At 43.5% G+C, this 111,277-nt stretch overlaps 1 protein-coding gene and 1 long non-coding RNA gene across 3 annotated transcripts; one reads left to right on the top strand and one right to left on the bottom strand.

Annotated features, from left to right (window-relative positions):
* Window positions 1–30,826: 30,826 nt before the first annotated feature.
* LOC139265629 (uncharacterized) lies at window positions 30,827–32,726 on the bottom strand. Its single transcript, XR_011593595.1, has 2 exons — window positions 32,124–32,726; window positions 30,827–31,793 (listed from the first exon to the last, which is right to left on the bottom strand). It is a non-coding gene; the product is annotated as an uncharacterized lncRNA (long non-coding RNA).
* Window positions 32,388–92,046, top strand: LOC139265628 (forkhead box protein O1-like). Of its 2 annotated transcripts, none has more exons than XM_070882784.1 (3): window positions 32,388–34,256; window positions 74,091–75,378; window positions 89,498–92,046. In XM_070882784.1, the coding sequence occupies exons 1-2, from the start codon at window positions 33,834–33,836 to the stop codon at window positions 75,351–75,353; spliced, it is 1,686 nt and encodes a 561-aa protein (XP_070738885.1). In that variant the 5' UTR covers window positions 32,388–33,833; the 3' UTR covers window positions 75,354–75,378; window positions 89,498–92,046. The 2 variants fall into 2 exon arrangements, with proteins under 2 accessions (XP_070738885.1, XP_070738886.1); XM_070882785.1 differs by lacking the exon at window positions 89,498–92,046 and adding an exon at window positions 83,377–83,461.
* Window positions 92,047–111,277: the final 19,231 nt, after the last annotated feature.

A 111,277-nucleotide genomic window follows, 5' to 3' on the forward strand; every position in this document is an offset into this window, starting at 1 on the left:
AATCTTTCTCCATTTAAATAATAACTTACTCTTTGATTTTTTTCTGCCAAAGTGCATGACCTCACACTTTCCAACATTATACTCCATCTGCCAAATTGTTGCCCACTCACTTAGCCTGACTATGTCCTTTTGCAGATTTTTTGTGTCCTCCTCACACATTGCTTTTCCTCCCATCTTTGTATCATCAGCAAACTTGGCTAAGTTACACTCGGTCCCTTCTTCCAAGTTGTTAATATAGATTGTAAATAGTTGGGGTCCCAGCACTGATTCCTGCGGCACCCCACTGGTTACTGATTGCCAACCCAAGAATGAATCATTCATCCCGACTCTCTGTTTTCTGTTAGTTAGCCAATCCTCTATCCATGCTAATTTATTACCCCCAACCCTATGAAATTTTATCTTGTGCAGTAACCTTTTATATGGCACCTTATCAAATGCCTTCTGGAAGTCCAAATACACCACATCCACTGGCTCCCCTTTATCCACCCTGTTAGTTACATCCTCAAAAAATTCCAGCAAATTTGTCAAACATGACTTCCTCTTCATAAATCCATGCTGACTCTGCCTGACCGAATTTTGATTTTCCAAATGTCCTGCTACTGCTTCTTTAATAATGGACTCCAACATTTTCCCAACCACAGATGTTAGGCTAACTGGTCTATAGTTTCCTGCTTTTTGTCTGCCTCCTTTTTTAAATAGGGGCGTTACATTTGCAGTTTTCCAATCTGCTGGAACCTCCCCAGAATCCAGGGAATTTTGGTAAATTACAACCAATGCACCACAATTCCTGCCACTACTTCCCTTAAGACCCTAGGATGCAAGCCATCAGGTTCAGGGGATTTACCGGCCTTTAGTCCCATTATCTGACTGAGTACCACCTCCTTAGTGATTGCGATTGTTTAAGGAATTTGGAGATATTGAATACTGCAGTGTTATCAAGAACAAGAACACCGGAAAGAGCAAAGGCTTTGGCTATGCGAGGTTTCTGAAACCATCTCAGGCTGCTCAGGCCATGGAAAACTGGTGGGCTTAGTTTATAGGCCCCCAAATAATAACTTCACGGTGGGGCGGACAATAATCAAGGGAATAATGGAGGCATGTGAAAAAGGAACGGCAGTAATCATGGGGGATTTTAACCTACATATCGATTGGTCAAATCAAATTGCACGGGGTAGCCTTGAGGAGGAATCCAGAGAATGCATACGGGATTGTTTCTTAGAACAGCATGTTACAGAACCTACAAAGGAGCAAGCTATCTTAGATCTGGTCCTATGTAATGAGACAGGAATAATAAACGATCTCCGAGTAAAAGATCCTCTCGGAATGAGTGATAACAGTATGTTTGAATTTGTAATACAGATTGAGGGTGAGGAAGTAGTGTCTCAAACGAGCGTACTATGCTTAAACAAAGGGGACTACAGTGGGATGAGGGCAGAGTTGGCCAAAGTAGACTGGGAACACAGACTAAACGGTGGCACAATTGAGGAACAGTGGAGGACTTTTAAGGAGCACTTTCATAGTGCTCAACAAAAATATATTCCAGTGAAAAAGAAGGGCGGTAAGAGAAGGGATAACCAGCCGTGGATAACCAAGGAAATAAAGGAGAGTATCAAATTAAAAACCAATGCGTATAAGGTGGCCAAGTTTAGTGGGAAATGAGAAGATTGGGAAAATTTTAAACGACATCAAAGAATGACTAAGAAAGCAATAAAGAAAGAAAAGATAGATTACGAAAGTAAACTTGCGCAAAACATAAAAACAGATAGTAAAAGCTTTTACCTATATATAAAACGGAAAAGAGTGACTAAAGTAAATGTTGGTCCCTTAGAAGATGAGAAGGGGGATTTAATAATGGGAAATGTGGAAATGGCTGAAACCTTAAACAATTATTTTGCTTCGGTCTTCACAGTGGAAGACACAAATACCATGTCAAAAATTGCTGGTCACGGGAATGTGGGAAGGGAGGACCTTGAGATAATCACTATCACTAGGGGGGTAGTGCTGGACAGGCTAATGGGACTCAAGGTGGACAAGTCCACTGGTCCTAATGAAATGCATCCCAGGGTATTAAAAGAGATGGCGGAAGTTATAGCAGATGCATTCGTTATAATCTACCAAAATTCTCTGGACTCTGGGGAGGTACCAGTGGATTGGAAAGCAGCTAATGTAACGCCTCTGTTTAAAAAAGGGAGCAGACAAAAGGCAGGTAACTATAGGCCGGTTAGTTTAACATCTGTAGTGGGGAAAATGCTTGAAGCTATCATTAAGGAAGAAATAGCGAGACATCTAGATAGGAATAGTGCAATCAAGCAGACGCAACATGAATTCATGAAGGGGAATTCATGTTTAACTAATTTACTAGAATTCTTTGAGGATATAACGAGCATGGTGGATAGAGGTGTACCGATGGATTTCCAAAAGGCATTCGATAAGGTGCCACACAAAAGATTACTGCAGAAGATAAAGGTACGCGGAGTCAGAGGAAATGTATTAGTATGGATCGAGAATTGGCTGGCTAACAGAAAGCAGAGAGTCGGGATAAATGGGTCCTTTTCGGGTTGGAAATCGGTGGTTAGTGGTATGCCACAGGGATCGGTGCTGGGACCACAACTGTTTACAATATAGATAGATGACCTGGAAGAGGGGACAGAGTGTAGTGTAACAAAATTTGCAGATGACACAAAGATTAGTGGGAAAGCGGGTTGTGTAGAGGACACAGAGAGGCTGCAAAGAGATTTAGATAGGTTAAGCGAATGGGCTAAGGTTTGGCAGATGGAATATAATGTCAGAAAATGTGAGGTCATCCACCTTGGGAAAAAAAAACAGTGAAAGGGAATATTATTTGAATGGGGAGAAATTACAACATGCTGTGGTGCAGAGGGACCTGGGGGTCCTTGTGCATGAAACTCTTTTAGAGTCTACCTGCAAAACATAAAACATGTATCCGTGCCACCCGACCTGGATGACACACACGAGACATTTACAAGGCCCTTTTTTTTTTCTTTTTTCTTTTTTTTCTCCCCTTTTTTTTTTTGTATGTTTTTCTTTTTTTGTTTTTTTTTTGGGCACTAAAATCACAATTTTCCCCAGTGCCCCCTATAAAAGGGAAGGGGGACACTAAAAGCACCGGCAATTAAAACAAATTAAACTTAAAAACGTAAAATCAAATTAAAATTTGGTTGCCGGGCGTGATGATGCACTCCAGTCCCTCCGGTGCCCACCTCTCGCGGAAGGCCGCGAGCGTACCGGTGGACACCGCGTGCTCCATCTCCAAGGACAACCTGGACCGGATGTCCTTGTGCATGAATCCCACAAAGTTAGTTTGCAGGTGCAGCAGGTAATCAGGAAGGCGAATGGAATGTTGGCCTTCATTGCGAGAGGGATGGAGTACAAAAGCAGGGAGGTCCTGCTGCAACTGTACAGGGTATTGGTGAGGCTGCACCTGGAGTACTGTGTGCAGTTGTGGTCACCTTACTCAAGGAAGGATATACTAGCTTTGGAGGGGGTACAGAGACGATTCACTAGGCTGATACCGGAGATGAGGGGGTTACCTTATGATGATAGATTGAGTAGACTGGGTCTTTACTCATTGGCGTTCAGAAGGATGAGGGGTGATCTTATAGAAACATTTAAAATAATGAAAGGGATAGACAAGATAGAGGCAGAGAGGTTGTTTCCACTGGTCGGGATGACTAGAACTATGGGGCACAGCCTCAAATTACGGGGGAGCCAATTTAAAACCGAGTTGAGAAGGAATTTCTTCTCCCAGAGGGTTGTGAATCTGTGGAATTCTCTGCCCAAGGAAGCAGTTGAGGCTAGCTCATTGAATGTATTCAAATCACAGATAGATAGATTTTTAATCAATAAGGGAATTAAGGGTTATGGGGAGCGGGCGGGTAAGTGGAGCTGAGTCCACGGCCAGATCAGCCATGATCTTGTTAAATGGCGGAGCAGGCTCGAGGGGCTAGATAGCCTACTCCTGTTCGTAATTCTTATGTTCTTATGTTCTTATGTCAGACTTTGTGTGCAAAACTAAAGTAAACTTTTGAAAATAGATCCCTGTATTTGTCTCAGTACCTGGAGTGAGGTATACTAGAATCATTTAATTTTCTGATGTAAGCAGGCTATTCCCAAATATAATAAATACAGGTATTAAAGCTGAATGGATTATGAGTATCTATCTACGTTTTTAATTGAATACTTCTTCATTAGCCATTCTGAATTTTGGGTTAAATTATTTCTAAAAGTTGGCCATTGACTACAATAATAGAATGATGGGTTTACTTTTATAATATGATGAACATGGTATTTATGAGCCACGAACCACAATGTCCTGGTGAAGTTGCATTGTAATACCTGCCTATTAAAAGTGATCAATTAACATTGTACAATTTTTAAGGTAGTTTACGCAGGAAGCACAAAACATAAGCCCTACTGAAATTCGGCTACTGAGATCTGTATCTTTATATTGCGTGTGTGTGTGGGGGAGGGGTAGAAACAACAGCAAAAAAATTTTTTTTTAAATTCCTGGGTTAAGATTTATCCCAGTTTAATAAGTGCCCCAAGGTCACAATGCAAAGGAACTCGTAAAAAATTAGTCGTGAAAAGATTGCAACTGCTGAGAACATTGTAAAATCAGGTGATGGAGATTTATTTTGACTACTGTGATCAGCATTAATCTTCCTGGCCTTGCATTACTTTGCTTCAGATTGGCAATTCCTTCTGAGAATGCCTGGACAAAACCTTTTTTGAAAGCCTGTCATCCCCATTTTGGGAAGGAGCTGTGCATCATAATGACATTTATAATGGAGAGATATTCTGATGCAAATCACATGTTAAATAGTTGGGGAAGTTATGTCTGTATTTTGGGGCAAGGATACTTTTTTTGAAAGCTGTATAAAATTTAAAACTCATAGGAGTGGGAATTACTGCCATCACTTGGCAATTTGTAATGCAAAAGAGGCTATATAACTTGCACAACTGTAAACATCCAAAATTAAAATTCTAATTTCTTTGTCTCCATGCTCAAATGATTCTCAATGTCTAATTGGCGATTAATTGCACACGTGTTACATAATGTACACCATAATTACAACTCTGTTTTGTGTGTGATTCATGTAAAACCATTATACGTAGACAGTTGGGGAGTTCTTATTACTTGACTGCGGTCGATCAGCTCCACAAATATTAGAACCCTAATGGGAAATTACAGGATAGTAATATATACTGTAAAATGTGGTCAGGGTACGAGAATCTCTTGCGATTTGTGGAAAATACTTTTTTGGCACAAACTGGATGGGAGCAATGACTTCTTTGAACTGTGTAGATGCAGTTGAGTTTAACTAACATTTTGGTTGGAACTAGCAGAATAGATAAGGGGATCCAGTGGATGTGGTGTATTTGGATTTTCATTCGATAAGGTGCCACACAAGAGGTTCTGAACCACCTTACTAACTTGCCGTTGCACTTTCAAAGATTTGTGAATATGCATCCCGAGGTCCCTCTGCTCTTGCACCCCCCTCAAAATAGTGCTAGTTAGATTATACTGCCTTTGAAATGTTCCCTCAACAGATGGAGTAGTCGGCAGGATTTCCAAGCTGACGACCTGAGCAGACAGATCATTGGGGTAAAGTGATAATTCTTTGAATACTTGCTAGAGCCTTAATGAGTGTTCGTTAGGTTCGGACGCACTACGGATATATAGGATAAGAGTGGTCGGGAAAGGCAGTCACTGAGGCAGTAAGTGTATGTCCAGACCTCCCTTCCTCCGGCGACATCCCTGGCCTTCCTTCATTTACCGATGACATCCTGGGCTCGCTCCTCCAGCACACGGTGAACACAACAGCTGTGACCATTCTGACCGCTCCTCCCTCCACTCTGAACACCTTGCCCTCTCCTCCCTCCACACTGAACACCTTGACCTCTCCTCCCTCCACTCTGAACATCTTGACCTCTCCTCCCTCCACTCTGAACACCTTGACCTCTCCTCCCTCCACTCTGAACACCTTGACCTCTCCTCCCTCCACTCTGAACACCTTGACCTCTCCTCCCTCCACTCTGAACACCTTGACCTCTCCTCTCTCCACTCTGAACACCTTGACCTTTCCTCCCTCCACACTGAACACCTTGACCTCTCCTCCCTCCACTCTGAACACCTTGACCTTTCCTCCCTCCACTCTGAACACCTTGACCTTTCCTCCCTCCACACTGAACACCTTGACCTCCCTCCACTCTGAACACCTTGACCTTTCCTCTCTCCACTTTGAACACCTTGACCTTTCCTCCCTCCACACTGAACACCTTGACCTCCATCCCACAAAATGGACCCAATGCCTGCCCCCAGCCAAGCCTTGGATCACCTACCATCTCACCGAAGGGCACTACTCAGCGCCAAGCTTACGCCCACATCTCGCCATAGGCAACTAGGCTCATACAGCAGTGCCTGGTCTCCAGTCGTCTTGGACCCCCTTGCCACTGGACCAAGACCTTGCTTAGCTAAGCCCGTGTGGTAGCCGGTGTGCAACGGCCACCCCACGCTAAAAGAACTCGCGCACAGGCATCTTCCACCCTTCAATATGAAGTTTGGGACCTAGAACGTCAGGACCCTCATGGATTAAGAACTCATTTTTGGAGTGGAAGCAAGTCTTCTTCGATTTCGAGGGACTGCCTATGATGATGATTGTGATTATGTTAAGTTCCTCCCCCACTATAGCCCCTTGACTATCCACTGTTGGAATATTGTTAGTATCCTCTACCGTAAAGACTGATACAAAATATTTGTTCAGAGTTTCTGCCATCCCGAGCACTAATTCCCTGGTCTTGTTCTCTAAGGGACCAACATTTACTTTAGCCATTCTTTTCCATTTTATATATCTATAGAAACTCTTGCTATCTGTTTTTATATTTCATGCTAGTTTACTTTCCATGGGCTAGAACCTTCACTTTTGTGCTTATTGCCCAAAAATGGACGTTATTTCCGACATGGATGGTAAAACAGAGTTTTCAGATCGCCGGCTTCTCGCCCATTCTCAAAACGCTTAGTTTACATTTTTGAAAATGGGCGTTACCGCGAGCGATGCCAAATGGGTGGTAGCGTTAAATTTTTCTGACCTTCTACCGTAAAGTGTGGCCGTTCTTAGCAACGGTATGGTAACGCTCGATTCCTGCGATTCTGGAGTTCAAGGGTCACCATGACATGTGCAGAAGAGGAGACAGAGAAAGGGAGCTCAGAGGGACTGAAGGCGTGGCTGGGTGTGGTGTGGCTGCTTTCGGAGGAAGGAGGGAGACCCTTTAGAGCTTCACAGCAAGTAGGCAAACAAAAATTAGCTGTTACCAGCCACATGTTTGACCGAATTTGCCCTATAATGGAGAGAGAGGAGGAGGCATCACAGCATGCTGTGGAGGCTGACGCTGGAGAGAGCAGTGAGGTGGGAGAGGAGCACATTGGAGGGCGCAAAAGAGCCAGGAGGTTCTCAGACAAGGCAAATGCCTCCCTCCTGCAGGAGGTTGAGTCACGCTGGAGTGATTTGACACAGGGAGGGCATGGGAAGCCTACCCCAATGGCCTACCACAGGATATGGACCGAGATAGCAGAAGTGGTCTCGTCAGCGACCAATGAGGTGCGTGAGGGCAACCAATTCCACAAACGATGGAACGACCTTGTGAGATCCACAAGAGTAAGTATTACGTTGATTTACATGTACTTATGTATTTATATAATTTGATTTGTAACAGTCATGAGTGACTATCAGCAGATGTGAGGTCTTGCACTTTTACCAGGAATGTTTTACTCAAAGCCTGCAGTCACAGTGTACATCTTTAGGTAAAGAATGATAATAATCATAATAATCATGATTACATCTGTCGGTTATGTATTGTATCAGTCTCTATGACAGTACCTAGCAATGATATCACGTAATGACCTCATGCCATGTCATCCTGTCACCTTTTACAGAAGAAGCTATTGATGATGAGGTCCATGCGAGGCGAACGGGTGGGCGGGCCACCAGTCCCCAGCAACACCACTGACATGGAGGAACGAGTGCTAGCACTCGCGGGGAAACACCCCTGGACAGCCATGGATGCATCTGCAGACCCTGAAGTGATGCCACGTGAGTAAAGCTTACACCATTGCGCGATGTAAAGTCAATAGATGACACACCAACTCATATCCGAACAATCAGATATGATAGCTGATTTCTAAAAGTATCATAGAAATAATGCTGGCCTAATGAAAATCATTGCAATGCACAATGTGTTGATGGTCATGAAATGTGATGTCTGCGATGATTTTGAGAGTGGTGATGCTTTTGTTGTGCATATGCTGTGTGTAGCGCTGGACTCACCTTGTCACCCTAGCACCCTCTTCTCCTCTAATAACCTAATTTGTGTTTTGCAGCTCAGCCAGCAGCACGGCCCCAGGCAAGGCCACAGAGGCCAGAATGTGGGGGCGTGGGGCAGGAGTCGGTGAATGATCCTACTACATCTGGTGCTGAGGAGCTCCGATTGTCGCCCGTCAATCCGCTGGGTCTGTTCTCGATGGATGAGAGCGCGGACTTCGAAGAACATGCATCGCCAAGCTCTAGAAGCCATTCCACCCCAAGGTCATCTAGTGGTCCTCCGGTCATTCCCGCCTCCACTCTGGAGGTACCGGCCCCAAGCACCTTTCCACAGGGCACACCATTTGTCCCCAGGATGGCGCCGACCCCACGGAGGCCTCGTGGACACGGCAGGTCTGTTCCACGAGAGTGACATGACAGTGGAGAGATGGTACAGTTGTCCAGGAGAACTGTAGACATTGGTGACCAGCTCATCAAAGCATTGGGGGGCATATCCCGACAGCTGGCCACCATGACCGAGTACATTCCACGCATGGTGGAGTCAGTGGTCCCTGAGCGCGGCACCCCACCCCTAAGTTACGCACCACCACTGCGAATGACAGATGAGAGCATGAACCAAGATCCTGCTTCTGCATCAGAGAATGTTTCCTCCTTGGCACCCCCCATTCTCATACCCGTCCAACCAACGCATCTGCCTTCATCCCCCCCCAATGAGGCGCCACCTGAGGAGTTCCTCGGCCAGGTGCCGTGGAGCGAGGAGGGTTAGGGGTAGAAGTGGGGAGAAGAAGGAGAGGCGGGAAGGAAAGTGAGATGCATGTGCGCAGGTGATGGCTGTGTTATATCTCCATCTGGGTTTATGCAATTTGTTGCAATGTATGGGGGTTGGGGATCACACTCCTGCTTTGCCTTTGTATTCTGTGTTGGTGGACATGTTGAACATGTGATTTATGTCAATGGTGGAAAAAGTGGAGTGTGGACGGGGGTTGGGTGTTATTGGCTGTGATAGCTATGATTTCAGACCAATGTTGGTATTAAAGTTTTGCTATTGAACATAACCTTGTTGTGTATTGACCATGTTGTGCATTGTCTCAGATAGCTGGACCGCTACAAACTGGTGATTCCTTACCATGAAAAGGTTAAATACAACTTAACATCAATCAACGTAAACTTTAACTGGCACCAAGGTGATGGGCACCATTGATGTCTGAGCTGCGCACACACAGCAGTGTGTCAGCATTGTCACTCACATCAGTGCTCTTTCACACAAATCTTTCAGATATCAGCTCCTCATGTAAGAGTGAGATTTAACAAATGCTAGCCACACCGCTGGCGTTCGTTTCGGTTAGTTCCACATTTTGTGGGCGGTTTTTTGAGCGAGCGATATTCTGGCCGATATGTGGGCGAGGTGGTGAAATTGACGGTGGGTGATCTCCATGGCCGCTAGTTTGGGTAAATATGCTCTTTACGACAAAAAACAGTGGGCGGGCATTGATATTGAATTTCGGCGTTAATTCTGAGTGGAAAGTAATGCTGGGCGATATTATGGCCGTTGATTTCGCCCATCCTGCTGATTCCGCCCAACTAAAGTGGGCGGGAGGTAATTTTTTTTCCCGGTGTTAAGCCCATTGAGAAAATAACGCTCGGCAATACGTCTCCTAAAAAGCCCGTTAGTTTCCATTTTGTGCCAAAATGGGCAATAACTAGATGTTATACATCATTTCAGCGGTAAAATGGGTGTTAAGTGGGCATTAAGCAGGCAAAAAGAGTGGAGGTTCTAGCCCATGGTCTATCTTCCCTTTCTTAATCATTTTTTTAGTCATTCTTTTCTGGCTTTTAAAAACTTCCCAATCTTCTGTCCTCCCACTAGTTTTGGCCACTTTGTATGTCCTTGTTACCTTCTAATTCCTTTTCTAGATAACATAAGTTATCTGGCTCCTCGTTGTCAAAAACTGAGGCATGGAGGTAGAAGCGCTGGAGAAAGTGCAAAGAAGATTTGCAAGGATGGTACCAGAACTGAGGAATTACAGCTATTGGGAAAGATTGAATATTTTCACTTGTGGGAGAATACAAAATTGGGACCATAAATACAAGTTAGTTACGAATAAATCCAATAGGGAAATAAGGAGAAATGTCTTTACTCAGAGGGTGGTTACTTGCTACCACAGGAAGTGATTGAGGCAAATGGCTTTGGTGCTTTCCAAAGGACACTAGATGAGTACATGAGAAAAAAGGGAATAGAAAGATATGCTGAAAGGCTGAAATAAGATAAATGGAATGGGAAACTTGTGTGGAGTATAAACACCAGCATAGACTAGTTGAGCTGAATGGCCTGCCTCTGTGCTGTATATTCAATGTAATTCTATTTAATTCTCTTCTCTTTCCATATTCAATTCAAAATGTTTCTTTGCCATTTTGATGCCCTATTTACACTCCAGGCATGTACTGAAATAAATTACTTGGCTTAAACAATGCATAAACCATTTCAGAATAAGAAAAGATGCAGTCCAAACTCCTTATAGTTCCCTTTAGCAGCTTGCACTCACATGGAGCTCTTGCAGACCCCTCTCATGGTTGAGGAAGAGAGATAGGAACAGGGGACCATGGACTGTTCCTCAATTACATTTCTGTCTTGACTTTGATGTTAAAGCAGACTCATTTCATGTTTAATTAATCTTTCCAATAGTCTGGCAATTGAGGTAGTAACTATTTCTAACAATTAAGTAGGTACGGTGTGAATAGTATTCCCAGGACCAGATGATTTCCATTCCAGGGCTTTAAAGGAAGTAGGTGAGCACATTGCAGATGCTCTAACTATAATCTTTCGAAGTTCTCTTGATTCAGGAACCGTTCCTTTAGATTGGAAAATTGTGCATGTCACTCCGCTATTTAAGAATGGCAAGAGAGGGAAACCAAGGAATTACAGACCAGTTAGCCTAACATCTGTTGTCGGGAAATTACTAGAGTGTATAGTTAAGGATAGGGTGACGGAACACCTCGAAAACTTTCAGCTGATCAGAGAGAGCCAGCATGGATTTGTGAAAGGTAGGACATATCTGACAAACCTGATTACATTTTTTGAAGAGATGGCTAAAGTAGTGGATAGGGGAATGTCTATGGATGTTATTTATATGGACTTCCAGAGGCACTTGATAAAGTTCCTCATAAAACATAAGAACATAAGAAATAGGAGCAGGAATAGGCCATATGGCCCCTCGCGCCTGCTCCGCCATTCAATACGATCATGGCTGATCCAATCATGGACTCAGCTCCACTTCCCCGCCCGTTCCCCATAACCCCTTATTCCCTTATCAGTTAAGAAACTGTCTATCTCTGTCTTAAATTTATTCAATGATCCAGCTTCCACAGCTCTCTGAGGCAGTGAATTCCACAGATTTACAACCCTTTGAGAGAAGAAATTCCTCCTCATTTCAGTTTTAAATGGGCGGCCTCTTATTCTAAGATTATGCCCCCTAGATTTAGTCTCCCCTATCAGTGGAAACATCCTCTCTGCATCCACTTGTCAAGCCCCCTCATAATCTTATATGTTTTGATAAGATCATCTCTCATTCTTCTGAATTCCAATGAGTAGAGGCCCAACCTACTGTTGACTAAGGTAGAAGCCTATGGAATTGAAGACAAATTATTGACCTGGTTAGGAAATTGGCTGAATGGCAGGAGACAGAGAGTAGGGATAATGGACAGGTACTCTAATTGGCAGGATGTGATAGTGGTGTCCCGCAAGGTCTGTGTTGGGCCTCAGCTATTCACAATATGTTATTTATTAACAACTTAGCTGATGGCATAGAAAGCCACATATCCAAATTTGCCGATGACACAAAGTTAGGCGGCATTGTAGGCAGTGTAGATGAAAGCATAAAATTACAAAGGAATATCAACAGATTAAGTGAATGGGCAAAACTGTAGCAAATAAATTTCAATGTAAGCAAGTGTGAGGTAATTCATTTTGGACCTAAAAAGAATAGAACAGGGTACGTTCTGAATGGTGAAAGGCTAAAAGTAGTGGAGATCCAAAGAGACTTGGGGATCCAGGTACATATATATATCATTAAAATGTCATGAACAGGTACAGAAAATCATCAAAAAGACTAATGCAATGCTGGCCTTTATATCTTGAGGAGTAGAATACAAGGGAGTAGAAGTTATGCTGCAGCTATACAAGCCCTGGTTGGACCACACCTGGAGTATTATGAGCAGTTCTGGGCACCACACCTTAGGAAGGATATATTGGCTTTTGAGGGAGTACAGTGTAGGTTTACCAGAATGATACCTGGACTCCAAGAGTTAAATTACGAGGAGAGATTACAAAAATGAGGGTTGTATTCCCTAGAATTTAGACGGTTAAGGGGTGATTTGATCAAAGTTTTCAAGATATTAAGGGGAACAGATAGGGTAGAGAGGAACTATTTCCACTGGTTGTGGGGTCTAGGACTAGGGGGCATTGTTTAAAAATTAGAGCCAGACCTTTCAGGAGTGAAATTAGGAAATGCATCTCCACACAAAGGGTGATAGGAGTTTGGAACTCTCCACTACAAACGACAATTGATGCTAGATCAATTGTTAATTTTAAATCTGAGATTGGTAGATTTTTAACCAAAGGTATTGAGGGATGTGGGCCAAAGGCGGGTATATGGAGTTAGGTCGCAGATCAGCCATGATCTCATTAAATGGCAGAACAGGCTTGAGGCGCTAAATGGCCTACATAGAATCATAGAATGGTTACAGCACAGAAGGCGACCATTCGACCCGTGGAGCCCATGGTGACTCTCAGCTAGTCCCACTCGCCTGCCCTTTCCCCGTGGCCCTGCAATTTTATTTTTCTTCAGATACATATCCAACTCCCTTTTGAAAGATAAAATTGAGTCTGCCTCCACCACCCTTTCAGGCAGTGCATTCCAGATCTTAACCAATTGCTGCATTAAAAAAATTTTTCTTATGTCGCCTTGGTTTTTTTGCCAATCACCTTAAATCTGTGTCCTCTGGTTCTCAACCCTTCTGCCAATGGGAACAGTTTCTCTCTATCTACTCTGTCCCGACCCCTTATGATTTTGAACACCTCTATCAAATCTTCTGATAGAGAATAAAAGCAAGCTTCAAAGTTGGGGGAAAACACAGACAGCAGTTAGATTGCGAACATGTGAAATGGCACGACGCATTAAGCCATCAATCACACTTAACATCTCAGGATTTTGGGCTGAGAGCCAACCATGGGTTAACAACACTTACTGTTGAGTCAATTGAGCCAATAGTATCAAAGGGGGCGAGTTCATTGTTGTAAGTTGATACAGTATAAATTCAGCCATTTTCAGACATGTGCTCCAGTACAATAAAGAGCTGGAATTCTGCCAAGAACTGCTGCTGTTGCTGAAATAAAGTTACTTTAAACCTACCACCGGATTTCGAATCTTATTGAAAATTAAGAGATCGAACATCTTCTCTCAATCTTCGTTGCTCCAAAGAGAACAACCCCAGCTTCTCCAGTCTATCAACTGAAGTCCCTCATTCCTGGAATCATTCATGTAAATCTTTTCTGCACCATCTCTAAGGCCTTCACATTCGTACTAAAGTGCGGTGCCCAGAATTGGACACAGTACTTCAGTTGGGCCGAATCAGTATTTATACAGGTTCGTCATAATTTCTACACATTTAGAAACATAGAAACATAAAAATTTACAGCGCAGAAGGAGGCCATTTCGGCCCATCGTGTCTGCGCCGGCCGATAATGAGCTGCACAGCCGTTCGTTAGCAGCGCTAAAAGTTACATACAAACCTATGAACAATGACAGAAAGGCAAAGAGCACCCAGCCCAACCAGTCTGCCCCACACCACTAAAACACCTTTATCCACCCCAACCGGAGCCATGTGATCTCCTGGGAGAGGCAAAAACCAGATAAAAACCCAGATTTTATACTCTATACCGCTATTTATGAAGCCCAGGATCCCGTAAATCTTTTTAATTGCTTTCTTAACCTGCCCTGCCAGCTTCAACGATTTATGCACACATACCCCAGGTTCATGCACCCCCTTTAGAATTGTACAATTTAGTTTATATGTCCTCTCCTCATTCTTTCTACCAAAATGCATCATTTTACATTTTTCTGCGTTAAAATTTCATCTGCCACATGTCCGCCCATTTCACCAGCCTGTCTATGTCTTCCTGAAGTCTATCACTCTCCTCCTTACTGTTCACTATACTTCCAAGTTTTTTGTCATCTACAACTTTTGAAATTGTGCCCTGTACACCCATGTCCAAGTCATTAATATACAACAAGAAAAGCAGTGGTCCTAGAACTGACCCCTGGGGAATACCAATGTATGCCTTTCTCCAGTTCGAAACACAACCGTTCATCACTACTCTCTGTTTCCTGTCACTTAGCCAATTTCATATCCAGGTTGCCACTGTCCTTTTTATTCCATGGGCTTCGATTTTGTTGGAAAGCCTATTAAATTGCACTTTGTCCAACACCTTTTGGAAATCCATGTACACCACATCAACCGCATTACCCTCATCAACCCTCTTTGTTACCTCATCAAAAAACTCAATCAGGTTAGTTAAATACAATTTGCCTTTAATAAATCTGTGCTGGCTTTGCTTGATTAATCCACCCCTATCCAAGTGACTGTTAATTTTGTCCCTGACTACTGTTTCTAAAAGCATCCCCACATACCGAGCGTCGAGGAGGATGATGTGGAATCAGTATGGGTGAAGCTGCGGAATTCTAAAGGGCAGAAAACGCTAGTGGGAGTTGTGTATAGACCACCAAATCATAGCAGTGAGATTGGGGACAGCATCAAACAAGAAATAAGGGATGTGTGCAATAAAGTACAGCAGTAATCATGGGCGATTTTAATCTACACATTGATTGGACTAACCGAACTGGTAGCAATGCGGTGGAGGAGGATTTCCTGGAGTGTATTAGGGATGGTTTTCTAGACCAATATGTCGAGGAACCAACCAGGGAGCTGGCCATCCAAGACTGGGTGATGTGTAATGAGAAGGGACTAATTAGCAACCTTGGGGAAAAGTGACCATAATATGGTAGAATTCCTTATTAAGATGGGGAGTGACAAAGTTAATTCGGAAACTAGGGTCCTGAACTTAAGGAAAGGTAACTTCGACGGTATGAGGCGTGAATTGGCTAGAATAGACTGGCAAACGATACTCAAAGGGTTGACGGTGGATAAGCAATAGCAAACTTTTAAAGATCACATGGATGAACTTCAGCAAATGTACATCACTGTCTGGAGTAAAAATATAACTGGGAAGGTGGCTCATCCATGGCTAACAAAGGAAATTAAGGATAGTGTTAAAGCCAAGGAAGAGGCATATAAATTGGCTAGAAAAAGCAACAAACCTGAAGACTGGGAAAAATTTAGAATTCAACAGAGAAGGACAAAGGGTTTGATTAAGAGGGGGGAAATAGAGTACGAGAGGAAGCTTGCAGGGAAAATAAAAACTGACTGCAAAAGCTTCCATAAATATGTGAAGAGAAAAAGATTAGTAAAGACAAATGTAGGTCCCTTGCAGTCAGATTCAGGTGAAATTATAATGGGGAACAAAGAAATGGCAGACCAATTGAACCAATACTTTGGTTCTGTCTTCACGAAGGAAGATACAAATAACCTTCCGAAGGTACGAGGGGACAGTGGGTCTAGTGCGAAGGAGGAACTGAAGGATATCCTTATTAGGCGGGAAATTGTGTTAGGGAAATTGATGGGATTGAAGGCCGATAAATCCCCGAGGCCTGATAGTCTGCATCACAGAGTGCTCAAGGAAGTCGCCCTTGAAATATTGGATGCATTGGTGATCATTTTCCAACAGTCTATCGACTCTGGATCTGTTCCCATAGACTGGATGGTAGCTAATGTAACACCACTTTTTAAAAAAGGAGGGAGAGAGAAAACGGGTAATTATAGACCGGTTAGCTTGACATCAGTAGTGGGGAAAATGTTGGAGTCAATCATGAAGGATGAAATAGTAGCGCATTTGGAAAGCAGTGACAGGATCGGACCAAGTCAGCATGGATTTATGAAAGGGAAATCATGCTTGACAAACCTTCTGGAATTTTTTAAGGATGTTACGAGCAGAGTGGACAAGGGAGAACCAGTGGATGTGGTGTATTTAGACTTTCAAAAGGCTTTTGACAAGGTCCCGCACAAGAGATTGTTGTGCAAAATCAAAGCACATGGTATTGGGGGTAATATACTGACGTGGATAGGGAACTGGTTGGCAGACAGGAAGCAGAGAGTCGGGATAAACGGGTCCTTTTCAGAATGGCAGGCAGTGACTAGTGGAGTGCCGCAGGGCTCAGTGCTGGGACCTCAGCTCTTTACAATATACATTAATGATTTGGATGAAGGAATAGAATGTAATATCTCCAAGTTTTCAGATGACACTAAAACTGGATGGTGGTGTGAGCTGTGAGGAGGACGCTAGGAGGCTGCAGGGTGACTTGGGCAGGTTAGCTAAGTGGGCAAATGTATGGCAGATGCAGTATAATGTGGATAAATGTGAGGTTATCCATTTTGGGGGCAAAAACGCGAAGACAGAATATTATCTGAATGGCGGCAGATTAGGAAAAGGGGAGGTGCAACGAGACCTGGGTGTCATGGTTCATCAGTCACTGAAAGTGGGCATACAGGTACAGCAGACGGTAAAGAAGGCAAATGGTATGTTGGCCTTCATAGCTAGGGGATTTGAATATAGAAGCAGGGAGGTCTTAATGCTGTTGTACAGGGCCTTAGTGAGGCCTCACCTGGAATATTGTGTTCAGTTTTGGTCTCCTAGTCTGAGGAAGGACGTTCTTGCTATTGAGGGAGTGCAGCGAAGGTTCACCAGACTGATTCCTGGGATGGCTGGGCTGTCATATGAGGAGAGACTGGATCAACTGGGCCATTATTCACTGGAGTTTAGAAGGATGAGAGGGGATCTCATAGAAACATATAAGATTCTGACGGGACTGGACAGGTTAGATGCGGGAAGAATGTTCCCGATGTTGGGGAAGTCCAGAACCAGGGGACATAATCTTAGGATAAGGGGTAGGCCATTTAGGACTGAGATGAGGAGAAACTTCTTCACTCAGCGAGTTGTTAACCTGTGGAATTCCCTGCCACAGAGAGTTGTTGATGCCAGTTCACTGGATATATTCAAGAGGGAGTTAGATATGGCTCTTAAGGTTAAGGGGATCAAGGGGTATGGAGAGAAAGCAGGAAAGGGGTATTGAAGGAATGATCTTACTGAATGGCGGTGCAGGCTCAAAGGGCTGAATGGCCTACTCCTGCACCTATTTTCTATGTTTCTATGTTTCTATGTTTCTAAACCGGATGGTCTGCACCTGGGCAGGACCGGAACCAATGACCTAGGGGGAGTGTTTGCTTGTACTGTTGGGGAGGATTTAAACTAATATGGCAGGGGGATGGGAATCTATGCAGGGAGACAGAGGGAAGTAGAATCGGGGCAGAAGCAAAAGATAGAAAGAAGAAAAGTAAAAGTGGAGGGCAGAGAAACCTAAGGCAAAAGGGGCCACATTACACCAAAATTTTAAAAGGGCTAAGTGTGTTAGAAAGACAAGCCTGAAGGCTCTGTGCCTCAATGCGAGGAGTATTCGGAATAAGGTGGACGAATTAACTGCGCAGATAGCAGTTAACGAGTATGATGTAATGGGCATCACGGAGATATGGCTCCAGAGTGACCAAGGCTGGGGACTCAACATCCAGGGGTATTTGACAGTTAGGAAGGATAGACAGAAAGGAAAAGGAGGCGGTGTGGCATTGCTGGTTAAAGAGGAAATTAATGCAATAGTAAGAAAGGACAATAGCTTGGATGATGTGAAATCGGTATGGGTGGAGCTACGGAATACCAAGGGGCAGAAAATGCGAGTGGGAGTTGTGTACAGACCACCAAACAGTAGGAGTAAGTGTGGGGACAGCATCAAACAAGAAATTAGGGATGCATGCAATAAAGGTACAGCAGTTATCATGGGTGACTTTTATTGTGTTCCTAACACAGATGAGACTGCACACAGGGAGGTTAAAGTAACAGTGACCTCAGTCTTTATTAAGAACCTCCAGAGTGAGGAACATGCCTTCGGGGCCGGCTAATATACAGTGCTCCCAAGGGATGCTGGGATCCCTTGGGACTTCAGGGGATGAGCTCCCTGGTGGCAGAACATGGGAGTGCATGCTTTACAGATACACAACATCACTGCCCCCCAAAATCAAAGTGAAAACTATTTACAAGGTGAGGCTGTCGGGAGCCTTTCTTTCCCTGGTCGACCGCCTCAGTACAAATGTCTGTTCTGGTGTGTTGACTGTGCCCTCGCTGGGCTGGCGTGTTGTTGGCCCTGCAGGGCTGCTGGGTGAGCCTGGCCTTGCTGGGCGACCCTGGCCTTGCTGGACTGTTGGGCGTGATGGGTTTGATTTCTCTGTCCGGGGTGGTGTCGTTGATCCTTTGGGTGTGTGTTGTGGGCTCGAAAAAGGTGGTGTCTGCTGTGGGTTGTTCAGGGCAGTCTGTGAACCGGAGCCTTGTTTGGTCCAGGTGCTTTCTGCAAATTTGTCCATTGTCTAGTCTGACTACAAACACCCTACTTTCTTTTTTAGCTATCACCGTGCCCGCGATCCACTTGGGACCATGTCCATAGTTTAGCACATACACAGGATCACTCAGATCAATTTCCCATGACCCAGTGGCATGACCATCGTTTACATTTTGTTGCTGCCATCTGCTCTCTACCTGGTCATGCAGGTTGGGGTGAACCAGCGAGAGTCTGGTTTTAAGTGTCCTTTTCATGAGTAGCTCAGCCGGGGGCACCCCTGTGAGCGAGTGGGGTCTCGTGCGGTAGCTGAGCAGTAGTCGGGACAGGCGAGTTTGGAGTGAGCCTTCTGCTCTGTTTGATGCTTTGTAATGCCCGCTCTGCCTGCCCATTGAAGGCTGGTTTAAACGGGGCCGTGGTGACATGTTTGATCCCATTGCGGGTCATGAGTTCTTTAAATTCGGCACTGGTGAAACATGGCCCGTTGTCACTGACCAGTATGTCAGGCAGGCCGTGGGTGGCAAACATGGCCCTCAGGCTTTCAATGGTGGCGGTGGTAGTGCTTCCCGACATTATTTCACATTCAATCCATTTTGAAAAAGCATCCACCATCACCTGGAACATTTTACCGAGAAACGGGCCCGCACAGTCGACATGGATCTCGACCATGGTCTGGACGGCCAGGATCACAAACTTAGTGGTGCCTTTCAGGGCGCGTTGCTCAACTGAGCACACACGCTGCATTGCCATATACAGGACTCTCAGTCAGAGTCGATACCGGGCCACCACACTTGAGATCTGGCTATCGCTTTCATCATTACTATACCCGGGTGTATGCTGTGGAGATCCGAGATGAACGTTTCCCTGCCCTTTTTGGGTAGTACTAAGCGGTTACCCTACAACAGGCAGTCTACCTGAATGGACAGCTCGTCCTTTCACCACTGGAACAGCTTGATTAGCTCTTGCATTTCAACAGGACTGCTGGCCCAGCTCCCATGCAGTACACAGTTTTTTACTAGGGACAGCAGAGGATCTTGGCTGGTCCAAGTCCTAATCTGGCGGGCCGTGACAGGTGATTTATCATTTTCAAATGCTTCCATGGCCATCAACAAGTCTGCGGGCTGCGCCACCATCAACAAGTTTGCAGGCTGCACCATTTCCACCCCCATGGTGGGCAATATTAGCCGACTGAGAGCATCCACACAGTTCTCGGTGCCTGGCCTGTGGTGGATGGTATAGCTCACCACTTCCTGACCTTCAGGTCGCTTGCACGTGTAGAACCGATACCTCGCCATCAGCACGCTCTCCCTCGGGTTCCGATACTCCCAAACCAGTGTACACAGCTCCTCATACGATTTATCTGTGGATTTCACCGGAACCAGAAGATTCTTCATGAGGCTGTAGGTCGGTGCCCCGCAGGCTGTGAGGAGGACCGCTCTCCTTTTTGCAGCGCTTCCTTCTCCGTCTAGCTCGTTGGCTACAAAGTACTGATCTAGCCGTTCGACATAGGCTTCCCAGTCCTCACCCTCCGAGAACTTCTTCAGGATTCCCACAGTAACAGTGACCTCAGTCTTTATTAAGAAACTCCAGAGTGAGGAACAGGCCTCAGGGGCCAGCTTATATACAGTGCTCCCAAGGGATGCTGGGCTCCCTTGGGACTTCAGGGGATGCGCTCCCTGGTGGTGGAACATGGGAGTGCATGCTTTACAGATACACAACAACTTTAATCTACATATTGATTGGGATAACCAAACTGGTAGCAATGCGGTGGAGGAAGATTTCCTGGAGTGTATTAGGGATGGTTTTCTCGACCAATATGTCGAGGAACCAACTAGGGAGCTAGCCATCCTAGACTGGGTGATGTGTAATGAGAAAGGACTAATTAGCAATCTTGTTGTTACATAACATAACATAAGATAAGAATTAGGAACAGGAGTAGGCCATCTAGCCCCTCGAGCCTGCTCCGCCATTCAAAAAGATCATGGTTGATCTGGCCGTGGACTCAGCTCCACTTACCCGCCCACTCCCCATAACCCTTAATTTCCTTATTGGTTAAAAATCTATCTATCTGTGATTTGAATACATTCAATGAGCTATCCTCAACTGCTTCCTTGGGCAGAGAATTCCACAGATTCACAACCCTCAGGGAGAAGAAATTCCTTCTCAACTCGGTTTTAAATTGGCTCCCCCGTATTTTGAGGCTGTGCCCCCTAGTCCTAGTCTCCCCGACCAGTGGAAACAACCTCTCTGCCTCTATCTTGTCTATCCCTTTCATTATTTTAAATGTTTCTATAAGATCACCCCTCATTCTTCTGAACTCCAACGAGTAAAGATCCAGTCTACTCAATCTATCATCATAAGGTAACCCCCTCAAGTCCGGAATCAGCCTAGTGAATCGTCTCTGTACCCCCCCCCAAGGCTAATATATCCTTCCTTAAGTAAGGTGACCAAAACTGCATGCAGTACTCCAGGTGCGGCCTCACCAATACTCTGTACAGTTGCAGCAGGACCTCCCTGCTTTTGTACTCCATCCCTCTCGCAATGAAGGCCAACATTCCATTCGCCTTCCTGATTACCTGCTGCACTTGCAAACTAACTTTTTGGGATTCATGCACAAGGAGTCCGAGGGCCTCCTCGTAGGACTGCTCCTGGGCACGGCCAAGGGGGCCATCAGCCGGTCCAGGCAGCGGGCGGTCGAGGGGGTCGTTCAGCCAGACTGCCTGCCTCTCTTCCGCGCATACATCCGGTCCAGGGTGTCCTTGGAGATGGAGCACGCGGTGTCCACCGGTACGCTCGCGGCCTTCCGCGAGAGGTGGGCACCGGAGGGACTGGAGTGCATCATCACGCCCGGCAACCAAATTTTAATTTGATTTTATGTTTTTAAGTTAATTTGTTTTAATTGCCGGTGCTTTTAGTGTCCCCCTCCCCTTTTATAGGGGGCACTTGGAGAAAAAATATGTTTTTTGTGCCCCAAAAAAAACCTAAAAAAATACCCCCAAAAAAAAGGGCATTGTAAATGTTGGTGTTTCCCCCAGATCGGGGGGCACGGTTTAATGTTTTTTGTTTACTCCTAAAAGAGTTTCATGCACAAGGACCCCCAGATCCCTCTGCACCGCAGCATGTTGTAATTTCTCCCCATTCAAATAATATTCCCTTTTACTGTTTTTTTTTCCAAGGTGGATGACCTCACATTTTCCGACATTGTATTCCATCTGCCAAACCTTAGCCCATTCGCTTAACCGATCTAAATCTCTTTGCAGCTTCTCTGTGTCTTCTTCACAACCCGCTTTCCCATTAATCTTTGTGTCATCTGCAAATTTTGTTACACTATACTCTGTCCCCTCTTCCAGGTCATCTATGTATATTGTAAACAATTGTGGTCCCAGCACCGATCCCTGTGCGAGGCCCCTTGGGGAAGAGTGACCATAACATGGTAGAATTCTTTATTAAGTTGGAGAGTGACACAGTTAATTCAGAAACTGGGGTCCTGAACTTAAGGAAAGGTAACTTCGATGTTTTGAGGCGTGAATTGGCTAGAATACAGTGGCAAATGATACTTAAAGGATTGACGGTGGTTAAGCAATGGCAAACATTTAAAGATCACATGGATGAACTTCAGCAATTGTACATCCCTGTCTGGAGTAAAAATAAAATGGGGAAGGTGGCTCAACTGTGGCAAGAAAGGGAAATTAAGGACAGTGTTAAATCCAAGGAAGAGGCATATAAATTGGCCAGAAAAAGCAGCAAACCCGAGAACTGGGAGAAATTTAGAATTCAGCAGAGGAGGACAAAAGGTTTAATTAAGAGGGGGAAAATAGAGTACGAGAAGAAGCTTGCCAGGAACATAAAAACTGACTGCAAATGCTTCAATAGATATGTGAAGAGAAAAAGATTAGTGAAGACAAACGTTGGTCCCTTGCAGTCTGATTCAGGTGAAATTATATTGGGGAACAAAGAAATGGTAGACCAATTGAATAAATACTTTGATTCTGTCTTCACAAAGGAAGACACTAATAACCTTCCGGAAGTACTAGGGGACTGAGGGTCTAGTGAGAAGGAGGAAGGAAATTGTGTTAACAAAATTGATGGGATTGAAGGCCAATAAATCCCAGGGGCCTGATAGTCTGCACCCCAGAGTACTTAAGGAAGTGGCCATAGAAATAGTGGATGCATTGGTGATCATTTTCCAACAGTCTATCTGTTGTGTATCTGTAAAGCATGCACTCCCATGTTCCGCCAACAGGGAGTTCATCCCCTGAAGTCCCAAGGGATCCCAGCATCCCTTGGGAGCACTGTATATAAGCCTGTCCCTAAGTCCTGTTCCTCACTCTGGAGTGTCTTAATAAAGACTGAGGTCATTGTTACTTTAACCTCCCTGTGTGCAGTCTCATCTGTGTTAGGAACACAATAATTGGCGATGAGTTTACGAATCCAACGCAAAGATGCAGAAAACTGTGGGCATCCTGGAGAAGTTCTCAGAGGGTGAGGACTGGGAAGCATATGTCGAATGGCTAGACCAGTACTTTGTAGCCAACGAGCTGGACGGAGAAGGAAGCGCTGCAAAAAGGTGAGCGGTCCTTTTCACAGTCTGCGGGGCACCGATTTACAGCCTCATGAAGAATCTTCTGGCTCCGGTGAAACCATAAGTTGTATGAGAAGCTTTGTACACAGGTTCATGAGCATCTTAACCTGAGGGAGAGTGTGCTGATGGCAAGGTATCGGTTCTACACGTGCCAGCGATCTGAAGGTCAGAAGTGCGATCTACATCGCCGAGCTAAGGCGACTTGCAGGACAATGTGAGTTTGATGGCTACCTGGAGCAAATGCTCAGAGACTTTTTTGTACTGGGCATGGGCCACGAGACCATCCTACGAAAACTTTTGACTGCAGAGACACCGACCCTCAGTAAGGCCATTGCGATAGCCTGGCGTTTATGTCCACCAATGATAACACCAAACAAATCTCTCAGCACATAAGTGCCAGCAATGTTCATAAATTAACTGGAACAGTGTTTGCGAGCAGAAACGTAAAGGGCAGAAACCACGAGTCTGCAACTGCCAGCAGGCCTCAGGTGACCCACATGACTCAGAGTCCGCAACAAAGGATGAATGCAAGGCAATTCACACCTTGTTGGCATTGTGGAGGCTTCCATTCAGCCTATTCATGCCGCTTCAAAGGGTATGTTTGCAAGAGCTGTGGAACAATGGGGCACCTCCAACGAGCTTGCAGACGAGCTGGAAGCTCTGCAAAACTTGCTAACCACCACGTGGCAGAGGAAGATCGGTCCATGGTGGATCAAAGCAATTTCGAGCCTCAGAGAGAGGAGGCAGATGCTGACGTACACAGGGTGCACACATTTCCGACAAAATGTCCACCTGTAATGCTGAATGTAACATTGAATGGCTTACCCGTAGCCATGGAAATGGACACTGGCGCAAGCCAATCCATCATGAGTAAAAAGATGTTTGAGAGACTGTAGTGCAACAAGGAACTCAGATCAGCCCTGAGCCCCATCCACACGAAACTGAGAACGTACACCAAAGAGCTCATCACTGTCCTGGGCAGTGCTATGGTCAAGGTCACCTACGAGGGCACGGTGCACGACCTGCCACTCTGGATTGTCCCGGGCGATGGCCCCACACTGCTTGGAAGGAGCTGGCTGGGCAAAATCCGCTGGAACTGGGATGACATCCGAGCACTATCACATGTCGATGAGGCCTCATGTACCCAGATTCTTAACAAATTTCCTTATCTTTTTGAGCCTGACATCGGAAACTTTTCCAGGGCAAAGATGCAGATCCACTTGGTCCTAGAGGCACGACCCATTCACCACAAGGCGCAAGCGGTACCTCACATGATGAGGGAGAGAATGGAAATCGAGTTGAACAGGCTGCAACGCGAGGGCATCATCTCCCCAGTGGAATTCAGTGAGTGGGCCAGCCCGATTGTTCCAGTACTCAAAAGTGATGGTACGGTCAGGATTTGCGGCGAGTATAAAGTAACTATTAATCGTTTCTTGCTGCAGGACCAATACCCGCTACCTAAGGCAGACAACCTATTTGCGACGCTGGCAGGAGGCAAGACGTTCACCAAGCTCGACCTGACTTCGGCCTACATGACGCAGGAGCTGGAGGAGTTTTCGAAGGTCATTATCTGCATCAATACGCACAAGGGGCTGTTCTTCTACAACAAATGCCCGTTTGGAATTTGGTCGGCTGCAGCGATCTTCCAGAGAAACATGGAGAGCCTACTCAAGTCGGTACCATGCATGGTGGTTTTTCAAGACGACATATTGGTCACGGGTCAGGACACCGTCGAGCATCTACAAAACCTAGAGGAGCTCCTCCAGCAACTAGATCGCGTAGGGCTGCAGCTGAAGAGGTCAAAATGCGTCTTCATGGCTACAGAAGTGGAGGTTTTGGGGAGAAAGATCGTGGTGGACGGCATTCGGCCCACAGACACCAAGACCGAGGCTATCAGGAACGCACCCAGGCCACAGAGCGTCACGGAGCTGCAGTCGTTCCTGGCTCTCCTCAACTATTTTGGTAACTTCCTACCGAGGTTAAGCACCCTCTTAGAGCCCCTATTTGTGTTATTGCGTAAAGGTGAGAACTGGTTATGGGGAAAAAAACAAGTAATTGCTTTTGAGAAAGCCAGAAATATTTTATGTTCCAACAAGCTGCTTGTATTGTATAACCCGTGTAAAAGACTTGTGTTAGCATGTGATCCGTCGTCGTACGGAGTCGGGTGTGTATTACAACAAGCTAACGTTGTGGGGAAGTTGCAGCCTGTCGCCTATGCCTCCAGCAGCTTGTCTAAGGCCGAGAGGGCCTACAGCATGATTGAGGCATTAGTGTTTGTGTTCGGGGTAAAGAAAATGCATCAGTACCTGTTTGGCCTCAAATTTGAGCTGGAAACCGATCACAAGCCTCTCATATCCCTGTTCGCTGAAAACAAGGGGATAAATACTAATGCCTCTGACTGCATACAAAGGTGGGCACTCGCGCTGTCAGCGTATAACTATACCATCTGCCACAGACCAGGCACCGAGAACTGTGCGGATGCTCTCAGTCGGCTACCATTGCCCACCACAAGGGTGGAAATGGTGCAGCCTGCAAACTTGTTGATGGTGGCGCAGCCCGCAGACTTGTTGATGGTCATGGAAGCGTTTGAAAATGATAAATCACCTGTCACGGCCCGCCAGATTAGGACTTGGACCAGCCAAGATTCTCTGCTGTCCCGAATAAAAAACTGTGTACTGCATGAGAGCTGGGCCAGCATCCCCGTTGAAATGCAAGAGCTAGTCAAGCCGTTCCAGCGGCGAAAGAACGAGCTGTCCATTCAGGCAGACTGCCTGTTGTGGGGTAACCGCGTAGTGCTACCCAAAAAGGGCAGGGAGGCGTTCATCTCGGATCTCCACAGCACACACCCGGGTATAGTAATGATGAAAGCGATAGCCAGATCCCACGTGTGGTGGCCCGATATCGACTCTGACCTAGAGTCCTGTGTACGGCAATGCAGCGTGTGTGCTCAGTTAAGCAATGCACCCAGAGAGGCACCACTAAGTTTGTGGTCCTGGTCCTCCAGACCATGGTCAAGGATTCATGTCGACTATGCGTGCCCGTTTCTCGGTGACATGTTCCTGGTGGTGGTGGATGCTTTTTCAAAATGGATTGAACGTGAAATAATGTCAGGAAGCACCGCCACCGCCACCATTGAAAGCCTGAGGGCCATGTTTGCCACCCACGGCCTGCCTGACATACTGGTGAGTGACAATGGGCCATGTTTCACCAGTGCCGAATTTAAAGAATTCATGACCTGCAATGGGATCAAACATGTCACCTCGGCCCCGTTTAAACCAACCTCCAACGGGCAGGCAGAGCGGGCAGTACAAACAATCAAACAGAGCCTTAAATGAGTTACAGAAGGCTCACTCCAAACCCACCTGTCCCGAGTACTGTTCAGCTACCGCACGAGACCCCACATGCTCACAGGGGTGCCCCTGGCTGAGCCACTCATGAAAAGGACACTTAAAACCAGACTCTCGCTGGTCCACCCCAACCTGCATGATCAGGTAGAGAGCAGGCGGCACCAACAAAATGTAAACGCACCACTGTGTCATGGGAAATTGATCTGAATGACCCTGTGTATGTGCTAAACTATTGACATGGTCCCAAGTGGATCGCGGGCACGGTGATAGCTAAAGAAGGGACTAGACAATGGACAAATTTGCAGAAAGCACCTGGACCAAACGAGGCTGTGGTTCACAGACTGCCCTAAACAACCCACAGCAGACACCACCTTTTTCGAACCCACAACACACACCCAAAGGATCAACGACACCACCCCGGACCAAGAAATCGAACCCATCACGTCCAACATCCCAGCAAGGCCAGGCTCACCCAGCAGCCCTGCAGGGCCAACAACACGCCAGCCCAGCGAGGATACAGCCAACACACCAGAACAGACATTTGTACCGAGGTGGTCCAGCAGGGAAAGAAAGGCTCCTGACCGGCTCACCTTGTAAATAGTTTTCACCTTGAATTTGGCGGGGGGAGTGATGTTGTGTATCTGTAAAGCATGCACTCCCATGTTCCGCCACCAGGAGTGCATCCCCTGAAGTCCCGAGGGACCCCAACATCCCTTGGGAGCACTGTATATAGGCCGGCCCCTAAGGCCTATTCCTCACTCTGGAGTTTCTTAATAAAGACTGAGTTCACTGTTTCTTTAACCTCCCTGTGTGCAGTCTCATCTGTGTTAGGAACACAATACTATCGACTCTGGATCAGTTCCTATGGACTGGAGGGTAGCTAATGTAACACCACTTTTTAAAAAGGGAGGGAGAGAGAAAGCGGGTAATTATAGACCAGTTAGCCTGACATCAGTGGTGGGGAAATATTAAGGATGAAATAGCAGCGCATTTGGAAAACAGTGAGAGGATCGGTCCAACTCAGCATGGATTTATGAAAGGGAAATCATGCTTGACAAATCTTCAGGAATTTTTTGAGGATGTAACTAGTAGAGTGGACAAGGGAGAACCAGTGGATGTGGTGTATTTGGACTTTCAAAAGGCTTTTGACAAGGTCCCACACAAGAGATTGCTGTGCAAAATCAAAGCACATGGTATTGGGGGTAATATACTGACGTGGATAGGGAACTAGTTGGCAGACAGGAAGCAGAGAGTTGGGATAAACGGGTCCTTTTCAGAATGGCAGGCAGTGACTAGTAGAGTGTCGCAGGAGTCAGTGCTGGGACCCCAGCTCTTTACAATATACATCAATGATTTGGATGAAGGAATTGAGTGTAATATCTCCAAGTTTGCAGATGACACTAAACTGGGTGACGGTGTGAGCTGTGAGGGGAACGCTAGGAGGCTGCAGGGTGACTTGGACAGGTTAGGTGAGTGGGCAAATGCATGGCAGATGCAGTATAATGTGGATAAATGTGAGGTTATCCACTCTGGTGGCAAAAATTCGAAGACAGAATATTATCTGAATGGCGGCAGATTCGGAAAAGGGGAGGTGCAACGAGACCTGGGTGTCATGGTTCATCAGTCATTGAAAGCTGGCATACACGTACAGCAGGTGAAGAAGGCAAATGGTATATTGGCCTTCATAGCTAGGGGATTTGAGTATAGGAGCAGGGAGGTCTTACTGCAGTTATACAGGGCCTTGGTGAGACCTCACCTGGAATATTGTGTTCAGTTTTGGTCTCCTAGTCTGAGGAAGGATGTTCTTGCTATTGAGGGAGTGCAGCAAAGGTTCACCAGACTGATTCCCAGGATGGCAGGACTGACATATGAGGAGAGACTGGATCAACTGGGCCTTTATACACTGGAGTTTAGAAGGATGAGAGGGGATTTCATATAAACATATAAGATTCTGATGGGACGGGACAGGTTAGAAGCGGGTAGAATGTTCTCGATGTTGGGGAAGTCCAGAACCAGGAGACACAGTCTTAGGATAAGGGGTAGGCCATTTAGGATTGAGATGAGGAGAAACTTCTTCACTCAGGGAGTTGTTAACCTGTGGAATTCCCTACCGCAGAGAGTTGTTGATGCCAGTTCATTGGATATATTCAAGAAGGAGTTAGATATGGCCCTTACGGCTAAGGGGATCAAAGGGTATGGAGAGAAAGCAGGAAAGGGATACTGAGGGAATGATCAGCCATGATCGTATTGAATGGTGGTGCAGGCTCGAGGGGCCGAATGGCCTACTCCTGCATCTATTTTCTTTGTTTCTAAACTGACTGGCCTGTAGTTGCTGGGTTTACCTTTACACCCTTTTTTGAACAATGGTGTGAGATTTGCAATTCTCCAGTGCTCTGGCACCAGCCCCGTATCTATGAAGGATTGGAATATTATGGCCAGGACCTCCGTGATTTTCGCCCTTAATTCCCTCAGCATCCTAGGATGCATCCCATGCGCTCCTGGTGCTTGATCTAATTTAAGTACAGCCAGCCTTTCTAATACCTCTTATTTTAGTCAATTTTATCCTATCAAGTGTCTCCACTACCTCGCCTTCACTATGTCTATGGCAGCATCCTCTTCCTTGGTGAAGACAGATGCAAAGTACTCATTTAGTACCTCTGCCATACCCTCTGCCTCCATGCATAGGTCTCCTTTTTGGTCTCTAATCGGTCGCACCCCTCCTCTTACTACCTGTTTACTATTTATATGCCAATAGAAGACTTTTGGATTACCTTTTATGTTAGCTGCCATTCTATTCTCACACCCTCTCTTTGCCCCTCTTATTTTCTTTTTCACTACTCCTGTGACCTTTCTATATGTAGCCTGATTCTCAGATATATTTGCAACCTGACATCTGTTATATTCTGTTTTTCTGCTTCATTATATTCTCTATCTGTTTCGTTATCCAGGGAGCTCTGACTTTAGTTGCCCTACCTTTCCCTCTTGTGGGAATGTAACTCGACTATACCCGAACTATTTCCTCTTTAAAGGCAGCCCCCATTGATCCACTACAGTTTCTCCTGACAATCTTTGATTCCAATTTACCTGGGCTAGATCCATTCTCATCCCACTGAAATTGGCTGTCCCCCAGTTAAATATTTAAGTGGAGGAAGAGCATCCGGGAGGGCGCTGAGCACCTTGAGTCTCATCGCTGAGAGCATGCAGAAAACAAGCGCAGGCAGCGGAAGGATCACGCGGCAAACCAGTCTCACCCACCCTTTCCTTCAACCACTGTCTATCCAACCTTTGACAGAGACTGTAATTCCCATATTGGACTGTTCAGTCACCTAAGAACTCACTTTTAGAATAGAAACAAGTTTTCCTCAATTTCAAGGGACTGCCTATGATGAAACATTTTTATTCTAGATTGCTCTCTGTAGTTTTCCATAGCTAATCTAAACCTTATGATACTATGATCACTGTTCCCTAAATGTTCACTGACTGACACTTTCTCCACTTGACCTACATCATTCTCAGAACCAGTACCAGCAATGCCTCCTCTCTCGTTGGGCCAGAAACATACTGATCAAGAAAGTTCTCCTGAACACACTTCATGTTCCTATGTTCTTGGCCTTCTGATGGCTTTTGTCACCCGATTTCTCTTAGAATAAAGCTCTTTTGTTTGTAAAGTCAATCATGATAATGCAGTCATCTGTAAGCTCACATACTTTGACACTTGCCAGCAATTGAAACTACTCCTATGTCTGATTCGCAATCTTGGTATCAACAAATAACCAGAATTTCAGTACCGAGAACCAAGCTTCTGCCCCCTGGTTAATCTATGTGTCAAAAACCGACCATGCAAATTGCAGTTCAGTCTTTATTTGAAAGTTTAATAGAAGAATTTGCATTTATATAGCACCTTTCACGACCAAAACAAAACACTTTTGAAGTGGAGCCGTTGTTGTAATGTAGGGAAAGATTGTTGTGTCCTTAGGTGCTCTAATAAAGGCTCCACGAGGCAGTGTGTTGTACTTGAATTGTAGTGACCTTAGTCCTTTATTTGCTAACTCCAGAGTAAGGATCACACCTGGTGGCCTGCCTTTTATACTAGGCCAGGCACACCTGTACAGGTAACCTATAAGTTTCCCACTGCTGTGCCCTCTGGTGGCACACCTTGTGACAGTACCAACAGTAGCTATGTAGGATACATGACAAAGATAACCTTCATCTTAACTCTGGCTATTTCTAAAAACACATTTACCCTACAGATCTATGGTCATATAAAATACTGGAGTCTCCCAAATTGTCACAAGACAATTTCTGCATCTTTGAATTTTGCTTCACACATGAAGCAATAAAACAAAAAAATTGCATTAATATAGTAACATGTATCTGACAGAAATTCCTCACATTCAATTATTTTAAAGAGTAATGACTGTTAGGTAGGCTAATACATCTGTCATTTTGTGAAAAACAAGAACCCACAAACTGCAGTGAGCTGAATGACCAGTTCTTAAATGTTTTATGCTGTTGAGGAATGCTGCCTTGTGAACCACAAAGACAAGCAGACGTTGTTATTCAAATGAGGGGACTTCCAGCATGCAGCACCCCTTCAATATTGCAGTGGAGTGTTCGTCCAGATTATGTGCTTAAATCCTCTCTATGGCATTTCAGTATAAAACGCTTTGCCTGAGGGGAACATGCTGTCAAGCAAACATATCATTTTGCCCACCTTTATTAAGGCTGCTGTTTTTATTTATATTGGCATTTAAATAATGAGACTACCAGTAAACTTACTCCTCTACAAGAATGACAGCTAGAAACGTTACAAGCTAGTAACATTGTGAATAACATGGATTCGCTGCCACATGTTGCACCATTGTCTCTCTTTAATTTGAGTGACAGCCACCATCTGCTTCTTATTGGCTGACGTGCTTTGTTGCCATTCTGTGTTGAAACGTTGCTTCCCAAAATATTGGAACCATTTGTTGACCTGTCAATCATAAACCAAAGCACGTTTTGCTCGACTTGTAATTAGGAGGTCGACGTAGAAGACATTTTTTTATATATTTAAAAAGCTGCAAGTTCCAGTGTCTTCCGGGAGCTGTAGTCCTTTGCTGCGGCCACAGCCCTGTAACGTGCCGAACAAGCTGGGTTTCAGGACTACAACTCCCAGTGGGCAACGCGGCAGCCCGCACCTGGCTGGCGTCAGCTCCAGCGCCGTGGCACTTCCAATCGGCTTTACGTTGAGAGATGGGGGGAGTGATAGGACATCTGATATTCTAATCCCGTCCAAAAATAGAATATTAATGATTAAATTTACCGGCAAGATGGCAACGGGGCGAATAAAAGAAACAGATTAACGACAACGCTGTCTGATTACGTTCCTTGAGACGTTTTTACGACGTTAAAGGCGCCGCATGAATGTAAACTGCTGCTGCTGTTGTGGTGATTGTAGTCGTCGGACCTTAGTGCATTCTGGGAAATGTAGTCCCGCCGGCTGGTGACGTCCTGCTCGAAGGCTGGGAGAATGGGTTCGAAAGGCCTACAACTCCCGTCGTGCCTCGGCGGATCGCCGCCATTTTGCTTCCCCCAGCACGTCAGACGGTGATGTGCACTACGCGATGAATGCACGTCAAAAGAAGCGAAACGGGTCCAAACAGAGAAAAAGGTGAAAAGGGAAAAAAATATATATTTTTTAAGGGGGATCCAGACAGCCATCCCGCGTCTTGAGGTAGAAGCACTTCAATGAAGTTTGACGGCGGTCCCGGTGGAGGAGGCTGCGGCCGAGGTATCCGGTTGGCGACTCGGAGCTGGCAGTAAAGTTGCCGAAGGCACAGCTTGGGGGATTTGCGGCGATTTTCCGTCCTCGTCGTCAAGATGGTAGGTTGGAGTGGAGGCGCCTTGTGGCCGGGGCCTGCAACGGGAGCCCGACCGGGACTGAGCGAACGAGTGAGTGAGTAAAGAAGAAAAGGGAACCCACGGGCCGCTACTTCCAGTGGCTCCTTGAGGATTGACGACGGTTTTAACGCTTCTTCAACCCAGATTATTGACCGATTCAAGGATTTATGCAGATTGGTTTTTCTTCTTTTGTTTGTCTAAAAACTTTTTATTTTTTAACCCTGTATATTTTAGTACAGAAAACGTGAAGTATCTGACCGAGTTCTTAAACGTGCAGAAACAGAATATAGGAATTCGTTTTCACAACTGCTGAATTCTTTTTACTTTACTCCTTTTTACATCAAATTAAAGATTCTGTATTCCTTACGTTACTGGCAGAAAACGCACCATTTGGGATATACTCATTTATTACAGGAAGAAAACTAAGCTTTTTGGAATTACAACGATTTTGTGAATTCTGATGCAACTTAAAACGAAGTTGCTGACTACAATTATCCCCCCCGTCCCGGTTGAAGCAAGTTTTTTTTTGTTTCGCATTGTTATTGAAGATCACCTCTTGAGGTTGATGCATAAGATTAAAAATAATTTCGTGAACGTAGCTATCAACATTTTTAAATAATTAAACTCTGATTCTACTAGCGTTTTAAGACCTTGCAGTATTATGTTTTCAAATAAAAATCTAATCAGATGATCCATCATAGGAAAGATGCAAAGTGTTTAAATGTAATTGTACGTTGAATACAGAGCATGTAAATACTGGAAAGGACACGTCAGAACATATTACAGTGGATGCCAGTTTTGTTCCTGGATGGAATTACTTGGTCTTTATTATCTGGAACTGAACCTGACCTTAATTTGAAATCAAAGTTATAATTGCTTGAAAAGTACCAGCATATTGGGTATGTACTTGCTATAACCTTGACTTTGCAAATAACTGGGACAACACCTGGATTTTTTTTTCTTTTTTTTAATAAAGATACAAATTCGTTTTTATTGAAGATGTTGGAAAGATTTGACTGAATTGGAGACTGCATTTTGTAGGGCAGGAGTCACGGCTTTTTATTTAAGAAAAGAAAATAGCCATCTTTGTGACTGAACTTGGATATTTCCGTTTGTAAAACTTTTGTCAATTATGGCTGATGAAGCATCGCAGGCTGAGATCGACCCAGACTTTGAACCACAGAGCCGCCCCAGATCCTGCACCTGGCCTTTGCCAAGACCAGATCTGACAACTGTCAAGCAGGAGGACTCTGCCTCAGGAACCCCCACCGAAGAAGAAAAGCAGGATGTTTCTGATTCTACTGCTGTAAAATCAGAGAGTGAAACTGGTCTGAATGCAGAGGTCAGTTCCCAAGCTGGTGCAGCAAGTGCTCAGAGGAAGAGCTCCTCTAGGAGAAATGCATGGGGCCATCAATCTTATGCAGACCTTATCACCAAAGCAATTGAGAGTTCTCCTGACAAGAGGCTGACCCTGTCTCAGATTTATGATTGGATGGTCAAATCAGTGCCTTACTTCAAGGACAAAGGAGATAGCAACAGTTCAGCTGGTTGGAAGGTAAGAATTCAACTTTTGAGATGGGGGAGCATGTGGTGTTGATTTTGAATTCTCAAATTCTAGGATTTGGTTCAAGAGCATAAATTAAGAATTACTGTTTGTTTTAATTACTGAAGCTCTTATTGATAAAGGATCCGCACACTGCATTACAATTGAAGAACAGTTGTACATAGATTTATGGGCATGGTAGCTTTAACAAGCACGAGAAAATTTGCAAACTGGTATCTCGAGTACACTTTCTCAGCCTATCTGCTGGTTTTGTCACCCTCGAGAGGGTTTGAATGGTAGTGAAAAAAAAGACTTGCATTTATATCGCACCTTTCATGACCACCGGACGTCCCAAAGTGTTTTGCAGCCAATTAAGTAGTTTTGAAGTGTAGTCACTGTTGTATTGTAGGAAACGCGACAGCCAATTTGCACACAGCAAGCTCCCACAAACAGCAATGTGATAATGACCAGATAATCTGTTGTAGCGATGTTGGTTGAGGAATAAATATTGGCCGAAAATAGGACCAGGTTAGTCTTTATAAATAACTGCATCACTCTCTACTTTCCTTTCTCCCCACCACCCCATGATTAAATGTGGAACAATGCATCTAATTACAGGGCCGTGATATCATCAAGTGGTTTGGGTGATGTCAAACTGAAAATGTAAGTCTCAAGGGAGTTACAATAGTTGCCTGTACATACAACATTTAGATCAGATCCTTAATTTCTAATGCACCGATTTGATCTTGTGTTTATGCTAATAGTAGCCATTAGTGCAGACATCAATTGTCCACTTGCTCCATGTTGCCAATGATAACTTGTTAGCATAGAATTATACACTTCTAGAAGTGGTGCAGCACAATAGGATTTAGGGTTGGGCCTGTCGAACCTGTGCCAGCTCTCCAAGAGCCCAGCAATTTATTTTCCTTCAGGTATTTACTTAATTCCCTTTTGAAAGCCACACTTGAATCTGCCTCCACCACCCTTTCAGGCAGTGTATTCCAGATTCTAACCACGCTGTGTAAAAAAAAAAAAGTTTTTCCTTATGTTGCCTTTGGATCTTTTGCCAATCATCTTTAATCTGTGTGCTCTGGCAAGCATGTTAATAGTCTAAATCTGTCTTAAAAATGCCAACAAATACTTATGTAAAAATTTTAAAGGAATATCATAGCATTAAATTGTAGATAGGTTAATCTAAGATTTGGCTGCTGCAGAGTTCCGGGAGCTGTGGGCCAGCCTGTATGTTCACTGCTTTCTTTGTCTTCTATTTCCAATAGTTTAATTTCACACTGCCAAATATTTGGAAGATGAGATTTACCTGTTTTTGGTGCATTCTATACTAAAAGTGAGACCCACATCATCCAAAATTGACATGCTAGATATGGCTACACAATCAGCAGCAGTCCTCCAGAATCTCACCCAATAGTCATTATCTGAGATTCTGGATAGTGACAACAGACTATTCATGGGAGGGAGTTGCAGTTGAGCCTGATCATGCCCTCAGTCAAGCTGTGCACTTTTCAGCATCATCGCTGGACACTACTCAGGAGCAGAAAATGTGCCCAATTTTTCCTAAAAATCCCTGGTCGAGTGATAGAGGCCAGTTGTACTGCCCTCACTGTTGGCCTGGCTGAGATCAGCTAACTGGGAGACACCAGGAGCGATCTGCCTTACCTCGATCTAATTGCTGTACGACCACATCACATGGTGTTTTTACCCACTGAGCCATCAGGGGAGTCAAAATATTTGTGACCAATATTGATGTGTGTAATCTTTTAAATGTAGAATATTGTGAGCAGCAGATTAGAATTATTAGCATCTTGCCTCTGATTAAAGTCATGCTTGGGGAATAATCTTTTTTTCTAATGCTGGTTGAGTTATTGCAGTAATATAAAGTATTCTTATTTGGAGTGGTCAGTCAACAATGGATATGGTTAGATCTGTAGGCTCCAGTTCAGCAGCAGCGCCTCTCTGGCTGTGTCCACCTGGTTGATTTAATAGCCTTTTTCAAAGGCAAACGGACAGTAAATCTTTACTTTCCAATGCCTATCCACAGAAGTGGAACATTGTGTCACAAGCAGAAACCTGTACCACGCCACTCTGTGGAAGACTCATCCCAAAGTTAGGTATATTTTGCATATTATTTAATTGCAAAGTGCTGATGGATTTCCTTGCTGATGGTAAGGTGGAGTATATGCTGTTTTATAAGGACAGAAACATTATACTATTTAATGTGCAATTTATTATTCTGCTAAGGTGGAGCTGTATGTATTCTGACACATCCCTTCAAGGTCACCAGATTGATTGCAGTAAGTAGGCACAGCTTCAGGCCAATTAGATGGTAATTGTTTCTTTGTGAATTGGCACCTGGTTGTAAATGTCTGGTTCATCCCCAAGAAAACCAGCAGGAATGACACTTGTACTGCATCTGTAATGTGATGTCAGAAGTTTGATAGATGTTTGCTAAGGCACACAACTTTTAGATGGATTTTCGTAATTGCTTTTAAAAGTCCAGGATTCCTCTTGAATCTTAATGTCTAATGAGCCCCATGTATTCATATTGATAGCCTTAACTATCAAGTCCCACTCTAAGGCTCCTACGGCCAGCGATTTTTTTCTTTTCTTTTTTTTTTCCTTTCCCCCCGCCCCCCGGCGTTGAAGGTCTGTTAAAAGTTTCCCTAGTGTTGGGGCACCGGCACTGACTACCAGCGCCAGAATGTTTGGCGCCACAATTCTGGCGCTGGTGTATGTTAAAAAGCAGTTTACGTGCCTTTTCTGGCCATAAGGCCACTTTCCCCAATACTGTTTTATTTAAATTGAAACCACGCAAAGACACATGCAACACCATTGGAAAAAGCCTTAACTACACTTAAAGGAATCGGTGCTGGCCAGCTCCTATCCCCGGCCGTAGGGCCTCCCTGGCTATTTTCTATCAACTTAATACATTTTGAAAATAATTCCGCTAAAAGAAAACTTACATTTAATGCTCCTTCTTCATTGAGGAAACTGCAGGCAGGCAAATTAAACAGAAATCTTCACCACTCACCTTTTCCATCGAAGTTCCAAGTCGCTAAAAATTTCCAAAGATACTCCAAAAGTGCAATACTCCAATAAGAAGCCGCCTTGTTGCAAACGGCAGCCAAAATCAGCACATCAGCAGGAGGTATCCTTCAAAAAACACCCTGGGCAGCTTTTTCCAATTCTTCTATGCAGCCAACTCGACCCGCTGCTATCCCCGGCCAAAGGTCCTTATTTTTTCTGCGCATGCGCAACACATGCGCATTAAGTTCTTTTTTTTTTAACGCATGTGCAGTGCATTTTAGGCGCACACTGTTAGCACTGTCCCTCGAGATGGACTGGTAGCGCCGGCGCGACAGTCAGTTTCCTTTACCGGAAACTAGCGCGCCCCCACCCCGGGTGCTCAAAGAAATGTGCGTACAGGTGAGTGGATGCCATAATTTTTGATTCGGGAAAATTGGGGTCTAAGACTTGAGCACAAAACTCTAGGCTGATACTCCAGTGCAATACCAAGGGAGTGCTGCACCATCGAAAGTGCTGTTTTTCAGGTGAGACGTTAAACCGAAATCCCACGGCACTATTTAGAAGAGCAGGGGAGTTATCCCCGGTGTCCTGGCCAATATTTATCCCTTGCTCAACATCACAAAAAACAGATAATCTGGTCATTATCACATTGCAGTTTGTGGGAGCTTGCTATGTGCAAATTGGCTGCTGTGTTTCCTACATTACAACACTGACTACACTTCAAAAGTACTTCATTGGCTGGAAAGCGCTTTGGGATGTCCTGAGGTGGTGAAATGCACTATATAAATGCCAGTCTTTTTTCTTTTGACTATTAATTGATTCTTCAAATGCCTTTAATGAGAAATTTTCTTTTGTCTGTAAAGTAGCAATTATTCACACCGGTTTTCACCATAAATGATTATAGTAGCTGTGTGGCTGGATACTAGAGAATTTAATGAATTTTGCTTAAAATTTAAACCTCTCCATTACATTTTATATGATCCATCTGCTTCTCATCCCATCCCTGGGAATGGGCTTTGTACTGACCTCTATTGTTAATCCACCGACTCCCACAACCCCTGGAGTAAATTTCGTCCCACACCATTTACTATAAGGTTCCCATTCCCTTCTCCCAGTTTCTCTCTCTCGCATTTTCCTTCGTGATGCCACATTCCACACCAGGGCTTTCGAAATGTCCTTTTTCCTCAGCTGATGATTTCCTCTGCACTGTGGCAGACAGGAGCCTTGACTGGGGCTAACCCATTTCTCAGGCTTCTGCACCTGCCCCCCCCCCCCCATTCTGTTTACAAGTGTGACCCTGACCTCTATTGCTTGCCGCTTTTATTCTCTACCCCACCCTGATCTCTCTGTCCTTGGCCTTTTACAGTTCTTTAATGAAACTCAATGCAGGCTCGAGAGCAGCACTATATCTTTATACTGGGTACTATGTAGCTCTCTGTCCTTAGTGTGGATTTCAATAACTCCAATTTAACTGTAGCTCCTACTTTCTGTTTGAGCTAGCAATGTGGAATGGGTCTGCCAGCCTTTCTGGGGATAGGGAGAAGAAAGGGTCAGTGTTCGGGATGAAGACCCTCCAGTGTTCAATTTTGGTCTCCTAATCTGAGGAAGGACTTTCTTGCTATTGAGGGAGTGCAGCGGCGGTTCACCAGACTGATTCCTGGGATGGCAAGACTGTCATATGAGGAGAGACTGGATTGACTGGGCCTGAATTCACTGGAGTTTAGAAGGATGAGAGCGGATCTCATAGAAACATATAAAATTCTGACGGGATTGGACAGGTTCGATGCAGGAAGAATGTTCCCGATGTTGGGGAAGTCCAGAACCAGGGGATCTAGTCTTAGGATAAGGGGTAAGCCATTTAGGACTGAGATGAGGCGGAACTTCTTCACTCAGAATTGTTAACCTATGGAATTCCCTACCGCAGAGAGTTGTTGATGCCAGTTCGTTAAATATATTCAAGAGAGAGTTAGATATGCCCCTTGCGGCTAAAGGGATCAAGTTATGGGGAGAAAGCAGGAAAGGGGTACTGAAGGAATGATCAGCCATGATCTTATTGAATGGTGGTGCAGGCTCGAAGGACCGGATGGCCTACTCCTGCACCTATTTTCTATGTTTCTATGTAAGAGTGAGCAATAACAAACAAAATGAACATAAAGATTTATTAGAGTCTCTCTAAAATTGGTCTATTCATAATCTCAATGGAGGATACCACCTTTGAACCAGTTCACATTCTCAGTCAACACTTTGGTGAAGAATACTTTGTGTTCTGATGAAGGGTCATCGCTCTGAAACGTTAACACTTTCTCTCTTCACAGATGCTGCCTGACCTGCTGAGTATTTCCAGCATTATCTGTTATTCATTCAGCAGTTCACTAACCCAAAACAGAAAATGTTGAGTAAATCACATTTATCCCACATGATAGACTTCTAAACTGCATTGCTATCTTCCCATGCTGAAATTTAAAAACTAGATAAATGGGAGGCTGCACAGTTAATGATTGGGAACTAGAATGCCATTGGAATTTTATAAAATAGAATAAGGATTTAGATGGCTTCACATTATACACAATTCTAGTGGACCATTTCCAGGTATGTGTTTTTGTTTGAAGTGGAATGTAGTTATTTACAAAGGCAAGGTTGCTTTGCATCTAACTGCACAGTTTTGCATGAGTGTGGACATATTTTATTGACATAAACTAGGTTTTTGAGTTAGGGTACATGGACTCTAAATAGGTCGACAAGGGGATCTCAGGAAGTCTGTGAGGACATCTGATTTTTGTATCTGTGTGATTCTGTTGCTGTGTACTGCTTGTAAATGCCACCTGCAGTGATGGCACTGTTTGTTTTCTTTTGGATAGCTGACCCTGTCTTTTGGAGGTTAGAAGTGGGTGTTAGCGGGAGTTTGTTTATTTGCAGGGTGTCCCCCACATGGAAAAGTTTGGAATTGCTGTCTTAGACACTTGTTCGATCTTGTTTCACTTCACCAAATATATTCCATTATCAAAGTGTAGCTTAGTTCTTTGGTGCACATTCATGCCAGTCACTAAACAATGACTTGGCTGAGATTTCTGTTTCTCCCTGTCTCTGCGTCTCTGTTGCTCACTATCTCTGTGTCGATGGGCTGGAATTCCGGGTATTGGCCATTGTGAGTGGTAATTTTCTACCTGATATACGTCGGCAGTTTCGAAGTCCCGCTGGGGAGCGGACCGCTGGCATGATAGCCCTGGCGTGATTTTTGACTGAGCGGTGACACGTCGGTAAGTATATGAACTTTAAAAAAAACCGCCTACGAGGATCAGCGGATTGCTTTTTTACTATTTATTTTCAAAATCTGTTGGAGTGATTTGATTTAAGTGTGTTAGGAATAAAAAAAATATTTTTTTTTTAAGTTAGGTTTTTTGGAAGAAAAAAATGTTCTCGCAGCCTTGGGGTAAATTTTTATAAATGTTTTAATTTATCGACCATTTTCTTTAGGCACTGTCCAATCTAGCCTACATTGCACTTTTTCATCCAGATTGAGGTACGGTCCATATTTTTCGCTGGGCAGATTTTTTTTGTTCGGGAAATTTTCGCCGGCGATAATTTTACCAGCCTTAGTGTTTTTTGGGGCAGCAATCGGGCGCTGGCTGGCTTTGGAGAAATGCCCCTCTCTTTCTGGGTCCAGAGAAATGTTTGAGATGTTTTAGACCATGGCAAACGACCACCAGTCCAAGGTCCTTGTCATTGCAGACACATTGGGGGAGAGGGGTTAGAACCTCCCTGATGTAGTGCTTTGTTAATGACCCATGACTGAGAAATAAGGAAAAACAACATAATATTTTCTTTAATTGTTCAGAAAAAAGGTTTTTTTAGGAGAGAGAAGGGAAGAACGAACTAATAAAAGGTACTTGCATCTTAAGCCAATACCCTGTATTGCAAATTTGCCGTGGAAGAGGAGACAAAAATATTTTTCATAGCACATCACCTGGCAATTAGGCTGCAATCCATGATGACATTTGGCTTTCTATATCTTTTTAAGTTTTTTTTTTCAAATCCCTCCATGGCCTTTCCCCTCCCTATCTGTAATCTCCTTCAGCTCACAACCCCCCCCCCCCCCTCCCCCGAGATATCTGCGCGCCCCAAATTCTGTCCTCTTGAGCATCCCTGATTATAATCGCTCAACCATTGGTGGCTGTGCCTTCAGCTGCTTGATCCCTAAGCTCTGGAACTCCCTCCCTAAACCTCTCTACCTCTCTTCCCTCCTTTAAGACGATCCTTAAAACCTACCTCTGACCAAGCTTTTGGTCATTTGCCCTAATTTCTTGTTGTGTGGCTTGGTGCCATATTTTTGTCTTATAATCTTGTGAAAGGTCCTAGGACGTTTTGCTATGTTAAAGGTGCTATATAAATAGAAGTTAAGTCTCGGGCCAGTATATAAAATCAGTTGTATGAAAATCGGATGAGTTCTATATGGGTAGGCAATCCATTCCGCCTCATTACTCCCCAGACAGTGAGGTTGGAAATTACTCCCAATTACATGTTAGCAATGCATTTTTTGTCGGTGGGGAAGTTTGTATACATTCCAAATGACTGCAAGAAATCTGAGCCAACAATGGTCTTTATTTGAAACTAATCAACTGCAAGAAATTTGCCTATAATGGAGTGTAATGTACCAGACAGACAATGTATGTGCATATATTTTTATATTAAATAAGACACACTGGCAGATTCTTGTACTATGCCATGGGCAGAGCAGTCCTTACAAAACTGACCAGCAATGGAAATGCTGTCAATAGTTTGACTGTAATTTGATAAGTGGTCTGAATGAAGCTGTTGAAAGTTTACTCCTGTAAAAATGTCGTATCAGTTCTGATAACTCCCAAGAATCTTCAGTTTCTTTCCTCTTTTCATCGTGACGACTCATAACCTCTCTATGAAGCCTAATTCTGTCCCAAGACTGAATACTGCTCCTATATCCCAGCACTCTTGCGTTCGTAGGAACTATAGGTACGTGGAAAAAGTTTGTTGGAATTAAAAACTGACTGCAAACTCCTACCCCAACTCATTTGTTCCCAAAATCTCCGAACTGTAGAACTCTTGTGCCTCAGTTTTACCATTTGTCTATAATCTACAAACTTTACAAGCTAGGCTTTCCCATATCCTGGATTCCCACATTCTCTCTTTTCTGCAGCCTTGCCTTGGGATCTTCAAAGATTTCTCAGTAATAAAAAAAAAATAAAGAATTGTAGTGTTTGTTTTTTTTCTCGTTTAATTGTAAAATGAAAAATGTTTTGCACCCAAAACTAAAAATCGAAAAGCTGATTGGAGGAGGTGAGGATTCTAATATTTCAAAAGTGACTTTGTTCACTACCCCTGGACTCTGTTCAGCCTTTTCAAGTACATAAGAAAAATATGGGCATCAGCTTGGCCACAGCTGGAATTGAAACTTGAGACCCCAGTACAGAGACTGTAAACAGGCTTGCAGCTGTTAGTTATGTAACCAGCACAAGAGCTTGCTGGAAATGTATGGATATTGGACTTCAGGATGTGTGTAAATTTAAAGGTAGATTGGTAAGTCTGCATATCTTGAATTCAATAGTGTTGTCTGTGTAGCCATAAGAGTTCCTGTGTGTACAGTAAGGTAAAGATTAATCATCTTTAGTTGTGTTAACCATTTGGAGTCACTGTTCTGCAGACTAAAACCTAAGGGGATGGAAATTCGGTCGCGCCTCTGTGGTGGCGTTAATCCAGGTGGAGCGATAAATTTTGCGCCGGGCAATGGTTTGTGTCTCCAACTGCAAAATTCACCAGCTGGGCCCTGTGTGTGGAGCGGAGCGCTAAGGGATGCGTTCCACACCTTTTTAGGACACTAGGCCGGCTGAGCAACTGAAAATTCCAAACTAAACAGTAGGCCTCGGAGCACCCTAAAAGAGGCTTCCATGGGAAAAAACCCACCAAAAACATTCCCAATACCTTACTGATGCCACATCAACATAAATCACAAAAATAAAAAACAATCCCATTTCCCTCACTGCGGCTGGTACAGCTTGAAGCGCCAGCTTTCACGGGCGGTCCCACTAGGGCGAGCTACGGGGCGCTATGGATTGGGCACGAAACAAATTTCGAGCCGGTGTCGCAACCAGGGGCATTGCACACTGGCTCGCCTCTCCACGCCCCTGTAAACCCCGCATCGAGTGCCCCGGCAGGGCACTGGAAGCTGGCCGTCGCCCATAAATGCTTTCCGCCGCCATTACTACTCCCTCCGGGGCGAAAACAGAGGTGGCAAAAAGCTGAAAATCCAGCCCAAATAGTCTACAGATTGATTCAAAAATAATTCTTATGAAATATGGTATTTTAGAAACATTATACATTTGAGTCTTTTGATAGAAAACAAAAGCATCAACATTTAAGCTAGAGTCCTAAAGCCAAGAAAAGGAGGGTAATTTGTCATCTCTAGTTCCGTCAATTATTTTTGAGTTTGGCTTCGGCCAGATCTGATGAGTTGGAATGAGATTAAAGAAGCTGCCAGGTAAATGGGCTAAAGCATGTGCTACTGATTGAACTTTATTCTCTTCAGTACATTTGGTTTTCCAAGCCTGCTCCAGAGCAATTCAAGTCAATTCTACCATGGAATAAAAACAGAGTTGGTATTTCCACTAGATCAGTAAAATTGTACGTGGGCTAATGACCGTGAGTCCAGTGGACTGGTGTCATTCTATTGAAATGCTAACATGCTCTCGTTCTTTATTTCAGTCCCAGTATTATCTACCAGACTACTGGTTATATTTCCCCTTTTGACTTGAAAAGACTGGCAGGAACATAAGTGTTTGTTTGTCTTTCATCGTTTTATGGCAGTGGAAATTCTGCAGTGTTCCCTAGGCAGCTTCTGGCTAGTATTATAAAGCCATAAAATTGTAATAAGAATGGACTAAAACATTGGCCAGTAAGGATAAAGGTATTTTCTTTTCAGAATTATGTGACCATTTGAATGAATCTGGTTCCTGTTGAAGGTGGCGTTTAGCTTTGTACTCTACACAGAAATTCCTTCCCAATCTGTTCTAGTTTGTATTTGTGGTCAGATACCATCCAAGTTTTATGTTCCTGCACAGAAAGACTCTTGTGTTTATGTGGGGGAGGGTGAGCTGCTAGTTTTAAAAGAGACAATATTCTCATTGTAAGCTTGAGCAGCTTGGACTCTGGGGAAAATAGGCAAGTCTGTCTGATGTAGCTGTGGATGTCTCAAACTTCAGAGGAAAAAGAAAGCCTGCCAATGAAATTACTTTTTGAGATTGATTTTTATCTTTTTTTTTGAGAGGGTGGGAAAATTCTGTTTTTTGTGTCCATGTTGTAAATAAAAGACAACAGTGCTCATTCCATTTAAAAAAAAATCTAAAACTTTGGCAATATTTGCAACCGTAGTAAGTTATTACCTTGTAAAATGTTTGTTCACCTATATTGACACACACTCAAATCTGCATTGTTGTATTTGAAAGCTGTTTTGATTCTTTTTTTCTAAGGAGCTACAATGTTTTCATCACATTTATTTTAAGGGACCAAGTATTACAATCAAACCGATTACATTTTGAAATGGAAAAACTGGTAAGCATTTAATAATTAACAGTCCAGGTTTAAAACATTTTTCATTTTAGCTTTTTCGAAGAGAAATTGTACACTGGATTTCATAGTGATGGAGTAATGGTAGATATTATCAATGCAGCATGTAAAAGAGGATACACCGACTGCCTAGTTTTACATATCTGGACAGTAATTTAACTGTTGGGTCACTTTCTCTGGGGAAAATAATAGTGTACAGGTATTTGTTCAGTGGCATTAAGCCCTCCCTCCCTCTGCGGGATTGTGTTGTGAAGTTTGTGAAAGAGGACCTGTTATACGAGCCGCCAGGAAGGATTCCTGGACTGCTTGATATTTCTCTGCTCTAGGCAGAGTCCGTACATGATTCACTACCCTATAAGGTGCGTCATCCACACACCTGATCAATGTTGTGGCAGCATGACTGAACCCAAATAATTGTAAAGCAATCTACAGTTGTTGAGAAAATACAGAATAGAATGTGGAGAGAAATCAAGAGCAGAATTAAAACTAGAATGGGAAATAATCTGAACACAAAGAGCCGAAGGTAGGAGAGAGGGGAAAAAATGCTGGAGAGTTGAGCAACTATGAGCGGGACATTGAACAAAAATGAGATGGGGGAGTAATGGGAGGAAAGCAATACTGGCTGAGAAGACTGCAGCTTCATTTCCAGCCACCACTCTCCTTACCATACTATTCCTAGCGCACAATTATTAAATATTTTGGTGAGGGTGTAACAAATGACCTGGCACACAGCAGCTGTACTGTTGGTGTTGCCATTTAGATTTTAGTGATGTATCCTTAACTTGGTGCTTTAACAGATTTGCTAAATAAACTCGCTCTCTCGCTCTCACTCTCAGGCTGTCCCTTGAAGTCAAGAATGACTTGCTTCCACCCTAAAAATGAGTTCTCCGGTGACTGATGAGTCCGATGCGGGGCCTACAGTTTACATCACAGGTGGGGCAGATGGTGGTTGGAGGGACGGGTGGGGTGCTTGGGTTATCGTGCGCTCCTTCCGCTGTTTGCGCTTGGCCTCCGCTTGTTCCTGACTAAGACTCTGTGTTCGTCGCTTCCAAACCATCAACCCGCAAAGGCACTCTGATCTGTCCTGAGTGCAGCGTCCTCCCACAAGTAGGAAGCTAGTTGCGTAGCCTTTGATCATTTTTTGGGGACAATGAATAGGGAACAGTATACTTGTATCCAAATTTAGATGAATAAAATATGTTTATTTCTGCTAAATTATAAAACCGTCCTGATTTTGCAGGGTAGTTTCTTGAAACAGCAGGTAGAAGATAAAACTTCACTTCCATCCACCTGTTTCAACACAACTTGCCTAGTGTGTTGTTTTTCCGTCAGCAAACCTGGTTTAAGACTCTCATAAATTAAATTATGTAAAATAATGTGCATGGACACCTGATTTCTTTTGTTGTATTTTGCCCTTTTTTGTCTCCATTTTTCTAGCAAAACAAGAAAGATAAACCAGATGATTTTTTTGCCATGCGCAGAAACCCATCACCATGCAGCAGTTCAAAACCACTGAGTAATCCATGCAAGTAGTCTTTATTTGGCTGGTATGGAATGCACACGCTCTCTGTGCTGTCTGGGAGCACTCTGAACATCAGATTACTATTTTTTCTTTTGTGCACTTGGTATTGTTGTGAAGTTGGTCTTCTTTGCTTGCTCCACCTACTTCTGAATTCGCTCATCACTTTGCAACAGTTGGCAATTTGATATTAAGTTGCCTTTATAAATATTCAATTCCATTAGTCTTTTTTATTCTAAACTGGTATTATTAATAGACTTCCAAATGGAATCCTGATAGCTGTATTTTCTCAAGGTAAGTAACAATTTTCATGTGTTTTCTTTTAGTAATTGTTTTCTGATTATGGGTCATTTTATTTTGTCAAACGAGAGGTTTCTTGTATATGCTGTAACTTTAAAATGATGGAGGAAGTTTGTGGGAGATTGTCGTTAACCTAAAACCAGATTTTTCTCTTTGTTTCGCTTTTATCATTTGGAGGCTTTGGTAGCCAATGCAGGTTTTGTTCTGACGAAGGTTCATTGACCCGAAACGTTAATTCTGTTTTCTCTCCACAGATGCTGCCTGACCCGCTGAGATTTGCAGTATTTTCTGTTTTTATTCATTCTAATTTTGTTCACTATAACTACAAAACGACATTATTTTTGAATCCCATCACATGTGTACACTGTTGGATGGATGGCAGGCTGAGACAAGGTTTTGTGGGAACCTAATGAAGGATGCACAGCTTTCAAGCATTAAAATCTGTTAGGCTTTAAGTGTAATTTTGACTCTAGCGTGTTTAAAAGATTGGAGATCTCCTTTCCCTCCTTCCCTAGCTGTAATCCTTCATTATGGCTGCATTGCCTATCACCAGTTGTTATCTCCAATTTGAAAAGTCTTGTGCTTGTAAAGAGTTGAGTGGGACTGAAAATTCATAGCATTGTTGATGCTTTTTTTTTACCTCCCATCCACCCCCTCCACTCACAGATAAAGTACATGGTTATTTTGACTTTGCTTTCATGAAGAAATTGGAAACTGTGGGAGTGAATTTTATTTGGGGTATATATGCCATCTTAAGATTTGTGCAATAGGTTCAGGTGAGCCTCCATTTACTATCTCCCTAAAAAGACGACTTATCCTTTTTAATGTCTTTCAGTGCTGTGTTGAGTGGCTTCATGTGGGATGGCCTTAGAATGTCTATCTGGACATGTCATCTTTTTGCAGATGATACGGTGTTGTTTGCCACATGTATCTGGGGATTGGATGTGCTCGACTCGCTATATTGAATGAGATAAACTGTTGCATATGTTGTAGATACTCAAGTGATATTAGAACTTTGCACAGTTCAAGACAGGATCTTTCCAGGTTTCTGTCCCATTTGTTTCATATCTGTACCTAGGATTCCTGATGGATGCCAACACAAATCCTTGGGACAGCATGGAGCTGGGGAAAAGAGCAATTTGATCTTTTAATCTTCAGTGACATAAGATATGTCCAAACAATCTTCCTTCATCTTTCAAAACTACAGGGCATACCAAACAAAAGCTTTCTTGGGCCCATGTGAGATCCATGACTAAAATGTGCGATGAGCTTGTGGCAAAAGAAGAAAGAAATCATTTGTATTTATATAGCACCTTTCACAACCTCCGAACATTCCAAAGTACTTTACAGAAAATGTAGTACTTTTTGAAGTGTAGTCACAGTTATAATGTAGGGAAACATAGCAGCCAGTTTGCGCTCAACAAGGCCCCACAAACAGCAATGAAATAAATGACCAGACCATCTGGGTTTTTTAAAGTTTTGCTTCAGGGATAAATATTGGCCAGGACTATGGAAAGAACTCTCCACTTCTTCGAATAGTGTTGTGGAATCGTTTACATCCACTTGGAGGTTAGACAGAGCCTTGGTTTAATGCTTTATCCAAAAGACTGCATCTCTGACAATGCAGCACTCCCTCAGTACTACGCTGAAGTGCCAGCCTAGATTATGGGCTTTAGTCTCTGGAGTGAGGTTTGAACCTTCTGACTCGGTGAGAGTGCTACCACTAAGCCAAGGCTGATGCCTAAACAGGATACTGTTCGAGAGGGAGGGGAAGCTGCAGCCTACACCAATTTAAATATCTTGGAGGGAGTCTGCCTCACAGCAGCCATGCCTTTTTGTAAGAACAGGGATTAAGAATTAATGAATGAGTCTGGAATGTGGCACTGTATTTGGACATTTAGAACATTGTGGTGGCTGAAACATTGCAAGTTGCCCAGTGCAGGTCCTTCCAATGTGTGAATGGTAAAGTTTTATTGTATACTTGGTAAGGAAACCTAAGGCTTTAATAGCATCTCGTGAAAAGAGGTACCTGGAGAAAGAAAAGATGTCTTGTGCACAGCAAGCTCCCACAATCAGCAATGTGATAATGACCAGATCATCTGTTTATAGTGATGTTGGTTGAGGGATAAATATTGGCCAGGACACTGGGGATAACTCCTGCTCTTCTTCAAATAGAATCTTTTACATCCACCTGAGAGCAGACGGGGCCTCGGTTTAACATCTCATCTGAAAGGCTGAGGCTGGGTATAAGAACAAATGCTTCTATATCCTGAGCTCCATGCCTTTCATGATTGGATTGCAGAGAGGCAAGTGGCTGCTGCTGAACTATTGTAGTTCCAACTAGAGGAACCACTGTTCATGGGGTATGATTGTGTGTAGGAGGTGGCAAAACACTTGCATTTGTTTGCATGTTGTGCTGCTCACCATGTTGCTTGTGAGAAACTCCTGTACCTGTGCAGTTGTTTGATCACTAGTGACTGCTCTCCTGGAGGGGCTGGGGGCTAGGTAGAGTATTTGAGTCCCTGGGGTTGGGAGATCTCCCAAAATCTCATGCCTTGTAATGAACATTCAAAACCAAGTCTGCATTTTGTGGAAGACACCAATCCAATAGCTGAATCACACAGGTCTTCAGTCTTCCAAAGTGCTGTTGATGATCATAAGAACATAAGAAATAGGAGCAGGAGTAGGCCATTTGGCCCCTCGAGTCTGCTCCGTCATTTAATAAAATCATGGCTGATCTGATCCTGGCTTGAACTCCACTTCCCTGCCAGCTCCCATAACCCTTGACTCCCTTGATTGGCCAGGCTCACTAATCCTGGAAGCTAGACCTGCTGCAGACTGTGAGCCAGTAACCCTGCAAGCCAGTGCCCTAACAAGAAGAATGACCATGGTTGTAGCAGGAAGCTCATTTGTGTTACTAGACTGCGCTGTTTTAACTAGTTTAATAATAGTGTTACTCCTGCACACACTTTGGATGCCTCAGCCTCCGCGGTGGCTGTTTTGATGAATACCAAAGCTCTCTGATTAGAGTGGGGTATAACCCTATGGGTGGAGTGTGTGAACTTCATATTGGCAAATAGAAACTTTATATACATGGTTTTCTCAGTGGTTTGAGTTAAAGACTTTTAAACATGGCAATCAGTTTCCAAGCACATTAGCTGACTATAACAATGACCATATCATTTTTTGATCAGTTAATTCAATTACAAATATCCATATTTAGTTTTTCATCACTCAGCTGTTCCGCTTGATCCTGAAGCAGTTTCACAACACTAACTTTCATAATCTTAACAGAATGTCTTGGAGTTTGGTTGAACTATAAAGTACTAGATTTCTCTTTTTGAGATGCATTTTATTCCTTTTTCTCAGTTGCTGCCTTCTGAAGGCATTGACTTGTCCTGGGGGACATAGGCATGGTTCCTGGTTGCCTCTTGTACATCACCCAATGGCTGTTCTTTGTGCCAATCTAGATACTGAATGTTAATAGGATATTTGACCCTGGGAACTTGATCCATTCTTCATCTGTAATCAATATATGCACACTTTCTTGAAGGTTGGCTACATAGCAATCTAGTGATGGCATCCTTGATGGTTTTTTAAATTATTTCTCCAATAGCTCAGGTGTTTAAGGCAATGCAGTATCCTTGTCCCTGCCCTTGCACAGATTAGTTAACTCCACGCAGACTAGAGACGGAACCTGAGACTTTCTTGATTTGCATAGCTCAGTTTCACAATAGAGAGTGCAGTTACCAACTGAGCTTATTAGGAGAGTTTTACCCTGATTTATTTCAGGGATTGCCATTCATTGTCCAACTCTGTTGTCTTTTGGTCAATGCTGTATTATCTCATTTAATGCAAAACTTTTAGTATATTCATTTTTTGAAAGCTTAAAATACAAAACTTATAAATAGTACATTGCATTTACAGACAATCTTATAATGTGCGTTAGCACATACAACTCTTTCGACACTGTCTGAATTTGGTTGCATGTTTAAACATTGATGTGGAAACTTTTATTTCAGTCTTTGAAACTGATTTGGTGTTGGTAATACATGACATCTGCATGTAAGTTATTTTAACCATGGGTCTGATTTCCTTCTGATTACTTCACTGAATTGGACATACCTGAATTTGGTACCCGAGTAGCAGCTGCTACTAACCATAAAACTGGACACAAAACTCTCTGTGTTCCTTGGCACGTAGACACTTGAGTGCAATAAGTATTCCAGTGATGTGGTTGATTTTTGCTGTGTCTGTAAATCTTTCATCTAGTGCTGGGTAAATCATGCAGTATTGGTCATGAGTGCAACATCACTTGCAGAGTAGAGATTGTGTGTGTGTGTGTGTGTGTGTGTATCTATATCTATATATATATTTATTTAATTGCCATGAAGTACCAGGAGCAACATTAGAACTTTCTTAATATAGTGGTTCTCACAAAGATGTGCTTTTCAAGGGGTGCAGAAAGACACCAAGCAGGAATTGGGGTATGAGATTTATGGAAGTTTTTTTGGGGGGGGGTGTTGGGGGAAGTGAAAGAGTTCCAGAGGTAAGGGTTAAAAGATTAGCTTCTGGTGAAACAGAAGTCCAGGTGCCAAACCATAATACGGAAGTGGAGGGAAGACTGGAATATATCTCTGGAGAAGATTTCCCACGTAAAGTGAGGCAAGGTAATGGAGGTATTTGAAAATAAGGAATTGAACTCTTCAGTCAATTTGTTGGGACATGGAGCCAACGGAGTTTGGCCAGGATTGGGGAGATGAATGTACAGCTTTTTGTACAGGAGAGAAGTAGGCTGCTTGTGTTGCATTGAATTCCATCATTGCCCAGAAGCTGAATAACAGCAAAATCTATTGCCAATTTTGCAATATCTGTTATCCATGTCACATAGTGCTACTTTTGTATGTTTGTTCCTGAGTTCAGTGTGTGTGTGTGTGAGAGAAAATATGTATACACTGTGATTCCTTTTTAAATAATGTTGGGCAGTATAATGTATTTGCTTCATGGGTTCTTCGCTTAAGAATTCATAGCAACACATTGCTATTAAGAACTAGTTGGTTTATTAACAAAGGTTTAACAATCGCACTACATATTGCCAGTTCATTCACTAGGCTCACAACTGTATATCTCATCGTGGATGACCTAGACCCAACTGACTGGGGTTTTATTGAGTCTTGTGAACATCAGGTGACTGGCTAAACCACTGACTATGCAACAGCTCTACAAACTTGTGCATACATTACAGGCATTATTTTTAAAAATCTTTTTTTTTAATAATGAGAACCCTCAGCCCTATTACTCCATAGTATGATTCAAAAGGAACCTCAACAGATTTGAAGTACTAACTGGTAAAAATGCACAACCCAAGAGTTAATTATTAAAAGAACTTAACATTTAAAGCGTGACTCTTTTTTCTGGCATTTCTTTATGGATTTCACCATGTGTTTGCCAGACTCATCAAAAGAAAGTACTGAATCCACACGTGTAAATTCATGCTTTTTAACCAGGAAATCATGAGGGTGGTGTCGCTGATCGTTGAGTTCAATTGAGTGCTGCCTCCTGACCTCACAAACCTAGTTTAGTAAAAGAGAAAATAAGATGGAGTTTAAAAAATATATTAAAAATCCTTTACCGACCATTTGCTTGTTTCAATGAGATTTTCAGAATTTTTCGTTACTTTCGTCTTGTTGAAGATGATGTCTGACAGGCTTGAATTGCTGAGTGCAAGTATGTGGGATTGGCTCAGTGTTTGCTGTATTGGGGAACTCAACACCACGGTGGGTTCTACAATCTAGTCAGTTTGCTGAACATTAATTTACACTGAAGAGTGCAGCCAATATCTGCATCTTGTATTTGATGTTCTGATGTTGGATTACACTCTCGCAGTTTATAAATTGAAATCCTTTTACATGGACTAAATGGGGACTTTTACACAGCTGGCTGGAAAGACTAGAAAAAAGGTGAGTTTCAGTAGTTCACAACATGCTCTCTGTGTCTGTAGGCAGATTGTTCATGCTCTGTCTGCATTAATTTATCACTGAGTCATGTTGTTGTAACTAATGAGCTTAATGACAGATGTCTGGTTGTCTTGTCTAAACTGGTCTGGAGCTGTTCATATTGGTTTGAAAGAAGATGTTAACAGCAGGAGAGCTAAAAGTCCTGGGAATGGAGAATTGCTTTCTCTTCCTCCATCATAGAGCCCTTTGTTTCCAGTGACATTAGAACTGCATTTAATCCCCACAATTGCAGTGTCAGGATTTGCATTTTGGTTCATAATAATAATTATAGTTCTTGCATGTTTACAGCTGCTCTGTGATTTGGGATTCCTGCATTTAAGTAGTCACGTCAATAAATCCTTCCTTTAGCACATTCAGTTTTGGGGTGTGTGTGTGTGTATATCTAGTAAACCTGTATACAAGGTGTCAACGTAAGAACACAAGAATTAGGAGCAATAGTAGACCATATGGCCCTTCAAGCATGCTCCACCATTCAATAAAATCATGGCTGATCTTCGACCTCAACTCCACTTTCCCGCCCAATTTCCACATCCCTTGCTTCCCCTAGAATCCAAAAATCTATCCATCTCTGCCTTCAATATATTCAATGACTCAGCATCCACAGCCCTTTGAGGTAGAAAATTCTAAAGTTTCACAACCATCTGAATGAAGAAATTCCTACTCATCTCAGTCTTAAATGGCAGACTCCTTATCCTGAGGCTATGCCCCCTAGTTCCAGACTCTCCAGCCAAGGGAAACAACCTCTCCGCATCTACCCTGTCAATTCCACTCAATCTTTGTTTCAATAAGATCACATCTAATTCTTCTACATCAATGATTTGGATGAAGGAATTGAGTGTAATATCTCCAAGTTTGCAGATGTGTGGCGGTGTGAGCTGTGAGGGGGACGCTAGGAGGCTGCAGGGTGACTTGGGACAGGTTAGGTGAGTGGGCAAATGCATGGCAGATGCAGTATAATGTGGATAAATGTGAGGTTATCCACTTTGGGGGCAAAAACGCGAAGACACAATATTATCTGAATGGCAGATTAGGAAAAGGGACGGTGCAACGAGACCTGGGTGTCATGGTTCATCAGTCATTGGAAGTTGGCATACAGGTATAGCAGGCGGTGAAGGCGGCAAATAGTATGTTGGCCTTCATAGCTAGGGGTTTTGAGTATAGGAGCAGGGAAGTCTTACTGCAGTTGTACAGGGCCTTGGTGAGGCCTCACCTGGAATATTGTGTTCAGTTTTGGTCTCCTAATCTGAGGAAGGACGTTCTTGCTATTGAGGGAGTGCAGTGAAGGTTCACCAGACTGATTCCTGGGATGGCAGGGCTGATATATGAGGAGAGACTGGATCAACTGGGCCTTTATGCATTGGAGTTTAGAAGGATGAGAGGGAATCTCATAGAAACATATAAGATTCTGACGGGATGGGACAGGTTAGATACGGGTAGAATGTTCCCGATATTGGGGAAGTCCAGAATCAGAGGACACAGTCTTGGGATAAGGGGTAGGCCATTTAGAACTGAGATGAGGAGAAACTTCTTCACTGAGTTGTTAACCTATGGAATTCCCTTGTTGATGCCAGTTCATTGGATATATTCAAGAGGGAGTTAGATATGGCCCTTACGGCTAAGGGGATCAAGGGGTATGGAGAGAAAGCAGGAAAGGGGTACTGAGGGAATGATCAGCCATGATCTTATCGAATGGTGGTGCAGGCTCGAAGGGCCGAATGGCCTACTCCTGCACCTATTTTCTCTGTTTCTATGTTATGTTAAACTCCAGAAAATATAGGCTCAATCTCTCCTCATAGGACAATCCTCTCATCGCAGGAATCAATCGTGAATCTTCGTTGCAGCGCCTCCAAGGATAGTGTATCCTTCCTTAGATAAGGAGACCAAAACTGCACTGTATTTCAAAGCTCTATTCAATTGTAATAAGTCTTCCTTACTCTTGTACTCCAACCCCCTTGCAATAAAGGCCAATATGTCATTTGCCTTCCTAGTTACTTGCTGTACCTGCAAGCTAACTCTCCGTTTTTCCTGTAAGGGATACGTAAATCTCTCAACACCAACATTTAATAGTTTCTCACTATTTAAAAAAAAATCCTGTTTTTATGTTCTTCCTACCAAAGTGAATAACCTCACATTTCACATTATACTCCCATCTACCACCAGCTTAGGCGGTCCCTCGTATCGAGGATGACTTGCTTCCACACCAAAAAGTGTGAGCTCACTGGTATTTTGATGAGGACCTGATATTCCAGAACCTGAACTACATATTGAAGGGTGGAAGGTTCATGTGCGTGGATTTTTTTAACATATGGTGGCCGTTGCACGCCAGTCACCACACGGGCTTGATAGAGCTAGGTCTTGGTCCAGTGGCAAGAGTTAACCTTAGTTAATCCATCTACCACCTTATTGCCCACTCACTTAACCTGTCTATACCCCTTTGCAGGCTTTTTGTGTGTTTTCTTTCCAAATTAGCTTTATATCGTCAGCAAACTTAGATACATTACACATGGTCCCTTCATCTAAGTCATTAATATAAATTGTAAATAGCTGAGGCCCAAGCACCGATCTTTGCGGTACCCCACTAGTTATAGCCTGCCAACCTGAAAATGATGCTGCTTATCCTACTCTTGCCCTTATCTTGCGTTACAACCTTTCATGTGGCACCTTATTGAATGTCTTTTGGAAATCCAAGTAAAGTACATCCACTGGATCCCCCTTATCCACCCTGCTAAATATATCTGCAAAAAACTCATTTGTCAATTATGATTTCCCTTTCATAAAACCACATTGACTCTGCCTAATCATATTATGATTTTCTAAGTACCCTGCTATGACTTCCTTAATAGTGGATACAGCATTTTCCTGACAATTGATGTCTGGCTAACTGGCATGTAGTTCCCTATTTTCTCTCCCCCCCCCCCCCCCCCTCTTGAATTGCGGTGTTACATTTGCTACCTTCTAATCTGCCGGTACCGTTCCAGAATCTAGGGAATTTTGGAAGATCACAACCAATGCATCCACTATCTCTGCAGCCACCTCTTTTTGGACCCTGGGATGTACGCCATCAGGTCATGGGGATTTGTCAACTTTTAGTCCCATTAGTTTCACAAGTATTTTTCCTCTACTGATCTTAATTACTTTAAGTTCCTCACTCTCATTAACCCCTTGGTTCCCCACTATTTTTGGTATGGTTTTTGTGTCTTCTACAGTGAAGTCAGGTACAAAATATTTGTTTAAAGTCTCTACCATTTCCTTATTCGCCATTCTATTTTCTCTTGTCTCAGCCTCTAAGGGACAATGCTTACTTTTGCTGCTACTTTTTTTTAACATACTTGCAGAAGCTCTTACAAGCTGTTTTTATAGCTAGTTTACTTTCATATTCTATTTTCTCCCAATTTTCTCAATTTTTTGGTCATTCTTTGCTGGTTTCAATAGCTTTCCCAATCCTCAGGCTTGCTACTATTTTTTGCTAATTAGCCTCTTTTTAATCTAATACTATTCTTAACTTCTTTAGTTAGCCACGGATGGATCAAATTTCCTGTGGAGTTTTTAATTTCTCAATGGAATGTATATTTGTTGAGAATTTTGGAATATTTCTTTAAATGTTAGCCACTGCTTATTTACTTTCAACTCGCTCCTCATATCTATGTAATTGACTTTATTCAAGTTTAAGACTCATTTTGGACTCCAGTATGTCACTCTCAAACTCAATGTGCAACATGTATCATATTATGATCACTCTTCCCCAGAGGATCCTTTACTATGAGATTACTAGAGATGACTGTGGTTCTCTCAGGGCTACCACCTCCCCCCCCCCCCCCTTCCCCCTCCCCCCCTCCTTCCATTCTGCCTGTCTTTTTGAAACTTAAAGTATTTAGTTCCCAACCTTCGTCAGCTTGCAACTACGTCAAATTCATTTATCTCTATTTGTGCCACTAATTTGTCCATCGTATTATGAATGCTCCTGGCATTCAGATAAAGAGCCTTTAATTTGAACTATTTACCGTTATTCCCTGCTTTCACCTTATTTGCTAATGCACTATTACAGTAAACTCTCGTTTACCCGGATACGAATGTAATGGAAAACTCGCCGTACCGGAATTTAAAATATTGTGAGATTCGGCAATTTAACTGACACACGCGTGAATATCTCGCTCACTTCAGCTATCGCAAACGTGGACAGGTTGCTCAATTACACATAAATTGACGCAGGCGTGGACTTGCTCACTTTTCAACTGTCACATACATTGAAAGCAGTTCATTGCAACGCATCAGTCTGTCATGTGTACTTGTTCAAAACACTCTGGAATCAAACAATTTTAAAATGCCTTCTGACAGCACTAAAAGCAAATGCAGCATTAGGAAACAAAGTATTGAACATTCAGCAGAAATTAGAAATTATAAAGAAGTCTGAAGCTGGCAGAAGTGTGCGTACTTTGATGGACGAATATGAAGCTGGATCATCAACAATTTATGATATCAAGAAGCAAAAGAAAGATTTAGAAAGTTTCACTGCTGCTTCTGAATCTTCCGTGAAGGCAATGTCCCGCAAGCATTTGCGAAAGCCGAAGCTTGACAAACTAGACCAGGTGCTTTATGAATGGTTTTCTTTGAAACGGTCTGAAGGTGTGGCAATTTCAGGGCCAATGATTACAGCAAAGGCCAAGGACTTCAAGATGAGAATGAATTTAACTTGAGTGCATCTTTTCAGAAAGCTGGTTCACGTTTTAAGCATCGCTACGGCATTTGGCAGCTGGATGTGACGGGCGAAAAAAAATCAGCAGACAATGAGGCTGCACAGAATTATTCAAGAACATTTGCTGAAATGTTGCAGGAAAAGAAATTGACTGCAGATCAAATGTACAACGCCGATGAGACTGGCTTACGATGGAAGTGTTTGCCAACCGCTTCGTTGGCTGCAGTTAGGAAGCTGTAGGCTTTAAAATAAATGAGAGGTTAACAATCTTGAATTGTGCCAATTACTCTGGAGAACATAGACTTCTACTTTTAGTGATTGGCAAATCAGGGAAACCATGTGCTTTAAAAGGAATTGCTAATTTACCAGTTAGCTATAAAGCTCAGAAAAGTGTGTGGATGGACAAGGACATGTTCATGGAATGGTTTTCAGCAGAATTCGTCCCCCAAGTTCGCGAAAACATGAAGAAAATAGGCAAACCTAATGGAAAGTGCACACCTGCATAAGTCAAAATTAGTGTTTAGTTTCTGATGACTAAGAATTCGAAGGTTTTCATGTACGGATAAATAAAAAAAAAACAGGCTGTAAAAGAAATCGTGGAGATTGTCAGCAGTGCACACGAAACAAACGCATTTAAATCCTTAGCAGAAGATGACATTACTAAGTGGATAGATGTTGACATCGAAACAGTTTGTAACACAAATTTATACTGACGAGGAACTTGTTGGCATAGTCACCAATAAAGACAAATCTGACTAAGAAATGAGCGATGTAGACAATGAAATTGAAGAAAAACAAAAAAAGACTTGGACACCTGCTGAAGAAGCAATGAAATATGTCGGTTTTTTTGAGGAAAATTCTTCTTTTACTTCTCAGGAGGTTCTGCAAACTCATATCATCCACAACATTTTAATTAAGAAGAAAATTAATTAATTTAAACAAGCAGATATAAAATTGCTATTTTAAAAATTAATCTCAAATGTCAATACAGAAAAAGGAGCATCTGCAGACGAAGAAGCATTGGCAGAAGTAGCAAATTTAACAATAAAATAAATAACGAACTAAATATTTTGTTTCATTTATTAGACTTTTGTTTTAAATTTATGAATAGCTCATTGGAAAGAGCGGATCAAGATCGATACGATACGATATATAAAATATTTTGTGGGTGGTTCTATCACCTACAAATATTAACTTTAAAATGTAAACTCTCCCTACTGGAAAATTCGTTTACCTGGAATTGCCGAATCCCCAAACAATCTGGGTAAACGAGAATTTACTGTACCATTAAACGTTCTGTTCCTCCCTGTCACACTCTGCTTATCTTTCTTCAAATCACTGCACTACTCTCTTGCCTAGACTTTTTTCCTCTCCTGGATTTCTAAATTTCTCCTCACAGAACCACCCCCAGCCCCTATCAACAACCAATTTTAGTTTAAAGATCAATCTACAGCCCCAATTAGCCAGGACACTGGTCCCAGCCCAATTTAAGTGGAGCCCGTCCCAACGGAACAGCTTCCTCTTTTCCCTAGTATTCGTGCCAAAGATGGTTGCACGGGATCTAGCCAGTCTCCACAAACTCCCACATGCAGCAGTTACCACACACCATCTGCACTGCATCTCTATCGAACCCTATTTTATTTATTTAATTAGTTGACATTTTTATTCAATTGATTATTTTTATTAATTAGTTGATCTAGTTTTGTTATTAATTGAGTAACTTAATAGCAGTTATAGTTTCCCAGCTATTTAACACAGTAACATAAATTAAAGAGCAAAAAGAAAAGCTGTAATACTCATCAACCAATCACCTATCTGCTGTCCTGTGACATCACTCCTTTTTTAAAAAAAAGTCACTGTCTCTTCTCTGCCTCCGGTCCGGTCCCTGAGGCAGTGAAATTCACCATGAACATTCCTTGAGTTTACTCGTACACCACTATTCGCAAGGCTCAAAATTGTCATTGACATTAGTCTTGGGTGTAGGTTGCCTATCTGCCAAAGGTGCATACAATGATCTCTCTTTTTCATGAATGCTAAATATACCAGTCCCCTGGACCTGATGGCCTGCATCCTAGGCTCTAAAAAGAAGTGGCTGCAGAGATAGTGGATGCATTGGGTGTAAGCTATTATAATTCCCTGGTTTCTGGAGAAGTCCCAATGGATTGGAAAACCACAAATGTATTTAAGGAAAGAGGGAGACAGAAAGCACGACATTTTTAGCAGTTATATTTGTCATGTATTTCACCATCTTGCAATGACTAGTTATGTAACTGTAACTCATGCACACTGTACCTGTACCCTTGAAATGCATACCCTGACCACAGGGGGTGAGCTTGCGGGAGACACTCCTCACCTGGGTTTCCAGGTATAAAAGGGGAGGTCCCACCCAGGGTCAGCACTCTTTGGTCCTGGGAATAAAGTGCAGGTCACAGAGTGACCGTGTCTGATATATACATGCCTCGTGTGAGTTTGTAACAAGGTGCAGAGACACTACATCTGGAAACGGGAATCACCGAACCACGAGGATGGCCACCGGTGGCACAGAGGAACGCCACTGTGTGGGTGAGGACTGGGGCGACTTCGTGGAAAGACTCCAGCAGAGCTTTGTCACAAAGGACTGGCTGGAAGAGACAGCGGCTGACAAGCGGAGGGCGCATCTACTGACCAGCTGTGGCACCCCAAAAGCCAGCGGCAAGTCCTTCGAAGAACTCAGCCAGCTGATCAGTGAGCATCTCAAGCTGGCAAGTAGCGTACACATGGCCTAGCACCGGGTTCTACTCTCCTGCGTCGGGAGGGTCAAAACGTCTCTGACTTTGTGGCGGAACTGCGGCGTTTGGCCAATCTCTAAGTTCTCCGATGCCTGCAGGGAGGAGATGTTAAGGGACTTTTTCATCGAGGGCATTAATCATGCCGGCATTTTCAGGAAGCTTATAAAGACCAAGGTCCTGACTTTAGCAGGGGCAGCGTTGATAGCTCAGACCTTTATGGCAGGAGAAGAGGAGACAAGCTAATTTACGCACGCAGCCCTGGCTTTAATGTTGCGATGAACCAGGGAGTTAATGTTGTAAAAGTGATACAGAACACAGAACCGCAGGCAGGCAAGGGCAATTCGACACCGCCCAGGCAGCAACAAGCTCCAGGGTGGGCCCGCAACAGGGACAATGGAAAGGGGATCAGCAATTCATGCCATCACGAGGAATAAAGCATCCCGTGATGGGACCATTCAGAGTGCTTTAGAAACAGCCAAATGGGCCATCAGAGAGGAATGCCTGCAAATAGTCCTTTTGTTAACAGCAATCTCAGCTCATGCTGGAGATGAGGGAGGAGACACACTGCCAAAAGCTGCAGGTTCCAGCTTAATATCTGTAGGATTTGTAATGTCAGTGGACACTTGGCCAGGATGTGTAAAAAGGCAATAGCGAGGCTAGTCTGCGAGACAGAGGAACCAGACGAGAGGTCTGCAATACAGGATGAGGCCTGGGGAACAACCATGGATGCTGAAGTTCAGAGAGTTCATGTGGCTGACGTCCACAGCTCATACACTAAAACGCCACCCATGATGATGAAAGTCTTACTGAATGGCATCTCGGTGCACATGAAGCTGGATACTGGAGCTAGCCAGCCACTCATGAGCGCCCAACAATTTGAGAGACTATAGCCACACAGAGCTCGCAGGCCCAAACTGGAACGCATTGAGACGCAGCTACGGACGTACACCAAAGCGATCATCCCAGTGCTGGGCAGTGCAAACTTGGTGGTAACGCATAATGGATTACAGAACCGGCTGCCACTCTGGATTGTTCCGGGAAATGGCCCCGTGCTTTTGGGGAGGCGTTGGCTAGCTGAGATGAATTGGAAATGGGGGGATGTGCACGCCATTTCATCCGTGGAGCGAAGTTCATGCTCGCAGGTATTGCAAAAATTTGAGTCACTCTTTCAATCCGGTGTCGGAACATTCAAGGGCACTAAAGTAGTGATGCACATCACTCCGGACGCCAGACTAGTGCACCACAAAGCCAGAGTGGTGCTGTACGTGATGCGTGAGAAAATTGAAAGTGAACTGGACAGGCTGCTCAGAGGGCATAATTTCGGCCGTTGAATTCAGCGACTGGGCAAGTCCCATCGTTCCCGTCCTCAAAACAGATGGCTTGGTTAGGATTTGTGGCGACTACAAAGCCACCATCAACAGAGTGTCGCTGCAAGACCAAGCTTCTGACCACCATCACGACGCACAAAGGACTATTTGTCTACAACAGGTGTCCATTTGGCATTTGTCGGTAGCGGCTATCTTTCAGCGAAACATGGAAAGCTTGCTCAAGTCCATCCCTGGAATGGTCGTATTCCAAGACAACATCCTTATAACGGGTCGAGACACCGAGGAACACCTCCGCAACGTGGAGGAGGTGCCACGCCGATTGGATCGGGTAGGCTTGCGGCTGAAAAAAGGCCAAATGCGTGTTTTTGGCCCCAGAGGTCGAATTCCTGGGCAGGAGGATTGTCGCAGATGGGATTCGGCCCACTGAATCAAAAACTGAGGCAATTCGCCGGGCGCCCAGGCCCGGCAACACGTCGGAGTTGCGATCATTCCTGGGACTTTTGAACTATTTTGGGAACTTTCTGTCTGAACTTAAGCACATTGTTGAAACCGTTACACATGTTCCTCCGTAAAGGTTGTGAATGGTTTTGGGGGGATTGTCAAGAACGGGCTTTCAATAAGGCAAGGAACCTGCTGTGTTCCAACAAACTGTTGACTTTGTATGACCCCTGTTAAAAAAAATAAAAAAAAAACTGGTTTTAACATGCGATGCATCATCCTACGGCGTTGGGTTTGTATTGCAGCAGGGTAACGCTGACGGCCGACTCCAACCGGTGGCTTACGCCTTCAGGTCGCTCTCCCAGGCAGAGTGTGGATACGGCATGGTCGAGAAGGAGGCACTCGCGTGTGTGTACGGTGTGAAAAAGATGTACCAGTACCTTTTTCGGTAGACAGTTCGAGCTAGAGACGGACCACAAGCCGTTAACATCCGTGTTGTCCGACAGCAAGGCTGTCAATGCTAACGCGTCAGCTCGCATACAGCGATGGGCCCTCACGCTGGCTGCGTATGACTACACCATACGGCACTGGCCAGGCACCGAAAATTGCGCTGAAGCGCTCAGCAGGCTCCCACTGGCCACCACCGAGGGGGCGTAGGAGCAGAGCGCCGAGATGGTCATGGCCGTTGAGGCTTTTGACACTGCGGGCTTCCCCATCACAGCCAGACAGATCAAACTCTGGACCAACAGGGACCCCCTCCTATCCTCTATAAAGAAATGTGTCCTGACTGGGAATTGGGCGCCCGCACACAGGGCGTGCCCCGAGGAAGTCCGGCCGTTTCAGAGACGGATGGACGAACTCTCCATCCAAGCTGACTGCCTGTTACGGGGCAGCCAGGTAGTCATGCCCCAGAAAGGAAGGGAAGCGTTCATTAGGGAGCTCCACAGCGAGCACCCTGTCATCGTGTTAATGAAGGCTATTGCCCGGTCACATGTATGGTGGCCGGGGATTGACTCAGACCTGGAACACTGGGTTCGCAGGTGCACAACATGTGCCCAGCTGGGCAATGCCCCCAGGGAGGCTCCACTCAGCCCATGGCCCTGGTCCACCAGGCCATGGTCACGTATTCTCACAGACTATGCGGGCCCATTCATGGGGAAAATGTTCCTGATCGCGTATGCATCGACAATGAAGTGGATCATATTGAACTCGTGCACGACATCCATCACAGTGGAGAGACTGCGTACGGTCTTTGCGACCCACGGCTTGCCGGACATCCTGGTCAGCGACAATGGCCTGTGTTTTACCAGCCATGAATTCCAGGAGTTTATGTCGGGCAATGGGATCAAGCACGTCTGGACAGCGCTGTTCAAGCCGGCTTCCAATGGCTAGGTGGAACGGGCGGTCCAATTCATAAAACGGCATGCTACGCATCCAAGAACCCTCCCTTCAGTACCACCTATCGCGCCTCCTGCTGGCCTACAGGTCCCGGCCGCACTCGCTCACTGGAGCTCCGCCAGCGGAACTCCTCATGAAACGCACGCTCAAGACGCGCTGTCCCTCATTCACCCCGCCCTGGCAGACATTGTTGAGGGCAAGCGCCAGTCCCAAACCGAGCTCCATGATCGAGGCTCAAGGGGGAGGTATATAGAAATAGATGACCCGGTATTTGTTTTTAACCATGCTTTGGGACCCAAATGGCTTGAGGGCACCGTAATTGGCAAAGAAGGAAACAGGGTCATGGTGGTCAGACTAAACAATGGGCAGATATGCCGCAAACACTGAACCAAGTTTAAAAAAAAAAGGTTCAGCACAGACACTGAAGAAGAGTATGATGAGATAGCACCCACACCACTGCCAGCATACGAGCAACAAAGACAGCCCTCAGCATGTATAGTCCCTGCGGCCAGGCCGGAATCACCTCGAGTGACAGAGGTGCATGCTGAGGCTCAGCCACCAGAGCCACAATTGCGGCGCTCCACGAGAGAGCGCCGACCACCCGATAGACTAACCTCTGAAACTAAAAGACTTTAAGGGGGGAGGTGATGTAATGTATTTCACCATCTTGCAATGACAATAGTTATGTAACTATAACTCATTCACACTGTACCTGTACCCTTGAAATACACACCCTCACCACAGGGGTTGAGCTTGCGGGAGACACTCCCCACCTGGGTTTCCAGGTATAACGGGAGGTCCCACCCAGGGCCAGCACTCTTTGGTCCTGGGAATAAAGTGCAGGTCACAGAGTGACCGTGTCTGATATATACATGCCTTGTGTGAGTTTGTAACAAGGTGCAGCGACACTACAATATTTATATTTAGCAGTTCGCCTAACATCGTCATTAGGAAAATGCTGGAGTCCATTATTAAGGAAATAGTAGCAAGACAATTAGAAAATCGTAATACAGTCAAGCAGAGTCAGCATGGTTTTATGAAAGGGAAATCATATTTGACAAATTTGCTGGAGTTCCTTGAGGATGTAATGAGCAGGGTGGATAAAGGGGAACCAGTAGCTGTCGTATATTTGGATTTTCAGAAGGCATTCAAAATAAGGTGCCACATAAAAGGTTACTGCACAAGATAAGAGCTCACTGGGTTGGGGGTAATATATTAGCATGGCTAGAGGATTGGCTAACTAACAGAAAACAGAGAATCGGGATAAATGGGTCATTTTCAGGTTGGCAAACTAACTAGTGGGGTGCCACAGGAATCAGTGCTGGGGCCTCAACTATTTACAATCTACATTAATGACTTAGATGAAGAGACCGACTGTAATGCAGCCAAATTTGCTGATACAAAGGTGGAAAAGCAAGTTGTGTGGAGGATGCAAAGAATCTGCAAAGGGATATAGACAGGCTAAGTGAGTGGGCAAAAATGTGGCAGATGGAGTATAATGTGGGAAAATGTGAAGTTATCCACTTTGGTAGGAAAAATAAATAAACAAATTATTATTTAAATAGGGAGAAATTACAAAATTCTGCGGTACAGAGGGATCTGAGGGTCCTTGTACATGAAACACACAGCATGCAGTTATAGCAAGTAATTAGGAAGGCAAATGGAATGTTGGCCTTTATTGCAAGGGGGATAGAGTATAAAAGTGGGGAAGTCCTGCTACAACTACAGTGCGTTGGTGAGACCACATCTAGAGTACTATGTACAGTTTTGGTCTCCTTATTTAAGGAGGGATATACTTGCATTGCAGGCAGTTCAGAGAAGGTTCACCTAGGTTGATTCCTTTTTTTAAGGGGTTGTCTTATGAAGAAAGGTTGAGCAGGTTGGGCATGTACTCATTGGAATTTAGAAGAATGAGAGGTGATCTTATTGAAGCATATAAGATTCTGACGGGGCTTGACAAGGTAGATGCAGAGAGGATGTTTCCCCTCGGTTGGGGTGAGGGCGGGCAGGAGAGGAATCTAGAACTAGGGGGTATAGTTTCAGAATAAGGGGTCGCCATTTAAAATGGAAATGAGGAGGAATTTCTTCCCTGAGGGATGTGAATCTTTGGAATTCTCTACCCCAGAGAGCTGTGGTGGCTGGGAAATTGAATATATTTAAAGTGGAGATGGACAGATTTTTGAATGATAAAGGAGTCGAGGGTTGTGGGGAAGTGGAGTTCTAGATGCCACCACCCCCGCCCCCGAGGGGAAACATCCTCTCTGCATCTACCTTGTCAAGCCCCCTCAGAAACTTATATACTTCAATAAGATCACCTCTCATTCATCTAAATTCCAACAAGGCTAAGATCAGATCAGCCATGATCTTATTGAATGGCAGAGCAGGCTCGAGAGGTCAAATGGCTGCTCCTATTTCTTATGTTCAGTTGGCGACATTGTCATCATCATAGGTAGTCCCCCGAATCGAGGATGACTTGCTTCCATGTCAAAAAGTTCACAGGTGTTTCAATGAAGGACCTAAAATTCCAGGTCCCGAACTAAATCTTGAAGGATGGAAGCCTGTGCGTGGATTTTTTTTAACGTGGTGGCCGTTCCACACCAGCTACCACATGGGCATGACTGAGCTGGGTCTTGGTCCAGTGGCAAGGATTAACCAAGACGATTGGAGACCAGCTCTGCTGCACGGACCTAGTGCGCACATATATCGGAGTGCGGGCTGGCCCATGCTGTCCCTGGACCCTCGCCTCTCCTGGGCCCTGATCACATCCCTCTACAATCTCTCGAGAACCCCAAAGAAGTAACTAGTGGGCCAGCTTTGCAATATATGAATGGTGAAATTTCACACACCAGATATCATCAGCTGGAGCACTGCCCCCTGTGATGAAATGGGAAAAAAGTAACATTAATTCTCATTTGCTGAGTTAAGATTAGGCGGTAGTAAATTTTTTACAGTTTTTCCCTTTAAGTAAGTACTAGGTTACTAAAGTAATGTTGTTCCCATCAACCATCAGGATAATTTTGCCAAGCCATTTGTTCTTGTTACACTGACCTGCAGCTAACCTGCACTTGTGTGACCTGGAAAAGACAAAGCAATAGGAAATTATTGGTAGACTCATTGGGTTCAAAATTGGTGCACTCACCAGAGATGCGGCGACTTTGTGGGCTGAAAACGGCGCCAAAAAGATGTCTCCAGATTCTGTCCGCTCTATGGTCTCTCCCAGGGCTTGGCGCAGCGTGATCTGTCAATTATGGAGCTGAGGTAGGGCCCTGCGCGAAAAAAAGTGCCGGCAGCTCTCCGCATGCGCAGTAGTTCCTGCCGATGATGCGTGCTCCAGTGTGGGATCCGATGCGTCCCGCCCCTATCCCGGGCCGAGTGGCCTGCCGCACAGGCCGGCCCACTGCATTCCCGGGCTAAGGCTACAACAGGTTGGCGTGGGGAAAGTTTTGATCCCGGCGGGGGTGGGTGGGTAACGACTGGTAACTGTGTAGCCAGTAATTTTAATGAGCTTACTCCAGACTTTCCTTAACCCTGTTGATGAAAATACTTTCCTACATAAGAATTATGAGCAGGAGGTACTTCTATTTTTTTATTTGGATATTTTGAAAAGATTATGTAACTGTTTTGTCTCTTTACTTTTATTTTTGTAGTTTAAGCTTCCATGAATGCTTCTGTTGTATAGTAAATTAACTTTACAAAGTTTGTCATATGATGTCCTGTATAGCTGTTTGAGCCTATTCACATTCTTTAGTCAAGTCATTAAGTACCTACCTGCGCTGATTTCTTAACTCTCCGCAAGGGTTTTCTATGTGGCCACATACGCTAGCCTAAGTTAGTTTGGAGTAACTATTAGCTGTCCAAAGTGGTCTAAATGGCCAAAACGGGCATAGGTGGCTGGTAATGCCCCCTTTTGAAAAAAACTAAACTAAACTAAACTTAAACAAATCCTAACTAACTCACTTACACTGGCGCAAATTGAATTTGCAAAATGGGGATTTTTAAGATACTCCAGAAAAATCAAGTTGCCCCCCAAAAAACGGAGCAACTCCTGGGCAATTTTGAGCCCAATAAAAGGGCTCAAGTCTTAAAGCATCAGATTTTCAAACCAGTGAGTGTTTATATGTTTTGCAAATATTCACAGGATTTCAGTTCATGTATGCAAACACTAAAACATTGTTGACCGACTCACATACTACCCATCAACATTGACAAAGTTGACCAATCAGAATGCACATTTAGAAATATTTAGACAGTATTCCAAATTTTTCTCCCCCAATAATTCACTTTTTGCTAAAAAAATTTTGGTGGTGACGTCTAGTGGTAGAAAATCAGTAAGAGTGTGATCTCTCCCACTGCAATGCAAGCTCCCTTACAAAAGGTTTCTTCCCTTGCCCCCACACATTTTTCTTTCCTCCTTTTTAAGGTTGCTTTTCATCCTCCTTTGCACTTGTATTTAGTTCTAATCCTCCGACAAGAGAGCAGTTAGTGATTTGCTTCAAACCTCTATCTATGTTGCTACTGAACCTGTTAGAAAATTAACATTTAATCACTTTGCTTCATCATCCATTGTTACCCTTTTCCTTATGGGCTTCTGCTCAGAACTTTATTCAGTGAGATAAACTTACCTTTTACAAGTATGTCAGGCAATTAGGGTATCATTATGCTACCATCTGTTCAGACAGGGTGGAGTCTCTGGTCAAATTTACTTGTAGGAATTAATATCCTGGCGACCTAAATTAAGTGAGCACATATCAATCTGATCAGAAGAGTAAGAAATTGCCAAGAAATGGTTGCTATTTGGAGATTGAGTTCACTGCTGGGGTTTAATTTCTCTGTTGGGTAGAGTAAATTGCTTGTTATATGGAGGAGGCTGTGGTACACAAGATAAGGATGTTGGGTAACGTACCTCGTGGTGACTGTTGTCTGCTGGAACTTGTTTCTGACCGCCTTCAAAGGTTGGAGAAAAATTTCCTGTACTCTCTAAGAATTTTCAAGTGGTTTTAAGTGCATTATAAAAAATATTTTAATGTCTCTTTTTCTTCGCCCCCCCACCACCCCACATATTTTCTCCTTTTCCAATGGCTGACTCTTGCTTAGAATATGATTCTGCAGGTGATGTGGAAATTCTTCATGCAAGGATTCTGGATAGCCACTGTCAACACTCTAAATATTGGGTTCATCATTACTAATTCTGATCTTACCGTTGTGATTTTTTTTTTGTGTCCTCAATCCGCATTCACACGTGCATTTTCTAATGGGAGTCACTGGATAGCACGTGGAAGTGCGGGTCTTGGCGATTTCCCCGCCCCCCAAGTGCATGAAATCGGGGACCAAGTGGTTCCCGTGCTGGCTGAGATCAGCTGTATCAACAAAAGCAGACATTGATACGGAGATTCAACATCGCCACCAGTGCTGCCTGAGGAAAAGCGTGTTCGAAGACCAGTCCCTCAAATCTACCACCAAGCTCATGGTCTACAGGGCTGTAGTAATACCCGCCTTCCTGTATGGATCAGAGGCATGGACGAAGACACTGGAGATATATCACCAACGGTGTCTCCGCAAGATCCTGCAAATCCCCTGGGTGGACAGACGCACCAACATCAGTGTCCTCGTCCAGGCTAACATCCCTAGCATTGAAGCACTGACCACACTCAATCAGCTTCGCTGGGCAGGTCACATAGTTCGCATGCCAGACACGAGACTCCCTAAGCAAATGTTCTATGTGGAGCTCCTTCACGGTAAACGACCCAAAGGTGGACAGCGGAAATGTTACAAGGACACTCTCAAAGCCTCCCTGATAAAGTGCGACACCACCACTGACACCTGGGAGTCCCTGGTCGAAGACCACCCGAGGTGGAGAAAGTGCATCTGGGAGGGCGTTGAGCTCTTCGAATCTCAATGCCGAGAGCGTGAAGAGGTCAAGCGCACGCAACGATAGGAGCGTGCGGCAAACCAGTCCCACCCACCCCTTCCCTCGACAAATGTCTGTTCCACCTGTGACGGTCTGTGGCTCTTGTATTGGATTGTTCAGCCACCAAAGAACTCACTTCAGGAGTGGAAGCAAGTCTTCCTCGATTCAGAGGGACTGCCTATGATGATGATGATGAGATTTATTAGCACAAAAGTTATCCAATTTTTTTTAATATATAAAAATACTCTTTTCCCCACCCCCCCCCGCTCCCCAAAGAAAACAAGAGTTTGTATTGCGGGATAGGGTCCCAGCAGGTAATGCAGCAAATGGGTTTGGTGGTGAGCCATCCAGGAAAGTCCCAGATTCACTCCTGTTATATACATGTCGGCCATTGCTCTTTGCTTAAAGCATCCAAACTGCCCTGCATTCTCCACATAGTCCAATTATGCCCCTTCAAATTTTTATCTGTTCCTCCCTTAAAAGATGCAATGGTCTGTGTTCCAATTGCTCTCTGTAGCAAAGCTCCATCAACTCTGTTTTTAAAAAAATAAATAAAAAAATTCCCAACTCTTGATGGGGAATTTAATTTAAAATTTACAATCAGAGGAAATAGATTTTCCCTATTCACCCTATCAAAACCATTTCAGAATGATAACCTTTATTAAATCTCCTCTTGCCCTCCTCTGCCTCAGTCCAAGTATTTCATGCCTTCTCATTACAGTTTCTCATCCTGGTAATAGGCTGGACAAACTGCTGTATGCTTTTTCTTCAATGCCTTTTCTTTAAAAAAAAAGCTGCAATGTACTCTTCTCCATTGCTGTTTACAAATTTATCATATCTTTACTCTTGTACTGTATGTCTCTATTTTTTTTTAACTCATATATGCTATGCTTTTTTATGACTTTTATGTACCAGTACACTCTCCAATCTAACTTCTCTCCTATTTTCTGCTTTGTGTCCACTGCACACTCTGTAAAGTACTTCTGGATTTTGTGTTGCACCAAAAATAATGTATAAATGTAAGGTGGTATTAGTTCGCACTATTATCTGCAACAGCCATCCCCCTCAAAGGCTGAAAGTGTGGATCTGGGCCCTAGTTGAGGATAATACTGAGTGTGAAGGATTTCTAGTCAAATAATCTGTTGGCAGTCATTGTCCAGCCTCTTGCATGAAGAATGACCTTCGTTTGAGCAAAGAGAAGGCTGCCACTAATGGTGAAGCTGTACCACAGCACAACTTGCTGCTTTTAGGGAACTAAGTAAAGTTTGGGGCATAGGCAGAAGAAGTGGCGCAAGAGAAATAAATAGGGAAAATAGAACTTCTGTGCACAGATATTGAAGAGAGAGAGAGAAATTAGTTGAATCTGGTAGCAGCTATCTTTATCATTGATGTCACAGTCAAAAACATTTGCACATTTTATGAATGTTACTGTCTTTAAGGCAACATTTAAACTCTGCAAAACCTTATGGTTGCAACAACAGCTGTGGCTTGGTGTATCTCTTCCGCCTCCCCACCACCACCACGCTTCAGATTTTTGTCTTTTTATCCAATCCAATAATCTAAAAGTGTCATTTTGAAGGAGAAATATTTCAAAGTTGAAGGGATGCAGAAGAATGAGAGAGAAGATACTTTTCTCATTGGGAATTATTTTTCAGTTTTGCCAGACCATAGCAGATATGTGAATGCATTATTTCCCCTCTCCAATATCCTGCATGTACACACTGAATGAAATATCAAGCTGTTGCGAACCTATTTTTAGATGGATAGATGCAGTTTAAAGGAGGAATTTTTAAAAAAACTATCTCTGCTTATGGCAGAACTTGAAGATGCAAATGTGTGGATCTTTTTTATAATGTCATCTTTCCTCTCTCGCCACCTCTCCATTCACTAGTCTTGATATTCACAGCTCTATTCCATGAAATTGGATTCTGATGTGTTTGCTAATCGCTGCTGCACACCAATTAAGGAATCTGTCTTGAGAAGTCCTGAGCTTCCAGTATGGAATTGACCCAATTGCATAGCAGTTAAAATAAGATATACAAAATGGTAGTTTTTTGGCATCATGGAATCCATTTATAAACATAGTAAACCTTGGAATGAGCTTCTCTTGACCAAAACATCCTGTGAATCGGTATAAAGGAACACCTTAAAAAGCCCTGGTTAGACCACATCTGGAGTATTGTGAGCCGTTCTGGGAAGGATATATTGGCCTTGGAGGGAGTGTAGCGTAGATTTACCAGAATAATATCTGGACTTAAAGAAAGGAAGGGTTAAATTACGAGGGTAGATTACACAAACTAGGGTTGTATTCCCTGGAACTTAGATGGTTAAGGAGTGATTGATCGAAGTTTAAGATATTAAGGGGAGCTGAGTAGTAGAAACCAGAGCCAGGCCTTTCAGGAGTGAAGTTAGGAAACAATTCTATGCTCAAAGGGTGGTAGAACTTTGGAACTCTCTTCCACAAATGGTAATTGATGCTAGGTTAATTGTTCATTTTAAATCTGAGATTGATGGATTTTTGTTAACCAAAGGTACTAAGGGATATGGGGCAAAGGCAGGCATGTGGAGTTGAGTTACAGATCAGCCATGATTTCATTGAATAGCGGAACAGACTCGAGGGGCTAAATGGCCTACTCCTGTTCGCATATTCCTAGAGTGCTGGAGACGTGCGTACAAGCTAAACTGTCAGCTAAATGCATTTTTTTGGCATACAAGTACTTCACATTTCAAGGGCATTGTTTGAGGAATCCTTTGGCACACTGCAATATGATAACATGTATTACATTGGATTGCAAAAATGTAGTGGCAGTGGAAGTGATGTGTGACTGTTCCACTGTTTTTCCTCCTGACTGACGTAAGAGTGTTTAGCTTATTGGCTAGACTGCTATCTAGCATGACGAAAGAAGACTTGGTTGGAGTATTCAACAACAAAAAAATGACCACATTCTTGATTTCAATTGGGAGTAAGGATTTGCTCTAAGCATGTACCTGAATGATGGGGTAAAATGGATTAGCTTTTGTCATTCCTATATCACATCCTGACTAAGGCATTACAATTTGAATCCCAGTCTTGATGACAATTAGACTATAGCCTCACTGTCTGCCTGACTTGGTCTTTGAAGGGAAGCTACAGGCTGTTTACCCTATTGTATAATGGTCCACACATCTGTGTAGGCTCTACTGTCAGCCATTCGGTAAGAAAAGAAAACGCACATATGCCAGTTTTCTTTCTACTGATATCTTCCATTGGATCCCATAATGTTAATTTTGTGTTTTTAAAATGTTTTTCATGACTTTAAGGTGTTTTTTATAGCCTGCCTTACTGACTGCAAACCATGCTTCTGATATGCCTTGGTGCTGGAGTTCATTCTTCCGCTGCTCTTTTACCTGTAATACGTCCATTAGACCCAGTCCGATAAAGTCTCAGGTTCAGTCCCTCCGCCATTGTCTTGTGGAGTTTGAACATCTGTCACATTGCTGCACCAGTTTGTGATTTACATTTGCATCCCTCGGTTTAGTTGGGGGATTTATAATTTCTCCATCCTATTTGCAGGCTCAAAGTCTGTGACTGGAACGATTGAGTGGGCTGAGATTCTGATGCTTTGGGGATCACTTGGGGCATGGAATGAGAGGGAGAGAGTGGTACTGCTGTCATATTCATACTGACTAAGGGTAGTGCTGCAAAGGGATATAGACAGGCTAAGTGAGTGGCCAAAAATGTGAAGTTATCCACTTTGGCAGAAAAAATAGAAAAACAAATTATAATTTATATGGAGAAAAATTGCAAAGTGCTGTAGTAAAGAAGGACCTGGGGTTCCTTGCACATTAAACACACAAAGTTAGTATGCAGGTACAGCAAGTAATCAGGAAGGCAAATGGAATGTTGGCCTTTATTGCAAGGGGGATGGAGTTTAAAAGCAGAGAAGTCCTGCTACAACTGTACAGGGTATTGGTTAGGCCACACCTGGAGTACTGCGTACAGTTTTGGTCTCCGTACTTAAGGAAGGATATACTTGCATTGGAGGCTGTTCAGAGAAGGTTCACTAGGTTGATTCCAGAGATGAGGGGGTTGACTTATGAAGATAGGTTGGGCCTATACTCGGAGCTCAGAAGAATGAGAGGTGATCTTATCGAAACATATAAGATAATAAGGGGGCTCGACCAGGTGGATGCAGAGAGGATATTTCTACTCATGGGGGAAACTAAAACTAGGGGCCTATCCAGTGAAGTGCAGTAACAGCTCTTTAGGTTCGAGGCTGTAAACTAGCTGGAGATTGAAAGAATAAAAATTACATCCGTAAAGACCACATACGATTGCAGCAGCATCGACTGCTTTAACCTGCAAAAAACTTGAGTAATCCATGGCAAATGTACCCGTTAAAAATACAAAGTCTGCAGGACTTGTCTAGTTTCTAGTGTTCATTTTAGTTTTTAATATTTTATCTTCATAGTGGATATTTTTCGGTTACTGAGAGCAGCCAGTGGTTGTTGTAGAGATGTTTTTACATCAGGTCACACTATCACGAGGCAGTATGCTGCTGGTAGAAATAATCTAGGAATGTAAGTCAATCCAGGAGCATTTATATATAATTTTAAAAGTAAATATGATGGTGTGTTAATATGCTTTTGAAAAAAAATCCTAATTGCATAGAGGGCGAATGAAAACTGAAAGCTGGAAATCTGAAATAAAACAGAAAATGCTGAAAGTACATAGATCAATCAGCATCTGAAGATGAAATCTTAGTTAATGTTTTGGGTGTAATCTTTCAACAGAATTGAAGCTATTCCGTTTAAAATTTTGCCCCAAGTGATTTTTTATTTGTATTTTTTTAATTCTTTCAGAATTCCATTCGACACAACCTTTCCCTGCACAGCAAATTCATCCGAGTCCACAACGAAGCTACAGGGAAGAGCTCTTGGTGGATTCTTAATCCTGAAGGTGGGAAAAGTGGAAAGTCGCCCAGGAGAAGAGCGGCATCCATGGACAATAACAGTAAACTTGTGAAAAGCAAAGGAAGAGCTGCGAGGAAAAAGGCTGCCCTCCAAGCAGCCCAAGAGGGGAGTGCTGACAGTCCTGGTTCCCAAGTTTCCAAATGGCCTGGAAGTCCCTCCTCTCGTAACAATGAGGATTCTGAGGCCTGGACCAGTTTTAGGCCAAGAACAAGCTCCAATGCTAGTACACTAAGTACTGGGCGTCTGTCCCCCATATTGCCAGAACAGGAGGATCTGGAAGATGAGCTTCATTCTGCACTTGTCTACCCCAGCACTTCAAGCAAGTTGCCATCAACTCTAACTGAAAACATAATTGAAGAACTTGAACTCATTGACAGTTTGAACCTCATGACCCCATCATCGACATTGTTGCCAACTCAGCAATCATTATCCACTGGCTTAATGCAACAAAGCTCAACCTACACATTTAGGTCTCAAAGCTCAGCCTCTGGATCACAGACTTCCACCTATGGGAACTCTTTCTTTGATCCATCTGACCTGTCATCGGTGCAGAGCCACTTTAGTGTACCTGCAACACTTGAAGCTCTCCTGACTTCTGATTCACCAACTCATACTGATGTGATGATGAGTCATGCGGACCCTGTAATGCCGCAGACAGGTGGCCGACTAAACAGTGAAAATCTGATGATGTTGAATATCGAATCACTCAACAGCCCATCTGTCGAGTCAAAAATGAACCAGGCCAGCCAACGAGAAAAATCTGCAGGTCCACCAGCCACATCTGTTACTGCTAATGCTTTACCTCACACACTGAGTATGATGGGACCTCCGCCCGATGCAAACCAAATGCCAACTTTGAAGGCCCAGCTCCAGACCCCAGTAAGCCAGGCTCTGCAACTTGGTCTGCCAGCCACTCATCACTCAAACAGCAGCAGCAGTTCTTCAGTCGGGATGAATATGAATCCTGAGAATTTCCCTCGAGATCTGGATTTGGATATGTTCATGGAAAGTCTCGACTGCGATGTGGATTACATAATTGACCATGATCTCATGGATGACGAAGGGCTTGATTTCAACTTGGATCCTATTGCCACTAACCCGTCTTATCCCAACAGCTCACAGTCATCCTCTCGTAGTTGGGTGCCAAGTTAACTTCAAACCAATGCATGGCCTGAAGGTAACGAAAGTACTTTTGAGCCTTGTCTACAAATGATGCCAGACTAATTTTTTAAAATAAACAATTTGGCCATGAATCACAGTATTCATAGCTGACTTGCTTTCCAATGCAATTGGTTTCCTCTTGCACCCAGCCACCTTGCCTATTGCATGTGGGCCAGCGGAAGCAATTGAGACAGCGAGGACAAAACCAATATTGCCCTTACACAAACAGTCAGGTATATGAATGAATGGCATGGAAGCAGCTGTAAGCTATAAGAATCATTTTTGGATGCAAGTAGGAGATTCATGCATGTAGCCCACATGGCAATTTTACTGTCAAATTGTTCTTTGTCTCAGACTGAGGTTTGAGGTGGCTCGAGGCATTTGAAAGTTCAAATTTGCAAGTCTTAATGCTTCAACACATGACTGATTTTGGCCCAATTGGCAAGCCAATCTGTTTGAAACACTAAGTGAGGTTATAGGTGAAATCCATTCTGTCCATCAATCCCACTCTTTACAAACCAAGTACAAGCTTTCATGTTATGGATCCTACCCCATTGCTTTGTGGTGTGTGTGTGTGTGTGTGTGTGTGTGTCTATACACTGTCCCTGTCCCCTCACTTGCATTGCCATCTATAGCAGTCAGAAGAGTTTGATTTTTGGATCTGTTGCTAATCTCGTGACACAGTGGGGAAATTCCTAAACTGGAATTAATGATAGAGTGGGATATGAAGTGGGTACTGGAACACACAGCTCTTCCTCTGCTTGTTTACTTACAATTTACAAGCTGCAGTGCATTTTGATACTGTTCTGAATACCAGTGACAATTATCAGCAGTTTTTTATCAATAATAATTGTACTCTATGAAAATTACTGCATTTTTAATTCTGCATTTTTCTAAAAGGCTACATTCAGACTGAAAGGAAAATGAGTTGATGCTTTGCTGCCATTCCAGTACTGATTGCCTCTGTAATGTTCAGATGTAGACATAATGAATATAACTTACATAGGGTCAAAGTGTAATAAAAAGGCAAGCATGAAAGCTCGGTGCCTCAATGCAAGGAGTATTCGGAATCCAAGAGAGGGCTCAGAGCTAGTTAGAGTGGGTGAGAGCTCAGATGAACAGGACCCCAAGAAAGAATGCAAAAGGCAGGAGACAACAGAGCAGAGTAGCACTAGGGTAAGTGTAAACCACAAGGTGATAGGAAGGGACAATATGTATGAATATAAAGGGGCTGCAGAAGGGGTCAAAACTAAAAATCATGGTTTAAAAACTAGTATTAAAACACTCTACCTAAACGCACGCAGCATTCGAAATAAAGTAAATGAGTTGACGGCACAAATCATTACAAATGGGTATGATTTGGTGGCCATTACAAAAACGTGGTTGCAGGGGGGCCAAGACTGGGAATTAAACATACAGGGGTATCTGACAATTCGGAAAGATAGACAAGAAGGGAAAGGAGGTGGGGTAGCTCTGTTAATAAAGGATGATATCAGGGCAGTTGTGAGAGATGATATTGGCTCTAATGAACAAAATGTTGAATCATTGTGGGTGGAGATTAGAGATAGTAAGGGGAAAAAGTCACTGGTGGGCGTAGTTTATAGGCCCCCAAATAATAACTTCACGGTGGGGCGGGCAATAATCAAGGGAATAATGGAGGCATGTGAAAAAGGAACGGCAGTAATCATGAAAGATTTTAACCTACATATCGATTGGTCAAATCAAATCGCACGGGGTAGCCTTGAGGAGGAATTCATAGAATGCATACAGGATTGTTTCTTAGAACAGTATGTTACAGAACCTACAAGGGAGCAAGCTATCTTAGATCTGGTCCTGTGTAATGAGACAGGAATAATAAACGATCTCCTAGTAAAAGATCCTCTCGGAATGAGTGATCACAGTATGGTTGAATTTGTAATACGGATTGAGGGTGAGGAAGTAGTGTCTCAAATGAGCGTACTATGCTTAAACAAAGGGGACTACAGTGGGATGAGGGCAGAGTTGGCTAAAGTAGACTGGGAACACAGACTAAACGGTGGCACAATTGAGGAACAGTGGAGGACTTTTAAGGAGCTCCTTCATAGTGCTCAACAAAAATATATTCCAGTGAAAAAGAAGGGCAGTAAGAGAAGGGATAACCAGCCGTGGATAACCTAGGAAATAAAGGAGAGTATCAAATTAAAACCCAATGCGTATAAGGTGGCCAAGGTTAGTGGGTAACTAGCAGATTGGGAAAATTTTAAACGACAGCAAAGAATGACTAAGAAAGCAATAAAGAAAGGAAAGATAGATTACGAAGGTAAACTTGCGCAAAACATAAAAACAGATAGTAAAAGCTTTTACCGATATATAAAACGGAAAAGAGTGACTAAAGTAAATGTTGGTCCCTTAGAAGATGAGAAGGGGGATTTAATAATGGGAAATGTGGAAATGGCCGCGACCTTAAACAATTATTTTGCTTCGGTCTTCACAATGGAAGACACAAAAATCATGGCAAAAATTGCTGGTCACGGGAATGTGGGAAGGGAGGACCTTGAGACCATCACTATCACTAGGGGGGTAGTGCTAGACAGGCTAATGGGACTCAAGGTAGACAAGTCCCCTGGTCCTGATGAAATGCATCCCAGGGTATTAAAAGAGATGGCGGAAGTTATAGCAGATGCATTCGTTATAATCTACCAAAATTCTCGACTCTGGGGAGGTACCAGCGGATTGGAAAGCAGCTAATGTAACGTCTCTGTTTAAAAAAGGGTGCAGATAAAAGGCAGGTAACTATAGGCTGGTTAGTTTAACATCTGTAGTGGGGAAAATGCTTGAAGCTATCATTAAGGAAGAAATAGCGGGACATCTAGATAGGAATAGTGCAATCAAGCAGACGCAACATGGATTCATGAAGGGGAAATCATGTTTAACTAATTTATTGGAATTCTTTGAAGATATAACGAACATGGTGGATAGAGGTGTACCGATGGATGTGGTGTATTTAGATTTCCAAAAGGCATTCGATAAGGTGCCACACAAAAGGTTACTGCAGAAGATAAAGGTATGCGGAGTCAGAGGAAATGTATTAGCATGGATAGAGAATTGGCTAGCTAACAGAAAGCAGAGAGTCGGGATAAATGGGTCCTTTTCGGGTTGGAAATCGGTGGTTAGTGATGTGCCACGGGATCGGTGCTGGGACCACAACTGTTTACAATATACATAGATGACCTGGAAGAGGGGACAGAGTGTAGTGTAACAAAATTTGCAGATGACACTAAGATTAGTGGGAAAGCGGGTTTTGTAGAGGACACTGAGAGGCTGCAAAGAGATTTAGATAGGTTAAGCGAATGGGCTAAGGTTTAGCAGATGGAATACAATGTCGGAAAATGTGATGTCATCCACCTTGGGGAAAAAAAAACAGTAAAAGGGAATATTATTTGAATGGGGAGAAATTACAACATGCTGCGGTGCAGAGGGACCTGGGGGTCCTTGTGCATGAATCCCAAAAAGTTAGTTTGCAGGTGCAGCAGGTAATCAGGAAGGCGAATGGAATGTTGGCCTTCATTGCGAGAGGGATGGAGTACAAAAGCAGGGAGGTCCTGCTGCAACTGTACAGGGTATTGGTGAGGCCGCACCTGGAGTACTGCGTGCAGTTTTGGTCACCTTACTTAAGGAAGGATATACTAGCTTTGGAGGGGGTACAGAGACGATTCACTAGGCTGATTCCGGAGATGAGGGGATTACCTTATGATGATAGATTGAGTAGACTGGGTCTTTACTCGTTGGAGTTCAGAAGGATGAGGGGTGATCTTACAGAAACATTTAAAATAATGAAAGGGATAGAGGCAGAGAGGTTGCTTCCACTGGTCGGGGAGCCTAGAACTAGGGGGCACAGCCTCAAAATACCAGCCAATTTAAAACTGAGTTGAGAAGGAATTTCTTCTCCCAGAGGGTTGTGAATCTGTGGAATTCTCTGCCCAAGGAAGCAGTTGAGACTAGCTCATTGAATGTATTCAAATCACAGATAGATAGATTTTTAACCAATAAAGGAATTAAGGGTTACGGGGAGCGGGCGGGTAAGTGGAGCTGAGTCCACGGCCAGATCAGCCATGATCTTGTTGAATGGCGGAGCAGGCTAGATGGCCTACTCCTGTTCCTAATTCTTATGTTCTTATGTAAACGTAGAAACATAGAAAATAGGTGCAGGAGTAGGCCATTCGGCCCTTCGAGCCAGCACCACCATTCAATGAGTTCATGGCTGAACATGCAACTTCAGTACCCCATTCCTGCTTTCTCACCATACCCCTTGATCCCCCTAGTAGTAAGGACTACATTTAACTCCTTTTTGAATATATTTAGTGAATTGGCCTCAACAACTTTCTGTGGTAGAGAATTCCACAGGTTCACCACTCTTGCTGTAGAAATGGCTTAATTGCAGTTCAGGGGAGAGCAGCCCTATAACCAAGGTTTTGATGAGTAGCTCTGATTTGTAAGCCATTTGAACAAGGCAGTTACCTATATTTGGAACAATGTGCTTCCTTTTAACTTGATATTCTTTGCTTGTGATGCCATTTTCATATTGTCAATATGGCTGTACATGTACCAATTTAAAGAAAAACTCTTTACAGAAAAGCATTCAAGTTCTGCTCTGATGTTTCATGCACTAACATTACAAAACCCATTTTCAGTTAAAGAAAGGAGTTTTGTTAAAGCTAGTGAGTACATGCATCTGAATTATTTTCTTTTTTCAAATACCTAAATGCATAACCCCACTTTTTCAGTTGTGGAGGCCTCTCAGGATAACCAAATGTAGCGGTGTGCTGTTCTCCCCTCCTCGGTTCTCTCTCCTCTCTTGAAGGTGATGAGGGACAGTTCCATAGATGACAACTGCCTTTCAACACCATGTCCAGGTAGACATTCTTCATTTGAAGATTGATAATGACATTTGTAGGCTATTCATTCTTGAGCCGTCGAAGCCAAACCAAAGCAAACGAGCCATTGGATAGCGATGATGATCCTGATTTGATTTCCTCTTTTGTCCCCTCCCACCAATAAAGTTGCTGAGGTCAATTGCAGTATCCCTCACCGCTGATTGTCTGAGATTAGCCTACACTGAACAGATTTGAATTGGACCCGACTGTGTGGCTTAGTGCAACTGACAAGCCAACTGCAGGAGCCCTTTATGAACATACAAAATTGTTGGGCAGGAGAAGACCAGTCGATCCATTCTATTCTGTGTATAAACCAAAATTAGAAAACTGACTTCACATTCTACTATCTCCTATCTACCCCAATATCTCCTTATGTGGCTTGGTGTCAAATTTTATTTTATAACGTTTCTGTGAAGCACCTTGGAACATCTTATGACGTTAAAGGCGCTATTTAAATAAAAGTTATTGTTGTTGGACGCAAACAATGACCGGCCCAAATTTGTGTCACTAACTAATATTGAAATAAGTCAGTTTAACCAAAGTCCTACTTTTTAGTTTTAAATTTTGATGGAATTTTTTTTTTTAAGTGCTCTCTCATTTTTGTACCACAGTTGCTGTCATTAATAATACTAGAGTAGACACATAGGATTGCTTCTGATCAAGGTCCACCTGCAAATTGTGGCTCGGACATAATCGATTCTATCTCTTTGTCACTGAACCTAACACCTATACCAATTCAGTGTAAAACGGTTTTGGATTGGGCACAATTTGTCAGCTCAGACAATGGCCTCCATCATATTTGGGTGGTTCTTTGAATTGCCATGTAAGGAAAAATTGCTGCCACCAATCCCAACAAATTGGAATTGCATTAAAAAAAATCTTTAATGCTTTAAAAATTAATTTTATTCTGTTTTATTAACACTGCTTCTTTAGCTGACTGAAGCAGGAAATAATTTGTATCACTCACCAGCCACATCCCCTTGCCTTCCTCAACCTAATTTCTTTCTGCATCTGTCTCTTTAAAATATTATCTTCCCCCAAGTTGCTTACAGCCGTACTCTTGGACTACAAACTACCTGTTTTGGCCCTCTATTCGCCATAATACCTCTACAGTTGTTAATTTGCTGAAGCACTCCCTCACCTCCACCTTGTTGCCCTCTTCCCCAATAAAACCTTTACCATCTACCATCCCAATCATTGTCCTGGTACAGTCCCCAACATCGCTGCCTCAAGTCCAAGGGGTGCAAACTTCAGCATGTTTGACACACAACTGGATTAACCATCCATTGCCACATCTGGCTTGGCTGCATCAAGCTGCATTGGGCCTTGCAGTCCACTACCAAAACAGCTCACTATTCTAAGATCATCCAGCAAGGCAAAGCTTACCCCAGACTCCTTTCCTGTGCTACCGACCACCTTCTTAAATCTTTCTCCTGTTCCCCTACCCTCACCACTAACGATGTGCATGGAACTCATGAGCTGCTTTTTCTTAAGGTAGAGTTCATCTGTTTAGCTGCTCCTACTGTTATCCCACTTCCCCTTACCCACTCAGACCACCTTACCCACTCAGACCAACTTACCCCCAGTTCCATCCTGACACTAGCCCTCTCCCCTTATTTCTGTTGTACCCTTCTCCCCATGCTCCCCTGCCCCCAAGTCCATCTGCTCCTCCTACCTTCTGTTCCCTCAACCCCATTCTCACTGAATCCCTATTATTCAGCTTCCCTTTCTGGCCCTTATTTTATCCAATATTGTAAATGGTTTCTTCCCCTCAAGTACTATCCTTGTACCTTTTAAAGCTACCATTATCATCCCCCTCATTTTTAAAAATAAAACACCATAGTCTGGATTTTTGGCTTTTTGCGTTTTCGCCCATTTCCAGGTGCAATTCGCGGCGGATTCAAAAATTTAGCGCCAGAGCGTGCAACTTTCACCAAATGAAAGTTCACGAGGAACATAAGCGCTAACTCTGGCATTGCATCACACAATTTGTGCGCCAGAGCCGAATGTTCCAGCGCTAAAGAAATCGGCCATTCTGCACATGCGCAAATTCTTTTGCCCCCCGGCTTCTGGTCTGCTGTCCAATCGCAAATGCTAATGCAGGGCATGGCCGTGCACATGTGCAGTACACCCAGGGCTGTATCAGCCATTTTAAATTTGAATTATCACTATGGAGGACGAGGAATCAAGACAACGTGCCAGGCGATTCAGCCAGGAGGCTAACTAAGCTCTTGTGGGGGCTGTGGAGAGAAGATGGCAGGAGTTACATCGTCTGGGTGGATCAAGACCACCACCATCCATTTTCAAGCATATTTGGAGGGAAATTGCTGTGGGGGTCTCTGCCTCAGACATTGTGGTCAGGAGTGGCACACAGTGCCGGAAGAAGTTCAATGATCTTTCAAGGGTCGTTGGAGTGAGTACAATTTTAATTCATGCACTCCTTCATTACTTCAATTATAAATCTGACACGCTATTTGTTCTCATGCTTTTGGTGCCTGTCAACACTCTGTGGGTGTTCTCATGCTGCTGGTGTCTCTCAGCATTCTGTGGGTTGCCTCCTAAAATGCACGACACATAGATAGGCCTAGTTTGGCACCCTATTTGCTATGAATGATCTTTACACATTATTATGATTGCTTTCTGAGATCTCATAAGATGTCTCTGCATTTCGATGTCCTCCTGATGAACAAGTGCAACCTCCAAGGCCATTAAACAGAGGACTGTATTACATTCAGACAATATGTTATAAATGCTTTGGTGGCTATCTGTGCCACAAGAGCAGATGGACCCTCTTGTAACCATTCTCTTTTCATCTTTGCAGGCGAAGAAGTCACATAATCGGCGCGAGCAGGTGCGGACAGGTGGCAGTCTGCCTCAGACCCCACCACTCACCGACATTGAAGTGGCAGGCCTCATCAGCGTCTCGGGTCAGGCAACTGCCACTGGGGGGCTGGGTTGGGGCAATGTCATGCAGTGTCTCTGGACTACATATAATGGAGTAGTAGCGGTCCTTCAAATGAGTCTGTACTATGCGAACTTCCTCATGTCACCCTGCCCCCTCCCCTGTTGCTAACCACTCGTCTGTTGCTTTCTACTTCCAGATGACCAGCCACAGCCGCAGCATCCCTCAAGACAACACTCCACATCAAGCCATTGTCTGGAGGAGGAGGAGGATACCGATCAGCCGAATCCGGCGCAGCATCAATCCACCCCTGTTTTTACCAACGGCACTCACCTCCTCTGAGGACAACGACGTGACTTTCTCGGGGCTTGACAACTCCGAGGCTCTTGGGATTAGTGTCAGGCAGCAACGCAGTTCTGGGGTCGAATCCTGTATGCCATCTTTCTGGAGGGTGAGTTGGCAAAGTTGGTCTGCTGACAGACAGGCAGACGTGGAATTGAACATGATGGGAATGTCCAGGGAGAGCATCCAGGTCAGTCGTCGGCTCCTTGATGTCTTGGGTAGGATTCCCGCGAGCATTGAGAGTCTCTCAGCGACCATTACGGAGGTAGGGCCGCAGATTGTCGATGCGAGCTGTGAGGCCATCAAATGCCCACACGAGGCTGGTGGCCTCTAGCAGTGACACTCGAGTCCTGGAGAGTCTGCCGCGAACCCTTGCGGAATGTGGCACATTACAGGCACAAGCTCTGCTTCAGCTTGGGCAGGTGATGCAGTCCATAAACCTTCCCGCCATACTCTGTTCTCCACTGTCACACTCAAACCCAAACCACCAGTGACTGGCGACGCCGATGAAGAGGCTCGCCAGTCAGAAGCCGGGCCTTCCACGCCACGAGCTGGTCCAGTGCATCCCCAGGCGGTAACTCCATTGTCTCTCCCCCCCCCCCCCCCCCACACACAGCAGCGCTCTGGCAACCTTGCTGCACGCCATCTTGGTACCTCTTGGGTTAGGTGCAGCAAGCAAGGGAGGGGGATAAAGGGAAGGGAGTCAAAAGCCGGTGGTAAAAAATAGTGGGGCAGGGGTTGCTGCATTATGTTGCTGATGTTGGATGCATCCTGTGTTTTATGTTGCATTATTGTGATCTGGATTATATTGTTGTTGCATGATCACACTGCTGAATGCAGCTAATTCATGTTATTTTATTAAAGTTTTACAATTAAGTTTACAATGTTGACAGTTTACAATGTTTAATAAATTATTTTATTCACTTTAACCATTCCTGTGTAGTGTCTCATTTGCAGAATAAGAGGGGGAATAGTCAACATGGTGGGATAGAGTGGCCAGGCAACAGTCAAACAAAGTGTTCAATTATGAGCTGCCAACGCAAGGCTTTTGCAGCGACGAAATTTCCACGATACCTCCCCTGTGGTTGTGGTGGCGGCGGCATGGGTTCCTCACCAGGCTCATCATCCTCCTCCTTACCACCATCTCCCTCCCCCACCTCCCATCTCTCCTCAGGTGGTCCTGCAATCCCCATTGGCAATTCTTGTCCCCTCATGATGGCTAAATTGTGTAGCATGTAGCACACAGCAATGAACTCAAAGACCTGCTGAGGGGAGTATTGTAGACAGCCTCTAGATTGGTCTAGGCAGCGGAAGAGCTGCTTGAGCACTCCAATTGTCTGTTCAACGATGTTACGTGTGGCTGCATGGCTCTCATTATAACAATGATCGGCTTGTGTCTGAGCGTTCTGGAGGGAGGGTCATGAGCCAGATGGCGAGGCCGTAACCTTTGTCCCCGAGCATCCAGCTCTGGCCTTGTGATTGACACTGGAACAGGCGTGAGACACTGCTCTCATGTAAGATGAAAGCATCATGGATGCTCTTGGATATTGGACATTGACTGCCATGATGCGCTGAGTATGGTCGCAGATGATCTGTACGTTCATGGAGTGGAATCTCGGTTTCGGTAAATCTCTGGATTCTCTAAAGGTGCTCGCAGGGCAACATGTGTACAGTCAACGGCACCCTGAGCCTTGGGGAAGCCAGCAAATCGTCCAAAACCTACAGCCCTCTCATTCTGAGTCTCCGTGGTCATTGGGAAGTTTATGAAGTCCATCCTGTGTGCGTACAGTGCAGTAGTCACCTGGTGAATGCAGCAATGTGTTACATGTTGTGAGATGGAGCATATGTCCCTTGTTGATGCCTGAAAGGAGCTGGAGGCATAGAAGGCAAGTGCCACAGTCACCTTCACTTCGACGGGCAGTGCAGTCCTGATGCCGCTGGTAAGCTGTAGGTCTGCCTGTATGAGCTAGCATATCTGTGTGACCACCTCTTTTCGGAAGCGCAGCCTTCTAACGCACTGTGCCTCAGAGAGCTGCAGGTATGAGCGATGTTCCCTGTAAACTTGTGGGGGGGTAAGGCATCCGCCCCACTCGTCTGCGACCTCTTCGATTTGCGTTGAAAATGATCATCAATAAGCCTTCTTCCAGCTCGACGCTATATGAATATAGCAGCCAGGGTTAATGGCTGACATAGCATGGCCCCCATCTTTTTAAATGTCCTTTAAAACAAACTAGAAACTCACAAACTTCACAATCAAAAGTATGCAGTAATGCAGTGTACTTCTCCCAATGCTTTTAATCACTCACAACTGTGACTTTCTCCTCCGTTTTCAAGATGGTGCCATTAGCGCCTAGTGCGCCCTGGGTCCGACTGATTTTTCTTGGCGGGTTTCCGGGCGGACGCTAAATCGGGAGAAATGCTCGAAACTTCCGCCCGGGGCACTAGGGCAGCGATGCACGATGATTTACATCATCCAAACAGTCAAAACAGCGGTGGGGCACGAAGTTTTAGCGCCGCTGCGAAACCATTGCCGAAAATTCTGCCCGGACGCAAAATCTTCGCGCCTCGTTTCACACCCAAAAAGAATAATTTTTGCGTCCCGCCGAGACGCTAAACGGGGCACAAATGAGCCGAAAATCCAGCCCCATGTGCCTTCTGTCCTTACTAACTAATGTCCCAAGTTCTCTTTCCAAGGTTCTGGAACATCTTGTCAACTCCTAAAACAGTGCCCACCTCTCCTGCAACCAAATCCCTCCAATTAGGTTTCTGTGCCTCTCAATGGACCAGAGCAACTCTTTAACTATGAAGTTCTAAACAACATTTCTATGACTGACCATGGTGTATTAATCCTTCTGCAGCCTTTGACACAGTCAACCACATCATCCTCCTCCAATGTCCCATCTCTGTTGCCCAGCTCCATGGGGACTGCCTTATTTGATTCTACTCCTGCCTATCAAATTGTAGCCAGAATATCTCTAGCAGTTGCTTCCCTTCCCAATCTTTCACTGTCATCTCTGGAGTTTCCCAAAGATCCATCTTTGGCTCCCTGCTCTTCCTCATATACATCTACATGTATGCTGATGACATTCAGCTCTACTTCTCTCAATTTCTCCACCATCTCTCTGCTGTCAGACTACTTATCTGACATCTACTCTTCGATGAGCTGTAAATTCCTCCAGGTAAGACATTGAGCAGACCGAAGCCACTTTCTTTGGCCCTTGTACACTTTCTGCACCCTTGCCACTGACTCCATTTCCCTCTTTGGCCACTATCTTAGACTGTTAACCACCTCAGCATCCTGTTCAATCCTGAGCTGAGCTTCTGATCCCTTATCCTCTCTACCTTAAAGACCACCTACTTTCACCTACATAACACCAATACACCTCTGTCCATTTGCCACTGAAATCCTCACCCAATATTTAGTACTCCAATGCTCTCCTGGCTGGCCTCCCATCCTCCACCTAGTGTAAGCTTCAGTTCATCCAATATTCTGCCCATATTCTTATCACACACCAAGTCCCACTTGTCCATCATCACTGTCCTTGCTGACTTACATTGGCTCCCAGTCCCCAATGCTTCAAACTTAAAACAATGATTTGCCTTGTGTTTTAAATTCCTCCATGGTCTTGCCCCCCCCCCCCCATTTTCATAATTTCCTTCAGCTCTATAGCTATCACATCTATTAAACTCTGTGCCTTCAACTACCTAGGTCCTACTGTCTGAAATTCCCTCCCTAAATCTTTGTGTCTCCATCTCCCTTTCTTCAAGGCCTCCTTTTAAAGCCTACTTTGTTTACCCAGCTTTTTCTCCCCCTTCTTAATCTCTCCTTTGGTTCAGCGTCTGTTTTTCCTCGAGGAGCTATATAAATGCAAGTTGTCATTGTTACTGGTTGGTGAAAACCACGCACTTTAGGGAGTAATCATGTTTTTGTAGCAAGTGGAATTTGATGCACCAATGAAGTGTTAGTTTAAGTCTTGGTTAAGGGTCTCGGCCAGCTCCAGTTAGTGGAGATGCTGAGTTGAAAACTTTAGTATTCTAGCAGAGGTTGTTTGTCAGAGATAGCATGCGCCGAATGTGATGCTATTGTCACAAAGACAAAGGCATGAGGGGAGAAACAAATGAAAGCGGATATGTGGGCGGCCAAAATGAGCGAGAGAGACCGTTTAATTGTATAAAACACTATTGGGCCACAGCTGGAGTACTGTGTGCAGTTCTGGTCGCCACGTTACAGGAAATATGTGATTGCACTATATTTCCTGTACAGAGGAGATTTACAAGGATGTTTCCTGACTGGAGAATTTTAACTGAGGAAAGATTGGATAGGCTGGGGTTGTTTTCTTTGGAACAGAGGAGGCTGAGGAGAGAGGTAATTAAGTGCATAAAATTATGAGGGGCCTCGGTAGAGTGGATAGGAAGGACCTATTGCCCTTAGCAGAGGGATCAATAACCACGGGGCATAGATTTAAAGTAAGTGGTAGGAGGTTTAGTAGGGATTTGAGAAGAATTATTTTCACCCAGAGGGTGGTGTGCATCTGGAACTCACTGCCTGAAAGGGTGGTAGAGGCCCTCATAGCATTTAAAAGGTACTTGGATATGCACTTGGAAGTGCTGTAACCTACAGGGCTCCGGACCAAGAGCTGGAAAGTGGGATTAGGCTGGATAGCTCTTTTGTCGGCCGAATGGCCTCCTTCTGTGCTGTAAATTTCTATGATTCTATGAGGAGAAGTAAGATCATCCTTTTTAAATACAGGAAATCAGTCTGTTTTATCCAATAAATCTAGTATTATAATTTCCCAATCTTTTTTTTTGTACAATAAATTTCTTTTCTACCCTTTTGAATGCTGAAGGATTTTAATAAAATAAATAATTTATATGGAATAATGGCTATCTGGGAGGAGGTTATCGGCTGTAATCTAATGGAGTAGTTCAGTTCCCTCTAGGAAACCCATACGTCTGACTTTGTTATTATTTATGACCTCTTATCCTTTACAACAACAACTTGCATTTATATAGTACCTTTAACTTAATAACATGTCCCAAGGAGCTTCACAGGAGCATTTATTGGACAAAATTTGACAGCAAGCCTCATGAGATAGTAGGATGGGTGACTCAAAGCTTGGTCAAAGAGGTAGGTTTTAAAGAGGGTGTTAAATGAGGATAGAGAGACGGGAGAGGTTAAGGGAGGGAATTCCAGATCTTTGGGGCCTAGACAGCTGAAGGCATGGCCAACAATGGAGGAGCTATGGAAATCTGGAATGCACAAAAGGCCAGAATTGCAGGAACAGAGTTCTCAGAGGGTCGTGGAGTTGGAAGAGGCTACAGAGATGGGAGAGGGGCAATGCTATGGAGGAAATTGATCAACTTTGGGCTTTATATTAAATTTTTACAGTCATTATTAAGATTGCATCAATAACTGGAAGTTTGAGAATTGATTGTTGATTCTTGAGAATTTATCTTTCCAGTGTACTTATCTGTAGAAGGTTATTAGTGATTTGGATGCCTTTTTATGGAACCAGTAGCCTGATTGCGTCGGATATTGGTGCTGTGTGCACACATTTTCCAGCTGGGAACTATTGTGTGTGGCTCAGATCTAGTAGAATTTGTGTGATGGTTTCCTTGCAGCAAATATGCCATGTGTAGTCATTGCTTGAAAGGATAGATAGGGCACCTGCTCCCAGGCTTTTGACTATACCATTATATTACATCATGCAGAAGGTGGCCGCTAATGGATTATTTTCTATCTTTCTAATTTTCCTTCCTGTGCGGAAGTGCCTCGCTTTCACTTGGTTGCTTCCCCACAGCAGTGCGGCTGAGCTAGTAACTCATTTTGTAGAAAATTACATGTAGAGGCCCACACTGCATTGTTGCTCATTGCAAAATTTTTAATAGCAAAGAATTCATAAAAATAAATGTATAAAGTAATAGCAGAATCTTTGATTCCTGTGCACTGACTGTGTGTGTGTTCTTTTTTGTCGCAGGTTTGCTGTTTGTCAGCTGATTTCACCACCTCCTTTCACAAATTGATGTTTTATTTTGAAGTGATCCAGGAGTTGAGTATCTTCCAGTTTCACAATATTCAACCGTGTACGATGAATTCATCCAAGGTGGCATTTTCTCTCTGGCGCGGACTTTGATTTCCAGAGTGCATGAAACAGATCCTAAATAACCTTTTGGTGCGATTGTGGAATGTCATTGTGCCAAAGTTGTGCATTTGAAAATTACTTATTTTATTACATTACAAAGAACTTCACGGAAGGAATTGTAAACACTGATGGGGATGTTTATTTTTGTCATGTTCTCCCCTGCCCAATGATTCCTCTTGGTGCAGTGATCTGGGATTATGAAAATAAGTGTGCAAATATATAAGATCCGAACAGTTGAATAGATGTGATGCTCAGAACGTTTTTTTTTAAGCACAGAACATTTTAAAAAAGACACACAGTATATGTAGCAAAGTTTTTCCATTGAGGCTTATGTTAAAACACTACAAGGAAAGATATCTTTCAAACCGGATTTCCAAGAGAATAACTCAACTACGTCAAATTGGGACACAAGAGTAGAAGAATAAAATAAGAGTAATTGAGCTCAAACCATTGTGTTGGATAGATCACAAATGAAGTGAAATACCACAGAGCCTGCAAACTAAAGATTATCCCCCTTCCCCACCCCCCCCGATACCCTGGGTTGTGTTCAGCATATGTGTGTGTCCAACTGAGATTGAGAAAAGCCAGAACTATTTGTAAATAAGGGGGTGGAGGGGAAATGTGCAATGTATTCTAGCAAGACAGAGAGCACCTCGGTTCCTTCTGGAACACTGGAGCTTATCTTGGCTCTTCCTGCATTGCCAAGACATTCAACCCAATCCAGAGCATACAGTTATACCCCCAATCTGTAAAATAGTATATTTTAAAACCACACAAAACCATGAGATACAAAGCTATTGTGTGATTTAATTTTAATCTGCTTTATAGAGGCTGCTTTTGATTCTAAAAGTGAAAATGTTTTTCTTTCCCCCACCCCACCACACCATTTTAGTAGATTGAATTTAAAGTTAATCTTTTCAGTTCAGTGAATTTGGAAATTCTGTTGGATAGCTTGTGGTTCACATTTTTTGGGAGGGCTGGGGGGGGGAAGATGTTGTGTCATTTTAGAAGATACTGGCTTGACAGTGTAATGCCGCCTAATCTAGGGGTAATGGTGAGCAAATCTCTCAAATTTGGGGATTTTCCCTTCAAATTTAAGCAGTTATTTGTAAATGTTACATAAATATAACAAAACTCCTTCCACTCTGAAATTTGGAATGGTTTATAAAATCATGGCTTCTATTTGAGTACATAATCCAGTCTGACACTCCAATGTAGTACTGAGAAATATTGCACTGTTAGCAGTGCCGTCTTTTGGGTGAGACATTAAACTGAGGCTCAATCTGTCCTCTCGGGTGGATGTAAAATATCCGAAAGCACTATTCAAAAAAGAGCAGGGGAGTTCTTCCAGTGTCATGGCCAATATTTATACCTCAACTAACATTACTAAAACAGATTATCCAGTCATGTATCTCATTGCTGTTTGTGGAATCTTGCTGGGCACAAATCAGCTGCCGCATTTCCCTACATTAAAACAATGACTACACTTCAAAACGACTTCATTGGCTGTAAGGCACTTTGGGATGTCCTGAGATTGTGAAAGGTGCTATTCTGCAGTTGTTAGATGATTAACTAATTGGAGAGATGTTCACATATGTCACACTAATGTCAGCAATTGCAAAGGAGGAAGGAAACATGCTGAATTGAGGAAACTGTGTGAAGATGAACCAGTAGCTTTGTTCAGATCATGGAGCAGTTATCTGAACTATAAACAACACTTTAAAATCTGCAGCATGTTATCTAGGAGTAGGTTGCATAGAACAAAATAGATACCCAGGAGTGATTATAGGTCATTGTGGGAGTCGTATGACTTCATAAACTGCAAGGATGAAACTCGAGCAGTTTATAGCTGTCGACCATATACTGAAATGAGACCACTGCGTTGAACTGGGACTCCATAGTATTTCTTTAATAATGTACACTCTGAAGTTTATTGGGTTGTATTTCTGGGTGAATGTTCTCGATGCAGTTGCACAAGGCCAGTGCACATCTCGTCATTACGTGATGATGTTCACACTGAAGGATTAAGAATTGTGACTTAATCACTGCACGTTGTATCAAGAAATAATCTTTATTGATTGGTAATTTTATGTACTGTGGCCATATATATATATATTATTTATGTGGCACATGTCTGACACGCCAATGTAGTACTGAGAAATATTGCACTGTTGGCGGTGCTGTCTTTTGGGTGAGATGTTAAACTGAGGTCTAAACTGCTCTCGCCCTCCTGAATCCTGGATTGTATTCATTACTTCCTTGAAACACACTCCTTTTTAACATTCTTTTGTTACATGCAAAATCAAAATACAGTATATATCAAGAAAGTGAAATTATGAACCTGCATTGAGCAGTGATTAAATTACAGTGTGATTTGAACCAAAGTGATATGATTTATTTAACTGTTTGATACTGGCAGATACCATTTATTGTATGTATTGGATGTCATGAGAGTTAATGCCACAATGGAAAGTAGGATGTTACAGGATTGTTTACTCTCTGGTTTGAGTTCACATCAGTCCAGACTATTGGAATGAAAGTCTACCATTTGGCACTAAGGATTCTTCATGAATTACTTTAGGGTAGTGTTGATCCGTTCCTATTCCGCATGGACTTGCAGCAGAAAACACCCCTCTAATTTAGCACTAAATTGTGAAGGTCACTCACCATAGATGTCTGGTGTCATTCTGGGTGAGTAGGGATATTCTTCTGACCATGAGGCACTTTTATTTAGGCTTTACTCTGTACCCAACCTCCGAGTGTTTGGTGTTGACATTGGGTATTCAAAATTAATATTGTTCCTTTCCCCAGCACTAATGTTCTTGAACCTTGATAAACAATTTTTTTTTAAGGAAGGATCCTGGAAAGAAATTCTAGGACACCCTTTTTTTCTCTCGCCCTCCCCCTGCTCCATTGCAATTTCTAGAAATTATTTAAGGCTTGAGTGACAACTTAAAAAAAAATATATCTTGTCTCCTTTCCCTACCAAATCAACAAAGAAAAACATTATCTTTCAAGAAAATGGGTATCCTGTCTTTTATTGTGGAGGAAGTTCTGTGGCAAGCAAGTAGCAGCCGTAGAAATAATCCACACCCTCCATTAGAAATTGCCGGCAGCTGAGGTAAACAGGAGCATCCTACTCCCCTCATTTTAATGACTGTTTGTTTAATAGCCATTGTGGCACACCAGCTTCAGTTGATGGATATTTTCCGCTCTGGAACAGTTGATGTGCTTTTGTGCTGCAGGCTACTGCCAGACGTGCTGAGATTGTGACGATTTGCGTTGCCCAGAGAATGGGCACAGGAGTATTCAGTGGATGCCGTCACTATTGATTCCCAACTCTGCTTGCCTCAGTCACTGAAATATATTTCCTAAAACATTTGTTTTGTGTTTATATGAAACTATTCTATCGGGGATTAGAAACAGTTAAGAGCTGGTGTATGTGCCACATAAACACTAAAGTTAGTTGCTGGGAACAAATATATTTTTAAAACCTCTTTTATGCTCGATGTAAATCTGCCTTTACCTCTCAGGGTGATTCTGAATATATGCTAATGTCAAAATGCACAAAGAAAGTGTGTTTTGTTTTTACTTTTTAGATTGATCATATATGACTATTGCAGAAGAGGCAGTATGCCAGATTCATTTGTTTACAAAGATCAAGTTAATTTTCAGATTGCAATTTTTTAAAACAAAAATACATAAAATGACATTACTTTTTTTGTCCCTTTTTGGTTTAAGCTGTTGGTTTCAGATTTTGCTTGTATATAAAGTTGTACTGCATCTAATAACTAGTAGTTTTGTAGCTTCAGTGTGTATCTTTCAAGTATTTTAAGTTTCTAATCTTAAATTAAACATTTTAAATTGGTTCTGTAGATGTTTCCCATAGATCTTTGCAGACTTTGTTTTGTTTGTGTGCTCATTATACAGGATAACAAAGTTAGGCTTAGATTCCCCCCCCCCCCCCCCCCCCCCCGCGCCCCAGGGTATCCATACCATTTGCATATGCATACAGTTCTGAAAGGGTACAGATTTTCGGTTATTTGTGGAAAGAAAGGTGCATTTGGTACTCTGCACAGTGCTGCAGAATGTGGGTTCATGCCCACAATTTCCTTGTGCTGCAAGTTTTCAGCCTTTGATCTGGGGATGGTATTGAGCAAAAGCTGAGAGTTTTCCCCATTTTGAGGGCGAGGAAAGAACATTGGAAGCTGACAAACATCTGGGTTGCTTTTGCACATCTTTTAGCATTATGCCATTGACTCATGCTTGGAAGCAAGTTGTATTTTTTCTTTGACTATAGAGGGTACATTGAGGGTTGGGGCAGAAAGAGGAGAAGCTTGGAAGGGATCAAAATTGTATTTTACATAGGGGAGGGTGGGAAGCTACATGCAGCATGTCAGTAAGTCCTACCACTGGTGCTATCCTGAAACCCCCAAGAGCCTCTCATGAGTTTTAAAAGAGCCATTAAACAGTTGCTGCATAATCCTATATATTATAGAGACACATATGTACAGTTACTGGTGTGTGTTGGTGCCCTCTTGTCCTCATATTTTATGTTGTAACAGAATAATGTTAGTGGGACTCTTCCATAGAAAGTTCCCCCCCTGTGGTGAATATGGAAAAGAGAGTTCTCCTCCAAAGATGGTTCACACAGCTAACCATAATTTCATCTTCTGATGAGGTATGGAGTGCAAATGAGGCTTTGCTGTCCTGCTCTCTCAGCTGGATGAGAACACATGGGTGAGGGAGGACGAAAGTAAAGAAATAAAAGGTAACTACACAGTTTGCAGTTTGTTAGAGTATACGTTTTATAATCTGTTAATGTAAAGTGTTTGATTTTCTACAATAAAGTGTAGCCTTACAATAACATTTTTCTTTTACTTGTTAAGTTGTTGAATAACCAGCAAGTTCCATGAGATTTGCCCTTTACCAGTATATTGGTTGATGGTGTTTGCAGAACTCTGCATAAAATCCTTCAGTACATAATTAGCTCTGCAGTTTTTTTTGAAATTGTGCATTTTTAAGAGTATTCTGTACCTGTAAAACATTCATGCAAATGTTCCATGTGGTACTATTTTGGTACACGGGGTTTGTCAAACATTAAAATATATTTTATGCAAGTGTGATGTGTTTATATACTGTATGTGATGTCATCTGTACAAAATATTTCTCATATTTCATAAAGAAGGCCACTTTGCAAACTTCATGTGGTTTTGTTTTTAAATGTGCTACCTGTGCATTGTTCAGCACCAACCTTAGCTGTTTTGGGAGCCTGGTGGTAAGACTTGCTATTGGGTCCTCCTTCTCTCTCTCACCCCCACCCCCCCCCACCCCAATTTCTTGCTCCACCCCCCTTTACCCCTCTCTTCCTCCTCAATTATTGCTTCAAAAATAAAACCTACAAATCTTTGAGTGGACCTTTTTCTAGCTTTCCTTCCTCTGATTTTCTTTGTTCCTGTCCTGAAGACTAACTCTTGTTGAGATAAATTTCCACCAACTCAACAATCAAATGCCCATTCCTCATGTGTGAGCCTAGATTGTGCTTGATGTCCATACAGCTGCACGAGCATCAACCTTGGCTTTCTTTATTCCTTTTTTCCTCTCCCTATTCCTGTCCTATCCAGGGTATTGATGTTAATTGTAGCTAACTGCATCTCTCAGTACCATACAAGACATTTTTATAATATGCTAAATTGTTTCTGGAACATAAATGGTCTGCACTCGCACATGAAGTATCGGTCACTTGGAGCGAGGTAGCAAAGGGTGGCCGATGCTCATGGAATCATAACGCAGCATGCCTCAGTGTCTTCAGAAGAAGGAGGGAGAAAAAAACACATCAACATGGTTATGATTTCAAGGAACTTGAGCACACTGCACCATAGATTGGTAGAATGCAGTTCCATAGCCATAACTTACAAAAGTAAAGGTTTGTGATCCGAGCCATTCTGCCTTGGACAGAGCTCCACAGCAGTCAGATACTTTAGCCACAGTGGTGGGGGTGGAGGAGGAATCACCCTGGGCAACTTTCATACACCACCTATGGTAGCATCAACAGTTATTTTCAAGGTATAAAGGGTAAAATAATTGTATATGGATAAATTATATAATGGAGTTGCATCTACAGTTTTTCTTTTTATTTATAAACTGTTAAATACTGTTGCCCCTGTAGTGCATTGGTTGTTGAGTACTGTTGGCTGAGAACCAGTATTAAAGCGCAGTAAAAAGTCCTTCAGCAAACCTAATTGTTGGCCACTCAGGACTTGCAGCATGTGTTTAGTGCTGGCATTTTAAGGCCGAAGCAAGTCTCGACAATTGGTACTACATTAAGTCAAAATAATGGACAGAGGTGATTTAAACAATCAGTGGAATGTTCATTGTAACTATTTTGACATGGAGATAGATGACAGCAGCTATTTCTCATCATGCATGCAGATATAAATGAACTTCTATAGCTACCAAGATATTTGAACAATATAAAGACAATTGGCTGTGGTTTTAGAAAACTAATCTGATTTGAGAACTTCTCATACTCTTAAGCAATGAGCATAAAACTCCAGATAGTTTCTAAGGAACATCGAAGCCTTAGGCTAGGTTGTAACCTATCGTTAAGATCCTGTTAACTGTTTTGTGTAGTGCAGACTATTTGCTCCATCCTCATAACTTTATTTTTTGTCTTATAATTACCCCTCATTCTCTTTCCCCCCCACCCAAAAAAAAACATACCTCCTCCACTTCCTGGTGCAATGGGGTGGAAATTTGAAGCTGTAAATAAATATTTGAGCATGCCAAAGTTTCAGGATAACATCAGATGTTGAGACTGTAATCTTTGACATTGTTACTGCAATTTCATTGGAAAATAGTTTGCAGTGGGTTGCAGGGAAATTCCAAGTCACTAATTACTTAGCATCCTTTACAAATGCAATGCCTCAGAATACAATCTCCTGTCTCCCTGCCCAGTGAAACCACATTTGTAATTGCAGCATGTGGTAATAATACTTAGGTTTTGAACAGATTTGTGGTGCTTGATCTTGCACATTCTCATTATCTGAAGACAAATGTGGTTAATTGTAATACTTAATGAGTGAAGAAAACCATGAGTGAGTGGTACATGTGATCAACTGACTTACAGTTGATGTAAGTATTGCACACTTGCCTATTAAATAATCCATGCCAGTAGCACGTTTAAAATGTCTATTAATGTATTTTTAAAGCGTTAACCTGATTGTTTTGGTATTTTGAACATTGAAGACATTTAAACTATTTTATGATGTCATGAGGAAACTACTGAGATCATAGTGTACAGTGATTTTTAAAATTTCACAATTGTGTAACTTGTGCTATTATTACCACACAATCCTAATATCATCCATGTATATAAAGCCTGGTACTGATATTTTTCAAAAATTCATAATTGATCTGTTGAGAAGCAGGTTATCAAAATACTGTCTCGTCCTTTCCATTTTATGGTAGACTTGAAATGCATTTTGTGATTGAGTTATATATTTTTTGGATCCCACCAAAATTTTGTATTAGAGTATTATGCTTGACCATTGATATTAAAAAAAAAACAAGTTTTCATTCTCAGACTTTTCTGTGTCTCTCTTTTTCTCTGGGTTTATGGTATTCCCACCCTCCCCTGAAGACATTGATTCCTCACTGGTCCTACTAGTTTGAATACATTCTAGTACCTTACCATGTTAATTCTGCATGATGGTGAGTTTTCATACATTGTCTGACTGGAAGCATCACAACTGAGCCCAATCTGTCTTTAAATGATGTCCAGTAGGGGTAGCGACACAGCAAACGCGATTAGGAGCCCTGGCTGATTTTCCTCCTTTACCCAGAGCTGCTTTTAACCTGTAATCCAATTATAGCACATTTTCCACTACCCTAAAACTCCGCATTGACTTGAACTGGGGCCTTTTGTGGCTCACTCACTCGCTGCTTAACTTCTTGATCCATTTGAAATTATTTATTTTTAAATAAGCTAAGTAAACTACTGAGTAGAGCATCTAGTGTTTAATTCCATTCGCAACTCCTCAGAAAATGAAGCAGTCCATGCCCGCATGCAGCAAGGCCTGGACGACATTCAGGCTTGTGCTGATACGTGGCAAGTAACATTCATGCAACACAAGTGTCAAGCAATGCCCATCTCTAACAAGTGAGAGTCGAACCATCTTCCCTTGATATTCAACGGAATTACCATTGCTAAATCCCCCACCATAAACATCCTGAGGGTCACCATTGACCAGAAACTTAACTGGACCAGCCACATAAATACTGTGGCACCAAGAGCGGGTCAGAGTCTCACCTGACTCCCCAAATCCTTTTCACTATCTATAAGGCACCAGTCAGGAGTGTGATGGAATACTCTCCACTTGCCTGGATGAGTACAGCTCCAACAACATTAAAGAAGCTCAACACCATGCAGGAAAAAGCAGCCTGCTTGATTGGCACCCCATCCACCACTTTAAACATTCACGCCCTCCACCACTGGCATACCATGGCTGCAGTGTGTACCATCTACAAGATGCACTGCAGCAATTCGACAAGGTTTCGACAGCACCTCCTAAACCCGCGACCTCTACCACCTAGAAGGACAAGTGCAGCAGGTGCATGGGGGCACCATCATCTGCAAGTTACACACCATCCTGACTTGGAATTATATTGTCGCTGGGTCAAAATCCTGGAACTCCCTCCCCAACAGCACTATGGGAATACCTTCACCGCAAGGACTGCAGCAGTTCAAGAAGGCAGCTCACCACCACCTTCTGAAAGGCAATTGGGAATGGGGAATAAATGTTGGTCTTGCCAACGACGCCCACATCCCGGAACAAATTTTTAAAAAGATAATGGTGCTGGGGTTGTTATTCCCGTGAAATTATTATGGGGATTAAGGAAATGGCAGAAACTTTAAACAAATATTTTGTGTGTCTTCACAGTAGCAGATGCAAAAAGCATACCTAAAATGGCGGAGAACCAAGGGTCTAATGAGAGTGAGGAACTTAATGTAATTCATATAAGTAGAGAAAAAGTACTAGAGAAACTAACGGGATTAAAAGCCGACAAATCCCCTGTACCTGATGGCCTAGCTCCTCGGGTTCAAAAAGAGGTGGCTGCAGAGGATGTATTGGTTTTGATCTTTCAAAATTCCCTAGATCCTAGAACAGTCCCAGTGGATTGGAAGGTAGCATATGTAACATCACTTTCAATAAAGGAGGGAGAGAGAAAATGGGGAACTACAGGCCAGTTAGCCTGACATCAGTCATCAGGAAAATTCTGGAATCCATTGTTAACCAAGTGGTATTAGGGCACTTAGAAAATCATAACATGATTAGGCAGAGTCAACATGGTTTTATGAAAGGGAAATTGTGTTTGACAAATTTATTAAGAGTTTTTTGAGGATGTAACTAGCAGGGTGGATAAAGGGGAACCAGTGGATGTAGTATATTTGGATTTCCAAAAGGCATTTGATAAGGTGCCACAAGAGATTATTACACAAGATAAGGACTCACGGGATTGGAGGTAATGTATTCACATGGATTGGTTAACAGACAGAAAAGAGAATAGGGATAAATGGGTCTTTTTCAGGTAGGCAGGAGGTAACTAGTGTGCTGCAAGGATCAGTGCTGAAGCCTCAGCTATTTACAATCTATATTAATGACCTAGATGAAGGGACCGAGTGTATTGTATCCAAGTTTGCTGACGATCCAAAGCTAGGTGGGACAGTAAGCTGTGAGGAGAACACACAGCCTCTGCAAAGGGATATAGATAGACTGAGTGGGCAATAAGGTGGTAGATAGAGTATAATGTGAGCATCTTCATGTTGGTAGGAAGAACAGAAAAACAGAATATGTTTTAAATGGTGAGAATCTTAAATGTTGATCTTCAGAGAGATTTGGGTGTCCTTGTGCAAGTAACACAAAGCTAACATGCAGGTAGAGCAAGCAATAATGAAGGCATAGAAAATAGGTGCAGGAGTAGGCCATTCAGCCCTTCGAGCCTGCACCACCATTCAATAAGATCATGGCTGATTGTTCCCTCAGTACCCCTTTCCTGCTTTCTCTCCATACCCCTTGATCCCTTTAGCCACAATGGCGGTTTCTAACTCCCTCTTGAATATATCCAATGAACTGGCATCAACAACTCTCTGCAGTAGGGAATTCCACAGGTTAACAACTCTCTGAGTGAAGAAGTTTCTTCTCATCTCAGTCCTAAATGGCCTACCCCTTATCCTTAGACTGTGTCCCCTGGTTCGACTTCCCCAACATCGGGAACATTCTTCCCGCATCTAACCTATCCCGTCCCGTCAGAATCTTGTAAGTTTCTATGAGATCCCCCCTCTCATCCTTCTAAACTCCAGTGTATAAAGGCCCAGTTGATCCAGTCTCTCCTCATATGTCAGTCCCGCCATCCCGGGACTCAATCTGGTAAACCTTCGCTGCACTCCCTCAATAGCAAGAATGTCCTTCCTCAGATTAGGAGACCAAAATTGAACACAATATTCCAGGTGAGGCCACACCAAGGCTCTGTACAACTGCAGTAAGATCTCCCTGCTCCTATACTCAAATCCCCTAGCTATGAAGGCCAACATACCATTTGCCACCTTCACCACCTGCTGTACCTGTATGCCAACTTTCAATGACTGATGAACCATGACACCCAGGTCTCATTGCACCTCCCCTTTTCCTAATCTGCCACCATTCAGATAATATTCTGTCTTTGCGTTTTTGCACCCAAAGTGGATAACCTCACATTTATCCACATTATACTGCATCTGTCATGCATTTGCCCACTCACCTAACCTGTCCAAGTCACCCTGCAGCCTTTTAGCATCCTCCTCAGAGCTCACACTACCACTTAGCTCAGTGTCGTCTGCAAACTTGCAGATATTATACTCAATTCCTTCATCTAAATCATTAATGTATATTGTAAAGAGCTGGGGTCCCAGCACTGAGCCCTGCGGTACTCCATGCCATTCTGAAAAGGACCTGTTTATCCTGACTCTCTGCTTTCTGTCTGCCAACCAGTTCTCTATCCACGTCAGTACATTACCCCCAATACCATGTGCTTTGATTTTGCACACTAATCTCTTGTGTGGGACCTTGTCAAAAGCCTTTTGAAAGTCCAAATACATCACATCCACAGGTTCTCCCTTGTCCACTCTACTAGTTACATCCTCAAAAAATTCCAGAAGATTCATCAAGCATGATTTCCCTTTCATAAATCCATGCTGACTTGGACCAATCCTGTCACTGCTTTCCAAATGCACTGCTATTTCATCTTTAATAATTGATTCCAACATTTTCTCCTGATGTCATGCTAACTGGTCTATAATTACCCATTTTCTCTCTCCCTCCTTTTTTAAACAGTGATGTTACATTAGCTACCCTCCAGTCCATAGAAACTGATCCACAGTCGACAGATTGTTGGAAAATGATCACCAATGCATCCACTATTTCTTTGGCCACTTCCTTAAGTACTCTGGGATGCAGATTATCAGGCCCGGGGATTTATCGGCCTTCAATTCCAACAATTTCCCACAATATCCTTCAGTTTCTCCTTCTCACTAGACCCTCGGTCCCCTAGTATTTCTGGAAGGTTATTTGTGTCTTCCTTCGTGAAAACAGAACCAAAGTATTTGTTTAACTGGTCCGCCATTTCTTTGTTCTCCATTATAAATTCACCTGAATCTGACTGCAAGGGACCTACGTTTGTTTTAACTAATCTTTTTCTCTTCACATATCTATAGAAGCTTTTGCAGTCAGTTTTTATGTTCCCAGCAAGCTTCCTCTCATACTCTATTTTCCCCCCTCCTAATTAAACCCTTTGTCCTCCTCTGCTGTATTACAAAATTCTCCCAGTCCTCAGGTTTGCTGCTTTTTCTGGCCAATTTATATGCCTCTTCCTTGGATTTAACACTATTCTTAATTTCCCTTGTTAGCCACGGTTGAGCCATCTTCCACATTTTATTTTTACTCCAGACAGGGATGTACAATTGTTGAAGTTCATCCACGTGATATTTAAATTTTTGCCATTGCCTATCCACTGTCAACCCTTTAAGTATCACTCGCCAGTCTATTCTAGCCAAATCACGTCTCAAACCATCGAAGTTACCTTTCCCCAAGTTCAGGACCCTAGTCTCTGAATTAACTGTGTTACTCTCCATCTTAATAAAGAATTCTACCATATTATGATCACTCTTCCCCAAGGGGCCTCGCACAACAAGATTGTTAATTCGTCCTTTCCCATTACACATCATCCAGTCTAGGATGACCAGCCTTCTAGTTGGTTCCTCGACATATTGGTCTAGAAAACCATCCCTAATACACTCCAGGAAATCCTCCTCCACCGCATTGCTACCAGTTTGACTAGCCCAGTCAATATGTAGATTAAAGTCGCTCATGATAACTGCTGTACCTTTATTGCACGCATCCCTAATTTCTTGTTTGATGCTGTCCCCATCCTCATTACTACTATTTGGTAGTCTGTACACAACTCCCACTAGCGTTTTCTGCCCTTTGGTATTCTGTAGCTCCACCCATACAGATTCCACATCATCCAAGCTAATGTCCTTCCTTACTATTGCATTAATTTCCTCTTTAACCAGCAATGCCACCCCACCTCCTTTTCCTTTCTGTCTATCCTTCCTAAATGTTGAATACCCCTTGACAAATGGCATGTTGTCCTTTATTTCAAGCGGGTTGGTGTATATGAGTAAGGAAGTCTTGCTACAATTGTACAGGGCCCTAGAGTACTGTGCACAGTTTTGCTCTTATCTAAGGAAGGATATACTTGCCTTGGAGGTGGTGCAACAGAGGTGCACAAGATTGATTCCTGGGATGAGAGGGCTGTCTTATGAGAGGTTGTGTAGAATGGGCCTATACTCTCTGGAGTTTAGAAGAATGATGGGTGGTCTCATTGAAACATACAAGAGGTTGTTTCCCCTGGCTGGAGTGTCTAGAACGAGGGAGCACAGTCTAGCGGTTGGTCATATAAGACAGAGATGAGGAGGAATGTATTCAGAGCGTTGTGAATCTTTGGAATTCTCTGCCCTAGAGGGTTGTGGATGCTGAGTCTCTGAATGTATTAAAGGCTGAGATAGATAGATTTTTGGAGTCTCAGGGAATCAAGGGATATGGAGATCGGGCGGAAAGTGGAGTTGAGATCGATGATCAACCATGATCTTATTGAATAGCGGAGCAGGCTCGAGGGACCGTGTGGCATACTCTTGCTCCTATTTCTTATGCCCTTATTGTAGAGTGGGGCAGATAATGATCTGAGGAGCAGGTCACCTGTCCATCCAGAATGGTGCATGATATGAAAAAAAAGAAAAATGCCCAGAGAAATGTATTTAGAAAAATTATGTATGCAGTATTTCACCTGCTGGGAAAGCCAGGGTCTACACAAATTTAAGTTTTTTGAGAGGGTTTGGTAAGAAAAAAGACCGTGTTTTTCCCATTGCAGAATGTTGTAAAGTCTAAATCACATCTTATCTATTTTGAGACACATTAAGACCTACACAAGGGAGCATTTGCATAACATGAGGTTTAGGATTTTGTTTTCTGTAGAAGAAAAAAATTAATCAGGGAAATTAATCAAGTAAAGTTAAAACCATAAGCGCGATTCACAGTAAAGACAGAGAAGACCCGTGTTGCTGAACTCGACACTCTGAGAACAGAATGCTGGGGTACCTCTGCACTCATTAATCGGTTTGCTGTTATCAAGACTGGAACAAAGAGCAAAGCAAATAGAGACAGGATGAATTCTCCTTGGAAAGGGTCACAGCTGAGGTCAAAGAACTCTCAAGAAGATAGTATCTGGCATTTGCTCGCGTATAAACAGCTTACAGTGGTAAAACCAAGAAAAATGGCTGTGAATGTAGACAGTAATTGTAGAAAAAACAAACTTGCAGTGGCTAGCTAGGAATCCCATAGCGTGGTATGAGATAACGGGAGACAAAGACTGATTGAGGACACTCTATCTGTGTTTATTACACCTATTCAAGGACGAAAGACTCACACCAAACAAATGGGTTTGGAGGAGTTCACAGAAATGATGTAGCGTGTGACTAATCAGATGAAGGGCCACGGTACTTAATTGCTGAAGTTGTATGTACCAATGAAATCGCTGTAATCGTATGTACCAATGAAATCACTGTAATTTTATTGACGAATGTAATCATAGTAGGTAGGCGAGGACTCGTGACACGTTAAGGGAAACAACCGCGTAGCTTCATGATTTTGTATGTATTTTGACTGTATAAAAACAGTAACCCAACGATTGTTCGGGGAGAACAGCTGGTTTGGGTCACCGAGTTACTGAACTCGTGTAGAAGCTGTCTCTCCCTCGATCAAGTACTTTATAATAAACGATTCTTTTCTCCAAAACAGTCTTGTGTCGTATCTTTGCAATACTCCACTACATTTTCAAACTGTAAAAAAAAAACTTTTAGATAATTTGTTTTAATTAGTCTTTTACACGAGCACTGCACCCTATTTCAGAAATACCCAATAAATAGAAATATGTAATGGGAAGGTTTTAAAAGAAAGCAACTGTGAATTAGGGATGACTTCGACAATTGATGCTGCAGAGTTTGTTTTGGCAAAACAGGAAATTCATTAAAATATTTGAAAAAAGTAGCAGCAAAATAATTACCCCCCACCCCCAACTCATGCTGTGGTGTAATCCTAATGTGTTGCCTAAATGACTTCTCCATATGGGCGGTTTGATGGTGGGTGGCAGTCGGCTATTCCTCCCATATGTGCACATTTGTTTTCCAGTAAGAGTCACATTGGGTTGTTATAATCCAGTAGGAACCATGGCTATTTATTTTCCCCTCCAGCACTCCTGGGGCTAGAGAGAATGATGGGTTTGAGGCCACATCTACAGTGCAGGAAAGAAAAAAGATTATGTAGCTTTCTCAGAGTGACAATGAACAAAGCCTTTAAAGGGAACCTTCAGTGACTTTTTTTGGTTTTCCCCATTGTGAGATAGAATATAAATGAAAGATTAAGGAACTGAATGATGCAGCACATAGTCTTTTCTCCCTGAGGCGTGAGTTTACATCTAGCTAATGGGATGAAAAGAAATGAATTTGGATAGTCTCAATAGCATAAAATAGCTGGTTTCAATCTCATTGGGAAACTAATGATGGTTGAAGTTGAAGAGAAATGGAACTAAAAGCATGTGTTAATATGCTTCAGTGTTTGATTAGCCTGCTTAGTAATAGCTGTACATGAATTACCTACTTAGTGGTCAATTATCACATCTAAATCAATTTAATTTTCCTTTGTTAACAGGCACTTGGGAATGGTAGCACAATGCTTAAATTACAGTACTAGTAATCCGGAGACCTGGACTAATAATCCGGAGACGTGAGTTCAAATCCCACCACTGGGAATTTAAATTCAGTTAATTAAATAAATCTGGAATAAAAAGCTAGTAACAGTAATGGTTACCATGAAAACCCATCTGGTTCACTAGGAAATCTGCTGTCCTTACCTGTCTGGCCAATATGTGACTCCAGATCCACAACATGTAGTTGATTCTTAACTGCCCTCTGAAATGGCCTAGTAAGCCACCCATCGCTATGAAAAAAGAATAAAACTGGATGGACCACCCGGCAGCGACCTCTACAGACACGACAGTGGCACACTCAGCCCAGTCTCACCAGCATCTGGGGACTTGCACCACAAACTAGTCAAGCAACAGCCTGAGAGAGTCATACAGAATTATACCTTTCAGCCAATGTCCCAGACTCCTCCATCACCATCCCTGGATATGTTCTGTCGCACCGGCAGGACAGACCCACCAGGGGTGGCGGCACAGTGCTATACAGTCGGGAGGGAGTGGTTTTAGGAATCCTCAACATTGACTCTGGACACCATGAAGTCTCGTGGCTTCAAGTCAAGCATAGGCAAGGAAACCTCCTGCTGACTACCACATACTGCCCTCCCTCAGCTGATGAATCAGTATTCCTTCTTGTTGAACACTACTTGGAAGAAGCACTGAAAGTAGCAAGGGCACAGAATGTACTCTGGGTGGGGGACTTTAATGTCCATCACCAAGAGTGGCTTGGTAGCACCACGCTGGCCGAGTCCTGAAGGACATAGCTGCCAGACTGGCCTGCAGCAGGTGGTGAAAGAACCAACAAGAGGGAAAAACCTACTTGACCTTGTCCTCACCAATCTACCTGTCGCAGATGGCGCATTGGTAGCAGCAACCACTGTACAGTCTCTGTGGAGATAAAGTTCCATCTTCACACTGAGAACACCATCCATCGTGTTGTGTGGCACTACCATCGTGCTAAATGGGATAGATTCAAAACCGATCTAGCAGCTCAAAACTGGGCATCTATGAGATGCTGAGGGCCATTGGCAGCAGCAGAATTGTACTCCACTACAATCTGTAACCTCATGGCCTGGCATATCCCTCACTCTACCATTGCCATCAAGCCAGGGGACCAACCCTTGTTCAATGAGGAGTGTAGAAGGGCATGCCAGGAGCAGCACCAGGCATACCTAAAAATGAGGTGCCAACCTGGGAAAGATGCAACACAGGGCTACATGCATGCTAAACAGCAGAAGCAGCATGCTATAGACAAGGCTAAGTGAACCAACAGATCAGGTTAAAGCTCTGTAGTCCTGCCACATCCACCCGTGGAACACAGAAACATAGAAATAGGTGCAGGAACAGGCCATTCGGCCCTTCAGCCTGCACCACCATTCAATATGATCATGGCTGATCATGCAACTTCAGTACCCCACTCCTGCCTTCTTTCCATACCCCCGATCCCTTTAGCTGTAAGGGCCACATCTAACTCCATTTTGAATATATCCAACGAACTGGACTCAACAACTTTCTGTGGTAGAGAATTCCACAGGTTAACAATTCTCTGGGTGAAAAAGTGTCTCCATCTCGGTCCTAGATGGCTTACCCCTTATCCTTAGACTGTGACCCCTGGTTCTGGACTTCCCCAACATCGGGAACATTCTTCCTGCATCTAACCTGTGCAATCCCGTCAGAATTTTATATGTTTCTATGAGATCCCCTCTCATTCTTCTAAATTCCAGTGAATATAAGCCTTGTCGATCCAGTCTTTCCTCATATGACAGTCCTGCCATCCCGAGAATCAGTCTGGTGAACCTTCGCTGTACTCCTTCAAGAAGCACGTCTTTCCTCAGATTAGGAGACCAAAACGGCACACAATACTCAAGGTGTGGTCTCACCTAGGCCCTGTACAACTGCAGTAAGACCTCCCTGTTCCTATACTCAAATCCTCTCGCTATGAAGGCCAACATGCCATTTGCTTTCTTTACTGCCTGCTGTACCTGCATGCCTACTTTCAATGATTGATGTACCATGACACCCAGGTCTCATTGCACCTCCCCTTTCACTACTCTGTCACCATTCAGATAATAATCTGCCTTCCTGTTTTTGCCACCAAAGTGGATAACCTCACATTTATCTACATTATACTGCATCTGCCATGCATTTGCCTCCTCACCTAACCTGTCCAAGTCACCCTGCAGCCTCTTAGCATCCTCCTCACAGCTCATACTGCCACCCAGCTTAGTGTCATCTGCAAACTTGGTGATATTACATTCAATTCCTTTGTCTAAATTATTAATATATATTGTAAACAGCTGGGGCCCCAGCACTGAACCTTGCGGTACTCCACTAGTCACTACCTGCCATTCTGAAAAGGACACGTTTATTCCCACTCTTTGCTTCCTGTCTGCCAACCAGTTCTCTATCCACGTCAATACATTACCCCCAATAACATGTGTCTTAATTTTGCACACTAATCTCTTGTGTGGGAGCTTGTCAAAAGCCTTTTGAATGGTTGTGGACCATTAAACAACTAACAGGAGCAGGAGGCTCCATGAATATCCCCATCCTCAATGATGACGGAGCCCAGCACGTGAGTACAAAAGACAAGGCTGAAGCATTTACAACCATCTTCAGCCAGGAGTGCCGAGTGGATGATCCTTATCAGCCTCCTCCTGAGGTTCCCACCATCACAAAAACCAGTCTTTAGCTGATTCAGTTCACTCCACATGATATCAAGAAAACACTGGATACAGCAAAGGCTATGGGCCCCGACAACATCCTGCTGTCGTGCTGAAGACTTGTGCTCCAGAACTAGCCGTGTCTTTAGCCAAGCTGTTCCAGTACAGCTACAACACTAGCATCTGTCCCACAATGTGGAAAACTGCCCCAGTATGTCCTGTCCACAAAAAGCAGGACAAATCCAATCTGGCCAATTATCGCCCCATCAATCTACTCTCAATCATCAGCAAAGTGATGGAAGGTGTCGTCAATGGTGATATCAAGTGGTACTTACCAATAACCTGCTCACTGATGCCAAGTTTGGGTTCCGCCAGGACCACTCGGCCCTAGATCTCATTACAGCCTTGGTCCAAACATGGATAAAAGAGCTGAATTCCAGAGGTGAGGCAAGAGTGACTGCCCTTGACATCAAGACAGCATTTGACCAACTGTGGCACCAAGGAGCTGGAGTAAAATTGAAGTCAATGGAAATTGGGTAAAATTCTCCACTGGCTAGAGTCATACCTAGCACAAAGGAACATGGTTGTGGTGGTTGGAGGTCAATCATCACAGCCCCAGGACATCGCTGCAGGAGTTCCTCAGGGCAGTGTCCTAGGCCCAACCATCATCAGCTGCTTTGTCAATAACCTTCCCTCTATCATTAGGTCAGAAGTTCAGTGCCATTCGCAATTCCTCAGATAATGGAGCAGTGCATGCCCACGTGCAGGAAGACCTGGACGACAATCAGGCTTGGGCTGATAAGTGGCAAGTAACATTTGCGCAATACAAGTGCCAGGCAATGACTATTCAATGGCATTACCATCGGCGAATCTCCCATCATCAACATCCTGGAGGTCACCATTGACCAGAAACTTAACTGGACTAGCCACAAACACTATGGCAGCAAGAGCTAGTCAGAAGCTGGGTATTCTGTGGCGAGTGTCTCACTTCCTGACTCCCCAAAGCCTTTCCACCATCTACAAGGCACCAGTCAGGAGTGTGATGGAATACTCTCCACTGGCCTGGATGAGTGCAGCTCCAACAACACTCAGGAAGCTCGACACCATCCAGGACAAAGCAGCCCACTTGATTGGCAGCCCAACCACTACCTTAAATATTCACTCCCTCCATCACTGACGTACCGTAGCTGCAGTGTGTACCATTTACAAGATGCACTGCAGCAACTCACCAAGGCTTCTTCAGCAGCACCTCCCAAACCCGTGACCTATACCACCTAGAAGGACAAGGGCAGTGGGCGCATGGGAACACCACCACCTCCACGTTCCCCTCCAAGTCACACACCTTGGAAGTATATCACTGTTCCTTCATCGTCGCTGGGTCAAAATCCTGGAACTCCCTCACCAACAGCACTATGGGATTACTTTCACCACACGGACTGCAGCAGTTCAAGAAGACAGCTCACCATCACCTTCTCAAGAGCAATTAGGGATGAGCAACGTCCACATCCCAGGATCAATTTTTTTTTTAAACCTGACTCATTTATTGTTTAATCTTCCCTGTTTTGTGCTGATCTTTTTGTAATAGAGGGGAGACTACAATAGATGCAAGAGAATACAAAGAGGCAGTGCCCAAGGAACTCCCAAAATCAAGGTTCTTGTCAGTAGGCAGTATGCTACATTGGGTCTTAAATGTCTATGTTGTTCCCTGTGCTTTTTGTATGCAGACCTGGTGCTGACATGAAAATATCTGATGTTGAATTCTGTAATCCCTCCAACCCTGCTATGTTGGGGAGGAATTAAACTAACATGGCAGGGGGATGGGAACCTATGCAGGGAGTCAGAGGGAAATAAAATGGAGGCAGAAGCAACCGTGACTCTCAAGGGAAATCAGGGATAGTATTAAAGCCAAGGAAGTGGCATACAAATTGGCCAGAAATAGCGGCGAACCCAGGGACTGGGAGAAATTTAGAACTCAGCAAAGGAGGACAAAGGGTTTGATTAGGGCAGGGAAAATAGAGTACGAGAGGAAGCTTGCAGGGAACATTAAAATGGACTGCAAAAGCTTCTATAGATATATAAAGAGAAAAAGGTTAGTAAAGACAAACGTAGGTCCCCTGCAGTCAGAATCAGGGGAAGTCATAACTGGGAACAAAGAAATGGCAGACCAATTGAACAAGTACTTTGGTTCGGTATTCACTAAGGAGGATACAGACAACCTTCCGGATATAAAAGGGGTCAGAGGGTCTAGTAAGAAGGAGGAAGTGAGGGAAATCCTTATTAGTCGGGAAATTGTGTTGGGGAAATTGATGGGATTGAAGCCCGATTAATCCCCAGGGCCTGATGGTCTGCATCCTTGGAAATAGCGGATGCATTGACAGTCATTTTGCAACATTCCATGGACTCTGGATCAGTTCCTATGGAGTGGAGGGTAGCCAATATAACCTCACCTTTAAAAAAAGGAGGGAGAGAGAAAACAGGGAATTATAGACCGGTCAGCCTGACATCAGTAGTGGATAAAATGATGGAATCAATTATTAAGGATGTCATAGCAGCGCATTTGGAAAGAGGTGACATGATAGGTCCAAGTCAGCATGGATTTGTGAAAGGGAAATCTTGCTTGACAAATCTTCTGGAATTTTTTGAGGATGTTTCCAGTAGAGTGGACAAGGGAGAACCAGTTGATGTGGTGTATTTGGACTTTCAGAAGGCTTTCGACAAGGTCCCACACAAGAGATTACTATGCAAAGTTAAAGCACATGGGATTGGGAGTAGTATGCTGACGTGGATTGAGAACTGGTTGGCAGACAGGAAGCAAAGAATAGGAGTAAATGGGTACTTTTCAGAATGGCAGGCAGTGACTAGTGGGGTACCGCAAGGTTCTGTGGTGGGGTCCCAGCTGTTTACATTGTACCTTAATGATTTAGACGAGGGGATTAAATCTAGTATCTCCAAATTTGCGGATGACACTAAGTTGGGTGGCAGTGTGAGCTGCGAGGAGGATGCTATGAGGCTGCAGAGTGACTTGGATAGGTTAGATGAGTGGGCAAATGCATGGCAGATGAAGTATAATGTGGATAAATGTGAGGTTATCCACTTTGGTGGAAAAAACAGAGAGACAGACTATTATCTGAATGGTGACAGATTAGGAAAAGGGGAGGTGCAACGAGACCTGGGTGTCATGGTACATCAGTCATTGAAGGTTGGCATGCAGGTACAGCAGGCGGTTGAGAAAGGAAATGGCATGCTGGCCTTCATAGCGAGGGGATTTGAGTACAGGGGCAGGGAGGTGTTACTACAGTTGTACAGGGCCTTGGTGAGACCACACCTGGAGTATTGTGTACAGTTTTCGTCTCCTAACTTGAGGAAGGACGTTCTTGTTATTGAGGGAGTGCAGCGAAGGTTCACCAGACTGATTCCCGGGATGGGGGGGACTGACATATCAAGAAAGACTGGATCAACTGGGCTTGTATTCACTGGCGTTCAGAAGATTGAGAGGGGATCTCATAGAAACATTTAAAATTCTGACAGGTTTAGACAGGTTAGATGCAGGAAGAATGTTCCCAATGTTGGGGAAATCCAGAACCAGGGGTCACAGTCTAAG

This window comes from Pristiophorus japonicus, chromosome 6 (genome assembly GCF_044704955.1).
Source record: "Pristiophorus japonicus isolate sPriJap1 chromosome 6, sPriJap1.hap1, whole genome shotgun sequence".
Lineage (NCBI taxonomy): Eukaryota > Metazoa > Chordata > Chondrichthyes > Pristiophoridae > Pristiophorus > Pristiophorus japonicus.

Excerpts from the sequence above, each read along its gene's own strand:
- LOC139265628 (XM_070882784.1), top strand. The coding sequence starts at position 33,834 with ATGGCTGATGAAGCATCGCAGGCTGAGATCGACCCAGACTTTGAACCA. Across the intron at positions 34,257-74,090 it reads ACAGTTCAGCTGGTTGGAAG|AATTCCATTCGACACAACCT; the intron begins GTAAGAATTCAA and ends TAATTCTTTCAG.